General features: G+C 43.3%; 2 protein-coding genes across 2 annotated transcripts; one reads left to right on the plus strand and one right to left on the minus strand.

Annotated features, from left to right (window-relative positions):
• The first annotated feature begins 23,479 nt into the window (after positions 1 to 23,479).
• On the plus strand, positions 23,480 to 25,489 carry LOC119821710 (MLV-related proviral Env polyprotein-like). Its single transcript, XM_038340842.2, has one exon. It carries the CDS (start codon positions 23,486 to 23,488, stop codon positions 25,487 to 25,489), a length of 2,004 nt encoding a protein of 667 aa, XP_038196770.2. The 5' UTR covers positions 23,480 to 23,485.
• A 5,930-nt stretch (positions 25,490 to 31,419) lies between these two features.
• Slc16a10 (solute carrier family 16 member 10) lies at positions 31,420 to 119,893 on the minus strand. The gene is made up of 6 exons (XM_038338782.2): positions 119,364 to 119,893; positions 68,284 to 68,428; positions 64,042 to 64,495; positions 44,153 to 44,296; positions 36,395 to 36,623; positions 31,420 to 33,413 (listed from the first exon to the last, which is right to left on the minus strand). Exons 1-6 carry the CDS (start codon positions 119,701 to 119,703, stop codon positions 33,181 to 33,183), a joined length of 1,545 nt encoding a protein of 514 aa, XP_038194710.1. The 5' UTR covers positions 119,704 to 119,893; the 3' UTR covers positions 31,420 to 33,180.
• Between the last annotated feature and the right edge of the window lie 20,741 nt (positions 119,894 to 140,634).

Consider the following 140,634-nt stretch of genomic DNA (forward strand, 5'->3'; position numbering starts at 1 on the left):
TCTTGACTGCGGATCATCCTCTCTAGTCTCCGAATACTTTTCTTGACCATGACTTAATTAATTTTCAGGTTTTCCCAGTAGATCCTTGAAAATTCTCAAAAAGATAATTCTCTTTTAAAAAGTAAGGAAATTAATTTAATTGATTTTATTTGTTATATTACATGAGAAACATTGCTAAAAGGTAACTAATACTATAATTTTCAGTTATTTTGTAAGGTGTGTTACTACTAATGTGTTTCAGAAATTATATACCATTCATAAAAATACAAGTCCTAGTAGAACATCATCAATAAGAATCCTAATTATTATCTGTAAGTGTGATATGCAAGAGTCAGGCCGAGCACCCTGCCTGTAGTCCTGGCTGTCAGGAGGACAGCAGGAAGATCAAACAGAGCATGAGTTTTGGTCAACACGGGCAACACAGACCCACCTCATCAAAGCTGCAGGTCCTGAACACAGACGACTTTTCTCGCCATGTGCATCACTAGTTTAACTCTCACCAGGTCTTTGGCCACTTGACGTCCTGTCACCTACAGTTAATTGTTTGGGGGTGTTGACCAAGCCACCATCAGTTTGGCATTCAAGGGCAGAGACTCTGTCAAGTACAGGATTCTGTAGCTTTAAGATCGCTCCACTGGGCTGGGTAGGAATTCTCAGACTTCTAATGAAGAAACCAGTGGCTCATAAACATCAAGGTGATGTTTAACCCAGCAAGCAGCAAGCACAAGAAGAAATAAGCACCAAGGAAATGACTTGGCAGATTTTCATGCTAAGTAGCCAGTGGAGAAATTGTTAAGCTATGCAGTTTGAACGAGCTCCACAGAGTGATCCAAGTCTAATTACCTACATAATCTAGTTAATGAACAATTTTAGGCACCTAAAGTGGAAAAGCAAAACTGGTATTTAAGGTGATGGAAATCCATGGCCAAGCATGGCCCAGGGGCAGCTTGGATGTCCGCCTGGCGCCTGCTGAGTTTTTAAAGCCAACACCAGCAAAGCTCTGCACTCCCAGACTCAGCGTGTAGAGCTGAAATGACCCCGAACGCAACCGAGCATCAGGGGATGGCTAGGAAATGAGGCTCCTACCCAATGTTTGCTTTGTCAATTCCTTAATTTTGGTGGAGACAATAAAAGCCTTAAGTGATATGTTCCCAGAAGCTTCATGCTTTAAACCCTTGTGGATGGATTTGTTCACTTGACACCCACAGAGATTATTTCCTGGTACAAGCTTTTCCCATTCGGAAAGGCTGGAGCTATATATGGTTGTGATAATTAGAAAATTTAATTTTCATAAACTTGGTGTGATGATCCAGGCCTAGAATCTTAGCATTGGGAGGTGGAGGTAGGAGGATCAGAAATTGAATGTCATTGTTGACTACACAGTGACCGTGAGGCCAGCCGGGGCTATGTGAAGCCCTGTCTCTGAAGGAAAAGATGCTCCCCTTACGGAGTATCCACGAGAACTCTCAGCAACAGACATGCTTGTCTCACTGCACAGCGGCTTTGGTGCACGCTCCTGAACCAGCTGCACGGCTCAGTCCTGGGTGTTAGCACTGATGGACACTGGATCCTGCCCACTGCAGCGCACAGACGAGCCCTTCTGAATACTCATTTCAAGGACATATCCTAGGGACTGGAGAGATTTGGTGGCTAAGTGCTTGCTGCCCTTGCAGAGGACCTGGGTTCAGTTCCAGCACCCACACAAGAACTCCGGATCCTGGAAAGATGACTGCCTCTTCTGGACTCTGTGGGCACCTGCACACACATGATGCACACAAACACGTAAGGCATGCACACACAACATGAGTAATAAATCATCTTTTTAAAAACTGTCTCACCCCTTCTGACAGAAACTCACAGAATTCCAGGTTTTTCTCTCTACAGCAAAACTTCTGGGCCGTCAGTCTTATATCTGTATCTCTTAACTGGGAGGACTTCTTCTGTCTACTCAAATTGTGCCTGTGCTGGACACCTTAAGGAAAATCTGGTCAGGGACATTTAACCCCACAAAGCAGACACCATTAGAATGATGAGTCACTTTGTTAAGATAATGGAGCTTCTCCGTCATTCCAAAAGCCTTATCATTTTTTCTTTCTCTTAAATACCTGGTATCCCAATCCCTTCCCTTTCCTTTGAGGGAAATTGTTGGAATGTTATTTTAAGGTGTGATTTTTGTTTATGTTGCCTTTGTTTAACTCTGTGAAGCTGTGATTCTTTACCTGTCTAAAATACCTGATGGTCCTACTAAAAATCTGAATGGCCAATAGCAAGACAGGAGCAAGTATAGGTGGGGCTGCCAGGCAGAGAGTAGAAAGTGAAGGAGAAACATGGAGAAGTAACCAGAGAAGGAGGAGGGGCCAGTCATCCAGCTACACAGCAAGTCATGGAAAAAGAAGCAAAGAAAGGTATACAGAAATAGAGAAAGATAAACGCCCAGAGTTAAAAGGTACTTGGGATAATTTAAGTTGAGAAAATCTGGCAAGAAACAAGCCAAGATAAGGCTGGGCAATTATAAGAAAGAAGACTCTGTGTGACACATTTGAGAGGTGGGTGGTGCCCCCGCCCAAAGAGCCAAAAAAAAAAAAAAGCCACGAAGGAGTAAAAGACAACAAAATATTTTTGGCATGCAATTTGGACCCAAATTTCCACGTAGGGCCTGAGAAAACTGAAAAGAAAAAAAAGTATAAGAGGCACTGTGATGTAGGTGTGTCTTCTATCTATCTGATGATTTCATTGGTTAATTAATAAAGGAACTGCTTGGCTGATAGGTCAGAACATAGGTGGGTGGAGTAGACAGAACAGGATGCTGGGAGTGAGGCAGATGCCTCAGGCAGTCACCATGACTCTCCTCTCCAAGATGGATGCAGGCTAGAATCTTCCCGGTAAGACACCCCTCGTGGTGCTACACACATTACTAAATATGGGTTAGTCAAGATGTAGGCCAAGAAGAGGCTAGATATAATGGGCCAGGCAGTGTTTAAATGAATACAGTTTGTGTGTTGTTATTTCGGGGCATAAGCTAGCCAGGCGGCCGGGATTGGGGCGGCAGGAACACGGCCCGCAGCTCCTTATCACTACAGCACTGCTGTTCAGCTGCAGCACTAAATAGAAACTAGAACTGGCAAGCCAAGTAAAACCTGCTTGTGGCAACGCAGGCACTGGCTTCCACAGCTAGGAAGGTTTAATCAAGTTCTTGATCACCTACCTCCAACCTGGTTGCAAGCTCGAGGCTTGGCTTTAATCACCCAACACAAGAGTGGATGAAGGATCCAGGTGTAGCTGTTTCCTCATGTGGACAAAAAAGGCTAAAAGTTTATACAGTGAAAGAGGTTCAGATGGAAGAAAACCTCTAAACAGGTTCCAGTGTGGCTTACAGTGTATGTAGGCTTAAGAAAGAAAGAAAATGTGTATAGGCAGTCATAGAAATAAATTGGTTAAAAATAATAAAGGCTTTAAAGAGACAGTACAAGTAATGTAAAAGAAAAAAGCCACATAAAGATGGAAGACACACAAGGAGTTTGGATCCTGTATAGTATTGTGTTGATTTTGAAATGTTTGATTGCTAAAAAGCAAAGGACAGCTGAATTGAAAGAGGGACAGTTGAAATAAGCCAGCCTAGATATTTTTTTAAATTCCTTCATTTTAAAAAATTCAAAAACTGTATTTGTCAAATGGAAATCAAAAATGCTTTGGGGAAGAGGTTTTGCTTTTGTTTGCACAGGAAGCAAGAGGCTGTGGATTTGTTCCGGGTTGACATGGATCTGGTTTGTTCAGGGAGACTTCCTGAAACTTGGCAGGTGATATCTATCAGCAAAGGCTCTAACTGGTCTTCCCAGGACTTGGCTGTTATCTCAAACTTTCTTTCTCGGACCCTAAAAGTACTTCTCCCACATTCAGCAGAAAGCACTCTTAGAGATTACAACATCCACATTCCCAAGAGAAAAGGAGACTGAGTCAACAACTAGCTGAAAGGAAGTTGTAGGCAGGAGTCAGGTGGAAAAGGTTTTTTTTTGTTGTTGTTGTTTTGTTTTGTTTTTGTTTTTCAAGACAGGGTTTCTCTGTAGCTTTGGAGCCTATCCTGGAGCTAGCTGTTGTAGAGCAGGCTGGGCTTGAACTCATGGAGATCTGCCTGCCTGTCCTTCCCTAGTGCTGGGATTAAAGGTGTGTGCCACCACTGCATGGGTTTGTAAGGAGAGGCGAGGAGAACTTCTTGGGAGCCTTGAGGTGAGCTGCTTGTTACTCAGGCTCTCTGGGGAGCAGGATTCTACCTCAGCCTCTGAATCTTGAGCTTCTTAGAGAGAGAGATTTAGATAAATTCCATTTGTAGCTTTAAAAGAGTCGGTGCCTGAAGGAACAGAATTTCCTCAGGCAGCGGCTCTTGTGACTGAACCACTGCTGGTAGGTGCAGATTTGCCGCTGCTGGCTAGGATAGCTGTAGTTTAAAAGGCAGCAACAATTAAAAAAAAAAAAAGACAGCAGGCGATATCCGGGACCATAATGTATGGCTATAGCAAAGGCTAATGTGGAGCAAGAAACCAGAGCAAGGCGGGGGTTGGGAGCTAGATGCTCCCAGATCAGTTCCCAGTGAGCTGTCATCATACCCCAAAGGAGTGGAAAACTCTCCTTGACACGCTAGATGGCTCTGGTCCTTGCTGCGAACGCCATACACTCGCTGGCATGACAACACGAGCTTTTCAGCTAATGACCTAACCACTAGCAAAATTAGAAAACGGGGCTGGAAAGAGGGCTCGGCAGTGAGGCACACTGGCTGCTCTTGCAGTGGACCTGGGTTTGGTTCCCAGCACCCACGTGGTGACTCACAGGGTCTCTCACTCGAGCTCTTCCGGTCCCCATGGGCACCTAACATGAACGTGGTGCTCGTAGATACAAGTGGGCAAACACTTATGCACAAAAGAGAAATTAAATAAAAAGGAGGAACCTGGTGTGGGAATGCAGATGGTATCTGCGCGTGCGCCCCCACAAGCTGAGAATTACCTCTGCGTGTATAAGCATAAGCGCGTTTGTGTCGGTTACACAGTAAGGTCCGTTTCCACCAGAAGTCTGTACCCCTACAGGGTGCCGAAGAGGATCACTCGGTGCTTCCCACAAGACCTTGTTTAGAGCTATAAACTTCCTGATGGGTGAGCAAATCTGACTCCTGCTCACACTCTACCACCAAGGGCGCATCCTGAGTCTGTGAACAATTCTCTGCCGCCTTCAGCCTCTTGTCTGGTTTGACCTTGTAGTTTGGCCTGTTATTTCCTGCCTTTTTCATGGGATTCCTTGGCATCTCTCAAACCTCCTGATAATCAGAGGCCAGAGCAGTCAATATACAAAGTTAGCGCCGACCCTGAAATAGTAAGAAAAAGTTAGTTTCAGGTGAAGAAGCTTCTAACAGGGTTCCTGGGTGTTTGGTCTGTGCAGTCTCGGGGTGCTGGTTATATGGCATTTGCAACGAATGCTTAAAATTCGGGGAAGGTGAATCTTACAACCAATCAGATGCTCAGAGGAGTCAGAAGCCACTCTGAAAGATGGCTGAGGACATTAATATTTCACATAAATTAGTGGAACAAATTTAGAGTGAGAGCCTTCCTCCTTCCCTGTTTGGGAGGTGAGTTTGATGATGGACAAATTGTTCTGCCTGACTCCTTTCCTTTGCTTTTACTGCTGCACAAAGTGTGGCTTTATTAAAAAGATGCCTGAGGGGCTGGGGTGCAGCTCAGGTAAAGACGCAGGTCCAGGTTTCAACCCAGCAACTCCATGATGATGTGGCGGTTCCTCCCATCAGGTGCCTGCACACATTAAGGAGACTTCCCAGGGGAAGGGCGGGTCACGGGATGTATCCATGGGAACAGATAGCACGGTCTGCAACCATCCAGCATGGTGAATGCCCAGCCTGCCCTCTGAAGGCTTTCAGGCGTTCATATTCATTAGTTGTCTAAGCTCATATGGCTCCTGTCACCAGACCAACAGAGAAAATGGGGAGCTCGGGGTCACCACCACTGGAGAGCAGCAAGGAGCTAATCTGCTTCCTGAGAGGGATTCCCTGACTGCTTGGCCTACTCGGTAGTGCGGTTGTTTCATTCTGGGGAGCTGTGTTCCATTGCTGAGAACCGTCTATGGATTTGGGGTATAGGAGCTGCTGAAGGTGCCTAAACAATTTCACGTTTGTAAAGAAGGATATCAGAAGTTCCATCCCCGCCCCCACAAATGTTGTTCAATCATTAAAGGAGTGTCTCCAGTCAAGACAAGTTACAACCCCTGTGGCAGTCTGCTGTGTGTCAGAATAGAGAAAAGCCAAAAGTTAAAAATAAAATTTAAAAAAATAGAGGTTAAAATAAAGCCACGTAAAGATAAAAAAATACACAGAGAATCTTGATACTGTATGTTATTATGCTCTCTTTAAATTGTTTGAATACTGAGGAAGGAACAAAAGCTGCTAAAAGAAACTTGTTTATAAATGCTGCTAAATTAATCCAAGATAGGTATTTAAAAAATACCTTGACTTCAAAATTGAAGTCAAAAGGTATGTTACTTTGGAGAAGAGATTTTGCTTTTGTTTCCACAGGAAATGAGAGGATGTGGATTCATTCTTAGTTAAGAAAACTCAGGTTTGATCAAGGAAGACCACCTGAGAAATCTCTAGTAGAAACAGAAGGCCCAGATGATGTAGGAGTGTTTCTATCTATCTGTTGTTTCATTGGTTAATTAATAAAGAAACTGCTTGGCCTGATAGGTCAGAACATAGGTGGGTGGAGTAGACAGAACAGAATGCTGGGAAGAAGGGAAGTGAGGCAATCGCCATGCCTCTTCTCTCTGGGTCAGCCACCAGGTCAGACATGCTGAATCTTTCCCGGTAAGCCACCACCTTGTGGTGCTACACAGATTATTAGAAATGGGTTAAGCAAGATGTGAGAGTTAGCCAGTAAGAGGCTAGAGCTAATAGGCCAGGCAGTGTTTAAATGAATACAGTTTCCATGTAATTATTTCGGGTGTAAAGCTAGCCATGTGGGATCTGGGCGGGATAAAAAGCAGGCCTGCTCGCCTCATCACTATACCCAGATGTCTGAGTTCTACATCCAAAACAGATTTAAGGTGCTGCCTGAGATGATCAAGCCTCACAGGATACTCCAGTAAGGACTTGATCATAACTAAATTTTCTTTAGGTCCCCATAAGATTATCAGCGCCCCCAACCAGCCAGAAGTAGCCTGGGATACTATACCCACATTACCAAAATATGGACTATGGATATTTTCCTTTGTTTTTTTTTTTTAAAAAAAAAGGAGGGGAGAAGTGGTGTGGGAGAATTGTTTGTATTCTATCAATCATGTTTTAAATAAACGCTGACTGGCCAGACAGAAAGTATAGGCGGGTCAACCAGACAGGAAGTAGAGGTGGGGCGATGAGAACAGGAGAATTCTGGGAAGCAGGAAGCTCCCTTTCCACAGTCCAGCCCAGATCACCGAAGAAGCAAGGTGTGACCTGCCCCACTGAGAAAGGTACTGAGCCATGTGGCTAACTTAGATAAGAATAATGGGTTAATATAAGCTACAAGAGCTAATAAGTAGCCTGAGCTAATGGGCCAATCAGTTTTATAATTTATGGAACTCTCTGTGTGATTTTCTCTGGGACTAAAATGGCTGGGGGACCGGGTGGGACAGAAACCCCAACAAGCAGCCTGGCCCTCATGTTACAGAAATAAACTGAACATGATGAAACACACCCATTATCCCAGAACCTTGGAATTGAGGTCAGGAGGATTAGGAGTTCAAGGTCCCTTATCAGAATGAGTTCAGGACCAGCCTGGGATAGAGATTTTTGTCACAAAGGAAAGGGGGAGAAGGAGAGGGGAGGAGGAGGAGATAAAGAAGGAGGGAAGGAAGGAAAGGAGGGAGGGAGGAAGGAATTTTCTTTTAGCTTTTTATTAAGCCAGGAAATAGGAAACATAATTTGTTTAGACTTTTCTTTGTCATCAAGGGACCACAATGACAAAAGAAGTCAATTTTAGGATGTTTTTTCTCCCTCTGGAAGATAAAAGTAAAACTAAGGAATCAAATCTTACAAATCCTGGGAGATTTTCTAACATTGTTAATTTCAAGGAATCAATTGAGTGCTTGCCATTTTTTAAATGCATGTTTTATTCCTTAATTATGTGCGTGTATATGCGATGGAGAGGGGATGTGCAGGGCCCACAGAGGCACAAGGCATCCGATCTCAAAGCTGGAGTTACTGGTGGTTGTGAACAGCCTGGCCTGATGCAGCAAGTTATTTATTTTATAATGCATTTTATACAGTAGCTTTGGAATCTTGCCATGAAAGATACTAGCGTAGCTAGTTCATGCTTGCTGTACATACAGTTAGGTCAATTAGGTTCTTTAGATACATAGAGATTGTATTCTGTCTAGATAGGTCATCTTCAACCACTTCAAGGATCTGTGGAACATGGCATTTAAATAACTTGGGGTTCTGTTTACATGAGACATGACTGCTTCTGACAGCACCAATCTATTCCCGAGAGAATGTTGAGCACCAAAGACACTCCACTTGGAGCTTGTTTTCTTCTTGGCAAAACTGGCCTTTGGGCAAGGAACTGAAAATGCTTCAACCACTGACAAGTTACATGATATCCAGAAATGGGTAAGCAGGACTGTCAAATCTTGCAAAGACAGATAAGATGGTTTTGAAAAATTTCCTGCCTCTGAAAATGATTTGTCAATTACACTAGGCCATAGCCAAAGTTGGTTGCTTTAACATTGCAAAATGAGACTTTGGGTGATTGCTCAGGTAGCTAATTGTCTCTTTCATATATTGCTCACTTTGGAAGCCACTTGATTGTACTTCCTGCCTGATCAAGTAATATTATCTCCCTTCTCAGGCCTTCAATGGGATTGAAGATTAAATAGTCGTACTTACCATCCTCTTATGATCTAGCCAAGTCATTTCCAATACAAGACTTAGACTCCTTAGGATAGAATGTTTATTAAAACATTTAGCATATGTTCCTTGCTTAATATTGCTTATGCTGATTATGATTCTACTCTTATATTTGATATCTGTTCCTAGTGTATATTGTTTTGTATCCTGTTTGGAACTCTCTTACTTAAACAAAAGGGGGAGGTGCTGCGGGAGCACCTTCTGCTCCTTCAGCCAATAGTCTTTAAGATACCAGCCCACTTGGGCATGGTCTCTTTCGCTTTGAAAAGAAGCAGTAGCCCTGCTCTCTCTCTCTCTCTCTCTCTCTCTCTCTCTCTCTCTCTCTCTCTCTCTCTCTCTCTCTCCCTTGCTTCTGGCTCAGCTTCTGGCTACTAGACTCCGTTCCTGGTCGTGCTGTTGTCTAGGACCGTGATCTGTAAGTTTTCCCTTTAAATAGATAACCCTTTTATTAATCATAATTCCAAACTGGTGTGGGATTGTTTTGTGACTTACATCTTCAGACCATCTCCACACTTCCCAGATCAAAAGGGTCCCCAAATCTTGCTAAGCCCCTCCCTACTCTTTCCTGTGCCTCTCTATTATATTGTATCCTGGGTCCTCCAAAATCTCAAGGGTTAATTCTCGTCAGCTAGTCGTTGACTCTGTCCTGATTCAAGGTTAACTTTATTAAGAGTCATGGAGTGTCACAATACGATCAAATATCCTGAACAACATTTCAAAAGCTATTGATTCTAATGCACTACTCTGTTCCACAGGTGAGTATGCGCCTTACATAGGCATGTTTGGTCCAGGTGTGAGGACCAGTGTGAGACCAGGTTCATAGCAAGTTGCTTATACAAGAGGAAAAGCACTTCACGTCTCCAAAGGACTCACAACCACCTAGTGCATGCTGAGTAAGCACAGGCAGGGATTTCTTTCTCCCTCGCCATCAGTACAATCTAAGAAATGGGTGTGGCTCGGGGAGTCTAGGAGAGAGTGAATGACTCCTCAGAGTACTGACCCTCCCAAGTCCCCTAGATCATAATCAGGAAGCCATGGGGAGGGCGGTGGTTTGCAGCAAGTACTGATTGATGGGTAGCTCAAGTGTTTTCAAAAAGCACTGAAGCCTTTCACTTCACTTCATGAAAATCACTTATGCACTGGAGGAGTTGGTTTGAAGAGGGTTGTGGGCCGAGTAAGAGATCTTCTCAGCTCCGCCACTTAACCAGTGGTATGGTCCAGAAAAGAATAGTTTTTTTTTTCTCTTGTTATTATTTCCCCATCTGTATAATCAACTGTTTGGTGTAATTTAGTCAAGCCACTAGAAAGAGAAGATTCCTCCCTCCTGCGCCCAAAGTAGTTTTTCTGTATAATAATTAAGGGCAGTGGCTACAGACCCTGGCAACCTCTTTTCTGTCTCCCCAGTACTCAGAGGAGCCTACAAAGACAGCCGTATGGGTGGGGGCATCTTGGGCAAAATCAGTCATGCTCTTGACAGTGACCCACCATGATTAAAATTGTGTTAGTTGATGAAACCAAAGCCCCAGCGGATTAACTAAAATGCCCAAGGTCACACAGCGGATTAACTAAAATGCCCAAGGTCACACAGCGTGCAGGCAGAGAAGGTGAGAGTCCAGCTGGGATGGTCAGGTCCCCTGTAGAAGGCTCGCACATCACTCTGGGAGGGGTGCAGCCCCAGCTCTCACCAGCCCCTGGAAGGCGGCATACAGGACCGCAGTGGAGAACCAGCGCAGCACGCTCGTGGCCCGGCCACTCCTCCGGGAGGTCGCAGCGGCCGGCTTACTCTCCGCCTGGGTCTCCGCCTGGTGGAGCCGCTGGGCACCAGCCGCGGGCCCGGCACGGCGCGGCGCTCCGGGTCTTCAGGTTCAGTTCCAGCTTGGCGGCTGCGGAGAGCTCCTGCTGCGGGCGGACCCTCCGGGGCTCTGTGCTCGGCTCCTCCACACTCCACCTTCCCCCAGGGACCATCCCTACTCAGGACCTCCTGCGGAGGCTGGACTTCGGCCCTGGCCTCCGCTGGCCGCCCAGAACCTTCACTCTCCATCTTGAAAGATAGCCTGGGTTCCCGTGACAGATTCAGGCTCTGGCCAACAAAGGGGAGAGTCGGCCAGGAAGTCATGGTGGTTGCCTAGGAAACCGAACTGGGCCCGAGTTTGAGTTTCAACTGCAGCTGCAGCCTGGCAACAGCCCGTAAAAAGCGTGTACTGCTAAGCTTTAGGGAACCATGTGCAGGAGAGAAGGTCGTCCTTATATGACTTCATCCCTGCCTTCTGTCCACTCTTGAGCCGTCCCGGTCTGCTATTCAGCTTTCAGGTTACAATCACTTGCCCTGGAACAGGCTCCTGGAGCCATAGGGATCCTCGCCCCACTCTGCTGTCACCAAAGCTAGTTGTCAGGAAAGGATCCAGCCATAGAGAAAACCCACAGCTCGCCCAAGATCAGTCAGCAGTCACTGGCCCTGTCAACAGCCAAATAGCTCAAGGCACAAGTATTGGTTCAAAACTGGGGTTTTGAACGTACATCAGCTCAAATTCCCGCAAAAGACTGGAGCCTGACACCGATTGCCTTGACTGGCGAGTAAAGTCATGTCAGCTGCGAGGCTGTGCTGTTACCGGGCGTCAGCTTTGCTGTACTCAAGCCAACAATGTGGTGTGTTTATCAGCTATCTATGTTCTATCCACCCGGAAACCTCCTTGCTCTCTACATCACTGACGACTTAAACTGCGAACATTCTTTCATAAGATTGTTTGGTCAAGAACCAGATCAGAAAGGTTTTTGTTGTTGTTGTTTTTAAAAACAAAAACAAAACCCTATTCCTGTTGATTACCCAGTTGCTGACTTCTGTCAAGGGTTTATTATTAGCTGGATTCTAACTACAGAACAAGGCATTAATTTATGGTTAGTGACACTAAAAAGGGGAAATTTTCATAATCTGTGATGCCATTTAATACAATAGATATTTGCATACCAGATTATGCTGCCCACACAGACCACTGGAGAAATCAGGAAAAGAAAAATTACAACAAACTGTTAATGATCCTAAGCAGGATAAAATCATTTTTATGGAAAAGCAGAATAATTCTAGTGTATTCATAAGACCTAACTTGAGAATTATAACCCATAGTGCCAATTAGTATTGAAAGTTCTCAGTCTCTTATAGATAAACATAAAAAGTTAAAATTCTGGGCTTTAAAAATTCTTTTTCAGAGTCAGCTGTCTTCTTGAGTTCTTCCAAAGATAGGAGCTTACCCTCATACTCCAAAGCCTCCCCTGCCCCCTTTCTCTCAGGAGCTGGGAGTCTCTACCACCTTTTGTTTATGCATGTCACAGCTGTCCGTGGACCTCCCAGACCATTCCTGGACACCCAGCCCCTGCTCCAGTCAGTGGCTTTGGTCTAAGTCAGTATCCATGCCACTGTCACACAACTTCATTTCCACAGCTCCACACCAACGCTCCAAACATCATCTCCGGCAAAGGCTTGACTTCAAAATCTCAAAATCCAGCCTTCCCTTTTCCTGCCACAGTTTCCCATTCTCCTGTTTCCCTCTCCATCATTTCCACTGGACCTGCCCTTTGATGTTGGGGTCCTCCTTTGGTGACCCCATTTCTCCCCATGTCCTTTCCCAGACTGTCAGCTCTCTCTCTGTCTCACTCTGTTCCCGCCCTCACCGAAGCTAATGCAGATCTAGGGCAACTCACGAACTGCCCTAGTGGTAAGTTTACTACTTGACACAGTGGTGGTTTTACTTCAAAGTTAAACAACTCTAGCTTCCTTAACCTGCTGTTTAAAAGTGACTGAATTTGTTCTCTGACATTTCCACACATGTATAGTGCAGTGTAGCGCATTGTGTTTACTCTCCCCAGCCCCCTCTTATCTTCCTCCTGTCTTCGTCACCCTCCCCCCAGATCCCTTGACCCACATTCAGACCGTTGGGGTGTTTGTCTTGTGTGGGTTGGTGGAAGAAGGAGGTCATTCCAAAATGAAATTTTGAGGTCTGTGTGACAGCAGGAAGGTGTAGTGTGTTGCAAGGAGAGCAGGGCCCTTTGTCCCAGCCACCCAGCTAGCTTACACCCAAAATAATCACACAGAAACTGTATTCATTAAATTACTGCTTGGCTCATTATCTCTAGCCTCTTATTGGCTAACTCTCACATCTTGATTTAACCCATTTCTATTAATCTGTATCACCACCTAGCAGTGGCTTACCGGGAAAGAGTCGGCACGTTTGTCTCTGGCGGTTTCATGGTGTCTCTCCCTGACTCTGCTTCCTTCCTCCCAGAATTCAGTTCTGTCTTCTCTGCCTACCTAAGTTCTGCCCTATCAGGCCAAGCAGTTTCTTCATTGATTAACCAATGAAAGCAACACATAAACAGAAGGAGCTCCTACACCAGTAGCACATCACACCCATCTGTGCTCTATGTGCTACCATACAGTTCGTGAACAGGACAAGGGGCTGGAGATTGAAACACACAAAGACTCACAGACAGAGACACGGGTCATCCTTGAAATAAGAATGCCCCCTTTATTGTGTCCAGGGGCAGCTTATATAGAGATCCTTAACTGATAGTCACACCCCAGCCAAACCCACCAGAAACCACTCCCCTGCCATCAGGAACTCCTGAGGGTCTCATGCTCAGAGCAGCTGCAAGCATTACAAGTTGTTTACCAGAAATTCAGGATCTGGTAGGTTCACAGCTCCCTTTTTTCTCCTTGTTTTCTTTTCCTTGACAATATTTTAGGGAATTTGGGCATCGTCAATCTGTCTGGCTGCTTCCTGCTCAGCGGGGGTGCTGCATTCTTGGGAGTACTCCTTTTAATCTGTCTTTTAAATGTACTCTTTTTCTTCATCTCTGGGGCTACACTGTGTCATGTTTTCATTCTTTTTGTACTGTTTTTACTCTTTTTTATGCTCTTTACTCTTTTTACTTTTTTCCTTTTTGAATTCACCCTCCTGCCTCCTATTTCAGAGGGCGTCCCTCAGAGCGTCTCTGAGGATGAAAATACACATACCATTCTTCAGTCTGCCCTCACCATTCCCAAGGGCGACCTCTCAGCATTCCCTAGTTCCCCATCTCAGTGGGATCTTCTCTTGTCGTATCTGCATTGCTTGAAACCGAAATCGAGTGAAGGAAGTCAGGATTGAACACGCACACACCTCTCAAGCTGCTGGTATAAGAAGCCCTTTATTGAACTACACCATGGAGGTTTTATACCTAACACAGCCAGATGGACCAACAGGTGTTTATAGCTAACCCAGCCAGGTGGGCCAACAGGTGTTAATACTAACCTAGACAGGTGGGCCAACAGGTGTTTATACTAACCCAGCCAGGTGGGCCAACAGGTGAAGACCTCATCGCCTGATCCTCGGTCAAGGCCAGGGCAATGAATGCTCAGGAAGCAGGGTTGGCAAACAACTTTGACACAGCTCTCAGAAGCTCAAATCAAAAGGGCAAGAAAAGGTCACTAGTGGGGAGAGAGCAAAAGGAGGCCAGGACTCCAAATGGTCCCAACAGGAAGGTTCAGCCTCTGATGAACTGAACCCAACAGCCATACAAAGGCATTTATAGATAGTTTCACAAAACTGGCTTTTGGGTAAGTAGTTCCTCAAACCTAGGTCCTACTTATCTATATGTCTTGCTATATGTCCTCATGACTTCAGTTCTTTATTGCATATTATTTGCAATACATAATAATCTAAGAGCCTCAAGTGTGCCAAAGGCCTCTGTGACCAAAGTCATTCAAAGGCCACAATTCACCTTCAGAAAGCAATTCTACAAATTATGGGAAACATCACTGTATTCCACAAAGAATTTTTTTTTACCATTTTCCACTATGACTCTTCAAGGTCAAAGTACTTCTAGAAACAACCATTCGCCATAATGATTACCCCAGAAACAGCGGGAACTGTTCATCCTAATGTCCCATGGAGAGTCATCAAAGTCTGGCACATTAAGTTGGGGCAAGACCAAGTCCCTCCCCGCTACATTGAAACTGGGCACTTGTATGTCTTAATTATCTTTAACCGTTTATAGTAAGCTAGTAATCCTTCCAAGATTAGGATTTTACAGCTGTATCTCTGAGCCTTATAAAAACAAATAACAGTTTCTGAGTTGAAGCTCTTTAAGTATTAAAATAAAACTTGATATCATGACCACAGTCGGTAGGGAGACTGGCAACTTTACTTTCCTGGTCCTTTCATAGTGCATTACAGAATATGTTTCTTGTCTGACTCAGTTTATCAAAATAGTTAAAGCTTAACAAAGTTAGTAAAGATGAGGAGGTGAGACCATTCTTAAACCAGTCTCTGTTAGCCCGAATAGACCTTATGTAAATAGGTCTACTGTCATGCTGCGTCACAAGGTAGGAATATCCCAGTTTCTAGGGTTAAGTGTTTGATACTCACAGCTGTGGCCCTAATTTTAGCCTTTTATTTCGTATTTATCAAGATTACATATTAAAGATGGGTGGTAGTACATCCTTTAATCCCAGCACTCGGAAGGCAGAGACAGGCAGATCTCTGTGAGTTCAAGGCCAGACTGATCTACAGAGCGAGTTCCAGGACAGGCTCCAAAGTTACAGAGAAATCCTGTCTCAACACCCCCCAAAAGATTACATATTAATAAAGACATCATAATAAAATAACTTATAAATTTAAAATGTCACATAGCCTTGTAAGTTTAAATATTTTAAAAAACTGTTTCTTTAAAAAAATCTAGGTTTTTTTTATTTAAATTTTTGTGAAACTCCAAAATTTCCCTTTAAAGAAGTTTAAAATCTCTCAACTGTGTGCTCCTACAATATCTAAAGAACCTTTTTTATTTCAAGAGGGAAAATACAGGGGCACAACCACAATCTGCACATGGCAAAACCAAGTTCCAACAGTGCAAACCATTCAACGTTCAACATCTGGGATTCATTCACAATTCTTCTGAGATTTTCCAAGGAGCTTGGGTCACCTCTCTGGCCCACCTTCAGCAGCATACGCAGCCTGCCATCTTGGTCCCAGCTGCCTCCATTTCATGGTGGCTGGTGTTTCTGCTGACTGTTCCCTGGCACCAGCATCTTCACAACTGCTAGGGTTCCCCATTGTAACTGGGCTCGCTGTAGGAACTCTAGCCCCACCATACAGTGCCAAGTCTTAGCTTCCCTCCATGACCCCCTCATGTGTTTAAACCAATACCCAACAGGGTGACTCTTACAAAGTTTGGCTGCCAGAAAGGTATGTTCTTATATATGAACAGTTGGAGGTACACCTTCAATGCCTGAGAGTAAAACATAAAGCAAAATACCTCTAACCTGCAAGCTCCTTGCCCAAGGACAGGGATTTCCTGAGAGGCTGAGGGCTGTTGTTTACGGCAGACAACACACCATATGTATTTGCTCCCTTAAACAAGTTCATTTGCCCCAAATGCACCAGATGGGCTTGATTACAGGTAGGCGGGAAGTATGTGGGCAGGAAAGGCATCAGGATATATGCTTGCCCCTGATTGGACCAGGTGGGAAATACGTAGCCTGATGGGTTTGCCTTTTCAAGCCCCTGCAAAACGTGAGTCTATCATCCTGATTTTTTGTATTTAATTAAAACTTGCTTCAAATTTGGCTCAAAAATTGTGATAATGATCTTATTCTTGACAAGTGGGATTAACACCAGTCCAGGGGCTCTGCTGAGCCAACTTCTTTCTTCTCCACCCTTTAGACCGTCTTATCTGGCAGTAAACTGAGCACTGAATGCTGCTTCTTTCATACCCCATTCACTGAGGAATTTGCACAAAGAAAGTAAACAAAACAATGGCAAGACAACTATTTTTGTAAAAAGGGGGCATCATGGCCCACACCAGGCAAGCAAGCAGTACACACAGCCAAGAAGGCCTCTGTCTAAAAGACTCCCTTAAGGAGTCTGACCCTTTCTCATTGGCTGAGGCCCACCCTCACAGTCTGCTCCTGATTGGTTAATTTGGAAAGAGCTCTGAAGAAAACTGGGAAGAGATTGGCTGCTATGACTGAGTTCCAGAATGCAGCACAGACCCTTGATAAACAGGAGTCTTGCCAAGTTCAGGAGAGTAAAAGATTTGATCTCTTTTACACGAAAATCCTATAAGGGGGGGGGGGATATTTATGAAATATTGGTCCTTGACAGGCTAACCACATTTGATAGAAAAAAACTGTTCCCAGCCATAATATTTAAAACTGTCTTTCCTCTATGTCCCCAGCCATAATATTTGTGATGGTCGCAGCTGTGATGGACCAAACGCACTTTAACTGCTTTCATAAGCCAGTCCATTAGTGTCTGGTTTCCCTCACGTCACCTCTCACGAGGCAGCCTTTGTCTCAAGGAGGAATGGGTAGCTATGCTGCTGCTCTCCCGTATCCACAGTGAAAGACCCCCATTCAATAATAGCAGCAGTAACGCCATTTTGCAAGGCATAAAATTTTACCAGCACAAAGGACAGGGAAGATTAGTTAAAGTTCAGTTCAGAGAAACAAGGGCAATGAGGGGCCAAGCAGGATATCTGTGGTTGGACATCTGGGCCCTAGCCCGGGGACAGAGACAGTTGGTACCCGAGATATGGCTAAGTCAGCACTAACATCTGGTTACTTGGAACGCCCCGTAGCTGTTTCCAGACTCCCCCACAACTGTCTCCAGGTGCCCCGACTTGAACCCCCGCCCCATTCAAACTAACCAATCAACGCTGCTTCTCGCTTCTGTACCCGCGCTTTTGCTCACCGACCCTATAAAAACCCACTGCTCCAGCCTAAAGGCGCGCTAGTCCTCCGAGAGACTAAGTCGCCCCAGGTACCTGTGTATCTGAATAAAACCTCTTGCTTATTGCATCCGAAGAGTGGTCTCGCTGTTCCTTGGGAGGGTCTTCTCAGACTGGAAGACAACCCAATTCGGGGGTCTTTCATTTGGGGGCTCGTCCGGGATTTGAAGACCCCTGCCCAGGGACCACCGACTCACCACCGGGAGGTAAGCTGGCCAGCGATCGCTTTGTGTGACTGTCTGTACTATGTTTTTATGTTTGCGCCTGCGTCCGAACTAGTTAGCTAACTAGATCTGTATCTGGCGGACCCGCGGAGGAACTGACGAGTTCGTACTCCCGACCGCAGCCCTGGGAGACGTCCCGGGGGCATCTGGGGTCCAATTCGGGACCCGTCTGTTTTCTGTGAACCCTACCCGGATCGGACTGTTTGGAGCTCCTCCGCAGTCAGAAGGGTATGTGGTTCTTCTGGGAGTAGAGAGATCCGGACTCTCGCTATCTCCAACTCAGGCTCTGCTTTCGGTTTTACGCCGAAGCCGCGCTGCGCGATTTTGGTGTCTTGTCATTGGTTTTTTGTTTTTTTGTCTGGTATTGTCTGTGTCCGTGTTTGAAAATATGGGACAGTCCTTAACTACCCCTTTGAGTCTGACTTTACAGCACTGGAGGGACGTCCAGGACATTGCGAACAACCAGTCTGTGGAAGTCCGGAAGAAGCGTTGGGTTACTTTCTGTTCATCTGAATGGCCCACATTTAATGTGGGCTGGCCAAGGGATGGTACATTCGACCTTAATATTATCTCGCAGGTCAAAGCCAAAGTGATGGACCCCGGCCCTCATGGGCACCCAGACCAGGTGGCCTATATCGTGACCTGGAAGGCAATGGCTTACGATCCACCACCCTGGGCTAAGCCTTTTGTCCCTCCCAAACCCCTACTTCCTCCATCTGCTCCCACCTTACCCCCTCCAGTCTCCTCCTCTCCAGCAGGACCCCCAATCCGCTCGTCTCTATATCCAACCCTTACTGACCCTTCAAAAACCAAACCTCCCCCTCCGCAGGTTCTGCCCGCGGGGGATGACCTATTGGTAGACCTCCTCACGGAGGACCCCCCTCCCTACCGAGAACAGGCCCTCCCGCCTCAGGCGGCCGACTCGACCGATGAAAACGAGGGGCCTGCCGCGCCATCTCCCGCTGCCCCGTCCCCCATGGCAGCCCGCTTAAGGGGACGGCGAGACCAGCAGCTGGCCGCGGATTCTACTTCCTCTCAGGCATTCCCTCTCCGGACCGGAGGAAATGGCCAACTACAATACTGGCCGTTCTCCTCCTCCGACCTATATAACTGGAAAAATAACAATCCCTCTTTTTCTGAAGACCCAGTTAGGCTGACTGCTCTAATTGAGTCGGTCCTGATTACTCATCAGCCCACCTGGGATGATTGTCAACAATTACTGCAGACTTTGCTGACTTCGGAGGAGAAGCAGAGAGTCCTCCTGGAGGCTCGAAAGGCGGTTCGGGGAGCAGACGGACGTCCCACCCAGCTGCCTAATGAGATAGACGCCGCCTTTCCCCTCGAACGTCCCAATTGGGACTTCACCACACAGGAAGGTAGGAATCACCTAATCCTCTATCGCCAGTTGCTCATAGCGGGTCTCCATGGGGCGGGCCGACGCCCCACCAATTTGGCGAAAGTTAAACAGGTACTGCAGGGACCGGGAGAAACTCCCTCAGCGTTCTTAGAGCGGCTCAAAGAAGCCTATCGTAGATACACCCCGTATGACCCAGAAGATCCAGGGCAAGAAACTAGCGTAGCTATGTCTTTCATTTGGCAATCTGCTCCAGATATCAAACGCAGACTCGAGCGCCTAAAAAACTTAAGGGAGAGTTCGCTCAGGGACCTACTAAAGGAGGCAGAAAGAATCTTTAATAAACGAGAGACTCCAGAAGAGAGGGAGGATCGTCTTAGAAAGGAGGCAGAGGAAAGAGAGGACCGTCGCAGAACGGAAGCTGAGGAAAAAGAAAAAAAAAAGGGACCACAAGAGACATAAGGAAATGAGCAAACTTTTGGCCACCGTAGTTTCCAGTCAAAGACAGGGTAGACAGGAGGGAGACCGAAGGGGGCCCCAGGTAGAGAAAGATCAATGTGCATACTGCAAGGAGAAAGGACATTGGGTCAAAGACTGCCCCAAAAGACCGAAGGGGCCCCGGAAGCCACGACCCCAGACCTCCCTCCTAACCTTGGAAGACTAGGGGGGTCAGGGTCAGGAGCCCCCCCCTGAGCCCAGGATAACTCTTGACGTCGGGGGGCAGCCAGTCACCTTCCTGGTGGACACTGGGGCTCAACACTCTGTGTTGACCCAAAACCCCGGACCCCTGAGCGATAAATCCGCTTGGGTCCAGGGGGCTACCGGGGGAAGAAGATATCGATGGACAACCGACCGCAAGGTACATCTGGCCACTGGTAAGGTGACTCATTCTTTTCTCCATGTCCCGGATTGCCCATACCCATTACTGGGAAGAGACCTGCTGACTAAATTAAAGGCCCAAATATACTTTGAAAATTCGGGGGTGCGAATTGTGGGGCCACAAGGACAGCCCCTGCATGTGTTAACCCTAAATTTGGAAGATAAATATCGGCTCCATGAGCCACCTAGAGACCCCAAAACCGCACTAGAGACTTTTTGGCTGTCTAAATTTCCCCAAGCATGGGCAGAGACTGGGGGTATGGGATTGGCCACTCAACAAGCCCCCTTGATTATATCGCTAAAAGCGACTGCTACCCCTGTCTCAATCAAACAATATCCCATGTCGCTTGAAGCTAAGACGGGAATCAGACCCCACATACGGAGACTCCTGGACCAAGGGATACTAACACCCTGTCAGTCCCCCTGGAATACTCCCCTATTACCTGTCAAAAAGCCGGGAACTGGGGACTATCGGCCAGTCCAGGACCTCAGAGAAGTTAACAAACGGGTAGAAGACATACATCCCACCGTGCCTAACCCCTACAATTTGTTAAATGGGCTTTCCCCGTCTCATAATTGGTACTCAGTATTGGACTTAAAAGATGCATTCTTTTGCCTAAGACTTCACCCAGAAAGTCAGCCTATATTTGCCTTCGAATGGAAGGACCCAGAATTGGGGATTTCGGGACAACTAACTTGGACCCGGCTCCCACAAGGGTTCAAAAACAGCCCTACCCTGTTCGATGAGGCGCTGCATAGGGATCTGGCCGATTTCAGGATTCAACACCCTACCCTGATTTTGCTCCAATATGTGGATGACCTCCTACTGGCGGCTACCTCAGAACAGGAATGTAAAGAAGGCACCAAGGCCTTACTATTGACCCTAGGGAACCTGGGCTATAAAGCCTCCGCCAAAAAGGCTCAAATTTGCCAAAAGCAGGTCACTTATCTGGGGTACCAAATCAAAGAAGGGCAAAGATGGCTGACTGAGGCCAGGAAAGCGACAGTTATGAACATGCCTGTACCTGGAACCCCTCGGCAGCTGAGGGAGTTCCTGGGGACAGCAGGGTTCTGTCGCCTATGGATTCCAGGATTTGCTGAAATAGCAGCCCCTTTATACCCACTCACCAAATCAGGGACTCTGTTCAGGTGGGGCGAGGACCAACAGAAGGCATATCAGGAAATAAAGCGGGCCTTACTCACCGCTCCCGCATTGGGACTCCCAGACCTAACTAAGCCATTTGAACTGTTTGTGGACGAAAAACAGGGTTACGCAAAAGGGGTCCTAACTCAAAAACTGGGTCCTTGGAGACGTCCTGTAGCTTATCTCTCGAAGAAGCTCGACCCAGTGGCTTCAGGATGGCCGCCCTGCCTGCGAATGGTAGCGGCGATTGCAGTCCTCACCAAGGACGCGGGAAAATTAACTCTGGGCCAGCCATTGACCATCCTGGCACCACATGCGGTGGAGGCCTTGGTTAAGCAGCCTCCAGACCGTTGGCTCTCTAATGCCCGCATGACCCACTACCAAGCCATGCTCCTGGATACGGACCGGGTGCACTTCGGACCTGTGGTAACCCTAAACCCTGCAACCCTGCTCCCTTTGCCGGAGGGAGGGGCGAAACACGATTGCCTCGAGATCCTTGCGGAAATGCACGGGACCAGACCGGACCTGACGGATCAACCCCTCCAGAACGCTGACTTCACCTGGTATACAGACGGGAGCAGTTTTCTGCAGGATGGTCAGCGGAGAGCTGGGGCTGCAGTAACCACCGAGACCGAGGTAATCTGGGCAGAAACCCTTCCAACCGGGACCTCGGCCCAGCGGGCTGAACTCATAGCACTCACCCAGGCGCTCAGGCTGGCAGAAGGTAAGAAGCTTAATGTCTATACCGATAGCCGGTACGCTTTTGCCACCGCCCATATCCACGGGGAAATTTATCGGAGGCGGGGACTGCTAACATCCGAGGGCAAAGAAATTAAAAACAGGAACGAGATTTTGGCCTTACTAAAAGCCCTGTTTTTACCCCAAAGACTCAGTATAATCCACTGCCCAGGACACCAGAAAGGGGATAGCCCCGAGGCCCGAGGCAACCGAATGGCTGACAGGGCCGCACGGGAGGCTGCCATGGGCATACCGCCGGGTACCTCACAAATCCTCACGATTGCCCCAGAAGATACCAAGGCCCCTCCTTTACACTGCCCCTTCCATTATACTAGAGAGGACACGGAGATACTAAAAAGACTGGGGGCTTCTCAGGATTCGGTCAAAGGGCATTGGGTCTTCCAAGGCAAATCTGTGGTGCCCACAAAACAGACCTTCGAACTGATAGACTATTTACACAAGCTAACTCACCTTGGCCCTCGGAAAATGAAGACTCTCCTAGATAGAGAAGAAAGCTTCCATTATTTGCTAGGCAGAGACAAAATCCTACAGCAGGTAGCAGACGCCTGTAAGGCATGCGCTCAGGTCAATGCCGGAAAATCTAAATTCGGGACAGGAATCCGGATGCGAGGACACCGACCAGGTACCCATTGGGAAATTGACTTTACTGAAATAAAGCCTGGGCAATATGGATACAAATATCTGTTGGTGTTTGTGGACACCTTCTCCGGATGGGTAGAAGCCTTCCCGACTAAATATGAAACAGCCAAGATAGTGACCAAAAAGCTGCTGGAAGAGATTTTCCCCAGGTACGGCATGCCCCAGGCACTGGGAACCGATAATGGGCCCGCCTTCGTCTCCCAGGTAAGTCAGTTGGTGGCCAAGCTCTTGGGGATTAATTGGAAATTACATTGCGCTTACCGACCCCAGAGTTCAGGACAGGTAGAAAGGATGAATAGAACAATTAAGGAGACTTTGACTAAATTAACGCTTGCAACTGGCACTAGAGATTGGGTACTCCTACTACCCCTAGCCCTCTACCGTGCCCGCAACACTCCAGGACCACATGGACTTACTCCCTTTGAGATAATATATGGGGCGCCCCCGCCCCTCATTAATTTTTTTGACTCCAATATTTCAGACTTTACTAACAGTCCCTCTCTGCAAGCTCACTTACAGGCACTCCAGGCCGTACAGAGGGAAGTTTGGAAACCACTGGCTGCCGCTTACAGAGACCAGCTGGACAGACCAGTGATACCCCACAACTACCAAATTGGTGACGCAGTCTGGGTCCGCCGGCATCAGACAAAGAACTTGGAACCCCGCTGGAAGGGACCCTACACCGTACTGCTGACCACTCCCACTGCTCTCAAGGTCGACGGCATTGCGGCTTGGGTCCACGCCTCCCACGTAAAAGCAGCCCGATCGGACGAGGAAACATCAACATCATCATGGAAGGTTCAGCGTTCTCAAAACCCTCTAAAGATAAGACTCACTCGGGAGCCCCGCTAATCATCTTATGGGCCCTGCTAGGACTAGAAAAAGGGGGGATGGCCAGGAGCCCTCATACTATTTATAATATAACTTGGAAAGTCACTAACCTTATGACAGGGCAGGTTGTCAATTCCACCTCCATGTTGGGGACTACAAAGGATGCTTTCCCAACCCTATACTTTGACCTCTGTGACCTAGTGGGGGACTCATGGAATCCATCAGACCAGGAGCCATTCCCCGGGTATGGCTGCCACCACCCCGGGGGACGGCATGGGACAAGAGCCAGGGATTTCTATGTGTGCCCAGGTCAAAATTTTAGGAAGGAATGCGGGGGGCCCGCAGATGGGTACTGTGCCCAATGGGGCTGCGAAACCACAGGAGATGCCTATTGGAAGCCGTCCTCATCCTGGGACCTAATCACCCTCAAGCGAGGAACCACCCCTGGTTTTACGGGTGCAGGACCTTGGGTATGCACGTCTACCGATGGCAAACCCAAGGACTGGTGTGGCCCCTGTTATGACTCCTCGTCTAAAAAGGTTCCAGGGGCCACCCTAGGGGGCAGATGCAATCCTCTAGTTCTCGATTTTACCGCCCAAGGTAAAGCAGCAATCTGGGATGGTCCCAAGTCCTGGGGACTGCGCCTCTATCGCTCGGGATATGACCCCATCACTATGTTCTCCCTAACGAGGCAAGTGACCTCTGCCTCACCAACAGTACTTGTCGGGCCAAACCCGGTCGTGTCAGAACAGAAGCCCCCTTCTCAGCCGGCACCCCCTCCCAGACCCAGACCAGCTCCTGCCCACAATCCCTCCACCACCATGGTCCCACCCACGCACAATGACACCCCAGCAGGACCAACTCCTCCGGGTACAGGGGACAGACTCCTCAATCTAATCCAGGGGGCATATTCGACCCTTAACTACACCAGCCCGAACTTAACCGAAGAATGCTGGTTATGTCTGGTTTCCAGGCCCCCATACTATGAGGGAGTGGCTATAATTGGCAATTATACCAACCAAACTGAGGCCACGACCTATTGTGCATCCCCTTCCCAACATAAACTTACCCTGTCAGAGGTGTCGGGTCGAGGGACCTGTATAGGAACGGTCCCTCAAACTCATAAGTCACTGTGCAATGGTACCCATCCACTTCAGACTAACTCCACTGGATATCTGGTGGCACCCAACGGGACCTACTGGGCATGCAGTACGGGTCTCACTCCCTGTGTTTCCCTTACGGTCCTTAATGCAGCTTCTGATTATTGCGTGTTAATAGAGCTATGGCCCAGAGTGACCTATCATACCCCCTCATATGTTTATGAGCAATTTGAAGAGAGACCACGAATTAAACGAGAGCCAGTGTCCCTCACACTGGCCCTCATGCTGGGAGGACTAACCGTGGGGGGAATAGCTGCGGGAGTAGGAACAGGGGCCGCTGCGCTGGTTGAGACCCAACAGTTCCAGCAATTACAGGCAGTCATGCACACCGATATCAGGGCTTTGGAAGAATCAGTCAGTGCCTTAGAAAAGTCCTTGACCTCCTTATCCGAAGTGGTCCTTCAGAACAGACGGGGGTTGGATGTTCTATTCCTACAGCAGGGGGGGCTTTGCGCAGCCCTAAAAGAGAAATGTTGCTTCTATGCTGATCACACAGGTGTTGTCAGGGACAATATGGCAAAACTCAGGGAACGAATCAAGCAAAGACAGCAGTTATTTGAATCACAACAAGGTTGGTTCGAGGGTTGGTTCAATAGATCTCCATGGTTAACCACCCTAGTCTCGTCCATAATGGGACCCCTCATGATTATACTATTAATCTTGCTGTTTGGGCCTTGTATCCTCAACCGTTTGGTTCAGTTCATGAAGGACAGGATGGCAGTCATACAAGCCTTGGTCTTGACCCAACAATACCACCAACTTAAGCAATTCGACCCTGAAAATGCAGAAAACCGAGTCAGCTAAATAAAAGATTTTATTCAGTTCAAAGAAAAAGGGGGGAATGAAAGACCCCCATTCAATAATAGCAGCAGTAACGCCATTTTGCAAGGCATAAAATTTTACCAGCACAAAGGACAGGGAAGATTAGTTAAAGTTCAGTTCAGAGAAACAAGGGCAATGAGGGGCCAAGCAGGATATCTGTGGTTGGACATCTGGGCCCTAGCCCGGGGACAGAGACAGTTGGTACCCGAGATATGGCTAAGTCAGCACTAACATCTGGTTACTTGGAACGCCCCGTAGCTGTTTCCAGACTCCCCCACAACTGTCTCCAGGTGCCCCGACTTGAACCCCCGCCCCATTCAAACTAACCAATCAACGCTGCTTCTCGCTTCTGTACCCGCGCTTTTGCTCACCGACCCTATAAAAACCCACTGCTCCAGCCTAAAGGCGCGCTAGTCCTCCGAGAGACTAAGTCGCCCCAGGTACCTGTGTATCTGAATAAAACCTCTTGCTTATTGCATCCGAAGAGTGGTCTCGCTGTTCCTTGGGAGGGTCTTCTCAGACTGGAAGACAACTCAATTCGGGGGTCTTTCAACAGCACCCACTCTGATTCTTCCTGATCCCTGTGTCACAGCCTCACTCGCCAGGATGTGAGACACTCTCATTTCTTGCTTTAAAATATTTCCTAATTCAAGCAGTTCAATGGTAGAATATTCCCTGGTAATCATTGTAGGGCCCGGGTCTGCCCTTGTTCCTGGGGCTCATCTTGAGGACGGTTTCTGGTCAGATGACTAAGCATTCTGTTTGTTCCTGTGTTCCCTCTGCCCCGCCTGGTGATTTGCTGTTGGGCATTGTTGACTCTATTGTTGGTATGGTAATTTCCCACCTGCCTAGGCGGAAGTCCTTGTGCAGCAGTTAGATATGGTAATTTCCCACCTGCCTGGATGGAATTCCTTGGGCAGGAGTGGGTTATATAAGATTTTCCCCAAGGTTAAATAAACGGCATTTGTCTGATGTCCTTTCGAATGACCCAGGTCTCTTTGTGTGTTCTTTCAATCTCCAGGCCCTTGCTCGACTCGCGTACGGTACAGTGGAGCGTGAACTGTACCGAGGGGGTAACACAGAATCGGGTGTTACATATCATAGTTTTCCGGCTGCCAGACAGCAGAAAAACTACAGGGCAGACAAACACATAAATTATGACTTGTCTCCATGTAGGGAGGGGAGAAATTCTGGATATGCTAGGGACGGTGCCAACAGGACCTGCTGGTGTTTGTTAGTGGATGTGAGAGGAACATGGCTGTGCAGGTGATGCATTAGTCCATGCAACTATAAAGTCTCCATGAACCGAAAGAAACAAGCTCAGTGTGGCATAAACTGATTAAGCCCTGTTACTGAGTTATTAAGGTGGGAAACACAAGACTAGGGGAGTCAGGAAGAGAGGCTATGTTAGTACACAGTTAGAAACGGAGGCTAGGGGAGTATGGAGGAGCTCAAACCAGAGGTGTCTGACTGGGCATGAGGGCACATGCTTGTAATCCCAGTATTTGGGGAGCTGAGGCAGGAGATGGAGAGCTGGGACCCATGAGTACCACAGGGAGACCCTGTCTCAAAATAGCCAAACCTCCAAGGGAATCTGTGTGTCAAAAGTTAGGTCCTGGCACAATCCCAATCCTCAGAAGATGGATAGGATACAGGAAAGGAGTGGCCTGGAGCCAGGAGAACCAGGGAGGTTTGGAGTTCTGGAAGCCTGATTCACAGGTGAAGAATTGATCCACAGAGCCGCATGCAACTCGCTGAAATAAGTGCTGGGGCTCGGTGCAGCCAGGGGCAGAGCATTGTTTAGCATGGGCAAACCCTGGGCATAATCTCTACGCTTAGGACGTTTAGCTTTTAGACCATGTCGAGGCCTTCTCTTCCCTTCCCTGGGAAATGGCAATATCCAAACACACTAATTCCCCTGCCCCAGGAATTCCATAAATACAATCACAAGGTCTTACAGGAATTTGCTAAAACTTTTATTGCATTTACTGAGAGAATCACATTTCCCCATAGTAAAATGACTGTATTCTCCAAGTTACAAAGCACTCGTCATTAAAAAGGTTTTGGTTATCTGTATATGAAATATATAAATCACATTTTTTAAAAAAATCAATTATAAAGTATATTACTTTAAAAGAAGCAGAATTTCTCAAAACTAGGAAAATATCCATGCTGGTCAATCCAAGCATGACACTTTCACACAGTTAGCTATATTTGAGAGGAAGGGAGGGGGGGTGGCTGAGCGTGAAAGGGGAGCGAGAGGAGGAGAGAGGGCGGGAGAGGCATGCTCACATGGAGCGCTAGGTACGTTTGTAATATTTGGTTTTGCTAAGAGAGTTTGAACTTTCAAAATATATAAAATAATTAAAATTTTCAGATAAACATTAAGATAAAATAAGTAGAAATAGTAAGAAGATGCCAAGCGATATTTAAAACAGACAATCTTTTTCTCAATACTGCAAAGTTCAGTCTGTTGTAGCTATAACTTTCAAGCTGAACTAATCTGATGGGAGAAGCTGCTAGAATGCAGAGCTATTTAGCGTGATACAGTACCTTTATAACTGTCGGTTCTTTGGCTCCCCTAATTAATCGCTACATCAGAAGCTGCTGTGGGAGAAACTCTGGAATATGATCAGTAAGGCCCTCCTTGCACACATAACTCACGAAAATTAACAGCGAACCCAGCAGACCCACCTGGGAAGCGTGGTCTTTCTAGCTAAAAAGACAACTTGGCAGTGAGTTGTCTTTTTTTTTCTCATTCTTATGAAACAGTTGAGGCAAAGTCTGTGAAAGAAAGCAGGACTACACTAATCCCCGTGATCTTCAGTTGTCTGAATCCTGCTTACAGAAGCTCGTAAACTGGGGCCTCCAGGTAGTTCTTGGTGACATTTGTGGTGAGCCTGACATTGTCATAAGCATGGTGCTAGGAGCACCAGGCAGGAGCCCAACACTGTTGATCACAAGCATGGAACTGAGGTGTGTGGGCGCTGGCCCAGGTGCAGTTTTAGTCTGTCAGGGACTGGAGAGACAGTTCAGAGGTTTAGAGCACTGGCTGCTCTTCCAGAGGTCCCGAGTTCAATTCCCAGCAACCTCATGGTGGCTCACAACCATCTGTAATGAGATCTGGTGCCCTATTCTGACATGCAGACAAATATACAGACAGAACGTTGGGTAAATAATAAATAGGTAAATACTTTAAAAAGATGAACTATCATTTTTTATTTCTTTATTTATTTTTATTTTAAGTATACTGGTATTTTGCCTGTATGTATACCTGTGTGAGGTTGTCAGATCCCCTGGAACTGGAGTTACAGACAGTTGTGAGCTGCCATGTGGGTCCCAGGAAATGAAAACAAGTTCTTTTGAAGAGCAGGTAAGTGCTCTTAATTGCTGAGCCATTTCTCTAGCTCCCAAACAAGGATATTTTCAATGAGAATTTTTTTTCAGATTACAAAAATACTCAGCAAGTACCTCGGTATTCAAATTTCAAGACCAATGACTCAAAAAAATTGACTTTAAGCTAAAAAAGTTAAATAGCTTTAATGTTCAAAATATCTCCTTAATCAAATCCAATTATAAGATACATATGCTTGTTTTCTTTTCCTTTTTACTTCTTGTCATGAGTCTGCGGCTTTGGGCACACAAGGCCAGCACCTAACCACAGTGAGATAGCCCCAAACCATGAGTAGTTCTAAACACTCACTCTGTGCTAGAAACACAATGAAAGGTTTTCTTTAAAGTTATTCTCTTAGGAGGCCATGTTCGTTACAAAGGCTTAATTTGGTGGTTAATTTCGTGTAAATAAAACTTAAATCATTGAGTGTTAATAAAAAACGGATACTTCCATGTATTTGAACTCAGTAATAACTTCATATGTAAAATTCCTCAATTGTATGTATAAAATACATGTTTTGTTGGTTGAACACATTTTCCATTGTCTTACAGTTTTTAAAAAGAAAAAATATATTTGGGGGCTGGAAAGGTGGCTCAACAGCTAAGAGCACTTGATGCTCTTGAAAAGGCCTTGAGTTCTGTTCCCAGCACCCACAGGGTGGTTCACAATCTCCTGTAACTCCAGTTCTGGGAGGCCATGAGGCAGTCTCCTGGCCTCTGTAAGCACACACATACATGTAGGCAAAACACCCATACACAAAAAGTAAATCTTTTTAATAAAAAAATTTTGAAAGGAATATGAAGTTTAATAGCAACCTTGATCTAATTTTTAGTAGAGGCACCAGCTGCAGTCCTTCTGTGCATTGTGAGGGAGTAAAATATAACACAGTAACACATCCCAGGTCCTAAAGACAGTATTGCAGTGCAGACTGTATTATGAAAGTCTCCTTTACCCAGCAGGGAAAGTCTCAGGAAGGCTTATGACTTCACACACATATAAAACACTCATCAGCTCGGAAGTTGAGTGCTTATAGCAGTTAGGTGGTGGCGCACGCCTTAAATCCCAGCACGAGGGAGGCAGAGACAAACAGGTATCTTGAGCTAGAAGCCAGCCTGGTCTACACAGTGATTTCTAGGCCAGCCAGGGCTACACAGGGAGACCTGTCTCTTTTGTTTTTTTGGAGTGGGGGAGCATTCACTACTCCACCAGAGGACGGGAGTTCAGATCCCAGCTACTCACAACACCCGAACTCTAGCTCCAAGGGATAGGATGCCCCATTCTGGCCTCTGTGGCTACCTGTACAAACACATACATACATAAAATAAATCTTTAAAAGTAATTTAACAAGTTGCTTGCAGTTACTTATATGCTGAAAACATTACGTACTTAGAACAATTGCCATTCCCAGGCTCCCAGTGGCCTCCAGCTCTAACATGGCTTCTCAACATTATTTTGTGCTGTGAGTCCCTATTACGTACAAGCTGATTCATGACTACAAGGCATTCTCCCTACAGAACTCGCTGAAACTGAAAGACACCTATAGTTAGATTTATTGAGAAAGAGAAATTAGGTTGGGAACTTCTGGCTTGTACACCTATGCTACTGTCAGACTTGGTGAGAGTATTTGTAAACCTCCAGCGAGACAAATTCATGTCATGTTCCCTGTGCTATTTGGAAAAGTACCTCTCTCCCATGTGTTAACCCCATGTGCCTGAACTCAACGCTCAAGGAGACAGAAGCCAGGAGTTATAGTGCACAGCATTAAACCCAGCAGGGGAGCAAGAGGCAGATGATCTCTGTGAGTTCCAGGCCAGCCAGGGTTACATGGTAAAAACCTTCTCTAAAACAACAAAGAGAGGACAATATGGTTAAGATATTTTCCTCCGGAGCCAGGGAGTGTAATCCCAGCACTTGGGAGGAAGAGACAGGCAGATCTCTAGCCAGCCTGCTCTACAGAGGGAGTTCCAAGACAGCAAAGGCTACACAAAGAAACCTTTGTCTGGATAAACCAGTGTGTGCATGTGTGTGTGTGTGTGTGTGTGTGTGTGTATGCATGCACATACATACATACATACCTCCTGAAAGAGAACCTTTTGGAAACAAATTGCCAAAGACCCTCCAATTTAAAACAAAACAAACACACAAAAACAATGGGTGCAGTAGTAAGCTGAAGCTGGGCATGGAAGCACACACCTGTGATTCCTCCATTTAGGAAGCTGAAGCAGGAGGACCTCAAGTTCCAGTTCTTCCTGGGCCACCTATCAAGACTGTTTCCAAAAACCTAAAGGAGCTCTGTGAGTTGGAGCCAGCTCCAGGCCAGCTTAGGATCCCTAGTAAGACCTTGCCTTAAAAAGAAAACAGCTGCATGTATAGCCTTGTAAGCTCATACCTTCAAAATCAAAATCACTGCCACACATGCCAGCACAGCCCAGCGACTCCTACACAAGTCCGGAGCAACAGAAGAGCCGAAGGCCAGTCTGATCTACTTAGACTCCATGTCATGATAAATAAATAATAAATAAATCACAGCTATTCAAACCCCCTTAAGAGAAATTGTACACTTAGCATGTAGGCTGTTACTTCCACGGTGGCAGGTGAGAAAGCCTGCTATGAAGAGGAAAAGTCACTGGATCTGCAGGTTTTCGGTGGCAGCCTCACTTCCTCGGCCCTCTACCTCCCCCACCAAGCACAAGTCTGCGCTCTCTCCAAGTAGTCCCATCCCCAGCTAGATGGAGAGAGAAAATGGCAGAAGGGAGAGAGCCAGGTAGTGAGATAGTAAAGTTATTTCTCACCTTCCAGATCACTTGGAAGGATCCTGGAAGTGCTTAGGGAAAGATAAAATGTTTCACATGAACAAGCAAGCTACATTAAACCATGATTTAATATTCATCTAGGCTAATGATTTAAATACAATTTGCATTTTAATATTTAAAGGTCTAAAATATAATTTCAAAGACATAGGAATGTATTTCTGTTTTTATAAAGTAATGGGTCATGGCCTGACTTTGGTTTTAATATTAGGTCCTCAAAGCTAAATACCTTGGTTTCTACAGTCTAGACATAAATGGGGATGGTGGGAATTAATACAGAGCAAATGGCAGATAAATACCACATTGATTTTTTAGTCAAAAAAGAGGTACATACATAATACTGTGCTAACAAATCCTATCGACTGGTTACAATGGAATCTCCTCACTCTGTGCACATCAACTCTGTGCACATCAACTCTGTGCACATCAATTCTGTCTAGACAAGGAAAGCACCGGCCATCAGGCTTCTCAGTATCCCTGTCACTGGCACACAACTGTACACACAAATGCACATTTTTGCTAAAATTATTTTGAAATTTTAGGAATTATTTCTTTTCATAAGTAGATTTAACCTTTTAGAACCATAATTCCATAAGTCAATTTAAGCAATGATTTCTATCAGATATTTTTCTAATGTGTAAAACAGTCTATCCTACCTCCAGTCGGTGTCCGTTACACTAACTGATAGCATGCTCACTGAGACACTCACAATACAGTACCAAAAAATCCAGAAGTCAGAAAACCCTGTTAAAATTATCAGGAGAGCTTTTATACATTCTATTTTACTTTATTGTCTACACAAAATCAGAAATTTGGTGTGTTTCTGGCTACTGGAGTAAAACACACTACAGACCAAAGGGAACAAAGGTTAACTAACAGAAGAAACGCCTGAGGGCTGCCTATGAGAGGACCCGTCATCTCAGACATCATGGGTGTTTTTAGCTCCTGCTCCTGAGGTCCCATGACACTGGAGCATGTCAGAATCACCCACTTTCATAGCTTACGTCATTTAACAGACTTGAGGTTTAGGTTATTATCTAGGATCCAGGCTTAAATTTTGCAAAAAGTTACAAAATGCAGAAGAAACTAAAACACTGGAACTAAAAACACCAAATGAAGCAACCGACAAAATACTTCCGGTATGAACCAAACTGTACCCTTTCACATAGCTCGAAGTCCACTGTATGTATCTGGGCCGGCTACACAGCAACCATGGCTTCACGGCTGCCTGCTACTAAGACAGCTTTGAGTTCTCGAGTTCAACTTCCAGATACGTTTGCTGTAACAGTCTCTTCCCAGTTCCTGGGACTATCAAAGCTGTTTGGGGAGAGAAAATGGCTCCTGTGGAAATAAAGGCTCCATTTCCCATTTGTAATATTCCAAGGATGATTAAAAAAATAGGAAATTTGCAATTCATATAAAAGGAAAACTTCAAAAGCAAATCCAGTCAGGTGGAGGTATATCTGGCATTAAATAATAGAGTCTGATTGTTTTTTGAAGATCCTGGAGGAGCTTGACAGCAGAGAGTTCTGGTTCTCCAGCATCTTCTCCATCTTCTCCCCTCCAGGGCTTCTACTGAGCTCTCTTTGCTTCTTACTATGGATCCACGGGATTAAACAGAGCACAATGCCTCCAACAAAGGGAGGGATTCCAGCAAGATAAAAGGCCACGTTATAGGAGCCCAGCTTGTCATGAAGTAGCCCTGGAAACGGAGACAGCAGCTGTCACTAGGAGAGAACAGGTTTGGCTCCCAGTTCAGTCACATTGATGGCAGGCCCAGCTCAGATAACAGGCTTGGAATGTAAACCTTTTCCTGATATGAGGAAGGAAAATAATCTACCTAAAATTTTACTAAAGAATACAGGTCATACCAAAATATCGCTTGTGAAAAGATTTTGAAGCTAAGATTTGGTATTCCCAAAGCCCCTCAGAGACCACCAAGGATATGCAAATACTTGGTGTAATGGCCCTTGTTTCAGCTGAAGGTGGATGGAACAACCAGATCAAAGGTTCTATCTAAAACATCTACACCTCAGTTTGATCTTATTTGATTTTAACATGAAGCTAACTTAAACTCTAATACAATAAAATGAAAAGTTATAAATCCAAGAGTTGATAAAAAAAGAGACTCATAAATTGTGTGTGTGTGTGTGTGTGTGTGTGTGTGTGTGTGCGCGCGCGCGCACGCACGCTCGGAAGACAGAGAGAAGCATGCAGATCTCTGAGTTTGAAGCCAGCCTGCTCTATAGAGTGAATTCTAGGACAGTCAGGACTACACCGAGAACCCTGTCTCAGGGAAAAAAAATGTATATGGGTTTTTGTCCAAATGTTTGGCTCCAAATGCCCGCCTGGCATGCAAGGAAGACTCTGGAGTTAGAGACAGTTTCCCACCATGTGGGTTCTGAGAAAAGGTCCTTTGGAAAAGCAGTCAAGGCTCTTAACTACTGACCCATCTCTCTAGTCCAAAAAAGAGATTTTTAAATACATTTGAGAAAGATAATAAGGCTTGCCCATCCTTGGGAAGAAAGTATAAAAAATGTGCATCTGGCCAGGCCTGGCAACACATGATTTTAACCCCAGCACTTGGAAGGTAGAGGCATATGGACCTCTGAGTTTAAAATCATCCTAGACTACAGAGAGTTCTAGTGTACATAGAAAGACCCTGTCTCAAAATAAACAGAAAGCCCAAACGTGTGTGACTGGCACTTGATGAATTCTTAGGCTCTGTTTCTGGAAAAAATTATTTTACTTCTAAATTTCCTTTAAAAAAAAATCTGGGACGGGGCTGGAGAGATGGCTCAGAGGTTAAGAGCATTGCCTGCTCTTCCAAAGGTCCTGAGTTCAATTCCCAGCAACCACATGGTGGCTCACAACCATCTGTAATGGGGTTTGGAGCCCTCTTCTGGCCTGCAGGCATACACAGAGACAGAATATTGTATACATAATAAATAAATATTTAAAAAAAATCTGGGACTACAAGTTCTAAATTTTTTCAGTGTTTGAACTTTTACTGTGGAATGTCAAGTTATCTAAAATATCTAGGGACATGTGTCTAGTTTCATTTAGTGCACAGCTAAGGATGTATCCAGAGGCACACCTACATATATACAAATAAATGAACATATACAGTTATCTTGGATCTAAACATAAAATACACAGCCTCTTTAAATAGGCAATATTCCTGTCTTCAGAATCCAAACATCTCATATTTCATCCAGTGAATACTAATAAACAGTTTTTTACTGTAATCTATGATGACCCCTGAAGCACTGAGGAAATGGGAGTGGTAATTCTCCTGTCAGCTGCTTGTGCGGTATTCTTCCTACTTCAGAAATTTCCTGCTTTCCGCCCCACTCTTGGTCTCTAAACTACAAACTACTGGTCCTACTAAAGTGACACTATTCCCACTGAAATGCTTGCCCGTGCCAGTATATCTGAAACCTCCCAAGCAAAGCCAAGTGAACAGTGTACTACCTGAGAAAAGAGGAAGGACTGGAGGCTCCTACAGGGATTGCCACCATTAGAAGTTAAACTCTATTGCATCTGTTCCGTAATAACTCTTGCTTCCTTGATTCTGAACCAGCAATGTGGCTCCAGACAGAAGAATGAATTAAGCTGAATGAATTTTCACTGAGCCACTATATCAAACACAGGTGACAGTATATAATGGATATTTTACCCTAATTGTATTGAAAACTGGTACCCAAGTAAGACATCACACCATCACTTATCAGGCTTCTAAAGGTAGAATTCACCTAACATAAAGGTAGCCATTTAAATGTGAACAATAGAGTGTCCCTAACATGTATCAGAATCAATATCATGTATCAGTGTCCCTATCATGTATCAGAGTCCCTATCATGTATCAGAGTCCCTATCATGTATCAGAGTCCCTAGCATGTATCAGAGTCCCTAGCATGTACCAGTGTCACTATCTTATTAGTTTTATGGCTGAATAATACGTTTCCCTACCCATTGCATGGATGATATATTTTTGGTTTTGTTTACTTTTTGATTATTAACTGACTGGAGTCAAGTCTCATTATATAACCCCAGTTCTCCTGGGACTCACTATGTAGACCAGGCTGGTCTTGAACTTGCAGTTCTCTTCCTACAAATTGAGATTACAGGTGTGAACCACCATGCCCAGCCACATTATTTTCATATTCATGAACAACCATGTTCTTTCCACTACATGTAACTTTTCTTCAACCATTTCTCAGGGGGTATGCTTCTTAAGTAAAAGTAATATATGCTTAGAAATCTATCAGAATCTTCATTTTTGTTTCCATTTGTCTAACATAAACTAACAGAACTGAAAAACTGAGGCTAAATGCACAACTCAATAAAAAATATATTTAGTACATTCCATGTCCAAGTTCAATGTCCAGAACTCACTTCCCAACAAGTAATATTTTGTGGGAAATGTAGCTCAGAGGTAAGTGCTTGTTTAGCATATACAAGGCCATAGGCTTAATACATATGCACACACACAGGCCTGCAGAATGCTCCCCAATAAACTTTTTCAGCCTACTATCAACATATAGTCTTAATGAAAATGAGAGAGAGAAAACACACAATAATTATTAATATTTCAATATATTTCACAAATAAATGAGGTTTAGGACCCAAAGTAGAAAATGCTATGAACTAGCATAATTTCTATAGAATTGTTTTATTTACCTGCAACTGGAGGACCCACAGTCATGGGTATAGACATGAATCCAAGAAGAAATCCAATGGCTTGGGAAGCATCCTGAGGACCAACTAGTTCAAAGGCAATGGGAGCCATGATAGAAATGAAACATCCATCGAAGAGGCCCATGACGAGGCAGACAGCAATGAGGGCCCCAAAGACGCTGCACAGGGGAATCATCATGGACATCAGACCAATGAAGAAAAAGGAGAGCACCTAGGACAGAAGACTTCATGTCAACACTGCTTTGAGGAAACTGACCCTCTCCTTCCTCTTGATCCGAAAGAATCTGTTGGGAGCTATAGATCCCTGGCCTCTTGACTTTCTTGCCTCAGACCCTTTGCCTGCTGGTGTGATCTAAGCAAAACAACTTGTTTACCTATGCCTGCAGCAGCTCTGAGCACCAGACCTTGATGGCAGCTGGTGGGTCTGCAGCTGAAAGACCCGGAGAGCTGGGGCGTGGCCAGAGCCCTATATAACCTTCCCCTCAGCACAATAAACTTGGCATTCTTGTATCAAGGATGACCCATGACCTCATGTCTTTGTGTGTGTGTGTGTGTGTGTGTGTGTGTGTGTGTGTGTGTGCGCGTGCGCACGCGCGTGCCATTTTAAGTCTCCAGGCCAGGTAGTTCCTGGCTTGCGTAACAGGTCCTGTTGTGCAAGTGCTACAGGACTGTCAGTTTTTACAAGAACCAACTTTCCTGAGAGCCTCTTGTATTTTCTTACTATTTTGTCAGGGAACAAGAATGTAACCATTTTATACAGCAACCTTTCTTCCCAGCCTACACATTCTTTAGACAGAATTTGTATCTGTTTTACATCTTTGGACTAGATATTATAAGGTTTAGTAAGATTTAGAGATCTTGCACCTGGGTCAATACTGGCAGACCACATTTATTCATCAAGTTCTTGATTACTTTTTAACCCATGGAGTCATTACACTTTATAAATAAATATTATAGATCATGTCTGAGCACTTAAGCATTAAAGTTCAGAATATTTATTTTGAGCCACCAAACATCTTACGGTTAGGGTAGTTAATTCAACCAAACTCCTGATTCTGCCTGCCATTTAGTAAGTATTATGCTATACAGAGATTTATACACTGAATAAGGTGTGATTCTTCCTCTTAGGTTCTGGAGAGAAGAACATTTAAATAAAAAGTACAAATGAAATATTTTAGAGGATGCCATAGTCATAAATGTAAAATATAGTGGGTACAAACAGTGGGGAGAGAACACATAGTCAGTAACCTCTCAAGAAATAATTAAAGCTGGGTAACTGGCTGTGTGTGGTGGTTTTACTCAGAATTTCATAAATGGAGGCAGGAGAATTGACAGTTTAAGGCCAGTCTAATATATATTGAAAGCCTGTCTCAAAACTAAAACAAAGAATCAGAGAGACAGCTCAGCAAGTACAGGTTCTTGCTGCCAAAGCTGAGAACCTGAGTTCCATGCCCAGGACCCTAGGGTGAAAGGAGAGGAACAGTTCCTGAAAGTTGCCGTCAGACCCGGAAAACCCTGAATGAACAAGCGGAAAAGTTTTTGTGTGCAGTATAGTTTACCAAGCTCCAGACACTGCTCTAACCACTTCACCTGGGCTGCTCCACTGCCGAGCTTAGAACTCTGTGAGTACAAAGCTATCCCCGTTTTACATGCAGACAACGGTGCCGGGGAAGGTTAGATAACTCACGAGGCCCATAGACAGAGCCAGCCTAGAACTCGTGGTCCATCCAGGCAGCAGCTCAGAGTGGACAGAACGTTCCTGACAGGTGCCCTCCAGTGACAGTGGGGTAACACAGCAGAGATAAGAGTCTCCCATCTTCTGAATTCCCTAGGCCCCACATAGGCGTGCTTATGGATACAGCTGTTCTAGCTTGCTTCTGCTGCTGTGGTAAACGCCATGACCATAGCAGCCTAGGGGAGGAAAGGGTTCATTTGGCTTACACTCCAGGTAACACCAACGTGAGAAACAAATCGTTCTGGTCCAGCTTCACTATGAGGTGCATTTAAAGCTCATCAAAGAGTTATAGAGAGCAGGAGGCACTGGGCTTCTCACCCTGAGGTACTTATTCCCTGCTGGCCTTGAGAACACTCAGAGCTGGGAAGTTGCGGGCAGTCTGCTATGTGGCTAAGCCCCAGAAGCTTCACTAGCTAAGGCTTTGTGTCCTGAATCAATAGGATGGGGAATTTGGGCAAGAGGCTATGCTAGAAGAATGTAAGAGATTGTGGGTCTCTAAAGTGCCAGCTGACAGAAAAAGAGAACAGGGATTTCTCAAGGTCGGGGAGCTTAAGGCACTGTCTTGTACCAATCAGCACACCAGCCGCTTTTGCCTTTCTCTATGGTGTCCTTTGCTACAGAATGTTGTATTATAAAATGGCTCTATTTTTACTAAACTTCTCTTGAATTTGTTGTTATAAAATGAGAACCGTGTTGCCTATACTAAGGGAAGCCAAGTGGGAACTCAAGCATGAACCTGGAGTCAGGAACCAAAACTGAGGGCAGCTGAATGCTGCTTACTGACTGGCTCTCCTCCTCAAGCCCACCTGCCTAGGTATATATGGGAGGGCTGGGCCCTCCCATGCCAATCATTAATCAAAAATTAATCAAAAAATTACAGAGACATTTTCTCAACTGAGAGTTCTTTTCCCTAGATGACTCTAGCTTATATCCAGTTGACAAAACTAACCAACGCAACCAGGCTCTAGCCCTCAACGATTCTGAATAAGCAAAAGACATTCTTATTCTTGAGACAAAAGGGTCTAAATATGAACAAAATGTGGAAATAAAATGTGTAAAAGGGAACAAGCAGGCAAAGAGTTAAGGAGTTATTTTTAATCAAAAGTTAGCCAGGCTTCGTCGCCATGTGATGCCTTTGCTATATTAAGAAGTGCTGAGAAATGACACCAGAAGCCAGCCAACACCACACACTTCCCATCCCCCAACAGTGAGCTACATAAAATCTCTAGTCTCTCCTCAAGAAGGGGGAAGATGAGGTAAAGCGCCAGGAGAGACAAAACCTACTAACCACAGTTACAGATTTATTTTTGTTCTGTTCGTAACTGTGAGAGGAGATAAACATGACCAGTCTCAGAAACATTCGCAATCAAACAAACTCCAGGAAATCTAAACTACTAATTACATCTTGTTTTCTTGTGCTTGGCTTGGCTGAAACAGACCATGCCATATACTCCAGGCTGGTCTTGAACTCAAAATCCTACAGCTTTCATCTCCTGAGTGCTAGGGCTTATAAGTGAGAATTATCATGCCTGTTTTAAATTCGGTACCATTCACTGATAAAATCATAGACCAGATTTCCAGCCACTTCACCATAATTATACAAGAAAGGACACACATACCTAATCTCTCTCTCTTCCTATTTTGTTCAATACAAATTTCTGTTGAGAAAACCAGCTCTGGGGGTTAAACTTACCAAACTGACAGCTAGTGAGTACTTGGCACTCGATAGATAGCTTCATTCAGTATTTGGCACAAACTCAATTTTGCTTAATCACAAATGTTTTCATGGAACAATTAATGTAATATAATGAGATCCAGGCACTTTAATTTTGTTTGTCTGCTTGTTTGTTAAAGTATTTCTGTACATCTAGGGCATGTCTCAATCTTTTCCCAACCACAAGGCCTTTTTCAGTTTAAACTATAATAATAAATAATAAAGAACTTATATTCTTTCTTTCTCAGTTATTTGACCAAGATTTATTATTGTTGTTGCTCTTTTAAGATACAGTATAGCAATATATCCTCAAACTCAAAATCCCCCTGCCCCAACATTTTGAGTACAGGATGACAGACATGCACTGATATGCCTACCTTAAGACTTATTAACTTGGAACTAGAGAGACGGCTAAGAGCACTAACTGCTCTTCCAGAGGACCTGGGTTCTATTCCCTATACCCATACGGCAGCTAACAACAGACTGTGACTCCATTTGCAGGGGATCTGACACCGTCTCTGGGTTCTGCGGCACCAAGCACATATGTGGCACACAGATAAACATGCAGGGAAAACACCCACACATATAAAATGAAAAAAAATCATTTAATTAGAAAGTTTTTTTTTTAATTTTCCTTTGAGGATTGAACTCCTTAAGGTCATTCACACAGACAGCTTATTCCTTATGCATTTTAGGAAAATACTTAGTTTCTTTTACCTTATTTGTATTGAAGGAAGATTCTTAGGAAGAAGTTGCCCCCACAGAACGTTCATGGCCCACTGACTTATTAGAACTTCAACGATGTTGGAGAGTTCAGAATATTACAAGTCCAGAATCAAATTATCTTGGGCCATTGTTAGCCCATCAGTAGCCATTTTCTGCCCGCTTTATGTGTGAGCTAACATCCTTGTGGCCATTGGGAAAGTGCTCTTCAGTGTGCCAGTCCACCAACCAAACGGCTGAGTTCCATCACAGCGCCTGAGCCTGGAGCTCCTACTTCCTCACTTTGCTTTAACATACTCACCTAATGTTTCTACCAATGCAATTGAAAAGTACCTCGATTCAAGGCTCTGTCACTACTATATAAATCTCGCCAAGTGGTCACTGCGTTAGAGCACAGTATTTGGAGTAACCTAATCTATGTTCTGAAACCATGGTCACTCATACTTTGCTCCAGAATAAACTCTTAACTTTCTTTGAGGCGAGAGCTGTGTTTTGCACCCAGCATAGCTGCAATGATTGAAAACAAGGCCCTTTTCCAGTACGTTTTATCCCAGGCTGGTCAGAACATCTCTGCTGTGAGGAATAAACACTGTCCCTCATAAACTAGGATACCTGGGCCACACAGAGGGCCACTGCTTCCTCATCACTTCCAAATAAATACCAGATATACAGATCAAATACTGATCTGTCAATTTCAGAACCCAGTTTGAAAGATAATGTTCCATTACATAATCTTTTTCTTTTTTTTCCCTAAGCACAACAGTTCTGGAGCAACAACACGGGCCCTTCCTACTCAAGACATTGGACTCAAGAGAAAAGCTACGCTACTCCTGAATAAGCATAAGGAATTTTTGGAGGCAGAAACATAACTGGGCACGTAAATTCCAATGTTACCGCTAATATACTTATTTAACATAATGTTTCCAGACTTTTCCAGCCTCAAGTCCTGGGCAACTTGCACTAAATGAATGGAATGAGGCCATGGGACTTCAGGGCTGGATTCTTCTGAAGCATTCAGGACCTATAGTGCTTCACAGGCAAGGGAGAGCTTGGCTTTCTCCTCAGAACTGGGCACATTCACAGCAGTGTAATCCACATGAGACTGTGGTGCTTCTGAGCCCTTATTTAGGCTGGGGGATATTAAGCATTTGGATACTACCTTAAAGTAGTTGGTAAAGTCCTTACCTTCGTGTAAATTGTTAGTAGTCAATAAAATGAAAAGCAGAGCAAAGTAATACTAACCAGTTCAGTCTTTACAACAGAAGACGTTTACACATAAAGAGGGTATGGGCATCATTCTATTCATATATATATATATATATATATATATATATATATATATATCCCATGAATATTCCCCTAGCAATTCATATTTTGGAGAAAAGTCCACCGTAAAACATGCCAGGCTTTCTTCAATCCCTCAGGCCCTCAGCTTATACTGTGCTTCAGATGACCACTCAACAGTCCCAGGGCATGTGTCCACATATGCACATGATGTCCAGATGAGGGACTAGAAGTTAGATAAATTACATGGTAGACAGATATATGGAAGAGGGACTGTATCTTGGTAATAAAGGTGGTGAACTTCCAAAATGGTTGTTCTTCCTCAGCCTCCAGACCTGAGACAAAATTCTGACATCAAACAAAGACCTGGAGGCCCCTGTATTCCCTTCCTCCTCAGAAGGGCCTCAGCTGATGGACTGGCTCAAGAAGTTCAAGGCAGATGAGGACATGTTTATACAACAATTGTGGGCCAATCAGCCACCAACCCTAAATTAAAGAAGAAAGACCCTTCACAGACTTAAAACCCCATCCTTGGATGGAGTGTGTTTAGTGGCTCCTAACAGCCACAGGACACACAAATGTGTGTTCTTGACTCTTGACTGCCTTCATTGAAGCAGTCACCCCTTCTGACACTTAGCAGGTGCCACTGGATATCACAAACACCTCTCCATCTGGATGAACAAACTTAGATAGCAGCCATGGTGGTACACATCTGTAATCCAAGTACTAGAAAGTCTGAGGAAAGAGAACTACAGTGAGTTTGAGGATAGCTTGAGCTGCGTAGTAAACTGAAGACTTAACAAAGACCCTGCCTCAAAAATAACAAGCTACTACCACACCCAACAATCAGGACAGAACCAAAACACAAGGTAAGGCACAAAACAGCAGGTGTCCTCTGCCACACTTTCATGTCCTTCCCTGTAACACACACACACACACACACACACACACACACACACACACACAATCTATAGTGACTTTAAATTGATAACCATTCTCCAACAAAGAAAAGCCTCTAGGCTCTGAAGCCCTGGATAATTGGCCCCTCCCAGCTTTCCAGCTTCTTCCATGTCAGTCTCTTTTGTCTTTGTCTAATCACTCCTAGATTTTCCCAGCTATAACCCTGCTCTAGGAACTCAGGAACCCTGTCTATTCTGTTTGTGTCACTCTACCTGGGCTAATACCTAAGAACGCAGAAGTACTCAGACTTGTTTTAACAAAATGAAAACTGAAAGTCGTCAATACAACAAATATCCAGAAGAGGGCACCATAACATTAGAAAACAAAACAAACTGGCCAGCTAAAAGCTAGATAAATAGATCTACAATGAGGTATTATAAAGGGTGGGATGATTATCACATAATAAATAAATACTTTCATTGTTGAACTTGAGACAGGGTCTTGCTCTGAAGCCCAGGCTGGCCTCATGCTTGTGACAAGCCTACATCATAAGTATTGGATTACAGATGTGGGCTACCGTGTGTGTGTGTGTGTGTGTGTGTGTGTGTGTGTGTGTGTGTGTGTGTGTGTGATGAGGGGGATCTATGCCGCAGAACACATGTGGAAGTCAGAAGACAACTTAGAGTACCATTCTTTCCTTCTACTATTCTGGGCATCAAACTCAGCTCATCAGGCTTTTGAGGCACACAGCCTTATGCAGGAAGCTATTTTGAAAACCCTACTTTTTTTTTTTAGACAGGGTTTCTCTATGTAGCCCTGACTGTCCTGGAGTTCACTATGTAGACCAGGCTGGCATTGAACTCAGATATTTGCCTGCCTTTGCCTCCCAAGTGCTGGGATTAAAGGAGTGGACCACGGTGCCTAGGTTGGCTCTACATTTTATAAAGGAGTACATAAACATTAACGAGGGTCTCAATTTTACTCCCAACACTGGTGAGAGGATGAGAAGCACCAGTTACTGTTTCCCCTTACTTCTAGCTGTATAACAGGTTCTGGCCTGGACCCCACAGTCCCTGTTCTTAAGTGTTTCCATCTGTAAGAAGAAGCAAAGAACTATACCTTCCTTGAAGGGCTGGGCCCAGGACTGGAGAGGGTGCACGTGGAACCCAGTTCGTCATCTGGCTCATCAAAGTGTTCAGTAAACAGTGCTTGCCATTTCTTATAGCCAACTAATGGAAGTTACTTTATTTGTAATAAACTTGTTCCACGTAGCTTCCTGTTCCCAAATTTTACCTCTTTTATGAGCCTCCATCTATAGGGGACAGAGAGTGTAGAGGACCTGCAGGTAAGCCTCCATCTATAGGGGACAGAGAGTGTAGAGTACCTGTAGGTAAACCTTCTTCAGTCCAGGCACATAGTCTGCAATGCGGCCAAAGAGAAGGCGTCCAACTCCAGAAGTGATGCCAATGCACATGAAAAGCACCTCCTTGTTCTTCTCATCCTGGAATCTTTCCTTTACATGGTTCATCTGCAAGTCAAGGTAGGGAAATGGTCTGAGACATGCACCATTAAACATCAAATGTGGTTTTTATCTACATAGTTACTCCAACCTTCATTCAAGATCAAAATTAAAAGATTTTAAAGCATCTCCTGCAATAATTTTCAAGACCATATAAAGAAAATCTACCATGACTTAGCTTACATGGAAGGAAGGAGTTTTGAGTGTGGTGGCACACGTCTGTAAGCCCAGTCCTCAAACACTAGGGCAGGATTGGGAATGTAAGGCCAGCCTGGGCTACAGAGTACAGCTCAGGGCAACCTGGATCATGCATTGTACCTTGACTCAGAAAACCGAGAGCTTTGTTTAAAAATGAGTTATTCCTATACTTATTTTTTTTTCAGTAAACAGATCAGCACACACTAACAATAAGCCAATCATCAAAGAAGAACAGAGGCCTGGAGCACTACCTGTCTCCTAGAAGGGAACTAAAGGTCATCTTTGGGGTTCTATTCCTTCTGGGGGACCAGAACAAAACTGATGCCCTTGAAATAAGTTCTCCCAGAGCTTCCTGAATGGAAGTGTAAGGTTCCTGTGTGGCATGCCAACAGATATAGATATGCAAACGGTTTATAGTGGTCAAATCTCTTAGACTTCCAGATCCAAGTACTGATTCTAACCTATCAATCCCTGTGGCTGAATTATTTTTTTAGGATCTCAGTTTGTCTATAAAATGGAAAAAGTGGCAGCATCTCTCTCAAGGGTGGTTATAAGGATTAAGAAAAATGTCTACATAGAGAATTTAAGAGTTAGGGTGTACTTAAGCCCCGGTCAAGCTTGTGTAAGGTCCCAGGTTCAAGCACTGCCTTAGAGGAATGACTGGCATACAGTTAATGATCAGATATTAATGTTGGTCATCCTTTTTACAAAGGACCTTTTGATTGCTGGCTATGCTAAAGAGAAGATGGGGGTGGGAGGAATAGAGGGTCTTTGCCTCCACGTAAAGCCTAGTGGAAACAATGTCTCCAGTGACTCTGGGCCACAGACAGGCAGCAAGCATAGTTTGACTTCCCCGTAATGACGCTAGCATGCAGTGGAGTTCTAGGAGACTGCAAGCAAATTTTCCACCAAGCTCAACAGTCCAGATAACGAATATGGCAGTGGGGGTCTTTTTTAGATGGCAGATCTCTCCTTAAGATACTTCCACTTAACTTGCTTTTTCTTGCTTTCCATTTTTAAAAGCCAGTTGTCTATTTTTACACCACCTCATCTCTCTTTTCATTAAAAATCGGTAATTGGGGCTGGAGAGATGACTCAGCAGTTAAGAGCACTGCCTGTTTTTCCAGAGGACTTGGGTTTGATTTCCAGCACCAACATGGCAGTTTACAGCTGTGTCTCACTCCAGTCCCAGGTGACTGACAGCCTCTTCTGGCCTCTGTAGGCATTAATATAGTGCACAGACATACATGGAAGCAAAACACTCATACATATAACAATAAATAACTAAAATTTTTAATTAAAAATAGTGATTTTTTTTTCTAACTTCTGTTTTCACACTGCTTCAGAATAATCTTCCTAAATAGGACTTTAATCTCACAAATCCTGTCTTCAAAAGTTGCTTGTTACTGCATTTTATACTCTGTCTGGTATTTAAAGCTCTCTATAATCTGTCACTAATCTATTTTTGTATGTTTATTAACTACTGATCCTTGGCTCTGAAGTAGAAAATTCTAGTCTGCTGAGGCTGTAAAAAGTGAAGCAGATGCATGTAGAGAAAAGGCACACATTCCAGAGGACGACTGTTACTCCCCATGTTCTTGATGCTTCCTCCCAGGCCTTTCATATAAAATCTGGGGCTTGTGTAGAAATGTTGGCACCTAACATAAATTTAGAAGACTGTGTGATCCAACGCTACCCTGCCAGACAGAACAGGGCTGCACACTACATTAGGCCAGCTTTGATCTCAGTCTTAATCCCATCCAGTTCAGCAGGGAAGCTGTATTCACAAGGTGGACTGGGTATGCTACTATGTTCCTTCCCCTCCACTGTGTTGAGCAACTGAGCACTAAAATATGGCAAGTCTAAGCTGAGATATGCTGTGAGCACAAACATGCAGAGAACCAGAAGACATCAGGGAGAGGAAGGCATGCAAAGTAGCCTAATATTGAGTGTCAAAACAATACTTCAGCCATATAGCCAAGTACTAATTTCATTTCTTTTTTGCTTTTTCTTTTACTACAACAGGCAAAAAAAATTTTCTAGTTTAAAGCACAAAGTGGCTTGGATTGTATTTACTAAAGAATTCACTGGTGGTGGCAGCACACGACAGGCACTGCTGAAGGGACCAGGAACTAGCAGAGAAAGAAGCTCGTTCTGGAGGAAAAGGGCCAATGTAAGACAGATGTGCTAAGGTGGGGTGCATTAGGAAGCACCCAGTGGATCTCTGCCTTCTCCATCCTCATAGAGGAGCAAAGCCAGGGCCTCAGTATGCTAGGCACGTGCTGTGCCTAGCTACATGGACAGCTGTCATTATAGCTTTCATAGAGACACCCTTTACCTATAAGCCTGAATTCATCAGTTATTCTTCTGATGAAACTAAGAATACTAGCCTGATATACTTCTATCATTCTTTGAGGTTTTTACCTTCCCCCATCTATTTTGTAATGTTTATAAGAAATAATAAGGGAAATATTTGAGGTTTTTTTTGAAAGAGGCTAGGTAACACAAATGTGAATATGCTAGAAGTGCACAGAACACCAGATGTATACAAAATACATTCATATTTTGTACAATGAATATAGTCATTTTTAAATAAATTGGTGAAATTAAAAAGTATGCCTAATTGGAAACTTAGCTCTTTAATAATAAAGGACACTACTACATCAAATTTGTGTCACTGTCACTTAAATAAAGCAAAAACATCAACTTCTAAAACTTCCTCTATACATGCTCTACCAAAATTTCAAAATAAAAGCATTATTTTGAAAGTATTAGCTGAGGAAGTGTGCAGGATAGGTGACCCCACTCTGTGGACGCTGGGTCCCACTGAGGAAGCAGTACCAAGCAGGCTTGGCCTGGAAGCAGTACCAAGCAGGCTTGGCCTGGAAGCAGTACCAAGCAGGCTTGGCCTGAGCCTCTGATGTCGGCTGTGTGGCTTATGGAACTATGCCATCTCTCCTCTCTGGGCACCAGCATGTGCTGCTTCACACAAAGCACAGCACAGGGCCAAACTGCTGTTTCTAATACTCATGCAGGCAGAGATTAGACACCAGGACAGATACTTTCATATTTAACCAAGCTCCTCATTTATTAATCAAACAGAAAGCTTATACTGGAGCCTAGTAATTATCCAGGGGAATATTATTTTTAGTTCAGCTGTTTAAAATTAACTTTATTGGGAACAAGAGGCATAAGTTTAGCGATAGAACAGACTTAATCTGTAACACCAATAAGCATTTTTTTAAAGGGTCTCACCATGTGGCACAGATTGACACTTCAAACTTCCAGTCCTGCTGTCTTGGCCAAACTTGGCTTAAAACATTAAAAAAAAATATTGTGTGAATGTGTATAGGGGTGCACACATACCACAGCATTTGTGTGGAGGTCAGAGGACAACTTTCAAAACTAAGTTCTCTCCTACCACCATGTGGGTTCTGGGGATGGAATTCAGGTCATCAGGCTTGGTGGCAAGTGCCTTTACCTGCTGAGCCATCTCCTGGACTCCACACTGGGCTTTAGCTTTAGACTTCATCAGAATGCATAGAGATTTTTAGGGAAGAAGCATCTTTATTGAGATCTCAAGTTTAATCTGGAAACATCTTAAACATCGCCTGCTCATAAACATTGTTCCATCGTTTAAGCAACAACAGCTTTGGCTGACCACAGAGGCTGTTTTCACGGTGTGTGAAACTTACTGTTTGATATCCAAAGATAACGAGAACTCACATTCTAGATTATGAGCTCATTCTACATCCATGAGTCAACAGGACCAAGTACTTCAGTTTCCCTTTCCTCTAACCACCTTCAACTAAATGGTGGACTTATCCTAGAATCGATGACATTCTTCTACCAGACAACTGAAGGCAAAATAGATCCCATTTTCTCTGAAGAGGTCAAGGGCAGCGGTCTGTGAAAAACACTCCTCTCACTAGAGTAGCCTCTGCTCCAGCACCCTTCCCCACACCTCTCCCGCAGGGGAGTCACAGTACAAGACACACGGAGACAGGGCACCTGACACAGAAAACAAGGCAGAGTGCTTTGGCTCTCGGAGAGTCAGTCATGAATGAACTAAATGGATAGCCGTTGGACAACCCAGAGGCGCTACGGTGAAACACAGTAGTTGTGCACACCTGCAAACACAAATGTCATGGGCCAAAGGGGTCCAAACAGCTTCCTCATCTGAGCTACTTAGCCATGAAACGAGACCACCAGCAATCACTGACCTTCCTACACACACACACACACACACACACACACACACACTTTTAAGGGCTCAAGTGCCTTTTGCCTATAATCTTCCATATAATGACTATATGACATGTCACACAAAGAATACGATAAAATAGCGTATATAATTTAGACTATATTTTGCTGAAGAATAAAGATGGGCATGACTGGAGACCTTCCAAACAGAGAAAACAATCTGGACAGCAGACTTGAACAACTGACTGGCTCACCACGAAGTGGGGGTAAGGAAACACGACGAGAAAGCCCCAGTGCTGCGCTGCAGGCTGCGAGAGTAGAAGAGTTATCTTTGCAAAACACAGCAAAATGGTTTTAAAAAAAAAAAATTCTCCAGTTTTTATCATTTACAGTTGTTGCTCCTCAATGTGCTCTCCGGAATTAACAAAAATATTTTGATTACCTGTCACATTCTGTCATGTCTGTGGCAATTGTGGTTCCTGGGTCATCTATCTGCCCTTGCTCTTTGATATACACCACTGAACTGGAAAGACTAGGTAAGATTGTACATTCGCCCAATTTCTAGAATAAATTATTTGCAGAGGAGAGGACCTATATCTATAGTTTGCATGGCATTAAACTTGACTTATAATGATTCTGGAACTCAAACTGACTTTGACTCCCTATTTCCTAATAGGGATCCTATTTCTCCTCACTGGATCCACACCAAAGAGTAGCAACATATGCCTGCTGTTTCTTGTTTGCATATGGTTGAGAATAATTTCTGAAAATATATTCACCCTGCAGGACATGGAGGCTCATGCCTGCATCTCAGCACTCAGGAGGGACAGAGGCAGGAGAACTGCCACCTCTTCATGGCCAGCTGTCTACTTAGTGAATTTCAGGCCAGTCGTGGATATAGTCCTTGTATTAAAAACTCAAAGTGAGGGACTGAAGAGATAGCTCAGAGGTTAAGAGCTTTCTTGATGCTCTTGCAGAGGACATGGGTTCAGTTCCCAGCACCCACATGGAGGCTCACAACTATCAATAACTCCAGTTCCAGGGCATCTGACGCCCTCTTCTGACCACTCAGTTACAAGGTTGTATAAGTACAACAAGTTGTGCTTAGCATACATGTAAGAAAAACATTCATACCATAAAATAAGAGAATCTACCAAATAGACAAAAAAATTAAACTTAAAAACAATAACATATGTGTGTCTCTCTCCATCCAAAATGTTAGAAAGGTATCCCATAACTTTAGAAGACCATTCAGTTTATTTTCTTCTTAACTATATTTGGCAGGAAGGGGAGGCAAGGTTTAACTATTCGTTCTAAGCTATCTTTACACTGGAATTCTTCTGCCTCCCAAGTTCTATGCTTACAGCCTGCACTATTTCTTTAACAGGCAAAACCAAAGAAAGAGCCTGGCCCCTTTAAAAGACAAAACAAAACAAAGTGCACCTTTGAGAGGCAGTAGAAAGCCTGCTGGAGTTGTCAATAGTTAAACTCAGAATCAGTCACAAAGCAAAACTTCCTGCTACCCTTTGCTTCAGAGCTGGATTATCAGAATCTGGATGGGTAAACTTAGGGCTTCCTTTGGCAAACTTGTTTTCTCTATCTCTGGTTTCGCTCTTTTTAAAAGGGAAATTTAAAAGTAAATTAAAAGGAAGTTTGGCAAGAGCACTACATGCCAGCCAGCCAAGTGACGTGGCTGCAAAGGAGGCACTCGGTTGACTGCACAAATCTATGTTGCTAAAATAAAGCCTTTTATGCCAAAACACGGAACGGAAACATGATGGACAGAATAGAGCTGATAAGTCACAAAACGTCACTTTGGGCTGTCAAACCAGAGCAGCTATACTTTGAGATTAACATGCAGAGGTGCTGAGAGGGGAAGGCGTCCGTGCTTGCTGCACGTTTAAGGTCCACCGTCTCTAGGTTGCCCAGGAGGTGTTTTCAGATTCGGAGTACCTACTGCCTCCTCAGCAGCTGGCTGGGATGGAAGCTGACCTTTGGCCTACCGGACTCTAGCAGGCATCACTGCTGATTCTGTTTGTTTTCTTAAACAATTGCTCTTTCCATTTCATTAAGATGAGTTTCCATGATATTGAAAATGACACAGCACCATTAAGACCGGAAAATGGGGGGGGGGGGGCTTTTCTGGAATAAATATTACTTAATAGCCAGCCACCAATGGGTAAAAAAAAAAAGAGGGGTTTTTTTTGCTTTTAAATCTAATTTTGAAAACCTTTTCTAACTAAAAATTTTTCTAAAAGCATTTGCTATCTTCCCCTTGCTAGTCTTTAAGAAAATAATTTGTGTGTTAAATACATATATATATATATAAACACATATTTGCATATGTGTGCATGTACTGTATACATTATACAAAGTACTGTGTACACTTCTTTGACAGCATCACTTAGATAAAATCAAGATTTAGTAAAATTTCTGGTTGAATTACTAACCAAAACCAATTTGGTATTAATTAGTCTTTAATTTTGAGGATATAGCTCAATGGGGACTACTTGTTTAGCATTCTAAATCCAATGGGTCCATCTCCAGCACTGCAGGTAATGATGAATACCCTTGGATTTAAGACTTCTTGAATTTTAGAATTTTAAAGATTTTCATCTTAAAATAGAAAACAGACTAGGATTTTTGAATAATCTGAAATTGTTTACTCTGTCAATATTTATGCCATGCATTTTGAAAGTTACCAAAAACAAACAAATAGGAACTCTTGCTGAATGTAGTCCTGTGCTCAGAGGAGAGGCAGTGGGATGTAGAGCACCAGCTTACTCTGGGCTGTGCAGCAAGCCCTATCTCAGAGGAAGACACCACACAGTTTCCAGCTCTCTGTGAACACTGAAAGATGTTTCATACATCGATCCATAGAGGGTGATTGATCCCACCCAGCTCTGATTTTGATTCTGAAGTTTCTTTCTTGGTGCCCATTCTCAGCACATCAGATTCATACCCTTAGATTTCCCCGTTTCTAGCTAGTGTACAAAAACACAATAGGCTGTGAATTAAGATGCCGCTAATATGTGAAAGAAGCGGCCTTCCTCTATGGTGACTATCAAGATGACAGCAGGCCAGCCAGGCTATAAGGAGTGCTCCAAGAAGACGGAACAGCTGCAAAGACTGCAGACAGGGATCTGGTGGTGACTTAGGCTCTTGGGGCATCACGTTTCCACACTAAGAGAGGGGAGAGGAGAGGAGTATGCTCTTTCAATCTATTCTTGGATTACCTGGTGATAAAATCTCTTACTGACTTAACAAATCAATCGGTATGAGTTATGGGACCTTTAATCAATAGCAGAATCACATGAATTTGGAAAAATAGTCCAAAGTGGACAAGCACAACAAAGGCTGGTCAGATGGTTAGATTTTAGAAGTGAAGATAGGCTGCACCTTAAAATTGGAAAGGATAAAATCAGAACTCATTACCCAAGTCCCTGGGATTTAGGGCAGCAGAATCTTTACTTATTTGATGATGCTGGCAATGACATCAATAAGCAAGTTTATCATATAAATCCTCCAAATTAGTTGTATTTCTCCTTGAACAGTACAAGATTTATAAATACTGTTAGCTTATTAAAATATTACTTAGTTAAGGCTTTCTTGGCTGAGAAAAATAAAGAAATTGGAAATTAGTTCTCATTGGGTGAACTGTTTTTTTTCTTTTTTGATTGGTTTGTTTGGTTTGGCTTGGCTTGTTTTGAGTCTCACTATGTATCCAAGGCTGGCTTTGACTTTGTGATCCTCCTGCCTCAGCATCCCAGGTACTGAGACTACAGACATGTGACATTATTAACTGCTTTTGAGGAATATTTTGTTTTCCCAACTAGAATGCTACCTCTCCTCACCTTCCTGTCTCCCCCTGCACTGCTCTAGAAATTAGTGCTTATGTCTCCTACTTATGATTTGACTGCTCTAGGGATTTCTAGAGGAATAGCCTTTGTCGTTTGTGTCTGGCTGGTTTCTCTGAGCATGATGTCATCAAGCTTCATGTATGCTGTAGAATATCACTAAACATTACCTTTTAAACTTTTCTCTGATGTCAGAGGTTCACTCTTTTATTCTTTTAACCCTGATTAAGGCTTGGGAGGGTAACTGGCCTGCTTGACACCCTGGGTTTCATTCCCAGCACCTATAATCTCAGCTCAGAAGGTAGAGAGACAGGAAGGTTGGGAACTGGAGGGCATCTCCTGTTACCCAGTTCCAGACCAGGTTGAGATACAAGAGACCTTGTCTCAACAATAACATGGAAAAAAATGTAAAGGTGATTAACTCATAGGAGAAAGGGCAGTAGAGGGTCTGCCACGTGGCCTGGGTGCATCACGGGATTGCTGTGAAAACGAACATGGTGCACGGCTTACAGGGTGTCTCTGGGAGAGGAGAGTGAGACCAGGTACTGGGATTCCTAGTCAGGAGCAATTCTAATCCCAGGTTCAGGGAAGGCCTGGGCTGAAGAGGGGAGAAAGGAGACACTGAGAAACACAGCTATGCTTAGGACATCAACAGGAAGTTAACAATTTTCCTGAGGAAAACTTGCAAGGACAAAGCCAGGGTTTTCTTTTGTGAAAAGACAACCATGTGCTCACACAAACAGAAAATAATTACATAGGTTGGAGCCCTAGATTTATACTGAAGACGTTACAATGAATACCGATTCAACCATTAACGTATAGTAGCATTCAGTTATCTGGAGCTTGTGAGGTTTTTCTTAAAGACACAGTTTTACTATGTGACCTTGAACCCATGACCCCCATCTTGACTTTTTGAGTACTGGAATTACGGATGTGTGCCAACACATATGGCTATAAGGCAACATTTTTTTATTCAATTTGTTTGTTTGTTTGTTTGTTTTCAAGACAGGGTTTCTCTGTGTAACAAAGGAACAAATTACAAACTGAGTTCTGGTATACAAAGTGAGTCTCTTGGTGTCCTGTAACTTGCTTTGTAGACTAGGCTGGCCTGGAACTTACAGAGACACCTGCTTCTCCTCCCAAGTACTGGAATAAAAGCATGCACCACCACCATCTGGCAATGGCAACACTTTAAATTGCTCAGTTGTATGCTTGGGCCAAGAGGAGCACAGGCATCTTAGCCCACTTGCTGGTCTACCGTCACCCTGGGGATGCAGCTGAGGAAAGGTACAGGGGATAGTACTTCACTTGAGTAAGACTGTATGTCTCTTGTCATTCCATATACAGCACACAGGTGGGGTCACAGCACTGCTCTGAAGCAGTACTTCTTCTCTCTGTCCACCTTTATGTATGGTCATCAGGTTTGTGTGGCAAGAACCTTAATTCTCCAAGCCATCTTACCAGTACCTTTTGTAAATCTTCAAAATGCTCTAAACTTGGAACTAATCTATAGCTTACTAACTTCTTTCTCTTTAAGATAGAGATAAAATGTTTAATAGCTAGAGTGTGTGTGTGTGTGTGTGTTACATATCAAAAATAAAGAAAAAATATGAAGCATTATTAAAATGTAAAGTCATCCTAAACAGAGATAGTCATAGGACTCATATTTCAGTGGTGCAACAAGCCTATATTTAAGTTCAACCTGAAATCTACCTAAAATAAATTAGTATAAGAATGTGTTAGGCAGGGGTCTGCCGCACCTAATGGGAGATTCTGACCTAGAAATGTAGACTTGTAGACAAATCTAGTTTTCACCAGACTTACCCATACTTACATTAATACACTGGACAATCAAGGACGGAGCAAAACTGCACTACCACAGTTTCTATTTCAGTTAGGATTAGATAGTTTAAAACACTGTGGATTCCTTTTTCACCTACAAATTTTAAAACCTTTAGATGTTGGGGCCTATTTCCTAGGGATAATTTCATGCCAGAGCAATCCATGCAATATTTCTAAAAACTACTATAGAAACACCTGTAAATATTGATTTAGGGCAAACCGCAATTTGGGGCACATGACAAACTTGTCCTGCTTTACCAATAGTAACCAGTCTGTTTTAATTCTTGCATTTACTTATTTTTTTTTTAATGACAGGGTCTGACATGGCTCAACCTGGCCTTGAACACCTGATTCCTGTTTCTACCTCCCAAGTGCTGGGAAAACATGCACGCCCAACCACACTTGGTAACAGGTCAGCTTTTATCTATTTGCAAGCAATATGTTTTCTAGATTCTTCATTTACTAATCATGCCTTTCCTTCCTACCAATTTTTAATTTTCTTTTCTGTGCATTATTTTTCTAAATACTTTTCTGTTGTTTTGTTTGCTTTTGCCTGTGTAGCAGCCCTGGTTGTCCTAAAATTCACTTTGTAGACCAGGTTGGCCTTGAACTCACAAAGATTTGCCTGCTTCTGCCTCCCAAGCGCTGGGATTAAAGGTGAGTGCCACCACTGCCTGGCCTCTATGGCTAACTAGTGGCTGGTTCTGCACTCTGATCTTCAGGCAAGCTTTATTTGTTAGATCACAAACAAAATATCACCACAACCACCCCCAGCCAAAACGCTCTTTTTAAAAATCCCGAGTCTAACTTGTTTTGATAAGTGCTTTGTGAATATATAACTTCACCATTAATAAATCACGGCAGCCAAAGGAGTAAAGACTCCATTCTTTTCGAGTAGGAGAGTTCTGGCGACACGGCCTGTGTCGTTAAACTAAAAGAACGGGCAAAGTGGCACTAACCTGAAAGCCAAACTGCAGCAGATGTGGAGATCTGAAGGGAAATAAATGCAAGGTTAGAAAGGCTAGAAAAGCAAAGAAGGCACAGACACCACTGAAAAATGCAGGAACAAGGCAAGAGGCCATCCACATAATCACCAACAAAAACTGAGCAAAACTAGAGGATTTTCCGAAGAGTTCACATATACAAAGAAGAGCTAATGTAGGTAAGATTTTGAAATTTCAACATTCAGGTTTTTAATATAATACACCAGAAAAAATTAAGTTGGATAAAAGGTTTTTAATTATTATTTGGTTTTAAAGACAGACTAAGATATACTGTCCTAGGCTTCGCAAGTCCTCTGAATACAAACACAACACACAGAATGTGCTGTCACCTCACACGAGGTCTCTGAGCAACACAAGAGCAACCTCCATTAGAGACACTGCAGTCATTAACGCTTGAAATCCCCACATCCGTGTGCTCGCGGCACACAATGCACACGCTGTGTTTGTTCAAAGCATGAGTGCTTGAATCTGTTGAACCAACTTGTAATTAAAAACAGGTCACGTGAGACAAGGGCAAATGACACTGGCAGAATGGAAAACCTACTCTAAATCTGTCTTAAAACCATCCTAGTGTAGAATAGAACTTTGCAACCTGTGAGCAAAGGGAAACTTTTCTGCACCTAGAAGGCCTCGTCACTAGTGAGAGAAGCAGCTAACATCCTACCCTCACAAAGGTGCTACCTGGGCGGAGTCAGGAAGTGTAAGCCCAGTCGGGCATGGTGGCCTGCAACTTTAATCCCAGTAGTTGGAGAGACAGGGATCTCTGGGAGTCGGAGGCTAGTCTCAAGTTACACAGTGAGTTGAAGGATAGCCAGGAATTCATAGAAAAACTCAGTCTTGAAAAAACAAAAAGGAAAAAAAAGGGAGGGAAGGAGGGAGGGAGGGAGGGAGGCAGGGAGGGAGGGAGGGAGGGAAGGAGGAAGGAAGGAAGGAAGGAAGGAAGGAAGGAAGGAAGGAAGGAAGGAAGGAAGGAAGGAAGGAAGGAAGGAGAAAAGAAAAGAAGAGGTGGGGGAGAATGAGGAGAAGCTGCAACACAATGGGTCCTGGTACGCAGAGACTACTAGTTTAAAAGGATTCTGCTAGGTCAGCAAGATGGCTCAGTGTAAAAAGTGCTTGTGACTAGAGGTGGTCCCCAGAACCCACAGTGGAAAGAGAAAAGCAACTTCCAAAAGTTGTCCTCTGACCTGCACATGCATGGTGCGAGCATGCAACACACACACACACACACACACACAAGGATGAAGAATGAACAACAAAGCAAACAACTAAAACAGAAGGGTGCTACTGTGAGCCTTGTGTTCCCTGGAAAAATCTATCACACAGCAGCCTGAGCTGAGTCTATCCAGGAGAGATGAACAAGGTAACTGCTGCTAGCAGCACTGAGGCCAGGACCTCCGACTGTGCTGACCAGGGCAGGGTGGATGTACACTTCATTCCTGATAGCTCCACTTCCACGCCATGCACATTTACACCTTAGGCTACAAAAAGGTTCTATTTTTCCCCATAGGTTTAAACAAAAACAAACAAAAAAAACCCACTACACTGGCAAGTAGTTTAGCTCTCTGTGCCTCTGTTCCTTTCCCTGCTTTACATAGCAGCTGCGGCGGCAGCATACAATTATACAGCCTGGACAATTTCTGTCACTCCTATACCACTGCTGTGTGTTTCTTACAAGCATTTAATATTTCATTTAAATGCCACACACTTCAGAATACCTAGCTATACAGGCACTAGCGTGGCAACCCTGAGCACATCATCTCACCAACCCAGTTCTCTGGCCAAGTGGAAGCTCTGATGCTGTGCACACATTTCAACAGGGTGGAAACCAAATGTGAATAGAAACAGGGACTTAAAAACAGAAATGTGGAAAAAAAGTATCAATCAACGTTACATTTGTTTAAAGAGACCATTGGCTTAAAGCAAATCCTTGCATTGCTCTGAGAACAGACATTCAGAATTAATTAAATTGTGCTCTGAAGCCTAGATGCCACAGCTGTTCTGCCATGTTATGCCAAGAATGCGTTCAACTGACGTGGTTGCAGATAGCGGGATTACATAACTGTCCATGCTTCAAATTTATGCCTCCAAATTGAGCTGTTCTCCAGTGTGTTATGAGAGAATGTAAAGTTACTGTTTATAAGTGAGCTGCCAAGGAGGGCAGGATAGAGAGATACAATGGGGACAGAAGGGAGAGAGACACAGTGGAAAAGAGACAAGCGGGGGCTGAAAGCTTTTAAACTTCCGTTGGGTGTCAACGATTCACTAGGGCTCAACTACAGAGGAAGGCTTGTTTCCCTTCTGTCCTGTACTCCTGTCTGTAACTTAGGAGATAAGGTTAAACTGGCATAAACATGTTCTCAGTCTTAGCGCCCTGGTAAACCTCGCAAAAGCCAGTTACCAAGCAGAGTCTTGCAAAGGAGAGATGCTTCAAATTAAGATTTCTATCCCTATTCATCCTGCATCAAAACAATTCATTTTCAGTTTATATAAAAATATGAAAGGACCCTTACCTTATAAGCACAATTTAGGTTTGTAAAACTTGAGTAAGTTTTGATACTCTCTGAAGGATTTGAGGGATGAAATCTGTTATTATCTAGAAGCATGCTACATTTTACCAAATGAAGGGTGATATATTTAAATACAAATAAAGAAAACAAAAACCTGGTGAAATCAGCCAGTTATTCCCCAGCTAACTCTAAACTAATTCTGTAGGCCCTTGGCTTTAGGCAGCAGCCTTGGATAAATGGATGTGACTCTAAACTGTGGCCATGTACATTTTTATAATTTTTTAACAATAGTCATTTGTTAATCAAATTTACTCTATTATCTTACTGTAAATTTGTATGTGCCTACTTTTTGTTTTGTTATGGTTGACAGTTTTTGTTAAAAAAAAAAAAAAACAAAATAAAATAAACCAAAATTGAACATAAAGTTGACAGTTTTTGTTAAAAAAAAAAACAAAAATAAACCAAAATTGAACATAAAGTATTATAGTTCATAGTCTGCTTGCTTGTGATAGATATGAAAAGTAACTTGAAATTGACCTAATTTTCTTATATTCAATGACCTGCCCATCAGAAGAGAAGATCTAGGGGTCAGAAATAAGGTCACATGGGTCCTCTTATTCCTATCACTTTAGAACAAGAACTGGGTCCTCTCAGCGTCTTCTCTCCAGGTAAAGACCATGTCTCAGCACTAGGACAGTTAACCATTGTGAGAACGGGAATCTGCAGGGCAAATGAAGCAGAGTCATATAGTGTGGCTGGGAAGGGCAGCTCCAGGCTGCTTCACTGAACAAACATGGGTTTTATCACATGTTTGACTCCCAGCTCAAATCTCAATTCTGAGCATAACTCGGTGAATATCCCCAAAGAAGCACAGCTTTAAGGCGCACTTCCTCAGTTCTACGCTACCTACTGCATCCATTGTGCTTGCTGTATGTATTATGAAAACATTCAATACAATCCATTCTTCATGCCCTGAATCTCCCTCTAGGAGAGCCACGAGGAGATTAAAGATCGCTTGTTTCCCCTGCTTGCATGGCTCTGCACCACATGATCTGACTGTAGCTGAGTGGTCAGAACTGCTGGGCTCCTAAGTCTCCCAGTCATGAGATGCCCATAGCAGACCCTGGTAACATTTGGCACTATCTGAATCAAAAAGTAGCTTTAAAAGAACTTCATGTCCCATTTATGGGCTTGTTTGTCTTGAAAGTTGATTCTAGTTTGAAAGTACAACTTGTTTATTCCCAATTACGAGTGGACTTAGGAATCCACTTAATTGCCTGGTAAGCAGGCAAATGATCTACCATTAATCTTACAGCACATAAATGGGACATCTCTTCCAGGTCAAAGTTTCTATTGGAACTATCTGCCACAAAACCAATCCATTTATATATTAACATATATTAACACACTTTTCTTCAAAAAAGAAAAAAAGACTAATGTTAGTTGTCCATGATTCATTCATGCCTGTAACCCCCATATTTGGAAGGATAAACTAGGAAGATTAAGAATTTGAAACCAAGTCAGACATGGTGTCACATAAATAATTCCAGCACTCAAGAGGCAGAGACAGGCAAGTTGGAGGCCAGCCTGGTCTACAAAGTGAGTTCCAGGACAGCCAGTGCTCTGTAGAAAGACTTGCCTCAAACAAACAAACTACCTTAAACCAGCCTGTGCTACATAGTAAGATCTTGTCTCAAAACATTTTGTAATGTAGCTAATAATGATATATTACAGGTTTTCTACATATAAGTCAATCATCTTGATAGAATTTTTGTGACTTTAACTTTAACCTAAAAACAACTCAGCCGAATGACCAGTGTTTTAGACTCAAAGAAAACTGGTCCTGAATTGCTGGGCTTCAAAGGGAGGAGTAGTGAGAGATGATGACAGCGCCTGTAATTGTCATCTCCATACTCAGGAGGGACTAGTTCAGACCAGTAAGAAGAGCTACAGAACCACTGCCATCAGTCCGGCACGGCCCAGGCTCTGTGAGAGTCTCAGCGGGCCTGATGACACGGCTCCTTTGGAGACAGAAATGTCTTGAGTTATCTTGTAGTTCCAGCACAGACATATAAAGTGAGGGTCAGAGCACAGGCGTCACCTCTCCTCTCCCATGAAATGACAATACTGGTAGTTACTTTGTTATTCTGAGGTTTTTGGAGTTTGAGCTCATTTGGTAAATACTGAATGAATATCATTATGACATGGATGTAAAGGAGTTTAAATACCCAAATGGTATGGCTTTAAATACTATGTGTATCCCCTTAGATTTATACATAAAATAACTCATCAGCCAAACAATATTTGAGCACCTGCTGTGTGCTAGACACCATGCTATTTGCTTTGAGATCTATCATCAAACAAAACAGAGAAAGACCCTAACTTCACAGAATCTAGCAAAATATATAGATTACAATAATAAAAATAAAATAGTTTAGAAACTATTAAATGCCATTTTAAAAAAGAAAAGAGTAAGTATGAGGAAGTTTGGGGATTCTGGGTAGGGGAGAAATATTCATCTGTGGCCAGATTAAAAATAGCACTAAGGCTGCTTTACTGCCCTGTACACATGTAAGTGGGAGGGTGAAAGATGCAGGAACTCAGTGAGCCTGGCAGGCAGCTCAGGAGAGACCCCAGTGGCAGGCAAAGCCAGATCATGGAGAACCTTGCAAGCCACTTTAAGGTCATTAGATTTTTTTTTATTCCTTTTAGGATTACATATGATGTATATTTTTAATCAAAAAAGGAAAACTAAGTGAGTAAATTGTAGGTATACTAAAACTATCCCTTGGAGGTAAAAAGCTAAAAGGAATTTTTATCAAAAATCCCTCATTTAAAACACTGCATCGGAATTAACTTCTTATAAATTCCCTCTAGTTAACATAGAAAGCAGGAAGTACAACATATTAACCAGTGACTTTGTAATATACAGTGGACCAGAATGTTAATCCTGCGAGTACTGCCCTCATGGGCATTGAAAACACTTGTTAATTCTCTTATAATAAACATCCAAGATCCAATCTCAAGCCACTATTAGCATTCTGTTATGAAAAGCACAGCCACGCTAATGTCAACACACAAATATAATCCAGTACCTATAAAAAGTAGAATTAGTGGCAGCTTATTGCCTTATGCAAACTTAATTAACTTGGCAACAATGACAGAGGAACTAAAACATTTTTAGGACCTATGTAACAGACAGCTTAAAACAATAAAAGTGTAAGAACCATCTGTGCATCAAGTGGGCCAAAACACTGATGAAGTAAGTGGAATTTCAGGGCCACAGGATGGCTCAGTAGTGAAGGTGCTTGCAGTTTGAGTGCAATCTCAGGAAGCCACAGATAAAGAACTAATTCTTCCAAGTTGTCCTTTGACCTCTACACAAAGGTGGCCTGGACAAGAACGTTGATACTGATGACGGTGAAGAGTGGCCAGATTCCAGATACACTGTGAAAGGCAAGTCACCAGGGCTCCCTGACTCTATCAGGGCTGTGATGTACAAGAAGGAGGGGCTCAAAAACAATGGGGTTTGAGGCCCGACTCTCTGCAAGGATAAAGCCACGGTCTCCTGAGACAAGCGCAGTAAGGGACAGAGCAAGTTCGGGGTGGCTACTCATATTATGTCTGGAACAGCCAATAGTCATGCAAATGGAGATATGTAAGTGAGTGAGTGGACATAAAGCTCTGGTGAAAATTCAGCAAAGGGTCTGGGCTAGAGATACCAGAGTCGTGTGTATTGTCTGAACTCAGGAGACTAGATGAAACTTTTAGTGGACATGGATAAAAAGGACCAAAAAATAAGGCTTGGGACATGGGGTAGGGCAGGGAGGAGCCCAGCAAGGAAACTTTGAAATGACAAGGTAGGAAGTGATGGGGAATATTAGAAGGATGAGAAGCTAACCAAGAAACAGCTCTCAACCAAAGAGGGCAGGACATGAAAACTGGTTCCTTAGACATTAACACATCCTTAATCTGATCCATGAGACTTGTGTCCATATATTGAGATTATATGTGGATAGGCTTAAAAGAAAGGTTACTGATTCTTCCCTTTTCAAAAAGTCAACTGCAAGCAATCATGGTGGCACAGACCTGTATCCCTGTACTTGAGAGGTGGAAGCAATGGGACCAGAAGTTTAAGGTCAACCTGAGCTACATTTAAAGTTTGAGGCCACCCTAAACTACATGAAATCCCCTATACACACACCAAATAAAAAAAAATTAAATTTCCAAAGTTGCTCTGAGAATAAACATATACATTCTTTTTCAAATCATGAACAGAGCCATGAGAACATGCATTATGCTTCTGAAGTTTAAAGAAAACCAAACTGAAAAGTTCAACACCCAAGTTGATCAAAACCCCAGTTTTAAAAAAACACTTCATGCTCAGGGCCCAGCGTCAACACTTTCTCTACTTCTCTAAGCAGAAAATGTCTTTCTCCTGTGAATCTGTGAACCAGGAGTTACCATGGTTTATTTTACTTACTTCACAGCTTTATGGTGAGAGCCAGATGAAGTAATATGCAAAATTAGTTAACTGATACATTGCAAACCTTATCACCAGAAATAGCATTAGAAAAGTTGAACTGTCCATTTCTCTGCGTATTTTCACCTTTTAGTACCAAAAAGGATTAGAAAAGAAAATAAGAAAAGCTGGGCTTAGTGACACACCCCTATAACTTGGGAGGCAAAGAAGGAAGATTCATAAAGGCTAGCCTGAACTACACGTCTCAAAATGGAAAGGAGGGGGATACACAATAATTGTGTCCTTGACTGATAAGGAGTAGGTTGGTAAAACTGATTCTTTCTCAACAGACCCACAGTCCAACAAAAACTAATTCAGTGGTTTTAGAGACAGCTGTAAGAACGAAAAGGACGATCAGATCAGGTTTTATCTACTATGAACGCCGCATGGCTCAGGTGACTATCCCTAGTCCTTCCCCACCCCTGCTTACCTCCAGCCCAGCTGCAAGAGCACAGTATGGAGAATTCAGAATTCAAAATTATTCTTTTATCCAGACGTGCTCCCCAGCGCTCATCACGGTTCCTCAGCTTGCTTACTTTCTGAATGTGCACTGGAAACTACAAGGGACTCCTGGTGTCGTTGTTAGCTGACCCTCTAGACCCAGTAACTTCATGAGCCACTGTTACGTTTACCAACACTTTTAACTAAAGAAAAATTGTAGATATCCCTACATAGACTAGAAGCTTTAAAAAAAAAATCCAAGTCTTCACATGTAGTTAGTATATACACAAAAGAAAAACCAGAGTAATTGTCATTTTTGTATTTATTTTCCACCACAGCAGTAAAGAAGAAGAGGAGGAAGGAACAGAGAGCTCCTCTGAGAACATTTTCCTAAGTGCGAATCCCTCGACGCCACTTACTCTCATTTCAGTACGAATAGGCTGAATTTTGACATTAAAGGAAGCAACATAAACGGCTTGAGCACTTGAAATCCTAATTTCCCATAAAACTTTAAGGCTCTGCTCTCATTTAAAACTTCCCTATCGTTTCTCAAATTCTTCTCTAAAGAGAATACCTGTTTTCCCAGAAGTATAGATAGAATGTTTCTTTGTGTCAATCACTGGCATTTTGTTAAGCATTTAATTTCTGTATCCATCTATCGAAAATTATTAATATTAACAAGGTCATTACACTAGCTTTATCCCTGGGTAAGATCAGCACACTACTTCTAGATCTTTCTTGGACTCTTCTTTTGGTGAGGGGTCACACTGGCCGCAGTGGAGGTCAGAGGACAACCTTCATGAGTGGGTTCCCTCCTCCCACCAAGTCGGTTCCAGGCCTCAGACTCAGGCTGCAGGCGTGACAGCAAAAGTGCCTTTCACCACTGAGCCATCTTACCCATATCAAATACCTTACCTTGATATGACTCCTTCCAAGGTATAGTCCTTTCAAAATTGCTTTTGTTGGGGACTCCAAAATACTGAAGCACACCATCAGAGTCTCTGTTTAGCAGTCTGATGGGGAAACTGTTCTTGTTTGAATGACCTTAATTCCCAGAGTCTGGGGTCCCAACCAGGACAATGCCTGAGGCCGACTTCAGCCTGACCTCTCTCGCTCCTCTAGATCTCCCTGTGTGACCAGAGACATTTATCTACAAACAGAGCCAAAGATGCATACTCACCAAGTGGACATAAGGCACAAAGTATCCAAAGAGTGCAAGTGGAATTCCGGCGGCCCACACCGCATAAGCTGTCACCTTGAAGATGGCGAAATTGAAAAATTTCTTTGGAGGACTAAACTTTCTCCGGGAAAAGAAGGAGAGCCTGCTGCCCTCACTCTCTTTCTCTTTGGTGCTGGGAACAAGAGGTCGGTAAGTAAAGCCAGCCAGGAAGAGCACAAACATGAAGATGCAGAGGACTCTCAGAGTGTAGAAGAGGCCCACGCTGTTGGTCAGGTTCCCTAAAAGCAAAGGGAGCAAAATTGTGAAGACACTGCTGCCGGCCGTGACGATGCCGTTAACTAGTCCGAGGCGCTTCTTGAAGTAGTGTCCCAAGATAACCAATGAAGGCTGGTATGCAAAGGAGCAGCCGCAGGCAAATATGATTCCATAGGTAAGGTACAGAGGCTCGATGGAGCTGCATAAAGAGGAGACAGACAGAAAGCGGCTTTAGTCTTTTGCATGGTGCTTAGTAGGATAACACCTCATATAGGGGCTGGAGAGACATCTCAGCAGTCAAGAGCATCTGCTGTGCTTGCCTGACTCGGCTCCCAGAACCCACATGGCAGCTCACAACCACTGTGACTCCAATCCCAGAGGATCGGATGGCTTCTTCTGGCCTCTGTGGGTACTGGGTATGCACACGGTATGTGTATTTAAACATTCATACACATGAAATAAAATTAATCCTTAAAAGGAACTCCCTTAGTAAAACCAGATCTTGCCAACACGTTTTCTAAAATAAAAACCAAAAACGGGAAAGGCTTAATAAACCAGGAATATAGCCGGGCGGTGGTGGCGCACGCCTTTAATCCCAGCACTCGGGAGGCAGAGGCAGGTGGATCTCTGAGTTCCAGGCCAGGCTGGTCTACAAGAGCTAGTTCCAGGACAGGCTCTAGAAACTACAGGGAAACCCTGTCTCGAAAAACAAAAAAAAATAAAATAAAAAACCAGGAATATAGCAATAAGTTATTTTAACATAATCTAAACGTGTGGAAAAATGACCATTAAGGTCATAGTGACTGCTCGCCTTTGCCTGCCAAGGATTTCTGGTGAACCATTCATAGCGCTGAGTAAGAACTATGTTCTCCACAGCTCAAAAACAAAGACAGCTGCTAGGAAGGGACAATAAAATCTTGTTCAATAGTACTTTCAAATTACAATTTAACTATGTACACACATTTTTATGGCCTTTTCCCAGGTGCTTACTAAGCAATACTGCCAAAGAAAAAGCCGTCTGGTGCTGTCTCATCAGTGCCGATGAAGAGTATTTGCATGAGATCACAGTTGTGCTCCTGCCACCCCAGCCCCCAACCCCTGCTGTCCTAGAGCCATCAGCCAACCTTTGCCCTGGATTGTGTGGTTCCCAGCATTGTGCAAGATAAGAAGAAATCATATTCAGATTGCATTAAGACTGAATTAAGTGTGCTCAGCACTGATTCCAGTCTGCAAGCTTTTTAAGTAACTTACCACTTATGTCTCGACAGAATAAAAAGAATACAAGGAGTTTTAATGTAATCAAATAACTGTACATCTCTTAGGAAGGTGAGGATTAGGTGCTTGGAGACAACTGTGGTAAGGACGGAAAGGAAACAAGTTAAAAGTTGTCTTCTTTTTCTTTCTTTCTTACTTTTTTTTTCAAAGTCCAATTCAAAAGGCTATTTATCAGTAGATAAAGCTGGTTAATAATTAAATTTTGGACAATAATGCCCTCCTATCAGCATACTGAGGGAATCACAAGGAACTCGAATCTGACAAAATTAAAGCATGCTGGCATTGCTTTTTCAAGACAGGGTGTTTTGGAACTCTCTCTGTAGATCAGGCTGGCCTTGAACACAGAGATCCACTTGCCTCTGCCTCCTGAGGGCTGGGATTTAAAGTATGCACCACCACATCCTGCTCAAATCTCCACTCTTGATTTAATAGACACATTAAACAGAAACTTGGTAGAAAAGTATTAAAAAGTGTTTGTTTTGTTCAAGTTATTCACAGTCTGCATAAAGCAATCCTTCTATCCCTGTCCCTAGTAAGAATTACACAGAACAAATAATGCTTCATTTCAAAAATATTTTTTATTAATATTATGTTTAATGTGTATGGTGCTTTGCCTGTACATCTGTGCACCATGTGTGTGCCTGGTGCTCACGGAGGCCAGAAGAGTGCCTCGGTTCCTTTGGGACTGGAGCTATAGACAACAGTGAGCCACCGTGTGGGTGCTGGAAATGAACCCAGGTCCTTTGTAAGAGCCAACTCTCCAGTCCGCGCTTCATTCTTTTTGGTTGGAGGGAGGGATGTTGTCTGTTTTGGTTTTTAGGTCTCTCACTATATGGGACAAATTAACCCTGAGTTCACGATGCTTCAGTCTGTACCAAATTTTCCACATAAGCCATTTTCCAAATGATTGCAAGTTCTTAAATTCTCAAAATTTCAAAGAAAAAATATAAAACTCATATCCATTTCTCTGCCTCCCTCAAAATATTTATTGAAAATAGTATTGATAACATCATTATCACAAACATCAAGTGCCCCAGCTACTCCACAGTAAAGCAGATAGCCATGAACATAAATCAGCATTCTTCTGAGCATAAGTTGAAATCTCATGTACTTGGTGAGAGTGGTTTACATCTTTCCAGGTCGCTGTCACTGTCCTCACTGAACTTCTGTCCCTTACGTCTGCCCTCACGACAAACAGCTGGGTTCGGTGGCTGGCATCTAACTGCAGTGTAAGCCAGGAAGGTTAGGAATCTAGCCATGCGCGGGGACTCTGAGTCACCCAGGGCGCTAGAGAATCAGACCTGCCACCTCACGCTGGTGACTTATGCAGCTTCCTCCAGGATATGCTGTGTTGTTCTGACAGCTTTTGACCAGCAAGTTAACCAAACTGAGTCATGTGACGATATTACACATAAGGTCAATGTGGCCTCAAGAATTGCTTCTCCAGGGCTCTGAGATGCAGAGAAGGAAAAAGGAGGAACAAACTGGGCTACAATATAATTTTCTTTTCACTAGTCAAAAAGGTTGTAAAAACAAATGCTTGGTGTTTGTGTGTGTGATTTCCACTAAAATGTATAACAGGTTCTGTGGGCTTTCGCTTGCTCTCCACACCCTCAGCAAGGGGCAGAGCCGCCAGTTCAGGTAACCAGTACCTGGAGAATTCCAAACTTCTTTTCTTTTTAAATAAAGAGTTTAGAAGCAATCAGAAAGGCTCTTTAAAATTGAACATCTGTTTTATACTAAGAAATATAATTTTAAACAACTTGAATAAAATTTTAAGTGGACAAGTATAAAAGCTAATTGCCTACTTTATATTGAGAAAGATAAGTGTGTGTGTGTGTGTGTGTGTGTGTGTGTGTGTATAATAGGAAGAGAAGAGAGAAAAGCTAAGGATTCTGCTGACTAAATATGAAAAAACTTAAAATAAACAGGGTCAATTTTGCAAGCTAAATCCCTTCTTAACTCCACCCACGACTAAGTCATGCTTTTCAGACAAGGAAACATGAGGGCAGGCAGGGAAGCGAAAGAGGCAGGAAATGACAAGCAACTAGCTGGAGGGTGGTTAACTGCCTCCGGCTACCAGCACTGCGAGCACACAAGCATCCCTCTAACCACACAGCTGCTTCACACTGTAATGTTCCCTTTGACCTTAGGAGGCCTGCATCTTTTCTTCTAATAGATGTAGTATATGACCTTACATTTTAAAATATATTTAGCCACTTCTTCTTGTTAAGGTATTTAAATACCTTAATATGCTCTTTTTATTTTTATTATTTTTAAAACAGACTGGAAATCTCCACCTGGATTGGCATTGATTTAGATCTTATTCTCATCAATAAAACAATTTTCCAACAAAGCCTATTACTTAAAAATATCACTTACTGAATCCTTGAGATCTAAGAGGGTAGCGACTTTAAACTGAAGCCATAGCTTTAGATAACTAATAGATATAACTTGATTCCTTTAGGAGTTTTATGTAAATAGATTAAAACAAAAGGAAAAACATTTTTCTGGGCTCCAGGGAACACATGCATCCTAACATCTAAAATTGACTGCCAAGAGCAGGTATGTTTCACCGTTCTGCCTTGGGTGTGCCGCCGAGTGACATTCTGATCTCTAGAATGCCGTGTTTTAAGAGGACTTTCTTTTTGCAAAGGCCTGGGAGACATTTAGCAGCTCTTCAAGAGCAGCATGAAGAAGCCACATCCTTACCTTACGAAAGAACTGGACATGAGGCCGATGAATCCCACGGCAGCACCCACGACGGCTGTTTTCCGGCAGCCGAACATGTCTGTGAAGACACTGACTATGGGGCAGCAGAAGAAGATCATGCCCATGGACAGCGAGCCTACCCACGCTGGAAAAGAGGGAGAACATTACCTCGCAAACCGCACTCACACCATTCCATTTAGAAAGGGGGTGATCCGCATTGAGGAGCGGCGCTGATGCACACTGACAGCCAGAGGAAGTCTGGACACCAGCTTAAGCACTTGGCCAGTGGTGACTCATACTCAATTGTATTCAGTTGAATTCTTGAAAAGATTTTTAGCCATGATTCTAATTCTCTTCCTCTATCAGAAAGAAGACTATCTTAAAACACTGTGTGTGTGCTGATACCAAACTCGGGCCCTGCGAGAGCGCGAGAGCTCTCAACCACGGAGCATCTCTCCAGCCTGTTGTACTGTACTATTCTGGCAGCTCCAGCATCAGCACTGTGCTGAAGGGAACATCTCCAGAGAATACAAAGAGCGACAGGGATCCAAACTAAACAGGACACCACAGGACAGTCTGCCAGACTGTCAGTGAACCTGCTCCCTCCATCCCAAAGTCTAAACCAAGAAAAACATCTGCTAAGGATGAACCTAGAACAAACATGAGCAGAGGCTCTGGAGGAGGAAAAGCTAACTGGAAAGAAGGCATTGGTGTCATCTGAAGGAAAGAGACAGAACGCTCAGTCTGCAGATAGCATGGGAGAGGGATCTGTGGGAAATCTGGGGACACCTTTTCAAAGTTATTTTTACTAAGGAGTTTATGAATGTTAATTTTTAGAATTCCACTAATTGGATTATCCGTACATACACTCTCTCTGAGTCATTCTTTTTTTAAATTTGGAAAGTTCCATAACCCTTAAATACAATTAATATTGACTTAATGTCGTAAGCCACATATAACGCTGATTCAGCATTCCATATATATGCTTTAAAGTTTTAGTTTTGTGCATATTGTAGTATTTTTGTGGTACATATTTGAATTTTACATAGCTTTTCTGGAGCAAAAAGCTGTTTTTTACCTAGGTTTTATGCTGTTTTCATGAGACATGGGTAATCGCGGCCGCTTGCTAATTATTTGTGGTTTAAAATAAAAGGATTTTGCTAGGCATGGTGGCTCACTTGTAATTCTAACACTTGGGTGGCTGGAGCAGAGGACTGCTGTGAGTTCCACCCCAGTATGAGCTACATAGATGCCGTCTTTAAAAAAAAAGTCACTCATCAGTAATAATTTAATCCTATTTTTAAAAAAATCTTAGTAATCTATGTTTAAGAAATGACTTTCTGGGCTAGGTATGGTGGTAATTACCTTTAATTCCAGCACTCAGAAGGCTGAAGCAGGAGGATCTCTGAGTTTGAGATTACCCTGATCTACATACATAGTTACCCAGTGAGATAATGTCTCAATAAATAAATAAATAAATGAAACAAACGGTACAACTAGAAAAACGATACACTACTAAAACCCAGCAGGGTAGAATACTGCCATCCATTCTTGACAGAGGAACCTCTACAATCAAGATACTAACATCAAATAGTAAACCACACCAAGAAATCTAAGAGCATATGTTACATGTAATGTTCACAAGTCAAAGTACACTCTGCCCGCTCCCCCAAAAACAACTAAATAAAAAAACAACATAACCACAAACAAAACCCCTGCAAAAGTCTTTGACTACTGTGGATTTTGGTAAAAACCATACATAGTTTTACCTTTTCTAAAAATATACTATCTTTTACAAGAAAAAATTTTGAAAATTAGAAATCACACCTTCCTGATTCTGCAAGAATACATACAAAAACCCAAAAATTTAAAAGTAAGTATTAAATAGTCATAATAGTCATAATTCTGCTAAAGTAATGAATGCTCTTATATCTATGCCAAACATGATAACTTACAGGCTTGCACATTTATTAAATTGCACCAACAGCAAGATAAAATCATATGCACTTTCTTGATCATTCTCTCAACATTCATCTGTGGAGGGAACAGTTTCCTCTGCCATCGAGGGGCACTTTAGCAGATCCGAGTGGCCTTTTTTGTCTGTGCTAAATAACAGAAAGCCTGTAGTCACTCCAGCTAACACTCCAGTCTTTATTTAGTAACTGAATGTTTTCTAGACCCAGGGATGGACAGGAAAGACTTGGGATCAGCTGCTTCCCAGCTCTCCCCATCCCTTGCTATTAGTTCTCTCCAAGGTGGGTATGGGAGAGAAGGCTGGGGGAAGGAAAGCAAGGACATTATGCTTTCAATGGTACTACCAAAGGATAGTGGATGCTAACTGGAATAGATGTGGGTTCTTCGGAACGCTACTCTGAGCTCCTCTTAGCTATATCACTACTGACAGCTTTTGGCTGTCATTCACAAGCCTACAGGAACCTTGCCGTCCCTCTAGGCAATCTATTTGGGCTGGAATCAGAAGAGCTAAGGAGCTACCTCTCACCTACTCAGCCTCCTCTGATCTGTAGGAAGCACTCACAAATCCTTTCAAATCCCACACCAGCCACCTCCTGTATAGCTCTCCCCGTGTGTGCAGGCATTTTGTGCATATGCAATGTTGCCATGAGATACCGTTGGGCTGGAGCTACAGACAGCTGTGAGCTGCCTTGTGGGTGCTGGGAATCAAACTTGCATCCTCTGGAAGAGCAGTCCGTGCTCTTAACCATGAAGGCCTCTCTCCAGCCCCTCCTAGTTTCCAGGGGCTGTCTCAGTCCTCTGTGCCCCACCCCCATGGATGGAAGTACTCTTCACTCTAGAGACTCTCTGCTAGACATCAAGTGTAAGGGCATGTCCCTTGTGCTTCTTCCACGCATGGGAGAAGAAGGCATAACATAGAGTTCTGAGGGAGCCTCACAAAATGTTCTTTTTAACAGGAATCCTTCCCAGGATTCTGAGTTTTCAGTACTATTTTAAAGCTTCGCCCCAACCCCTGAGCACCTATCACATGGAATCGTCACTCCTGAAACTTTAGTTTAATTTTAGTCTATTAAAATGAAAAGATTTTATTTTTTCCTTCTGTTACTACGTGCAGCTTTGCTGGGTATGGCATTCGGAACTGGCAGTTGTTTTCTTTCGGAATCGGATATACATTATTCCAAGCCCTTCTAGCTTTAAGGTTCTGTTGGATAACCCGGCTTACTCTGATGGGCCTGCCTGTTGTAACTTGGCGTTTCTCTCTCGCCACTTTCAGTCTTTCTTCTGTATAATTGATATTCTAGCTATAACATGGTCTATCTGCTTGGTGCACTAACTGCCTTGTGTAATTGATATTCTAGCTATAACATGGTCTATCTGCTTGGTGCACTAACTGCCTCCTGTATCTGTTTTCCCATCTCCAGGAAATTTTCTTGAGTCCTTTTGAAAATGTTCTCTCTCCCTTTGGTGTGAGATTTTTCTTCTCTGTGCTTCTATAACCCATAAATTTGGTCCTTTTGGTGTTGTATATATCTTGGAATTTCTACTGGTTCCATCTTATCATTTTATTTTTGTCATTGTTGGATTGTTACAGTTCCCCCACCTTGTTTCCAGGCTCAGATAGTCTGTCCTCTTCTTGATACATTAAGGAACCGATGTTGGTATTGTGTCCTTTATTCCCATTTCTTTGGATTCACCTAATGTCAGGTTTTGCTCTGGGACACCACGCTGTATTTAACAGACATGCCTGCTTAGGCCCCTGACTCGTGACAGTGTGCAGCACTGAGTATTATAGGACGCCCCTGGGTGTGGCTGCTGTGGAGCTGTGAGTGCTCCAAAGGAACAGCACGGTCATAAACTGGCACATTATCAAATCGTATCAAGGCCACATAGCCAACGTGACTTATCCCCTTGCCCACCTCGCTCAGTGGTGTCTCCAGGATCCTCACTGTGAAGTTGCCTTCCTTCCCTTTCTGCACTCTTGGAAGGAAGCCATTAAGTACAGCTCACCCTGCAGGAATGAGAATTAAGCTTCACCTTGGAAGCAACTGTCTGCCTACATAAGCTGTTTGGAATTCCTCTGCATGAGAGATCAATGTGTTCGCCCGCATTCACTTCTACAGACATAACAGGGCTCGCAAACAGTTATTATATGATTTTGATCATATTCAAATCTTATTGACTACTGGACACTCTGTGGGGGTTTTTTCATTTGGCTCTGTCACTCTTTGACATAAGCCCCCACTTACAAAACTTGGGGGGTTTGTTTGTTTCTTAAAGGCAGGGTTCTATGTAGCCTAGGTTGGCCTCAAACTCATAATTCTTCTGCCTCAGTTTCTCAAGCAGCTGGAATATACCAAGTAGCACTATACCAAGCTTCTGTGTGTCTCTCTGAAACCATCAGGATATACATTAAGTCACCCTGAACTGATATTGGTGACTCTAATTCCATCATCGCAGGACTTGTCTAGGCTTCAGCCTGTCTTGGTTGAAACCTTTCATTCCAACAGTGAAAATTCAGAAATATACTTTTCATCTCAAAAGTTAGGAAAGTATTTCTAGGTGTGGTGGCATATGCATGTAATCCAGAAATCAGGAGGCTGAGGCAGAGGCTTGTAAATTCAAGGACCAGACTGGGTCTCAACAAATTTGATGCCAGTCAAAAGGGGGGGGGGGAATAAAGTTAAAGTAAAAGATGAAGGAGGGATAGAAGGCAGGAGGATGGGAAGGAATTATAAAAGTAAAATGTGACTAGGTGTAGAGATAATAACTATACTGTTTTGTCCATAATACCAAGACTCTGTAAGAAGTGAACTTCAAAGTAATACTGGTCAAATCAATTCCCAGAACTCACATGGTAGGTGGCTCACAATTATCTGTACCTTCAGTTCCAGGGACCCATATGCCCTCTTCTGACCTTCCTGGGAACCCAGCACTCATGTGATATACCTAAATACATGTATATTTGACACTTTCATATAAAATAAAATGTGTAAATCTGATTTAAAAACTGAAAAAATACAAAACAATTTTTTAAGTTGTTCATGTATTTTTTGTATGATTCCCTTACTGTAGGCCAGACAGGAAACCTATGCACCCAGGTCCTAGGATCCTGGGCCCTCACAGAACTGCTGAGATGCTCTTGGTGCTGCTGCTTCTGCTGGCACTGACAGGCATTAGAGCAGCTGCTGAGTTCCTTCCCTTGAGAAATGGAAGCAAAGTATAGCCTGCAGCCATTTCAAACTGTTAGTCCTTCAGAACGCCTCTGCCCACTTCCTAGTACGTTCTTGTCATTGCTTTACAATAACCACACGGCTATGGTCGTCTATTTAATAAGGGTTACTTCCACCTGGGCTGAACATCACACTCCAGATCTTATTTTTCACTGTGTTAAGTTGTGTTTTCTGATGCTGAATACCACATCAAACCCCTTTAGAATGAGGCAACATAGAATAATACACAAACGGTCTTACTACTACAGATACTTAGTTTTTGAAGTAGTAACTGTTGGCCTTCTAATAAGTAGGAAATATGAAATTTTTACTGAGTCCTTATAAAGCATTGAAAATATTCTTCAAAACATAAAATAACTAATTGTTCTTCACCTAAACATCAATCATTTCTTCAGAACACTCTAATTCAGAACACTCTAAGACTTTAAATTCTCAACTGTCGAGGAAAAACCACTCTCCTGCACTTCCTTGTCCTGTGGTGGCTGCAGGAACCCACTGCCCTGAGATGGCATCTGGATTAAGACTGAAAGCCATAGTAGTGACACTAAACACACACTCAGGGCACACAGCTCTGCCTTTGTAAGGAAAACGAAAACCAGCATTAGGTGAGCTCCTGCCACGTGGCAGACACCTCGTGGGCACTACGCTCAGTCTTCAGCAACTGCAGGTCAAGCAGCATCTGCTTGGTGAAGAAGCGATTTACCCAAGTGTGCTCAACGATGTAAACGGAAGCCCTGCCCTGAGCATCACCCCTAGAAACACCCGTGCTGCCTTTGTAAGTTCTGGCCAGCACACCCACGCTGACAACTGTAAAGCAGAACTAACAAACACACACGTAATCCTTTTAATACAGTGCTTTAATCTTTGAAAGCATCACAACGGGATTGATGGCCAAGAGTGGGAAAGTGGTTAACGAAAAATTTTCAACTGAGTTTTTACACAAGGTATTGAAAAACGTCCTCCCAAACAGTGAAGAGACGGCCCGTTGTCCTTCACCCAAATGGTACCTGTTTTGTCAAGCTTTTAGAAGCTAAGACATATTTTTAAATTCTCAAACAGCAAGAAAAACGGCTTCTGAACAAATGAGATGGCTCAGTGGGTCAAAGAAAGCTGCTGCAAGTCTGACTCCCTGAGTTCAACCCCCACTTCTGCTGTGGTGGAAGGAGAGAACCAACGCTTGCAGGTTGTCCTCTGACCTCCACACACACACCATGGCTCATCCAGGTCTCATGTGCGCGCACACACTCTAATGAATAAATAACAATGTAAGAGAGGTTACTTTCCTTAAATGTGGGAGACTGACTTAGTAGCTCTTTCAACTAGCTAATTAGGACCCAGCAAAGCTGCTTATGGCATCTTTCTGTAAAGGAACATCAGAGCCAGCTTACTCCAAGAACGTTCTACTAAACTGCCTCAGAGTTCACCTTCTCCAGCACTTACCATCAGTGCCCAGTGTACACAGACACGCGCGCGCGCGCACACACACACACACACAGTGGCGGGGAGGGGAGGATTCTGAAGACTTGTTTCTCCAAATCTAAGTTTCTTAATGGTACACTACACCTTGAATGTATCTCTCTGTTATTCTTCACAGCCTTATGTACACACAAAAAGTAACTAACTCTTTACTCTTAGAAAGGGAAGTTAGTACTGGATACCTAATGCCTCACCTCTTTATCTTTCTCAAAGAGGACTGAATCTAAACTATTTCCTTTGCCCACAGTACAATGCTCCTCTTCCCTAAAATAACTTGCTCTACAAAGACACACACACACACACACACACACACACACATTCTTTTCTCTCTTTTTGGTTTTTCGAGACAGGGTTTCTCTGTAGCTTTAGAGCCTGTCCTGGAACTAGCTCTTGTAGACCAGGATGGCCTCGAACTCACAAAGATCCACCTGCCCCTGCCTCCCGAGTGCAGGGATTAAAGGCATGCGCCACCACCGCCCGGCTCTACACACACACATTCTTGCACATAAAACTGAAAACACTTACAGCAAGGTATCAACCATTAGAAATTTAAATACAATGAAGCAGTCTTGATTCCACCTAAGTTTTCCTTGAACTTTTCAATATAGACTGTTCTGCTTTGTGAATTATAAAATAAAATCATATGTAATGATGAAAATTTCTAGATTGTGTCGAATAAAAAATGTTGGATGTAATGGAGCTAAAGAAAAGAGCTAAAAAATAACAAAAATTCCACTTGCCAGATTTTTAGCCACTCGGGAAGTACAGAGGGACCGTAGCATGTGTGCCAGTGCTCGGCCAGGTCTCAGATGATGGGGAGGATATCATGAATGCCAACCTTTACCCACAAAGAGGGGCCATTCTATTGAGGGACAAAAACTAAGAATAAAAATGATATCATGATTGGAAAAATTAGACCCCCAAGCCCATGATAAACAGAAGGCTAAAACTGATTAAATACATAAATAAACTTCAAAAGTGAAAACCAATCATTCATCTAGAATTCAGTAAACTCAATGGGTAGTTGTAACTAGGAAGGGAATACACAGAGTGCTGAGCCCAGACTCGGGGGTCTTAAGTAACTGATCTCTTGCAGCTCTATTCAAGAAAAGCAAACAGGAAGAGGGCAGTGAGCAGTGTGGTAGCTGTGCTATGGGACTTCTTAGGGAGGGGCGCAGCCAGATGTGGAAGGACAGGAGAAGTCAGGCGCTCCCTGCTCTGGGTACCACCCAAACTATCTTGAAGGATAAACAGGCTTTCTCTGGCAAAGACTGGAGGGAAGAAGAGGCAGGAGCATGCTGTTAAAGGGAACAGCACATGTAAATGAACGCCTGCAAATGGTTCCCTAATGCTGTGGTCAGAATCACAGCAAAGTCATGCTTGGTTAGCCTGGGAATGACACAATCAAATGGTATTTTAGAAACTCACTCTGGCTTCGGAGAAAAGACTATTCATATGGAAAACTGGGAAGAAATCCGAAGACTAAATCAAGTGATAAGTGACAATGACCCAAATTTAGAAGCAGTAAGGTACCAAGAGGGTGGGCATGGTGGGTGTAAGAGATCAAAAGGTTTGACATTCACTAGACAGAAAGAGATACAGACTGTGACAATAAGTGTTCTGGAAAGTGACAATGGGCAATGAGGGGTGGAGTCTAAGAACAAAGAAAAACAGATCCAGGGATGGAGTAAGTGAAAGATGGTAATTCGTTCGCAAATAAAAGCAACTTACTCAGTATCCTGAATATAAAGCAGACATCTCTTTCTAAAACTGTAGCTCAGAGCAGGATTCCTAGGTGCTGGGAGCAGGCTCGGTGAGTAAGGGCCCTTGCTGCACAAGCATGAGGACTTGACTCAAATCCCCACCATACATAGAAAGCCAGAAATGCTACGCACACCTGTAACCCCAGTAGAACAGGCAAAATGGAGGGCACAAAGTGGGGCAGGGGGCAACAGGGCAGAGACACGAGGATCAACTGTCTGGGGCTGGCTGCCAGCCTAGCCACAGGTTCAGTGAAGACTGTCTCAGAGGAATCCAGCAGAGCATTATAGACAAAAGGCGGACACTGGATAGCCTCCTCTGTCTAGTTCCCATGAGCCCAGAGACACACACAGACAGACAGACACACAGACAGATAGACAGACATATGGACACAGAGAGAACATAAACACATACATAAATAAAATAATTTTAATGCTAAAGAGATTTTTAGTTGGTAAAGAACCAGTGTCAGATAACCAGACCAATGTGAAAAAGACGGGTGGGGTGGCACATGCTTTTATAATCTCAGGACTGAAGAAGTGGACACAAATGATTCCCTGGTGCCTGTGCACCATGTGCATGCAAATGCCTACAGTAGCCAGAAGACGGTGTTAGATTCTGTGGAACTGGAGTTACAGATGGTTGCAAACCACCAAGTGGGTGTCAGGACCTGAACCCAAGTCCTCTGCAAAAGCAATAAATGCTCTTAACCACAATGCTATCTCTTCAGCCCTTTAAAGATTTTTTTTTTTAAAATCATGGAGAATTTTATAAATTTCTGTATTTTGAGTGTTTGTTATTGCTTGGCTAAGTTTGGTTTTTTGTTTTTTGTTTTGTTTTTTTAAGGTGGGTGTTCTGGTTTTAATTAATTCCTTATTTATTTGATGTATATAGGTGTTTTGTCTTTGTGTATGTCTGTATAACATGATCATGCCTGGTACCCACAGAGACTAGAAAAGGGCATCAGAACTAAAGTTACAGACAGCTGTGAGCTGCCCCCTGAGTGCTGGGAATTGAACCTGTGTCCTTGGAGAAAGCAACCACTGAGCCATCTCTCTAGCCCCTTGTTTTGTTTTGAGACAAGGTCTCCCTGTGTAACCTGGCCTGAAAGTCACTCTGTAGACAAGAGTGGCCTTAAACTTGTGCTGATCCTACTCTTCTGCCTTGCAAATGCTAGAATTACAAATGTCGTCACCATGTTCAGAGAATTTCTCTATTTTGAACAAATTTGAGCAGAAATCAGCAAGAAAAAAAAATCTCAAAGCGTTGCTGGATTTGGCCACTACTTGCTGGAAGTAAAGGAGTAGAGAAATGTAACACAGATAATTTTCCTGAAAAGGATACCTCCCATTTATAGTTTTGGATGTTACACATTTTAAAGGCAGCACACTAAGTTGTTGTGGGAAGCATGAATATGAGCCCACAGAACAACTCTTCTGATGTTGCATAAGTAGAGATTGGTAAAACGAAACCTCCCTCATCATTGGCCTCTGACCCAGTCAGGGACTTCGCATCTGAGCCAATGCAGGAACTGTCCACACAGTCTCAGGGACTACACTGGGGCAAAGGACCTGCTGACTGGTGCCTTTGGTAGAAGAAGCTGAGTCAGGTTAGCCAACTCTGGGCTTCTGTCTTTCACAGTGGCCTATCCTCAGGGGTTCCAAATTCTGTTCTTACCCATACCATAAGCTTACCAGGCAAGGCCTGGAGGAAAGGTTTGCAGCTGACCCGCTCACCACGGTCATACCAGTCTTCTCCACAGGATGAAGTGGGAGATAATAACATACAGATGATGGTGGTGATGACAATTGGCATTAATTTAAAACTCTATACCAGACAGAGTCTAGATGCTGCCTATTAAGTATTTTAGCCTGTTTTATGCTCCAATAACAGAATAACATGAAATGATCTACATACTAGAGAGACCGTGTCTCAAAACCACAAAGAATCTACTAGATGAACTTTGGGGGAATAAACAGCACTAAGCCATAGCACTAAGCCGTTCCACCTGTCCAGTTGAGAAAACTTAGCAGCTAAGATTTTAAAACATACATACAAATGCTGAGTGTTAAGGCTTGAATTTGAGTAGAGCGCCCCACTCAGTGAACACTAACCTGCCTTTTAACTGATTCAACCAAACACAGACACAGCCCGTCTTGGAGACTGAGAAAAGAGCGGAAGGGAATGAAATCTCCAGCTTCCATTGAAGGCTATGCATAGAAGCCTAAGTCTGAAAATTCAAAATGTAGACATATCGGCATATCATTTAAAAATACAAAGATAAGAAATAAGGAGATAACCATGAGAAATAAATGAGTTACAAGCCATTGTCTTTGTAATAGGAGTGCCAAAGGGGGGAGAACATGGCAGGCGAATGCCATTCTTGCATTATAAGCAATCAGGAAATCTAATCTTTTATACTAAAGGTATATACAATCAATAATCATAAAAATTAACTTTAGCAGGCAGGAGAGATGGCTCAGAGGTTAAGAACAGTTAGTGCTCTATCAAAGGACTAGATTTACAATCCAGCACCCACACTGGGTGGTTCTCAAGGAATCTAACCCTACCTTCTGGATTCCATGAGTATAAGCACATGCACTCATACACACACACACACACACACACACACACACACACACACACACACACACACACACCACACGTACACGCACACGTACACACATGCACTGACACTAAATAAAAATTTTGTAAAGAAACCCGACACCGAGGGGAGGGAGGGGGGAGGAGGAGGGAAGGAGATGTAAATTTTTAAATATAAAAAAAATAAACCATGAGAGAAAAAAAATAAAGAAACCCGACACCAATGTTAGTGAAACCAATCAAGGTGTATGATCAAATCTTTAAAACCACATGAACATAGCACTAAAACTACCTAGCAAACAGCACACAGAGAACTCTACTGCTAAGAGCCATAAAAATCTGTCTCAAGATTGGAAGCTATGATCAAAATTCCTAGGAACAGATTGACTTTGTATATCAAGTCTACAAGACACAGGCAGATTCCCTAAAGCAAGTCAGGGCAGTTTCCTCGGGCTGGGGCAGACGTGGGAGGCAACAAAGGTTTCATGCTCATAACTGGTCTGTCTTAGCCACAATCACAACTTAATTACTAACTGGCCAGATCCTTGAAAGTCAAAAGACATCACTCTTGTAGTAATGAGGCTGTTTGCAAGGCTAAACTAGTAACAAAGGGAACTGCAGGAAAAGAGACTGCTTTGTGGAAGTTCAGAAACCCATAAAGCTTTATCTTGCTGTTTCTTCATAACAGCATGTGTTGCTTAAAATTTCAAAAGGAATATTACACCTTACAGGGCTCAGAGCAAATAATAATGAGCTTGTTTGAAACAGCTATACTGCTCTCCCCTCCAGGAGGGTGGTGAGAGCTGGTTATTTTCAAAGGGGTTTACATGAGTACAAGTAATTGAAGTAGGTCTAGGACAAATTCCAAGGTAAACTTTTCTGTTAATCTCAAACCACTGTCCTGTATCCCAGCACGGAGCTCGGTAACTTTTATTAGGTGCTGGTTGTGTCCCAAGTACTGTTTCAGAACTGTTTATGCACTTGTGGCTCTTGTCAAAGACAGTTCAGGCCCATAACGTCTGAACTGTTTCTCCAGCCACACAGTGTTTTCTTGATAAAGATGCTCATAATCATTTTTGAAAACATATATATATATATATATATGTTTTTATATATTCCTGTACATACATAGGTTTTATACCTTCCTATGCATATACAGTAAAGTGACAAAAAGCATGTCAATACCATAGCTTGGGAGCCCAATGGATATCATTAGCAGCTTCTAAACTTGGTATGAAGTGAGAAAGTAGAATCAATCTGCTCACTCCTTTGCATTTATTTATTTATTTATTTTATTATTTATTTATTCTTTGGTTTTCTGAGAAGTCTTCCTGCCTCAACTCCCATGGGCTGAGGTTGCTATGGGCAGGCATGCCTGTGACCAAGTCCAGCAGAGATGCTCACTTTGCTCACTTGTGGCCTTTCAGAGATTTGAGGCAAGACCTGTAAAGCTCCTGGATTCCTTCCCCCCCCCACCCAGGCAACCCGAAAGGGAGGGGAGAAGGATGAATCTAATTTCAATGTTATCATAGCTTAAAGAGAACCAGCAAAAAAGATATTCCCCCAAAATACCCCAAAAGGTCAGGCAAACAGCCACCAGCTTTGCATATACGGATGTCATTAAGTCTTTGCAGCAATCCTGCAAAAGAAGGAATAGTAAATATATTTCACTAGCAAGACAGGAGAGGATCACAAAGATTAAATAATTCCCCAAAGGGCCACAGAGCTAGTTAGGAGCAGAGCAGGCACAGCCAGTCCTCTGCAGATTCGCTCACCAAATGGATCAAATGAATTGATTTACTGTGGCAGAGGAATGATCTAGGAATTTTAAAAGATTGTTTTTTTCTAAGCAAACCATCCTGATGAACAAAACAACTGAGTTAGAGGCTCAAGACCAGAAATTACAGTCTTACTTCTAAGATCCTCCCTGCACAAACACTCCTGTCACCCTCACAAAGGCAACCAATCATTCATTCATTCATTCCAATTCTTGATAACAATTTTCTGAATTCTACACATATTTAACAATGTATTACTTTATTAGAAAAAAATCTGGCTTGTATTATGTTTTACCATAAGGCAGGTGGTGCTTTGCAAATACCAACTCCTTTCATCCTTGGAATAACTTTTATCAGTGTCCTTCTTTGCCTAGGGACACCAAGGCGTTGAGAGATTTCACCACTGATAAATAACCCTGCCAGGATGCCAAGACAGTCATAATCTAGGACATGTTCTCAATGCTATTAGTCACTTACATTCCTGACTATCTAGTCAGGAACTGGGGTGGTTGTGCAGGCATGAGGACCTGCATTCAAATCCCTCGAATCCATGCAAATTCCCGGCTAGGGCCACATGCATATCTGTAAACCCAGCCTTGAGGTAGGAGGAACGGGGACAGGAGAACCACTGGGACTCCAGGCTCCATGAGAGACCCTGTCTCAGGGAAACAAGGTGGAGAGCAACAGAGCAGGGCACTGACATCCCCTCTGGCCACTATGTACAAGTGTAGGTGTGCACGCTCACACATATTCATGGTAGGAAAAAGCTGGTCAGTTATCATAGCAGATCTGTCTAGAGAAAAAATGGCAGGTGAATGCAGTTAAATGGAACCCAGGTCTAAGGGAGAGAGTGGTCTGTAGGCACTGGTAAGTAGCAACAGCAAAAGTGAGGGGCCTTTCTATAGGGTAAATACCCAGGTCAGATTAATACCTCAATTTGCATGCACCCCAAACATCCAGTACTAAGAATATGATAGTGATCAATCAACTGGAGCTCCCCAAAACAGACAGGTCAACCCTACGCCCCACCCAAGCATTTTTATATGCAAACACAAAGGAAATGAAAATGACAGGAGAGACTCACCAAATATGACTCAGCTGTCTCCCAGAGGCCACATCCACAATTACTACATTTGTTTGGAGTGCTACAATTGCTTTGAAGTCTGCAGATGTGTAGAACATTGCCTGGCATGCATGAGGCTATGGATTTATCCCTAACACCACACACACACACACACACATAAAACAACAAAACCCCTTCTACTGGTGTTGTACAGAATTAACAAGATTTCCACTTTCTTCCTGTTTTTCACTGAAGTTATCTTGTCACATCCAAAGGTCCAAGAGAAAAATTGGAATTAGAACCAGGAAAAATGACTCATCAGATAAAGGCACCAGCCACCAAGTCTGACCACCTGAGTTCGAGCCAAGAGAGAAGAAGCAGAATGCCATACAGTCCTGAATATGGGATTTCATCCTGCGGGTTATATATTATGGAAGCATTTGAATACTTTATGGCCAGTGTACAATAGATCTGTTTGAAACTTTAAGACCACCTTTAGTTAAACTAAATTTACATACCGAGTAACAGCTTTAGCACAAAAATAGTATTTTTCAAGTATTTTGCTCTTACCCCTGAATAAATTATTAAACATAAAGCCATTGAAAAGACCAAACTGCTGATAATTCTGATAAGCTGTGCTGTGTGGCACTGCCTATTGTTAAAGTTTAACCACAATTAAAACACACTATGGGGGGACCACACTTCCTCTTCTCTCAGAGCCCCACCAGCTTGCTAGGTGCATAGGAACCTTCAATCACTGTATTTTTCCATTTCCCTCTGGCTTTCTTGGAAGCCTGACAGACTGTCTGGAAAGATGAACTTTCCAACAACGTCCAAATGCACAGCTGCTCCTTCCAAGGCCAGATCCGAAACTGATGTGGGCTGCCTGGTAAGCATCACCCAATCAATTATTAATGCCTTGTAACCTTTGCATAGCCCAATCCTTTCCTCTTCACTGGAGACTGCTTCACTCCAAAGTCTGTGATCTTCAACAATACTAAAGGAAAAGGAGCCACTGTCTCACAACCATTCTCAAATTACATGCACACAGACAAAAGAAAACTGGAAGTTGGTATTAAAAATATCAGAGTAAAAGTTTTCTTGATTTATAGATTTACTACTATTAATACAAACAAAACAAAACTGAAGAGGTAAACACAGTTTGTCATCTTAAAGGCCCTACTACAATAGACAAGACACTTATTTTAAAGAAAGAAAGGTAAAGCTCCCTGCTCGATAAGCAAGCTTCTTCAATGCATTTCAATTCTATGGCCTACAGACAACTCTTCAGAACATACAGTACATGTATGTTATGAAGTACATGTAGCATACAGTATGCTGCTACAGAATTTACTTCTACAGGTCTTCTATTTATTGATTTAAAAATTTTTAGGGGCTAGAGTTATGGGTCTGTTAAGAGCACTGAATATTCCTGCAAGAGATTCAATTCCCAGCAACTCTGGCAGTTTATAACCATCCATAACTCCAGTCTCAGGGGATCAAGTATCCTCTTCTAGTCTCTGTGGGTACCCAGCACATACGCCATACACCTAGTATACATGCAGGCAAAACACTCATACATAAAATAAAAATGAGTAATTTTTTAAATTTTACTTACTGTTATTGTGTATGTGCGAGTGTGGGAACAAGCTTGGCATGGCAGGCATGCGGAAGTCAGAGGACAAATTTCCAGTCAGTTCTGCACTTCTAGGGACCCAACTCATTTCACCAAGCTTTCTTTCTCCTGCTAAACCATCTCACCAACCATCATCATCATCATCATCATCATCATCATCATCATCACTGTAAGACAATCTCACGTCCTCACGTAACCCAGACCGTCTACAAACTCACTCTGTAGCCCAGGAAGACCCTGAGCTCCTGATCTTCCCTCACCCACCTCCCCAGTTCTCGGATTGAAGGCTGGAGCGCATCAGCATCCCTGGCTGATATTTCCTAAATAGGTCAGTAGCTACTCCATCAGACATGCTGCCTTCTCCACAAGGAAGGGCACCATTCCTCCTTATCACAACATTAAGTAACCAATAAAAACTAGCGAACATATGATTGTGAAAAAACAATTAAGAACATAGCCTCTAACAGATGGTTAAACATGGTTTGAAGGCTGCTATCACTGACCAACTGTCAGGCCTACAGGAGATTAATTAACCTCTCTGCAACTCGTTTTCTTTACTGTTAAATGGGAATGGATAAGAGAATAATGGGGTACAAGAGAGCTTGGAACTAGTTCTTAGTAAGCACTCAATAAATTCTTGTTACTTTAATGATCATATATATTATTGCAAGACGAATTGATCAATTCTAATGTCTAAACTTACAGGGTGATTCTGAGGAGCTAGAGCCCTTGCAGAGAGAACTCACACACATCACTGTCCCTTCCACCCTCGGGGGAAATGAGAAGGTCTCAGACAGAGGCAACAGCAGCAGGGCAGCCCTGATATGTTCACCAGGTGGTCAGGGAGAGATGTGCATGGTCCAGCCTCACTGGCCCTGAGCAGCTAGAAGCCATGGTGTCCACCGCGACCCATCTTCACGGACTAAGTAAGGGACCTTGCTTTTTCCTTTCACTCCCTACTACCTAATCCCTAGTTTGTAACCAAGGCTCATCAGATATTATCTGTTTACCTCCCTACCCGAGGCCACTTTATGCAGTGAGAACAAACAGATTCGTTCACAGATAGTAAGCACCGTAAGTTTTTTCATACATGACTGTTGAGAACACGAGATAAGCATCACCAATTATCAGAGTAGAGCACTCGCAGATAAGCAGGAATGCTGTGTCCTGTGCTAATTGCTCATCTGCCACACACAGAAGGTTCTACATGACATCAAGAAAGACATGCCTTCTACGCATGTGTTTCCATCACTGCTCCTCGCCTAGTGTCTGTCCAACTCGAGCTCATTACTGCCTTGTTCAAAACGATCATGAAGAAGAAAGCCAGCTTTCTACTATAGCCTACAAGCCCCACACCATCTGGTCTCCACACCTCTCCACAACAGACAGCAGTGACAGTGGTCCTGGCCATCAGCCTTCACCGCTCCCTCAAATCTTCATGTAGTTATATAGTCACTCAGGTCTCAGACCAAATGTCACTCACTTCTTGTAAAATGACGTCTTGATTGACAGCATCCTTCTCCAGTCTATGAAATTCTTAGCAACTCAATTACCATTCCTGCCACTAAAATGCAATTCCATCAGAGCACAGCTTCTTGAACTGCAGTTCACAATCTCTCAGGGAGACACAACTAAATGTGGAGGCGGGGGGGAGGGGCAACAGGGTTTGAGTGTGAAATGATCAAAAGTCAATCCGAAATCAAACGCTTAACAAATCCTAGGTGTTTGGGGCAGTGCTTTCCATGTTACTTGCAACTTTGTTTTTGAACACACATGTGCACTATGTATAGTGCATGCCATAATATCACACAACACCAATGAGTACAGTCTCAAACGCCTCAGCTCAGATGCAAGACCACTGTGTGCTTCTGATGCCTAGCACATAGGAGTTCTGAATTTCTGTTGAATCAAACAAAATGAGTGATGATCTTAAGATGTTAATACTGCCAAATTCTTATTGGATGCCCATTACATGCTCCCACTATTTTTATGTATATGAGTGTTTGCCTTGCATGTGTGTCTGCGCACAACATACATGTTCTGTGCTTGTGGAAGTCAGATGAGAGTGTCAGGTCCCCTGGAACTAGAATCATAAATGGCTGTGGGCCACCACATGGGTGCTGGGAACCAAACCCTGGTTTTAAGGAAGAGTACCCAGTGCTCTTAACTGTTGAGCCATTTCACAAGACCCTGTTTCCACCATTTTAAATACACTTTATCCTTCACTGTTGTTTAAAGTGCCCAACAATCCCAGGATTAGAGTGACAGCTCAGTTGGTACAATGCCACCCTTCAAACATGAGAGCTGGGCATGGTGGCAGAGCTGGGCATGGTGGCAGAGCTGGGTGTGGTGGCAGAGCTGGGCATGGTGGCAGAGCTGGGCGTGGTGGCAGGTGCTTATAATCTCAGCAGTGGGGAAGCAGAAACAAGCAGGTCCAGGAAGTCCACTGATCAACCAGACTAGACTAATAAGCAAGACCTAGTTCCAATGACAGACTCTTCTTTTAAAAACGGGTAGGGTGGGGCTACATAAGGCTCAGCAGTAAAGAGCACTTTGTTGCTCTTGCAGAGGACCTGAGTTTGGTTCCCAGAACCACATGGTGGCTTTCCACCATCCATAATTCCAGTTCTAGTAAATCTGTTGCATTCTTCTGGCCTCTATGTGCATCAGACACACACATGATACATCTACATTAAAAAATAAACAAGTTATAAGCCAGCAAGAAGCTACAACAAGTGGCTTGCACCAAGCCAGAATTCCATTCACAGGACCAAGATGGTGAAAATAATTGACTCTTATGCTTCTGTTTCACATATGTGCCATGGCATATGAATGCATGTGTGCACAAAGAACTTAAATAAAACTGCTACAAGGGTACTCTGCTAGTAACTGGTGGAGCTGGGCAGGGGAGAGTGACATGCACCTGTAACCCCCAGCACTCAGGAGGTGGAGCCAGGAGAATCAAGGAGCCAAGGTGAGCCTTAACTACACAACAAATTTGCCTGGGTTACATGAGACCCTGTGTCTCAAAAAACCAAAACCAAGAAAACCAAACAAACAAAAAAACTTGGTAGAGCTAGTCTTATAGTCTGATTCATATAATTCCTGTAAATATAACATGTATTGTAACCACATGTTACACTACCTCCTAGCTTGGTTTCGTCATGTGATACAAAACAACTATGTCATCTCACTCAACAGGTTTATGAGAAGCAAATATGTAAAAACAAATTGGAAAGTGCTATGTAGATGTAGTACAACATCCTAAAATAGCCACAGACTGCCTAACATGAATCTAACTAGGTCAAGAAGAAACGTGGTAAGCAACAAAATTATCTCATGCTTCATCTCTGGCACAGTTATAAGCAATACCATTAATCTGACACTCCTAGACACACTTCAGCCTAAGCTAATGTATTCTACCCACTTACCCTTCAGCTGCAGCTGTGTAAGGCCAAAGTATACGGAACAATTAACCAATGGATCAGCATCCATTAAAAAGACACACCAGGCATGGTGGCAGATGCCTTTATTACCAGCACTAGAAAGACAGAGGCAAGCAGATCTCTGTGAATTTGGGGCCAGCTTAGTCTACGTAGTGAATTCAGAACAGCCAGGACAACATAGTAAGACCTTGTAAGGAGAAGGAAAGGGAAGAAGAAGAAGGAGAAGGAGAAGGAGGAGGAGAAGGAGAAGGAGAAGGAGAAGGAGAAGGAGAAGGAGAAGAAGAAGAAGAAGAAGAAGAAGAAGAAGAAGAAGAAGAAGAAGAAGAAGAAGAAGAAGAAGAAGAAGAAGAAGAAGAAGAAGAAGAAGAAGAAGAAGAAGAAGAAGAAGAAGAAGAAGAAGAAGAAGAAGAAGAAGAAGAAGAAGATAACTAGGAGGAGGCCAGGACCATGAGCACCACCCCCAGCACACACACAAAGCTAAACATGTCTGTTTCCTGCCACACACACACACACACACACACACATACACACACATGGTATATGTCTGTTCCCATCACTCAAGGCTGAGTGAGAGCTTTGAGGCTCATCTGGACTACACAGCAAGATCTCCCTTCCCACTTCCCCCCTACACACACACACACACACACACACACACACACGACCAGGAATACAGAGAAACTGCTTACTGTTGGTAAAGTCAACCTCACCTTTACAAGCATATGTCAGCCTGCTTGCTCCTCACTCACCGCTCGTATAATCCTCAAAATCCTAAATCCTTAATTCTAAGACTTCAATTATTAGTGAAACAGATAAGGTGCAAATCTAAAGTAATGCACTGGTGCTTGTACTACTAACATTTATGACAAACACCTCAAACACATACGCATACAGTACAAAATCCATCTGTGTCTGAGTAGAGTCATCAGGACTGCATGCGTCTCAGTGTAATGCTATCTTCTCCAAGAGTGTAAGGCAGGCACGACAGATCAGCATCATACAGTAGAAGGCAGGACCATGTGGAACCAAAGACCTAGGTTTGTCTCCTAACTGTTCTAGAGATCTGTTTCATCTAGTCAATCTCATCCTTCGTTTCTTCATGTATACAGAAAATGATGGCTTAATATCATAAAAGAAAAACTAGCAGGATAAAGTACAAAGACTTCATTTTCGAAAAAACAACTGAATCAGTTCTAACAAATATTTTGTATAAATGATAATTGACATTCAAGAATATGGAAAGTTGTAAAAGACACATATTTAGCATTATAAATGTCAAGGAAATTACATCCCCTTATTCTTATGTCTAGAAAAACCTAGAGTTGAAAGGATCTTAAAGACACTGTAATAAGACACTCACAGAAAACAGCATGGAGTGAATGAATCCAGCTGAATGAGTTTTTCCCTGAAGTTAACCTTAGTTCATAAAATAACAAGTTTACAAAGAGCAAATGATAACCTCTCCACACCAATACACATTTATGAAAACCTGCTACGACCTCTAAAGAGGTTTATCCCCAAATATTCCCTTTACTGATAGAGAGAAACTAAGGAGTTGTCTACAACGTAATAACATTGCTCATAAAGTTGACTATGGTTAAGGAGAAAAGAAGAAAGAGCTTCAGGTTAAAATACGTTACATAACAGATTTTATATATTAAAATGTCACTGGAACCAAAAACTAGACTTGCAGTTAAATTAATTTTACTGATAAAATTTAAGATAGTTTAATAAAAACCTTTCCTGATTATTTTCTCAACTTTAGTTTATACTCCCAGCCCAACTGTACTGAGGTTAGTTAAGCCATGTTTAAAGATGTGCCACTCAGCCACAAGCACCTGATGCAAAGTCTTCCTAATTAACAGACACTGTACGATGAACTGTCAATGGATGAAGGAATAATTAATAATTGATAAGCCAAATTTATAGATATTTGCTTTTACTGTAGAAATCCTGTAAAGAACATGTTCTATTTTTATGGTTTTAAGAGATTTATTTTTATATCATACTAAAGACTATCCAAGAAGGTACACTACTGCCCAAGATAAGGAGGCAAGAAGAACAAGGACTTGTGGCCAGCCTGGGCTACACAGCAAGCCTAGATCATAAAAAGTAAATTACTCAGTGTAGAGTACTTAGCATGCAGGAAGCACTGGTTTGATCCCCAGCACCAAAAAGATTACACTGCTGAGGCAGTGTAGTTTCAACCCAAATTGGTTTACACAGAGAGGTCCAGGCCAGACAGGGCTACACAGCAAGACTCTGTCTTAACAAAGCAAAATAAAATAAGTTTTTTAAGATGACACCAAAAGTTCTTGTTCCCTGTCATTCCTACTCAAAAGCCATCACAAGGACTTCGCACAGCAGAAGTGTTCTCCAGTGTTCAGTAAGGGCTGAAGACACAGGGCCTATCACATCGCCCAAACCTGAGTTACTTCCAGCCAACTACAAGCTCACTATTCATCAGGAAGCCCTCCTCTAATATCACAATCTCCCTGGACTGCCAGCTACTTTCTCAGGCCTTCAGAAGGTTGGTGTGTCTACAATGGGCACTCGGCAACCCCAGGAGTACAGCACCTGCCCCCAGGTCCCCACTCGTGCCTGTGATACTGGCTTCCCTGCTCCTTCTAGGACTATCCCTCCCATCTGGAGCTTCCTGGAATGACTAAGGGAGAAATTAAAGTGAGAGTTGTCTGGTGTGGGGAAGTCCTTCTGTACATGTGTTGTGTTTACTGGCTAATGAATAAAGCTGCTTTCAGTCAATGGCTTAACAGAGTAAAGCCAGGTGGAAAATCCAGAGATGTAGAGAGAGTGTAGGTGGAGTCAGGGAATCATCATGGAGCCACTACAGGAGATACACACCAAAACCTTGCTGATAAACCACAAGACTCGTGGTAAAATATAAAATGGTAAAAATGGGTTAATTTAAGATGTAAGAGCTGGCCAATAAGAAGCTAGAGATAATAGGCCAAGCAGTGATTTAATTAATACAGTTTCTGTGTGATTATTTTGGGAGTCTGGGCGGCCAGGAAACAAACAAGCAGCCTCTGACTACAGTTGTCCTAATGTATCATCACACAAACCCTCCTCTTTTTCTAAATATCAGCACTTCCCTTGGGAGGGCATTTAGGTTAGAAAGGACTAAGCAGAGCTCCCAGAAGTCAGTGTGAAGGAAAACACCCAAAGAAGCACCTTCACTGAGGCTCACCTCAGACGTCTACTGTCTCTTCAGCAGCATACTCAGAACTCCTACTGCATGTCACTGGAGTGGACACAAAATCAGACAGCTGTAGCTAAAAGGCTCAGTAACAGGGCAATCAGCAAGCCAAAACTCTCGGCCAAAGGGTTTCTCACAGTCAGTCCTATAACTAAATTACACCCTGAAGAAGGCAGCTGATACCAGAGCAAGCCTCTGCCCCTTTAAGGGAACGAGTGTAGAGCTACCCTTTCGTGTGCTGACACATACTTTAGCATGGATGTGAATTACACAAGTAAATAAATAATTGATCAGGAAAGCAATGAGAGGTTGATAGGGAAAGGATTCTTTTACACTATACTAGACTTCTTCCAGGCTTGGAGACAGCCTTGATGTTAGGATTACCATGCACGTTGAACATGAAAGAATTATTCTTGACAGATAAGGCAGAATGGACAAGGGGAAAATACAAAAACTCCAAAAGCAAGTTCCTATTGAACGAGGCAGCCATCAGCCTGATGGGATGATGACAGACAGGCAGAATGGGATAATATCAGAAAAGCTCATTAGAATAAAAGCATACACAGGAAGTAATGAGATCCAGATCACACTTGGCTCCAAGATCAAGATGATGTTTTTAAAATGAAAGTTAATAATGCAAGACAAGGATAAAGACATTATACTGAACAGATAAGGCAGCATTTACTGTCCAGATGGGACAAATGGAGAGTAAATACCAACAACAGGACCCAGGGATTGTGCTGCACACCTCTCATGGAGATGGGAGAAAACTGGCAGCTAGGGGTAAGCTGCATCCATGTGGAACTGCCTGAAACAGAAGCCGTAGCTCTCTCTGAGGGAGCAGGGAGCCTGAGCTGGACGTGGTGAGAACAGGAGCCCTCTCCTGAACCGGGTGCCAGTGTGCATAAAAGGGCAGCATCAAGAGGATCTCACATCTTGGCAGCTTTAAAAGTCAGGATTGCTTCCTTGCCAGCCCACTGTGAAGAAAGGACTTCTCAGGGGCAGACCAAATTGTTTCTAAAGCTTGTCTTGTCTGGAGGAACCCATGACCCAGCCCCAGCCACAATCGGAATTCCTTTCAGAATAAGAGTCTCCAGTGTCTCCATCTTAGTTCACTTATTCACTTCTCTGTGTGTGTGTGTGTGTGTGTGTCTGTCTGTCTGTCTGTCTGTCTGTCTGTCTGTCTGAAGGAGGGATCATGTCGGGGCACAGGCGAGAAAATCAGAGGACAACTTGCAAGAATCATTCTCTCCACCATGGGGTTCAGGAATTGAACTCAGCGTCATCAGGTTTGACAGAAGCCACCTTCACCTGCTGAGCCACCTCACTAGCCACCATCTTTGTTCTTTGCAGTACTGGAGATTAGACCCATGGTAAGTGCTTTACCACTGACCTATATCCCTGGCTCTGGGTTCCATCTTTAAAATCTCAAGGCTTATCAGTCTTTGACTATGCAGCTGTCTTAGTTAGGGTTTCTTCTGCAGCAATGAGACCCCATGACTACAGAGCAAGTTGGAAAGGAAAGGGCTTATTTGGCTTATACTTCCATATCACTGTTCATCATCGAAGGAACTCAGGATAGAAACTAAAGCAGGCCAGGAACCTGGGGCAGGAGCTGATGCAGAGGCCATGGAGGAGTGCTGCTTACTGGCTTGCTCCTCATGGCTTGCTCAGCCTGCTTTCTTATAGAATCCAGGACCACCAGCCTAAGGGTGGCAGTGTTCACAATGGGCTGGCCCTCCCACATGAATTACTAATTAAGAAAATGCATTACAGTCTTATCTGCAGCCTGATCTCATGGAGGTTTTTTCTTCACTGTGGCTCCCTCCTCTCAGATGACTTTAGCTTGTGTCCAGTTGACATAAAACTGTCCAGTACAGCAACTGAGGTGAGTTCCAAGGAATGCTAAGAAACAGGCATGAAGGGCTCAAGACATGTGAGGGCAGAACACAAAGACTGTGGCGAGAAGGAGGAGCAGAGGGGCTATTACACAGGGGGGCTTTGATGGCTAGTTTTAATTGTCAGCTTGACACAAACTAGAATCACAATTTTAAAGAAAACCTGTCTAGAGCAAATTAGCCTGTGGATACTCCTGGAAGTTTGCTTAACTGTGCTAATCGAGTGGAGGACTCATCTGAACGTGGGTGGCACCACTGCATGGAACAGCTCCAGGACCAATGGAGCCGAGGAGTCAACGGAGCTGAGTTGGACCACGGGTGTCACGTGACCAGCTCCCTGGAGCTCTGGCTGTGTCTTCCCTGCTAGGCTGAACTGTAAGACACTCCCTTCCCTGCAGGGCTTTTGTCAGGGCATTTTGTCACAGCACCAGAAAAGAAACTAGATGTAAGACTCAAATAAACAATAGAGTTGCTTTTTTTTTTCCAATGGGAGGTGGGGCGGCTGGTATAGTGGCATGCACCTTTAATCCCAAACTGATCTCTGTAAATTCCAGAACAGCCAGAACTACACAGTGAGATCCTGTCTCAAAAAACAAAAAAAAACAAAAAACAAAAAAAAAAAACAAAAACAAGTTCACAGACTCCCAAAATCAGAAAAAAGAAGAGCATCCTTGTCACCCCAGATCCCAAAGGAAGGTAGAAGATATCAACAGAACACTAACTTCTTCCTCCTCCTTCCTGTGACTTATCACCCCATGGGGAAGGGTACAACAGAAGTAGAAGCCAGGAAACAGCAGCCAGATGGGACCTGGGTATCACAGAATAGGAAACCAACGTCAAAAGTCCTTCCTAAGGTGGAGGAGCAAATAGTGTGTGAACTGAGATCCAAATCCACCAGTCCAGGCACCGCTGTCCCCCTGGGTTTTATTACACACCAGGATCAAATAAATATAAAGTTAATAATTGTCAGGCATGATGGTGCACGACTTTAACCCACCTCTTGTGAAGCAGAGACAAGTGGATCTCTGAGATGGAGGCCATCCTGGTCTGCATAGTGAGTGCCAAATCAGACCCCATCGCAAACAAACAAGAAAGGAGTCAATATGTTGGGGCAAGCGAGATACTTCAGTCGATAAAGGCGCCTGCCACTAAGTTTGACAACCAGATTTCAATCCCCAAGACCTACATGGTAGAAGGAAAGAGTCCATTCCTGAAACCTGTACTCTACACACCACTGTCACTGCACCCTACACTGCCCCAGACACACACACAATGAACAAACAAATAAGGATTAAGAATGGCAAGGAGTCATGCCAGAGGAGCCCACAAAGACAGTTGACCTGAGCTCATGGGAGCACATGGACTCTGGACCAACAGTTAGGGAGCCTACACGGGACTGACCTAGGTCCTCTGTATGTGTGTGACAGTTGTGTAGCTTGGTTTCCTTGTAAGGCTCCTAACAGTGAAATCAGGACCTGTCCCTGGCACTTAGCTGACTTTTTGGAACCTGTTCCCCATGCTGGATTACCTTGCCCAGCCTTTATACAGAGGGAGGAGCCAGGTCCTACCTCAACATGATGTGCCATGTTCAAGGCCATGGGGAGGCCTGCCCCTTTCTGAATGGAGACAAAAGAGGAGTGGATGAATGAGGATGGAGTGGGAGGAGAGAAATGAGGTGGAAACTGTGGTCGGTATGTAAAATAAAGAAAAAATGTTTTTAAAAAAGGATTAAAAAAAGAATTGCAAGGAGCTAGAGAAATGGTTCAATGGTTAAAGAGCACTGGCTACTCTTCAAGGACACAGGTTCAATTCCCAGCACTCACACAGTGCTTCACACCTGTAATGCCAGTTCTATGTGGATGTATTACCCTTTCTGGCCTCCTAAGGCACCAGGCTCATACATGGTACACAAACATACATGCAGGCAAAACACCCATACATATAAAAAAGTAAAATGACCTTAATAAATAAATAAATAAAAAGCTTTTCCAAGATGTTGACATTAAACAAGTACTGCTTATGGGAAAAGGTCACTCAACTAAGGATTTAAGTAAGCAAGGAAGTAGAAAAGACTCTAACCCTAACCCTAACCCTAACCCTAGGGGTCCCAGTACTCCCCCAGGAGCCTGCTGTGTCTTGCTAGACCTGAAACTGCAACTGTTGGAAAAAGCATATGAAAAACACCTCAAGGTACAAGCGTAGGGAAGGACTTTGTGAAAAGAGCACAAAAAACAGCATCCAAACTGACAAAAAAAAGACTTGCATCAAATCAAGAGCTTCTGCAAAGCAGAAGAAACAATCACATGAAGAAACAGCCCACAGGATGAGAGAAAACCTTTGCTACCTATACATGTGACAAAAGACTAACATCTAGACTATATTAAGAACTCAAAAACTAAATACTGGAACTCAAACTACCCAAACAGTAAATGAACTTATGACTGAACAGCCAGTTCTCAACAGATAAAATAGAAATGGCCAGGACTCGTGTGAAAAAATTTCTAACATTCTTAGCTACTGGGGAAACACGAATTTAAACTACACTGGAATTCCATCTCGGCCCTGACAGATGGCACTCCTCAAGGAAACAAATAGCCAATAAAAAGAAAGAAAACAGTAAATGCCAGTGAGGATGGGGGTGGAAAGGCTTACACAGAGCTGGTGGGTGTGCGCTGGTCTAGCAACTGTGAAAATCAATACGACTCCTCAAAAAACTAAAACTATACAGAGGTGCCATATGACCCAACTGGAGTACTTCTGGGTATATACCCAAAGGACTCTCCACCAACACACCATAGAGATCCTTATTTATGATAGATAAGTTATGGAATCCACCTACATGTCCAGCGATAGACAAATGGATTGAATAAAGAAAATATGTAATATCGACACAATAGAGTTTAGCCATAAAGAAGAACAAAATTACGTTTGTTGTTTGAAGAAATGATGCAACTAGAGATTAAGATACTAAACAAAATAAAGCAGACTCATAAAGGCAAATCTAACATTTTTTTCTCATATGTAAATACTAAATTTTATATACATAAAGCCTTTCACACATATTTTATATAAGCATATATTTTATGCGTACTTGTGTGTGCATATGTGCATGTGAACATGTGTATGTGTGAGCATATGTTTGTGTGTATCTGCATATTTTCATGCACATGTGTATGTGTGCCTGTGCGTGCATGCGTAAATGTGTGAGGGGGGCAGGGGGACCACCGTACATGCATGTATATGATATAAAAGCAGAAAAGCCTGAGGAAGCTAGCAGCCCGAGGCAGCGTAAGGATGAGGCAGCATGTCCTGGCAGGAGTACAAGGGAACCCAAAATCAAAACAAGAAGTTTTGAGAAATGTTATTTCATGTCCTCAAAGGGTCCAATTTCTATAAAAATGACAGAACTAGTTAAGATTCCACCATCTCAGGGTCAGACTTTGGCTCTGTTGAGGATGATAATGGCACTGCCGCAAACAAATAGCTTCAAAGCAAATACCCAAATATTGGCTAACGTAGACCCAGTTCAGAAGCTTGGTTTATTTGGTAATGCAGAAGAATAAGCCAATCACATTGGCTTTGATCCTCCCACTTTTTTTACCAATCCTCTTCAATATCCTAACTTCCCAGCAATTGTGTGAGGCCAACTCCCTTCTAAAGGACATTAAATAGTCAGTGTGCATATTGCTAAATAAAGCAATACTGGCCTAAGAATGCTTTCATTTTAACTTCAAAGGGTCACCACTGGTTTTCCAGCCCCTCCACTCTACCCACTGCCATCTCCAACAGGAGAAATCCTAGTTCATCTTTAAAAGAGCTGGCTCCCCAAAGAAAGTAAATATAATACTTTTTAAAAGTAGTGAGAAGGGAAATCCTTCTTCTCAATATACTATTTAAGATTTTTCCCATAGTCCCTTTTTATGCACATTTTTGGAATTTTATCATCTGTTCTTTCACCATCTGGTGTTGCCATGGCGCTATATAACAACTATTATCACTTCCAGTTACAACACAGTACATACAGATCTTCATTGATTTAACCAGCTCTGCTTTTGAAGGCATTTAAAGAGTTTTACTTTTTAGTAATGGATCTGTGAACATCTTTAGGCAGTTAGTCTTTTCTTTCTTACATTTCATTAGGAGGCAAGAGTCTGGACCTAATGATGTGCCTACATTTCATATTTTAAAAACAGATCTTGCCAAGCATTTTAGTAACAGTAAGTACTATTACTTAACAGTAAGTACCATTAAGCAAGCTGTAGAGGTTCATGACTACACTCAGCACTTGGGAGCCTGAGGCAAGAAAACTGATATGCCTTTAAGGCTAGCTTAGGCTACATAAGTTCCAAGCTAGCCTGGGATACAGAGTAAGATCTATCTTTAAAACAATATGTTTTATTATTATTAAAACAATAACAAAGAAGCTAGAGAGGTGACTCTGCTGTTGAGAAAACTTGCTGCTCACCCTAAGGACCTGGGTTCAGTGCTCAGTACCCACATGGCAGCTGCACCAATAACTCCAGCTCCAGTGAATCCCACAGCCTCTTCTGGTCTCCACAAGCACTGTATTCATTTTGCGCACCCATATACCAAAATAAAATAACAATAATAAGTAGACCAAATCTATTAGATACATACATGTGAAAGCAAGGATATTATGAGAATATACAAAATATTCCCTTTTCATGGGTGTAGAAGGTGAGGGTCCTTTAAGTACTGATAAACAAACATCTCTTTTTCAGGTCCTTAATTCCTCACTGCTAGGGGAATATATCAAACATTCCCCTGCACCCCTCAGCCAGTGATAGGAAGACAGTACTGAGACCTCTGCATGTTTTCACAAAGAAAGATTTGTGCTGGGCATGATGGCATGTCAATAGTCTCAGCGCAGTGGAAACTGAAGCAGGAGATGCAACTTGAGGTCAGCCTGGTCTACATAAAGAGCCAGGTTGGGGGAGGAAGCTGTAGGACTTGTTCACTTAACTCTCTTAAAGATGTCTCTTGGGTAAGGAGTGGAACTCGGTGGTGGAATACTGACACAGGACTTACAGAGTATGCTCAAGACTCTGGGTTTGAAAATAAATAAATAAATGCTTCCTTGTAGGTTTCTAGGTTTTCTTCACCTTGTATAATAAATTTCAGCAAGGTAGTCCATAACCTAAGCCTCTCTAGATAGCACCTGTCTGAGAGAGAGAACAAAGAAATATCCAGAAAAATTGGCTTCAAGAAAAAAAAGGAACATTTTTTACTGTTTTATTAACAGCAAGAAATGTCTTTAAAACCAACTCTCCCCCTGTTAGTCTTACTAAGACAATGTACGGTACCCCCTCTCACTTATAAACAAGGATGTAAGAGCAGTCCACCTACCTCTCCACAGAACAGGGGGAGCCCACCGGGTGTAGGTTTGTTACAAGGATTACACGCATATGCCACCACATCTCACCTTATATGCGCCTTATTAAATATGCTTTTTATTATACAGTGTACAGAAAACTATAAGCATTCACCAGCTGACCACCTGGCTGACTGTCCAATCTTTACTTGCTCATATTTACTCTAAATTCCTTACAAAGTAGTTAAAGTCCTCTGTACAGCCCTGCCCACTCTTCCCTCTCCTCTCTTCATCAAGCTAATCACATTTTGAATTGGACAAATACCATTTTATGCATGATTCTATGCTTTTATCCCAATGTACCAATAATAGACTTACCTCCATTCTAAGATGAATACTTTTGATATTACAGCATCATTAAAATGTGGGTCCATCTTACAATAGACAGCAAGTGTTATGTCAGTTTGTCAGTCTTCCCCCTTTATCAGTGTACATAAAACAGCATCTTAGTATCAGGAACCTTTACAGTCTTTGAAATATGGCAGAACTGTCTTACAAAGTTTTTTTTAAACTGTGTTAATTTTTAATTATAATATTTAAGACTCTCCTATATCTCAGTCTGCCCTCAAATTTGTCATGTAGCTGAGGATGACTTTGAACTTCTGATCCTCCTGTCACTACCTCCCAAGTACTAGGATTACAAGCATGTGCCACCACACCTAGTTTTGTGTAGTACAAGCGATCAAATCCATAGCTTTGCACACGCTAGGCAAAACCTTGACCAATTGAGAGCTACATCCTCTCAGTCCTTTTTTTTACATACTCTAAGGAAATACACAATATCTTATGAGGCACTCTCAGCTTCATATCTTCACTTAGAATGATTATGTGAGGAGAGCTGCCGCAAGACAGTGTCTTCTGGGCATGATCGGGCCTTTGCACAGCAGCTGGAACTGCCTATTCAAAACCTGCACATAATCAAGCCAACTAACTCTCCAGCATGGGTGCAGGAAGGGCCCCTGAGGACCCAGCTCTACCTGTGGAGGACTGGCCATTGATGGCTGCTAGAAAAGCGAGACTTTTTCTTTGGCGTATGACCCCTCTTAGGCTGACCAAGTTCTAGTGCATGGCCCACACTCATGGACATACAAGCAGCACTAATTAGGCTCAGTGACTTATTTTTAAAAGAGAGAGATATGAAAATGGGAAAGAGATGAGAGAGATCCAGAGAAGTTGGGGTGTGAGGCACGGGGTTGAACATCATCAAAATTATTTTACACATGAATAAAAATCTCAAAATATAAATTAAAATTAGTACATTTTAAACACACACACAAGGTGGATGACTCCTGAGAAAGGACAACAAGGTTGTTCTCTGTCTGGGCTCCATATGCATACACATGTATACACACACACAAAGACCAAAACAGCATCGATGTGCCTATCACATGCCAAGCACTGTGTTAGACAGTAAAAATATCGTAAACATTGTACATAAGAGTTTCCACATTTGCAGACCTCCCACAGCTACAGAAAAGACAGTGACAAAAATCACATCTCCACAGCTAATAGCCATATGCCCAATGCCAAAAGCATCTATATTTTGCATAGTGCCTGCTAAACTAGGCTTAATACTTACTATTCCCAATGCCTCAGTTTCAAATCTATGAGTATTCTGTTCAGCAATGGGACCTACTGTATTTGTAGCTCAGGAGTGATAGAAAGGCAGAAGGGAGATAATACAATTCCACTTTCCATTAAAACTAAGGGCAATGGTGATGGGTGCACACACAGTGAATGTACTTACTATCACTCAAAATTACTGAACTGGCAGGTTTTATAACATACACTTATTAAGATAAAAAAAAATGTAAGGTTTTACATGTTTTGTTACCCAAACCTTAAAACACGCAAATGTTTCCAAGTCTCCAATGAGAGTGCAGAGGCAGAGGGAAGCCGTTTGCAGAGATGAAAACAGGCATGAAATTGCTCTCCTTTAGCCTTACGGCAACTGTACAGTTCACACTGTCTGATGAACTCGCAGGGCACAGATTATGAGAAGGCACAATCTAGAAACTGGTTTTACTGCAAATGCGTGGATCTAATTGTGTTTGGATTCCCAACCCTTTTTCCTATCACCAACCAGATGCCAAGCCTTTGCCATTCTCTTAAACTCTGCTATTCAACGCAGAGTTGAATAATTTAAAGACCTCTACTTCTCAGCATCCTGGTCCTCAGTAAACCTGCATACATTTGCTCAAGTTCTTTCTCCCTCCCCAGGTCCCTCTTGCGAATATCCAGGTGTATTTCAGACTCCATAATCTCAGACCTTAGTCCACTGGTCTCACCAACCATATTCTACTAATTACCTTCTCTACAGGTTCCTTCACTTTGTGCCTGTGAATTATTTTTGTTTATTTTTGTTGTCATTATTTTTAGACAGAACTTGCTATGTAGCCTTGAACTTTCAATCCTCCTGCCTCAACTACCAAAGTAGCTGGGATTATAGACCTGCACTACCAATTCCAGATCTTGGGTCTTTATAGAAAATATGAAATCTGTGCCAGGTGTGGTGGCACAAATCTCTAATCCCAGCACTCAGGAGACAAGCACGGGTGGATTTCTGTGAGTTCAAGCCAATCTGGCCTACACAGCCAGGGCTCTGTGGAGAGACCCAGTCTCAACATAAAAAACAAAAATATGAACTCTGGGGTTAGTGAGAAAGCTCAGTGGGTAAATGCTACCAAGCCTGGCAACCTGAATCCAGTCACTGGATTCACCTAATAGAAAGAACTGACTCCTTCAAATTGTTCTCTGTCTCCCACATGCATCATGACATATGCATGAGCTCATACAGTCATGTGTGTACACTTGAGAATGAATACAAAATAAATAAACAAACAAACAAATAAATAAATAAATAAATAAATGTGACTTTAAATTTTATCTTTGACTCTTTACATGTTTATGTGAAACTGAAGATTCCAATAAAGAGCCATGGAGAGGATTTCAAGGGAAAAAGGCTAGAACACAGAAGACATGGACGAGCAGAGGAATAATGAAACAGAAAGAGTTAATGGGATTGGGAATAGGAGGGCAGGGTAGAGCAATGATCATGGGGAAGGATAAGCACTAAGACTTTTGAAGATGCCATATGGAAACCTACTGCTGCAGATGCTTCCTAAAATATATAAATAGTCATATGAAAAAAATGATTAAAAGGAGTTACCCTATAACAGGAGAAACAATGCCTCTCTCCCAGACATAGGCTGTCAAATAAAAGACCTGTGGTTATGTATGGGTTTACCTCATTTTGTTTTTGGTCAGTGGGCCCCATAGACCACCCCAAACTACAAGTTATTACCACCTATGGAGGTTTGAGAAAGAACGGATCCCATGGGTTCATATGCTTGATTGCTTGGTACCCAGTTAGTTGGTGGAACTGTTTGGGAAGGATTTGGAGGTGTGATCTTGTTGAAGAAGTTGTTTTACTGGGGGATGGACTTTCAGGTTTTAAAATACTCGTGTCATTTCCAGTGTGTCTCTCTTTTCCTGCTTGCAGATCAAGATGTGAGCTCTCAGCTTGTTCCTGCCACCCCGCCTTCACTCTAGCACCATGAACTCTTACACGATGAAAGTCTAAGCCCAGTTTCCATGGTCACGGTGATTTACCACAGCAGTACAAAAGTACACCACCACTCTTCTTACTTTCCAGAATGTGGTGTTAAGACCCTATTGCTGAAGACACCACACACTGAGTCAGAACATGGAGAAATCCAGGTGGTTCAGACCGGAAAGTGACATCCTTCCTGACTATTTTCATACTGCCAGGAGAGAAAAGTTCACAGCCTTACTCAGCTGTGAACATGTGAAGCTGGGAGGGAATTGTGGTAGGAGAGAAAGAAGAAGGAATTTGAGGAGAGAAAATGAGGAAGGATTTGATCAAAACATTGTGTGCATGTACTACATTCCTAAACAGGAAAAACATTTTAATTGAAGATTTGAAGTCTTAGCCATAGTTAACTCTTGAGTAGCAGCACCGCTATTCACCCAATCCTATAAAAACTCTGAAAGCCTTCCCAGAGTTCTCCTATGCCCATTTTTTCACTTCCTTATTCAGTCACAATTTCTTTCTGGCTTGCCAGAGATTGAACTCAGCCAGGGCCCCGCACATGCTAGGCAAGCATTGTACTACCACACTACATCCCCAGTGCCCACGATTCTGTTCAACAGATTTTCAAAATACAGTATTATCCTCTTATGAAACTTAAAATATTGATAAATACAGAATAAAACAAAAACATATCCACTCAAAGACTTGAAGACCGATGTTTGCATCATCACTATTCATGAGAGGCAAGAACTAGAAACAATCAAAATGTTCATGTGTAGGCAACATATACAGGCATACAGTGTAACAGTACTCAGTAATAAATAAATATGACCTGCTAATACCTGCAAAACTCTGAAGACTCACTCTCAGAGCATCATGTCGAGTGAAAAATCAAACACAAAGAAAACAGACTGGATGACACATTTATCTATGCCTAGAAATTCCGAAAAGATAAACACTATAGTGACAGAAACATAGTGGTTTCTACAGCTAGAATACAAGCAAAGAAGACTGTAAAGGGGGACAGGGAACATTCGGGGAAAACAGAGATGTTCTTTGATTATGATACGAAATTACACGTGTCAGAACTCAAACTGGACACTTAAAATTTAATTTAACACAAATTATCCCGCAATAAAGTTGACCTTCTAAAATGAGTCCTGGTTAAATAAGATTTTACCTACATTTCTTTTCTAAATCCTAATTTACATTTTTGTTGTAAGAAGAATTAGTTCCATAAGTAGTGTTAGATTTCTCATGAAATAATTTCCTAATACCAGGATATAATAACTAAATCCTGGGAAATTTTTTTAAGATTTCTTTTTAATTATGTGCATGTGCATATGAGTTTGTGTGTGAGTGTGTGCTTGTGTGAATGCAGGCAGGTGCCCCTGCAGTCCAGAAAAGGGTGTTTGATCCCTGGGGATAGTTGTAGGCAGCTGTGAGCCACCTGAAGGAGGTGCTGAGAAACAGTCTCTGGCCCTCTGCATGAGCAGTAACTACATGCTCCATCTGCTGCACCATCTCTCTAGCCCCCTAAATTCTGTCTTATTTCCTGAATCCTTATCAAAGCATGCATAGGCAGACAAATTATTATCAGAATGCTATTGTGATTGTGATTATGTGAGTATATCTGTAATTCTACTTTCATGGAAATGTTATATATTCTCAAATAAGAATCCACAGAGATAGCTCAACCGTAACAGCATTTGCCATTGCAGAGGACCTGGGTTCAATTCCCCAGCACCCATATGATGGCTAATTGTAACTCCAGTTCCTGGGGGTCTGGTGCCTTCTGACCTTCAAGGGCACCAAGCACATATGTGGCACACTAACACACATACAGGCAAACACTCATACAAAAATAAAATGAGTACATTTGTTTGTTTAAGTAGCTTTAAAAAGAAGAGTTTTTAGGAACCCCCTGTATGGAGACCTCAAACCCTAAAGGATGGTGGTTTTCCTTTGAGGTGCTGTGCCCGGGGTAAGACTGGGACAAGGACTTTAACTCCTTTATGACTGGATGGTATTCTTTCTTTAATCACACTCTGACCTATCATAAATAAACACAGTGTTTAAACAACAGTGACTCCTAAAAATAATATACAAAGAAGCAGAATTACTGCCATAAAACTTTTAATCTACAGCCAAATCAATTTCATATTATCTTTCTTCCTTCCTTCCTTGCTTCCTTCCTTTGAGATAGTGTCTCACTATAACCCAGGCTGGCCTGAAACTCAGATCTGCAGGGTGGCAGAGGTTTATAATCCCAGCATTTGGGAAGCTGAGGCAGGATGATTACCAAGAATTAGAGCCCAACCTGGATTACATACTAAGTTCCAGGTCAGTATCAGCTACAGAGTGAGATGCTACTTCTTTAAAAAAAAAAGAATAATTTTTTAAAAAGATAACGTTTACAGCCTGTCCCTTGAGAGCAGCTTTGTTAATCCTAAACTAGAGGCAACCTGAATTCTGGTTAAGCCCACAAGCTCGCATTATTAATGCACTTCTAACACTCCACAGTTTCCAGAGTAAAGGAGTGAGCTTGCCATGAGGCAGGAAGGCAAGGCTAAGGGAAGTTGTTTCTGGTCGCTCACTGTTAGGTTTGGAAAAGCTGATCAATTCTGACAGCTCCTCCAGCTCACTAACTTGCTTTCCAAAAAAAAAAGAGGAATATTTCCAGGTCAGTGGAGTAAGTATCCCAAGATTAGTGGTCAGTGATTAATTTATCCTCTTAAGTGACCATAAATAATGGGGATTACATTGCTTTGACATTTTTCCACTATCCATTCTCAGTTGCCACCAGACACGCAAAACCATCATGATGGATTAAGATGAAAAGGACATTCTAATTTGATTAAAGATTACTTCCTACCAAACTTTTTTTCCAAAATTAATCTGCATCTTAAATAGCTCAGTATTTGTTTCCCAGTCAAAGATGTTAAAAGAAAAAAATTACCACAAAACAAATTATGACAGTGTTCACATAACAACTAACACTAAAAGCTTAATGTTGCTCATCTTAGCCGCTGACCTTTGCTGTCTCTCTTCAGAGGAAAATGCTTTACATTACTCTTCCTTTTCCCCACTTCCCAAAAGCACTAGACTTTATATTTACCAGCAAGAAAAGCACATCTTAGCTCCTCCCAGCAAGCATAGAGGCAGAGGAACATAAATCCTGCCATATGCCAATATTTGCCTTCATACAGACTTAGTAACTGATGAAAATGATATTGAAAGATAAAAACGATTACTGAAGGGAAAGAGGGCATCATCACTTGGAAAATAAAGACGGGGGTAAATGGTGAGAAGGCTTTGTGGGTGATGGCCAAACCTAATGACCTGAGTTCGCTCCCTGGAAGCCCCACAGTGGACGGGGAGAACCAGTTCCCACAGGTTGTCCTCTGACTTCCACATGCACAAGGCAGCGTGTGCACACCAACACATATACACAAAAAGAATACATTTAATTGTTAAAAAAGGCAAATGCTCTGATTGCACAACTTCCAATTCCCTTCCATCCACCCCCTGCTTTGACTGGTTCTTCCTCCCAGGTCACTGTACTTCCAGCACCTTCAATTCAGCTACAGCCGCAAGAGAGCAACGCAGTACCCGAGTCCAAGAGATTACAACACAACTCGAGCCAACACACTTCGCCCAGTGCCAGGTGCCCAGCCAGTGTGTTCAGTAACAGAAGTGGTGGGCATATCTTCCAGGAGCTCCAAGAGCTCTTACTCTAGATCTGTTTGCCTCCCTGCTCACTATTTGACAGGAAAAGAAATCAAAATCGACTTGAATGTAACCAGGCAGCTGGTTATTATCTCTGTTAGGACTGCTCCATTCTCAGCCAATGGTGCCACAAAATTACACCTTCTTCCAGGTCAAGTTTCAGTGTCCGCATGTGCAGAGGCAAATTGTGTTTGATTTTTTTTTTGGTTTGTTTGCTTATTTGTTTGGGCGTTTTGTGTTTGGTTGGGTTTTGGTTTGGGGCTTTGGTTTTGTTTTTTTAAGACAAGAGCCCTCCCAGGTCTGCATAAAACAGAATTCTTGATTCCTGTTGTGCAGTGCCCCCTGGAAGACATGTGCTCACCCCTAAGCTCTGCTGCTGGCCTCAGCTTTACTTTCCAGCTCAAAAGTTGCATTTCCAGCCATCTCAGGTTTCCACTGTCGTTTTGAGACACTGCAAATTTATGATCCTCTTACTTACAATCCTCCTGCCTCCGCCTCAGGGTTTTAGGATTTAGAGGTGTAAGCGACCATGCCCAGCCTCTTTTGCAGTCACCTGTGACATCACGTCCTCACATCCCTCTGCCTTCAGTAGTATTACACATGGCAAAACGTTCAAGCCAGGGCCAGAAATGGTGGCACAGAAAAGGGAAGCAGAGGTGGGCAGATCTCTGTGAGTTCAAGTCTAGCCTGGTCTGCAAGGCAAGTTCTAGGACAGCCAAGGTTGTTACAGATAAACCCTATCTCAAAACCCTAAAAGAAAAAATTCAAGCCAGCTTTTCCCTGGCAACAGCTCCTCCTCATTCCCCGACAATCCCTGGTCCTACAAATGTTTCCTCTAGTCCTGCTGACATAATCTAGGGATCGTAGTACATAATAAAATTGTGGGATCCTGTTCAAAAATTATTCAGTTTACACATAACATTTGCATTTCTCTAAAAAAAATGTTTTTGAAACAGGGTCTCACTATATAGCTTAAACTATGTAGATTAAGCTGGCTTTGAACTCACAGACATCAAACTGCTTCTATTTCCCAAGTACTGGACTATAGATGTATACCACCATGCCTGGCTAATTTTTTTAAAGGCACATACATATGGAACTAGAGAGATGGTTCAGTGGCTAACAGCAAGTACTACTACTGGAGAAGACTTGAGTGCAATCCCCAGCACCCACATTGGATGGCTCACAATTTCCCATAACTCCAGCTCCAAGAGGATCACATTCCGTTGACCTTTGACATGGCCTTCACTCACATGCACACACACACACACAGACACACACACACACAGAGAGAGAGATACACACGCACACATACACATAGCTAAAAATTAAATCTAAAAAAAAAAATCACATACTGATTTTTTTTTTATAGCACTATAGCTTTTCAACAGACTATGGCCACTATTTACTTTGGAGACCACCAAACAATGTTCTAAACTCCCAGCTGGTTTGGTTTTAGGTTTGAGCGGGTTTGGAGCAGGTACAAAATGTTTTTTGTTTGTGGTACCAGAAATTGAATGCCAGGACCTCACTCATGTTGGCAAGTGTTCGAGCAGTGAGCCCAGTCCCCAGCACGATTTATTTCCTACATGCACACAATGTATTCAAATTTAAACTGTGTGTTTGTGTGTGTGCATGCGTGTGTGTAAGTACAGGCATGTGTGTGCCAGAGCACACACGTCGAGGTAGAGGTTCGTTCTCTCCTACCTTGTTGCAACATGGTCTCTCTTGTTTCTGCCATGCTGCCCCCTCCAGACTAGCTGGCCCACAGCTTCTGGGCAATTCTCCTGTCTCCATTTACCTTTGCCATAAGAAGCTCTAGGATCGCACGAGGAGCGGCTGCACCCAGCTTTTTATGCAGGTTCTGGGGATGGAACTCGAGTCATCAGTCTTGCACTGCAAGCACTTCTAGCTGGTGTGAGAGAGAGAGAGTGTGTGTGTGTGTGAGAGAGAGAGAGAGAGAGCGCACGCACCATGATATGGGCTTGCAGTAATTGGTTCTCTCCTTCTACCACATGAGGTTACCAGGATCAAATGCAGGTTGTCAGTTTTAGTGGCGGCTTTACTGTCTGGGCCATCTCACTGGCCTTCTGTCACCTTTTCAAAGCACTCCAGAGGCTCTAGAGAAGCCCAATAGCTCTCTGTGCCTGCCTATCAATACACAGACTTCTGAGATCAGCATTCAGACCTTCGAAGAACAATGTAATATACATCAACAGTTTCTTTGTTCGTGTATTTGTTCTTCTTTTTTAATCTAAATTCTGAGATTGGGAATTTAGCTCAAAGCACTTGTCTAACAAACACGGGCACTGGGCTTGGATCCCAGAACTAAAGTGGGGAATAACACACAAAAGAAAGAAAGATAAAGAAAGAAAAGAAAGGAAGGAAGGAAGGAAGGAAGGAAGGAAGGAAGGAAGAAAGGAAGGAAGGGGAAGGGAGGGAGGGAGGGAGGGAGGGAGGGAGGGAGGGACGGAGGGAGGGACGGAGGGAGGGAGGGAGGGAGAAAAAAAGCCCACAAGGGAATTAAATCTATAATTTATCATCTACAATTTTGAAATTCTAAACTCAAAGTTTCTAAAACTGGCTGGTGCTGGAAAGATAACTCTCAGTTATTGAGAGTTTACTGTTCTTGCAAAGGACCTGGGTTCAGTTTCCATTACCCAAGCTACAGAGAATTTGGGGCCATTTGGGCTACTTGAAATTCTGTTTTTTAAAAAAGCTCAAGAACCAGCACAAAATTCAAGCCCAAATGGATCAAAGACCTCAACATAAAGCCAACCACACTGAACCTTATAGAAGAGAAAGTGGGAAGTACACTTGAACGCATTGGCACAGGGAACCACTTCCTAAATATAACCCCAGCAGCACAAACACTGAGAGAAACAATTAATAAATGGGACCTCCTGAAACTGAAAAGCTTCTGTAAAGCAAAGGACATGGTCAACAAGACAAAACAACAGCCTACAGAATGGGAAAAGATATTCACCAACCCCATATCAGACAGAGGTCTGATCTCCAAAATATACAAAGAACTCAAGAAATTGGACACCAAAAGATCACATAATCCAATAAAAAAAATGGAGTACAGACCTAAACAGAGAACTTTCAACAGAGGAATCTAAAATGGCTGAAAGACACTTAAGGAAATGTTCAACATCCTTAGTCATCAGAGAAATGCAAATCAAAACAACTCTGAGATTCCATCTTACACCTGTAAGAATGGCCAAGATCAAAAACACTGATGACAACTTATGCTGGGGAGGTTGTGGGGAAAAGGGAACATTTCTGCATTGTTGGTGAGAATGCAAGCTGGTACAGCTCCTTTGGATGTCAGTGTGGCAATTTCTCAGAAAATTAGAAAACAACCTTCCTCAAGACCCAGTAATACCACTTTTGGGTATATATCCAAAGGATGCTCAATCGTGCCACAAGAACATGTGCTCAAATATGTTCATAGCAGCTTTGTTTGTCATAGCCAGAGCCTGGAAACAACCTAAATGCCCCTCGACTGAAGAAAGGATAAGGAAAATGTGATACATTTACACAATGGAGTACTACACAGCAGAAAAAATAATGGCAGCTTGAATTTTGCAGACAAATGGATGGAGCTAGAAAACATTATTTTGAGTGAGGTAACCCAGACACAGAAAGACAACTATCACATGTACTCACTCATAGGTGGTTTTTAAACATAAAGCAAAGAAAACCAGCCTACAAACCACAATCCCAGAGAATTTAGACAACAATGAGGACACTAAGAGAGACTTACATAGATCTAATCTACATGGGAAGTAGAAAGAAAAAGACAAGATCTCCTGAGTAAATTGGGAGCATTGGGACCTTGGGGGAGGATTGAAGGGGAAGGGGAGAGGCAGGGAGAGGAGCAGAGAAAAATGTAGAGCTCAATAAATACCAATAAAAAAATGAAAAAAAGAACAAGAGCCAGGCATAGTGGTCCACTCCTTTAATCCCGGCACTTGGAAGACAGAGGAGATGGATTTCTGTGAGTTTTCAGGATAGTTTGGTCTACAGAGCAATTTCTAAGACAGCAAAGACTAAATAGAAGACCCTGTCTCTAAAAAACATAATATATATATATGTATGTATGTATGTATGTATGTATATATAATAAAATTAGTTCCTTTACCAGTTTCAATCTATTGCACAATGAACGATTCTCCAGAAGGAGACAAAACAGAATTCTTAAATGTTTTATTAAAGTTCCATGGATTTATCATTTACATAGTCCTGCAGAACAGCTTCCCGTTAGAGCAAGTTCACCGTCATAAACAGCCAAAGGGCTGGGCGGACAACAGGAACTCTTTATACCATTTGTACAGAAATAATTAACTCTGTGAACCATCCTTCTTCATACAATCTCTGACAGATGTGAAGCCTTCCAGTTGCTGTCATTAGAAATAATGACATGAAGTTTAAATAAAAGGCAAAAGTAAATAAAATATAGCAGATGAAAAGTTTTTTACTGTTAAAACCATTGCCTGGGGCTGAGAGCAGATAGTTCAGTGGTGAAGATGGGAGCCGGAAGCACAATCTACCCCATGAGCTCAATCCACAGCAGGAAGAAGAATCCTGACTCAACTAGGCATTGATTCTTATCTATTCAGAAAACTCAGTATTCAAGAGTGAGTTTTCTTTCCATCATTCTTTCTTTATTCTTTGTTGTTGTTTGGGTTTCTTTGTGTAGACCAGGCTGGCCTACAACTCACAGAGATCCACCTCCCAAATGCTGGGATTAAGGTATGTTCCACCACTGCCTGCCCTGTGATTTTCTAATTTTGTTTTCTTATTCCTTTTGTTTTTTTTAGTCAAAGTCTCACCACATAACCCTGGCTGCCCTGAGACTATACAGACCAGGTTGGCCTCGAATCTGTGGCACTTCTGCCTCAGTCCCTGGAGTGCTTGGATTATAGGCTCAACCCAACCATTTCTGCCATAGTTTCCTGTTTTTAATTCTTTCAACCGTTATTTTTAAGTGTATGGGTGTTTCGCCTGTATGTCTGTGCACCATGTGCATGCAGAGCCTGCAGAGACCAGAAGAGGGCGGGGATCTCCTGGGACTGGAGTAGTGATGGTTGTGAAAGAATGCAGCTCTGGTCCTCTGCTAGAGAAACAGTGTTCTTAGCCTCTGGGCCCTCACTCCAGCCCATGGTTTTCCATTTTTATAAGATAGAACAGAACTGAAGCTCCCATCTGACCGGTGTGTGTAATGGAGATAAATTTCAGCTTTCTGAACTGTTGAATAACATTGCTAAAGCCATTTTCCTGGGAGTGGGAGGAAGGGAAGAGCTAACTGGAATGTGATCACCTTAGAACATTTCCCTGAACTTTTCAGAATGGGAAAGAGGCAGGGTCTTGTGATGGAGCCCTGAATTTGCTATGTAGACCAGGCTAACCTGAACTTTCTATATAGACAGGCTAGTCTCAAATTCAAACTAACCTGCTTCTGTCTCCTGCGTGCTGGGATTAATGGTGTAAACCACCAGGCTTGATTCATTTCCATGACGTTTTACATTAATTTAGCTAATTATCTTTTGCTTAGCTTTAACTATCTAAGGCATACCTTGACAGTTTTTACTAATTTACTGTTGTTGCTGCTGCAGGGCTGGAGGTGAATCCAGGGTGCCAGGACCTCCCACATGCTGGGCAAATGCTATAGGATATCACTGAACTACATTCCCAGTCCTGTCAATTAATGCTGAACTCCACTTTATGATTCTCAAGTCAAGAGACTATAATAAGAATATATCAAAATTCCAGAGAGGCACAAAAGTATATGTAATATTAAGTCTTGGTAATTACAGAAAAATGAACAGAGAATCCTAATTGCTTCCATAATACAACTAAAAATGAACCCCGACAAAGCTTTGCCTGGTGAATAATGCAGAGGCACGGCTTCGACTTCTGAGTCCTAAAAATGCTCACTCGTGAGAAAAGCAAACTCCCTTTGAAGGTGAACAGAGACATTTTCAAGAGCATGAGATGTTTGTGTTTGCTAAAAGGAATAAGGAGGTTGAATAGAAACACGGCTTTGGTCTATACACATTATTTCAAATCTGCAGCTCACAAATATGCCTGTGATTTAAAAAAAAAAAACAGTGCAATGGGAAAGACTTTTGACTTGGGAATAAGGCAGTCACTGCCTCAGTTCCTTAGTTCTGGTTCTCCATCAAGGGAGAATGCCTTCTGCTTCTGCTGTTAATAAAGATACTGCGTGGCCATGGACATTCAGTGCAGTCTGGGGCATCTTTCTCCACCGTTGCAGGCTCTGACAGGCTGTTTCTTCTGTGTGGTAGGTCTGCACAATTCTTAGGTGTACTGGAGTTGCCCATTCTGATTCTCTGCCAAAAAAAACACCCAGAGTTCCTGCGTGGGTGGTACCAGGCTAGGCAGGTGCCTGGAGCTTTGGCAAGCTGACTTTTCCAGTTATGTTTGGGGTTTAGTTTGTTTTTGTTGAGATTTGTTTAATTTGAATATGAGGTCAGGGTTTTTTGTTAGATTTGTTTGTTTGTTTGTTTGTTTTATTTTGGGTTTTTTTTAAGCTATCATGACTCAAAGTGGAATTCTCTTCTAAAAATGACTTCACAGAGCTTCTGATATTTAAGCAGAAAACACTATTGAGGATTTTGATAAAAAAAGACAAGTAAATATGTAAAAGAAAGTACTGAAAAGGGAAAAGGGCAGAGTGTTTTACTTTCAGGAATAAAAAAACTAAGTACAAAAAACTGCCCTAGTTAAAAAAGATACTCTAAAGTCCAACTTAGCAGATGTGAGCAGTGGTGTCAGGCTGCCCAACCCAAACCTCTGCCAGCTGCAGTTTCTTATCTGCAGATTGACATGGGACACGTCTATTCCAAGAAAATAAGCCAGATATGGTAACATGTGTACAGTTCAGATATGAAAGAAACTGAAGTAGAAGGATCATTTGGTCAGGAGTTTAACACCAGCCTGGGCAACAGCTCAAGATCTTGTTACAAAATAAATGAAAATTTACAATAAGGTAACACAGGAAAGCCTTAGCTGTATGGTAAAGGACTATACACATTATTACTTAAATAACGTGCCATCTTTAAAATCTCTAAGCATGGTGGTACATGCCTGTAATCTATCAATCCAGAGTCAGAAGCAGAAAAACAAGGCCTTGTTTCAAAAAGAAATTTAAAAATTAATTTAATTCCTTTTACAGATTGCTAGTTAACTTAGAATAAGTCGAAAGTGGCTTCCTGAAATCTGTCTTCTACTTCAAGCTTAATTCACAATTCACTTGAATTTCGTCTCAAATCTCTAAAATGCAGCAGCCCAAGTCATCCCAAGTGCTTAAAAATGTAACCACAATTGCATAAAGTTCCAGGGTTGTGCATAAAGAATGAAAGAACCAATCATTTTCACTGACATCCTCCAAAGCCTATCAACCACAGTAAGGAGAGGAGCCGTACACATGTGGGACAGAAACAAGGGACGAATCTGAATATGCACAAGACTTCCAGCTCGGCTGGAAGATGAAGAACAAGAAAAGAGGGGTGAGTCAGGCATCGAGGCAGAGGCAGGTGGGTCTCTGTGCAAATGAGACAAGCCAGCTCTACACAGTAAGTTCTAAGCCAGACAGGGCCACATAGGGAGATCCTTCTTCAAAAATAACAAGAAAGAAAGGGAGGCAGGCAGGCAGGCTGGCAAGGGTAGAGAGTCAGGTGAGGGCCATAACTTGCAGACCTCAGAAATCAGGAGTCTGGTATTTTCCTGCAAGAAAAGTGTGCCGCTGATGGCATTTAAGCAGGAAAACTTATACAATCCACAATGTGATTCTGGTAAGAGGCCCAAAGTGATAAAGGCATAGGGATGAAGGAGAAGGGGAATGATTTAGAAAGTAGGAAGGATGTGAATACAAATGGAAGGGGCAAATGGATCCTGGGTGTGTCAGGTAGATTTTTGTGTCACCATGACCAAACCCCTGAGAAAAAGAACATAAAGGAGGATTTAGTTTGGCTCCTGGTTATAGAAATGTTAACCCATGGTGGAGAGTCTGGAGGAGCAGAGCAGTTCACACTACAGAGGCGAAGAAACAGAGAAAAGGGGATAGAGGAAGGATGAGGGCAAGCAATCACCCTCAAGGGTATATCCCTAGTGACCCAACACCTCCTACCACCTCCCAATTATGCCATAATATTGTCTATCAGGGATTAATCATCAATTATGCCAGGGTCTTCATAATCTTAGGAACACCATCTCACCATGTATGTCTGACTTAAGGAACCAAAGTACTCTATGCTATGAGAATTCAGAAAAGACATGTCTGTCTGCAAGGGTTCTGATATTTCTGGTGATATGGGAAGGTTTCCTAGGCTGGCTAAAAGGCAAATTCACACCGAGTAGGTGGTGCATGCCTTTACTCCCAGCACTCGGGAGGCAGAGGCAGGCAGATCTCTGTGAGTTTGAGGCCAGCCTGGTCTACAAGAGCTAGTTCTAGGACAGGCTCCAAAGCTACAGCAAAATCCTGTCTCAAAAAAAAAAAGGCAAATTCACTTTCGTTGAGTATGTACCTTTGTACCCAAATGGGACTGTCCAGAAATTGCAAATATTCTTCTTAACTTTAGAAATAATGGCCCCCAAGAAAGTAACTGGAGCCATGGGGTTTGTGAAACACCCAGGTAGGCAGGAAAAGCAAAGCGCACGGCTATAGGCTTAGCCTCAAGGAAAGGCAGCATGGGCTCAACAAGGTGGGTTTCCTCTCCGGCACTGGAGGGAGAACACAGAAGCCCAGAGCACAGTCATTCCCAAGGATGTCTCAAAACCTCCCCAAATAGCCGGATATGCTTTCAGTTTTGGTTGACTCGGCAGTGTAAATGGAAGGAAGGGAAATGGAATAACCATGATCATACCATACATATTTTTTCCCTTAAGGTAGGGTCTCGGGTCTCACTACATTGGCCTGGCTGACCTTAAACTGGCCTTCTGCCTCTACCTCCCAAGGACCAGGATTACAGGTGTACACGCCAAGGCGCAGTCCCATACTCATCTCTTCTGTTTCCAATTCCATGAATCACATTTGTGCTCTGCTGACTTATGAGCTAGTAGTTCAGATGAGCTATTCCACAAGTAAAGCTCCTTCGCTTGCTCTTCTACCTCCGATGAAAGAAGGAACCACGTCCCGCTACTACAGTAAAAGATGCATAGGAGCAGGAACTCGGTGCTTTTCTACTGTAATCAGCTCATCAAAGTGGCTATTACTTACTTCGCTGAGACAGCAGGCTAAAGGCAAGTCACAGCAGCGGGGATTAACTCTGACTTCCTCAAAGGCTTTGGCAGTCTAAATCCCCGGCAATTTAGTTATAACACAAAACCACATTGTGGTTCTGAGGCCTAAGAAACTAGCCCAAGGTGAGCTCAAAGGCAGTTCCTCCCAGGTCCACTCTGACTGTCTCTCCTCACTTTCCCCTAAGGCTAACTATTGCAGCTTGAATTCCCCCCCCAATTCTCACATCCCCAAGTGGGTAATAACAATTAAAGCCCTTTTCCTCAAAGCCAGCCACAAAAGCTAAAAAATAATCCTTTAACAACCCCCCACTACATACTACACAGGTTCTATGTAAGAGCTCTCTATAGAGAAACTCTTGGACCTCTCATGTTTGGTCCCTAACACTAAAGACTGGAGAACCATCTGGCCAGCCAAGCCTTGTAGGTTTCCCTGTCAGTCTGCAACCCTTAGAATGACCAGACCCTTCTTGTTCATTGGTATTTGTACACAGTTGACCAAGCTTCATCAAGCCTAAGAATTAAAACGGGACAGTTAACTTTGGAAGGCAATCTGAAGGTTTCTACATCACGTGAAACTATAACCAAATAAATGTGCTTTTCTCTGGTTAATCGGTGAACTGCCAGTTCAATTCAACGAAGTCAGAAAGGGAAAGTACAGACTCTACAGGAGATATCAATGTAAGGGTAGATGTGAAAACTTGGGGTTTGGCACTAACCAGCTTGAAGTTTCAGAGGCTGATGAGGGTGACGAGGTGACACAACATGCTTTCACGTCTGAATGCTCCCCAGTTCCTACTCAGTGGGGTAACTGTCCAGAGAATATACCTTTACCATAAGGGAAGGTGGTATAACACTAAAGGTTGTGGACATAGCCTCTCTTTCCACATCTTTTTGACAGCTCTTTTTAAATAACTTAATGTTGACTTGTATTTTAAAAACCTGAAAGGGAAGTGCGTGGTGTTTCCCAATCTTAAACACAGACCTCCACTTTCAAGAAAGACCATTAAAGAGCATGTTTGAGAGGCTGGGAAAATGGCTTCTGAGTAAAAGCACTTCCTGCTCAGGCCTGATAACCTGAGCTCAGATCACGGGAACCCACGTCAAAGTGGATGATGAGAACCAACACCCAAAGTTGTCCTCCAGCCTCCACAAACACACCTTGGCATGAATGCACACTCACACACACACACGTGTATACACACACACACACACACACACATCCTCCAACCTCAACAGACAAACCATAGCATGAATGCACACTCACAAACACATATGTGTACACACACACATCCTCCAACCTCCACAGACACACCATGGCATGAACACACACACAAACATGTACATGCACACACACATTCACAAAAATTCTTTTAAAAAAATAACATATTGGGGGACTTATTAAAAGCCAAGCCTTTGGTTCAAACAGCAATTTCTTCTAAAGGTTAACATTAATCCTAACCTAAAAACAAATTCTAAAAACATACTTGTTTTTAATAGATAGTTTTAAAAAGCAACCAGACACACCATTAAAAAATTTTATTTCCCCAGGAAGAAAGCAACAGATAAGATTAATGCCCTGCTTGATCCCAAAGAGTGTCCATGGCACTCATGAGAAGACAGAGCGCTAGGCTTAGCAGTTCCATGGTTTTCCAGGGTCCAGCAGCTAAAACAACAGTGCACATTCTAACGGAAAACAATGCTCCAGTTAATTGTGGTACCCACTTTCTTTTCCAGAGTGTCTGATCCCACCCATGGAATAGTGATGGGTAAAACCGTGGTGGAAAAGACAACGCGGGCTCTGTTAGTGCTATCAGCATCACTTCAGATTGTCATCAGTACCTGGGCACCACTGCAGGAGCTGACCTGCTGTATGCTGTATTGATTTTACCGCCCAATTTGAAGTTCAGCTAGCATCCCCAACCAGTGCCTCAGTTTCAGAGATTCTAATCACCCGAGAGAAAGGCTATCAGTTGTCCTTCCCAGTTCCCACTGTGTCCTTTCATATGTATGGAGTTTCAGACTTCCAGACAGGGTGGAGGATCTTTACAGTGCACCTGCCTCAGGTGAGAATTCTGATGCTTTCCCTGGTGTGCTCATTTGTATCTCAACAGATCCTAACCTCTGAGAATAGCGGCCATTGTTTCTTCTTGTGTCACTGGCTCAAAACAGCAAGTTTCACAACAGTACAAAAAAAAAAGGGGGGGGGGGCGTGGATGGGAGCGTGCTGCTACACACCTTTAATCCAAACAACAGGAGGGGGACGCAGGTGTACCGCTGAGAATTCAAGGCCAGTCTGGTCAACACAGTGATATTAGGCAAGCCAAGACTACATAATGAGATCTAGTCTCAAAAAAGAGAGAGTGGAGGACAGGCCTGTTTGTGTGAAGTTTGGCTAGATCATACATTATTTAAGAATTAAGAGCCAGGCATGGGGACACACACCTTTAATCCCAGTACTCAGCTGGCAGAGGCAAGGGGTGAATTGAGTTTAGGACCAGCCTAGTCTACATAGCAAACTCCAGGACAGCCAGGGCTACACACACACACACACACACACACACACACACACACACACACACTAAATAAATAAATAAATAATAAAAAATAAACAAAAAACAACACATATACTCCCTGAAAAAAAAGAATTCAAAAAGGAGGGACATTCTGACGGCAGAGGTAGAGGCCACCCAGAGTTACACAGTGAGATCGTTTCTCAAAAGACAAAAACAAAACAAGATACTCTTAAGGATAAGGGCCCCAAGGCAATCTCCTCAAGGCACTGCCAGGAAGAGCTTCCCTGCTATGTATGGTTCAGTCTAACCAGGATTTTGCATGAATGCCATTTTTAAAAGTAGGTTTTACTATGAAACTCTCTACAATTCAAAAATCATTTGGCAAGACATAAACAATGGCCATTGCTTACTAATTAAAAAAAAAAAAACAAGAATCTTTTTTTTTTAAGAAGGGTCTCTTGTAGACCATGGAGGCCTCAAACTTGTTTCATATGACCTGGGGCTCCTGCTCCTCCTGCCTGTCCTTCAGAGTTCTGGGGCTGCAGGCAGGCATATGCCACCAGGCCTGACTTTATGCAAATATGCTATGCAGGCACTACTCCACCAGCTGAGATAAATGCCTAGTCGTTCAGACGTTTAACCCAGAAGCACTGTGTGAACATGAAAATACTAAATTTTCAGAATGTTATCTAGCCAGTGCAGTATGATCAGCAGTTAAAACGTAGGTCCTGGAGTCAGACAAATCTGAGGCTAAAATCTTGCTCCCAGGTAAAATCCTTGTGAGCCCAAATTTCCATGTCTGAAAAGGAAGCCCAACTCATGGAGTTGTCAAATGATAAAAGAAATAAGATACATGAAGTCCTTAAACACAGATATATCAAAACTATGAAAAATAATTTTTGTTTGCTATTGCATCTTCATATCTATCCTGTTGTAGTGTACAACGGTTGCCTATCTCCCTTCAGTTAAACTAAGAACATTTTTAACATACTGTAACTAACTCTTTGACCTGCCCAACACAGTAACTTCCACAGCCCCTTAAGGAAGAGAAATTCCCCATTAAATATGATACATCATTATTCACATGGAAAGAGTGTACAATAATAGTGCATCAGCTCTTAAAAGTATTTTTGTAAGTTTGGAAAGCAATCTAAATGTCTATTAAGGGGAGAATGCATAAAGTACAATATATTCATGGAATGAAAATCACATTAAATTTAGAGAAGCGGACAACCCTTGAGTAGCGTGCCCAGAACCCTGGGTCCCACCTAGCACTGAAGAAAGAAAAAGTGATTTTAAAATCTTCAACACCATCTTTCCTTACAACTTGTAATTACCATCCTGTTTATTTTCTGTATGTGCACGCCAAAAATCTAAGCAATATGCACTCTGAAAGTGGAAACTAAAGGTTAAAAGAAAGACTATTGTGTGAGGCTGTGGTGGTACATCTCTGTAATCCCATCTCTTGGGAAGCAGAGGCAAGTGGATTTCTGTGAGTTTGAGGACAGTCAATGTATTAAGTTCTAGGCCAGCCAGGACTACATAGTGAGATACTGTTGTTGTTATTGTCCAGTGTGGTTCAGAATGTTCTTGTAATCCCACCTGAGGCAAGAGGATCTCGAGTTCAAGGCTAGACTGGGCAGAGAAACACAGAAATTATTGATCTTATGAAGTGTCCCAAAAGACAGTGGTAGCCTGATTTAGCAATGAGAATCGCTCAGTCTTGAAGTCGGGTGATGGGGTCTATCTTTATTCTGCTCCACACCAAGACACTTCATTTCACCGAGCTGACAGCACCTGCCGTGCAGCATGAGATAAAATAGTGAAAAAAAATCTTATGCATCAGATACTAGACTAGGGTATTGCGTAATCAGTCAAGAAGTCGGGCAAAAGCACTTGCCGAGAATGCCGAGTCTGCACCTTTTGCATTTTATTTCCCCAAGGTAAAAAAATAAAAAATAAAAAAAAAAAACAGGAGACGCAACCCCTTCTCTCACGTGGCTCTCTCCTATGCTTTCTATATTTAGAACTCAGACTGAGACTTTTGATGAGCTGCCTTTTGGGGCTCCTTGTGACCTTGGGATCCACTTTTCCATCTTGCCAATCTCCCGCTCCTGGCCGCGCCGCACCCACCCGAACACACACACACACACACACACACACACACACATCCTTCTGCAGCACAACAAGCGGATAATTTAGCCACCGTGGTCACAGAAACAGACTGTAAAAACGGCAGTGCAATGTTGTTGGTGCGTTTGCTTTCCAACACTTAGAGGAAAGTACTGTGGATTCTTGGCGCCCAGTCTGCCGAAAAAAGCCTAGGGCTGGTACAACTCTGCAACTTGCTTCCAAACGCACGGTCCTTGCGGATTCCATACAAAGACCGGCACACGGAAGCCCCAAGCAGCAAGCTGCTGGCTGCAAGTGCGACGGGTCAGACTCACCGCTCTCTCCCTCCCAGCACCAGAGGACGCACCAAGCTCCCGCGGAATGTGTTGCCACCCCCCGCCGTGCCCCCTCCGCCCGCCGCAAAGCCCCACCTGTCTTGAAGGCCATGTTGTCACTGTCCTTGCCCCCGAAGGTGTCCTGCATGGACACGAAGAGCACCCCATAGGCGTTCTGGATGCCGAACACCGACCCGTTGCACCACATGGCCGCCAGCATCACCAGCCAGCCCCAGCCTCCCTCGGGAGGGACGGGGGGCTCGTCGCCCGTTGACCTCGTCAGCTCCACTTCCACCTTCTCTGATGACACGTCGGGGCCGTCCGAGGGTCCCTGGCCGGGCAGTGGAGCGTCCTCCGAGGGCGCGGGCCTCGGTGGCTGTGCCTCGCTCGTCCCTTGTGTGGCGGCGGCCACGGGCTCCTCCTGGGACGGTACCATGGCCGGAGGCGGCCCCGTCGGGCGAGCGCCGGGAGAGCTCGAGGGCACAAGGTCCGGGGTAGCTCGCGGAGGCTGCGAGAGCCGGGCGGGCGGACGAGGGAGGCCGAGGTGAGGGCGCAGGAGCCGCAGGCGGGCGAGCGGGAGCGAGAGGGTCAGGTACACGGCGGCCGGAGGACTTGACACACCGCGGCCCCACACACCTGACAGAGTGCACCGCCGGGGCCGCTTCTTAAAAGCGCCCCTCCCGCGTCGTCTAGGGGCGTGGCCAGTGGAGGGACATACCCCCTGAGCCCACAGATGATTGGACCTCGGAGAGCAGGGGCTCCGCCCCGTAGCCCCGCCAAGTTCGGTGACTGCGCGCACGCGCGCGCTCTGAGCGCGCTTGTGGCGGCCAAATTAGCTACCCTGTGTCTATCACCTCCTCTGGGTATTAACCTTACAAGTTCTGGGCAGCCTCTCCGAGGGATCAGCCGCCCTGGACCTTTAGAGTCTCTAGAACAGAGTCACAATTGACACTCATTAGACTGTTTGTTGTCCTTTCTGTGCTAATTATAATACAGAAGATTCCTTATACTGCACACCTACTTAAAAGGCAATTCGAGAATCAGAGGCCTTGTTTAATTAAGTTCCGCTCTCTTCCCTGAAAACGCAGTTTGTTTTGAATACTTGGCACACTGAAGATGCTCACTTTGGAAGACAGACTGTGAGTACAAATTTCTCAGCTAACAAACATTTTTGACAGGCAGCTAGAAAGCAATACTTTTCAACTACACAAGCTGTCTCTCTCACACACACACACACACACAAAAAAGAAGAAGTAGAGCTGGCACTTAACTCCTCTGACCCCCTGAAACACAGCATGCCAATACAACTTCTGAATTGCTCTGATATTTATATTCCTCACTCCAAACAAAATCAAAATATGCTAGTTACTTAGGTGCCTACCTGTGTGGTGAGACATCCTGTGACAATCACATGTGTGCTTCTCTCAGTCCTAAACTAGTAAGTAAGCACAGTCCAGAAATACAAAGTGGGGTGCAGGGGGTGGGGCGGGGTGGGGTGGGGAGAAGGCAAGTGGAGGGGGGGGACAGGAGGACAGAAGGGAGAGGGAACTGGGATTGGTATATAAAATAAGATTGTTTTAAAAATAAAATATATATACAGATATAAAAATTCAGGGCATCACACATCGAATAAGGTCATTAACTATTTTCAAAACACTAAAGAATGTCTACAGAAAATGAGTTTGAGCTGAGCTCTGGATTAGCCACATAATTTCAGTGGACAAGGCGTTGGTCAGGAATCTGGGACTATAGCCCACATGTGAAGTGCTTTAGAAACTGAGTTAAAAGGTGCACTGGCTCTGATCTGGACTATCCCTTTGAAACCCATCTCCGGTGTCTCAGTCACTGTTCTGTTGCTCTGAGGAGACACCATGACCAAGGCAACTCTTACAAAAGCATTTAACTGGGGGCTTGTATACAATTTCAGAGGCTTAGTTCACTATCATCCTGACAGGGAGCATAGGGTGTGGCTCTGGAACAGTAGCTGAGAGCTGTAGCCTGATCAGCAGGTCCTGAAAGAGAGACAGCGCCTGGCCTGGGCTTTTGAAACCTCAAAGCTCACCCAGTGGCACACTTCCTCCAACAAGGCCACACCTCCTAATCCTTCTAATCTGCGCAAACAGCATCCTCCCTAGACCAAGGATTCAATGAGCCTGCGAGTGCCTTTCTTATTCAAATCATCACATGTGGTAAGGGTTTGATCCTCATGCTAAGAATTGATGATATTGTTGGGAAGTGGTGGGAATGTTAAAAGGAGGAGCCTTGTGCCCAGTTATTCAGTCAGCTTGTCACAAACCAGGGTCATCTGGGAAAGGGAATTTCAATAGAGAAAATGCTTCTATCCCATTATCCTGTGGGCAAATCTGTGGAGCATTTTCTTTACAATTGGTGTAGGAGGACCCTGGCCTTTGTGGATAGGGGCACCCAGAAACAGGAGATCCAGGATGATGTAAGAAAGCAGGCCGAGCCAGCCCTCAAAAGCAAGCCAGGGAGCAGCGCCCCTCCAAGGCCTCTGCTTCAGTTCCTGCCTTCAGGTTCCTGCCTTGAGTTCCTGTTCTGACTTCCCACCATGAGGAAGGAAAGCTGGAAAATGAAATTAACTCTTTCCTCCCCCAGTTGCTTTTGGTCAGGGTGTCTATCATCTATCTGAGAGAAAGCAGGCTAGAACAGGACTAGTGGGAGCTCGTAGGTAATTGGAGACTTGCCCTCTGAGACGATGTGAGGGTCTGGTCTCTTCCCTCCTTTAGTTCATTCAGGGCCCTAAGGAGAGTAGAGTTCCTATGCCACACGCACTCACCATAATGCACTGCCTTGCCACAGACGTAAAAGTCCTGTGACCATCCAGCCATGGATAGACGTTTATTAAACTGTGAGCCAAGTAAACCTTTCTCCTTTTAAACTTGATTATCTTGGGTATTTGCTATTATAATAGAAAGCTGACTAGCGTACATAGTAAAGTAAGAGCCAGGTGTGGTATTGCATACTCTGAACCCCAGCACTTGGGGGTGGAAGCAGGAAGATCAGTACTTAAAGGTCATCTATAACTACTTTGCAAGTTTGAGACTACCCTGGGCTACATAAGACCCCATATCAAAGAAAAGGTAAACTGAGGAATAGGCACACCAGTTCACACCGAGAGTATGCAGGAGGTCACAGCAGGATTTTTGAAAATAAGGAAATTGAGAGCAAAATGTACCTCTGGTAGGTGTAGTGACACACACCTATGATCCCAGCACTTGAGGAACTCAGGCAGGAAGATCACAAGTTCAAGACCAACCTGGATTAATAGCCAAACCTTACCTCAAAATAAGTAAACTAGATAGATAGATAGATAGATAGATAGATAGATAGATAGATAGATAGATCAATGGAAGATTGATTAAACAGACTAAAAGTTATGTTTATACAGGTAGACAGTTGATTATATCAATGAAGTCCTAGAGGTAGGACTTTGAGACTGGCCAAGCTGCAGCCACAGTTTGGAAGCTAAGACTACTCCATCAAGCTTATCCTCAGATAGCTCTGTCCTTTTAATGCAATGTGGGACCCAGATACAGGGAATGGTGCTGCCCCACTGTTCTGGAGAGGAGGGGAATCTTCCCACCACAGTTAATCTAATTAGGATGATCCCTCACAGGCATGCTCAGAAGCTAACCAAATCAAGATATATATGTGGATCATAACCTAAAGGCAAATAAATATCCATGTTTTCTGGTACAGGTATGTGCTACCACATCTGGCTTTGTTTTGTTGTTGTTGTTTTATTTGTTTTTGTGAGACAAAGTCTCACATTGTAACCCAGGCTGTCCTAGAACTAACTCTGTAGCCTCAAACTTGTGAAAGTCCTTTGCCTTGTCCTCCCAAGTGCTGGGATTAGAGGCATGAGCCACAAGACCTGGTTTATAGTGGGATTTTTCATCTGTACTTTATATTAAATTTATTATTTACTGACAAAAATGTCCTTAAGTGACCATTCATAAATTCAAGCATTTCCTCTTTAAAAGTATCACTTTTAGCTACATATTAATTCGTTTTCACTCTCCTAATTTTTCTCCAGTTAGCCTAATCCACCAAAGATGTTATTTAAATATGTGAATTAAATTGAATATACAGAGGACTGGAGAGATAGTTCAGTGGTTAAAAGCACTTGTTGCTCTTCCAGAGGACCTGAATTTAGTTCCCAACTTCCAACCATCCATTCCAGGGAATCCAACACCTTCTGATGCATGTACATGTTCTGGTGGACGTTCCACCTCAGTCCCTGACATCCATATACACAAAGAGTCTGGAATGTTCTGGTGGATGCTCCACCTCAAACCCCGTGCTCCATCTCTTTCCAAACCCTGCCTCATCTCAGAAAGCCCATCAAATGATGATCCCTTCCCCAGAAATGCTCAAGACCACTCCCACAGGGTATTTAAACTGCCCCCTAGAAAACAAACATGTGGGTTTTGGGTCTCTCTTCCCTGTCTCCTCTGGAGGGTGGGGAGGTAGAAAATCACCCAGAAACGTTTTACCCATTAAATCTGGACTTTTTCTAATTCAGTTTGATTTGGTCTGATTTGGATTGCTGTGTTGGCGGAGAGGCTGACGGGGTACAGAAACTTTTCAGTACAAATAGATAGGTGAAAGACTCATATACAGATAATAATGTCTGAAACACAGACTTAAAAATAATTAAATCAATAAATAGACTATCAAAGGACTCAAGTGCTGACGATGTGGTCACGAGATTCCAATTGGGCTACATGTAAGTGCAGTTTCCAGCTATGTTACACAACGCAGGATGCTTTGATGCCATTTTAATGACCATTCTAGATCAAACACTCAAATGTAACTTTGAGATACTTCAATGGCTATGGAGAAATTTCTAAAACATCCTCTTTCCGTGATGCACTCCTATAAGTCATCAAATCAAAATAACACTATAACGGTGATTATTTGGTAGGCATGCTCCTGAACGTCTGGGAAGTCATATAATGAGACACGCACAAACACACTACCTAGAAGCCTTATAGTGGACAACTTGATTAAAAGCACATGCGTGAAGGCCGTGCATGGTGACTCACACCTTTGATCCCAGGACTTCAGAAACAGAGACAGACAGATCTCTGTAAGTTCAAAAGCCAGTCTGGTCTACAAAGTGGGTTCCAGAACAGCCAGCCAGAGATATGTAGAGAAACCCTGTCTTAAAATAAATTGGTTGATTAATTAATGAATTAATGCATGCCTGGGGCCGGGGCTGGGGCTGGGGTTACAGCTGAGTTGGAGCGTACCCAGTATATGTGAGGCCCTGTGTTTAGCCTCTAAACCACAAAGACAAAAAAAATCTTGAAAAAATAAAAAAAAAGCAAGTACAAAACAAAACAAGTGCCCAGAGGGGCTGGGTATGCGGAGTATTTGCATTGCTTGTGCAAAGCCTTGGGTTCAAGCAAAACAAAATTTTTAAAAAATGCATGGAGTTCTTGAACATTGGTTTGCACAAAGGATAAATGTGTTATTTTGTACAAAAACTCCTTATTTCAGAAACAAGACTGAATTAGCTCTGGTTTCTTTTCCTAAGTCCCCTCAACCTGCCCATCTTCTAGTACCCCACCTCAGTTTTCCAAAGTCCAAACTAATCCGCCGAGACCCCTCCTTCACATGCCTCTTCACAGCGTCCCTAAATACACTGCTGTCGATCCTGGCTTGAGAGACCCTCTGGAAGCTGGTTCCGGCTGCGTCCTTTCCTCATGGACCATCATACCCTCCTAACTAGCCCTGCTGCCTACAAACTGTGGCTCCCCGAGTCCATCCTCCATGCTGTACCTCCTCGAACCCTGTTCTCCAGTCTGAAGTCTTGCTCCTCACTTCAGGCCCTGTGTAAAAACCTCCAAGCCTTCCTGAAGACCCTGTTTCTAAAACGATCCCATACTATGGTTTAGAGGTATCTCCCAAAGTTTATACCTTATAAACATCGACCCTAGTTCAAGAGTACAGAGAGGTGGGACCTTCAGGAAGTGATTAGATCCTGATGGCTCAGCCTTAACCAGAGGGCTCCTGCCTATTGTGGGGGAGGATTCCTGATAAGAGGATGACTCATGCCCTTCCCCTTCCCAATACTCAGGTGATACAAGGATGAACACGCACTATCTTGCCCTTCTGTCCTCTGCCATGGGATGAAAGGGCGAGCAAGAAGATTTACACTAGGTGCTGGCTCCTCAGTCTTGGTCTTCCTGACTTCCAGCTCTATAAATAAACTTCTATTCTTTACAGCTACATATACTTATATAACAGTATAAAATAATGAAGTTGCTTCCTTTCCTCTTTTTCTGAATGATGAAACTTTTTCCAGTGTGAGGGCTGAACCTAGGGCCTCACATATTCTAGCCCAAGTCCTAAGCTTTATCTCCAGCTTTTTTTTTTTTTAAGATCTCTTTTCTATTTTGAAGTAGGGTCTTGATAAGAGTCTTTCTTAGTCAGCGTTCTATAGCTGTGAAGAGACACCATGATCACCACAACTCTTATAAAGGAAAGCATTTCACTGGGGCTGGCTTTCAGTTTCAGAGGCTCAGTCCATTATCATTATGGCCAGGAGCACAGAGGCATGCAGATAGACATGGTGCTGGAGAAGCAGCTGAGAGCATTCTACATCTGGATCTGCAGGGAGCAGAGAGACACTGGGCCTGGCTTGAGCTTTGGAAACCCCAACATCCCCTCCACCCCCCATGAGACACTTTCTCCAACAAGGCCACACCTCCTAATTCCTTGCAGGTGGTGCCACTTCCTGGTGACCAAGTATTCAAATCTATGAGCCAAATGGAGGCCATTCTTGTTTCAAACCACAGTAAATTTCCCAAACCGACTTTGGACTTTCAGTTCTTTTGACTCGGACTCCCAAGTAGTTGAGCAGTTTGATGGTGGCCTGCACCATCAAACGTGACTTAAATAATGCGATTCTCATCTCTGAAGTTCAACTTTAAAATGGAATTTACCACTCTGTAGACTTCATAGACCCTTTCTTCTAGGCCTCCATACTTTGTTTATAGAAACCTTCTGTTAGTAGAGTGTTTTTCAGTCCTCTTAACAAGAACAAGAACTTTCAGGTAGGGCAGATCATATCTCGAAAACATTAAAAGTGTAAATCCTCAACAACTACCTGATCAAATATACTGGAATTCAACTTGAATAACTTTTTTATAATAAACTATTTATATATTTATAACTTTTTAATAAAATATTTATAACTTTTTAATAAAATATTTAAAACTTTTTATAATAAAAAGGTGTAAGTTTAGGCACAATATGTTAAAGGAATTGGGGTGGCGGATTCTCATGACTGCTTCTTGCTTATTTGTGGGCCTTGTCTTCGGGGGGAGCCTGAGAAAGCTGAGTGCTGGTCACATCCTGGCAAGGCTAGTCTATTTGTTCCTGTCCGGTGTTTGTGGTATGGAAATGTCTGGTGTCTCTTATACCTGTTTAAGGTATTGGCAGAACAGAGGACAAAGTTAAGTTTAGGGAAAAAATTTTAGGACCAGGGAATGGGAGGGGGGTGTATCTGACCTGTTTAAGGTGGATCCTTTGTCTCTCTGGAGCTCACAAGAATTCTTTGGGTTTGTAAAAACAGAAGTTTTAGACATATACATTGTATAAACAGTAGCACATTTATGTCAGAATGACTGTGATAGATGTTTTCATACAATGAAAAGTATTTTTAAGACTATGGAAGGCGGCGTGAGAGAGAAATTTGATAACTTGTATTTGTCCTCACGCCTTTATAACTTGCAGGTCTTGTATTTGTATTTTGTTGAAATTTGTTTGGTGAGGTTGTCCTTTTAAACTGACAAAACCTCTCAGCTGTCAAACTGCATCAGAGATTTTTGAGAAAGATAAAATTTTACTTGAGTTATTGATTAAAAAACGACAGAGAACTTACTCGGTTGGCATCTAGAGCTACTCCTCAGGGTCATCCATGGTCACTGACGGGTGTATTTGCCTTTTGCTGTTTAGCACAGGGCCTGCCAGCTCCAGAAGATTCTGTGGGCTAAGAAATCTGTAGGAAGACAAGCCTATCTTGACCTAAGCAGCTAGGCTGTCGATTCCAATGATTCTTTACACTGTCTGGTGATCTTCAGTTTAGATAAAAGGCAGTTTTTCTCAGTGGTCAGAGCTTAGCAGTTGAAGTGAATTGCAGATGGATGTTGTTCTGTGTCCATTTGTCTTCTGTCTTCTTTGCAGGAAGAAGACAGGTCGACTGCTAGGAGCCAACCTGTCTCATTTTGTTTTTAAAAGTTTTTAATAATTAAATATGTAAATGCCATATTCCCTAGATCTCTGAGCAGTTGAGGGCTGTTTATCAGGTGTAACTACAGTATAGAATCTGCCTGGAAAACTGGGTCTGAGCTTTACTGGACTGGCTCTTAACAGGTAAAATTTACACTCGTAAAAAGACAGAAAGAAAAACTGCTTGCAATAGATGGTTAACGGCAGAACTGACAATAGTAGAGAACAGCTTAATATATTTTAAAGCAGGGTTGGATTAAACATAAAGTATTGTTGTAAAAGTATTGTTAAAAGTACATACCAATTTAAAACATGAAACTTATTGCTTTGTAGTCTGAAATGAGATGAACATTTAACAGCAAACATAGGTGCCTTTAAGTTGCATGTATGAACACACACACAGAGTGAACACGAATTGGGTGAAGTGGATGCTGGGCGGGGGCCCTACCAAGGCATGCCACTGCACAAAACACACATGCAACAGAGTCAGCACTGGGGAACCAGAGTTTACAGAGGATACCTCAGTAAAGATGGCAGAACTTGGTCACCTGACCTGGCTCTCAGTTAAGATGGCGGTGAGGTCACCTGACCTCAGTTAAGATGGTGGTAAGGTCACCTGACCTCAATCAAAATGGCAGTGGTCACATGTTGTATGGAAGAGCCATGATTTTTGAGCTGCAGGGATTTTAAGCTTAATAATAAGAGAGACCTAGAGGTATGATCCATCCTGTTGCTGAGACACCATGCCACAAGTCATGGTGGGGAGCAAAAGCTGGAATTGAAAACAGCCACCTCATGGATCCGACCAATCTTGTTGGCATCAGTAGCAGTGGCAGGGACAGTTTGAGGAATCTCCTTCCATTTGCCTGCGCGCTGACAGTGGTTGGAAAGCTCCTATAAAAGTGGAGCTGGCAGGGCACCAGCAGAGTGAGGGTAGGAGCTGAAGAAGTAGGGCATTAAGGCCTGGGGTTTGGGGGCCTCTAAAAGGCATCCATCCCAGGGGGAGGCTGGGTTGATGGACATGGATGGTTTGCTACCCATAGGTGAAACCATAAAAACCTATGAAAAACGCCAACACCACAAGGCCTACAGGGAGACATCTCCCCTCTATAGGCAGGGTGTAAATCAGCAACAAACATCACAGGACTTGTAGCAAAGCGTCCTCTGCCTACAGACAGGGTGCTAAAGACTAACTGACTCCAGTCAGAGCAACTCAAAAGCCAGAGAGGCCAGAGTCCGCTCCAAAGGGCCTTTCACGGTGGGGAAAAAAAAGAAAAGAAAAGAAAAATCCGAGGGAGCCTGGTCTACAGAGTGAGTTCCAGGACAGCCAGAGCTACACAGAAAACTCAGTTTCAAAAAACAAAACAAAAAAGAAAAAATAACTTTTGTAGCATGTTCACTAACAGCAGTAATCCTTAATTCACTTAACTCATTTCCTAATTTCTTATGTTATTAAATATTCTTCAAGAAGACCATGTTAGGGTTGGGATGAGTTCAGTGTCAGAGAGCTTGCCTAGCATGTTAAAGGCCCTGGATTTAATTCTCAGCACATTAAAATTTGTTTCTGTCCTACTCAGAAGCATTCTGCTATAGAGATGGATTATAATTTAATCATGTTCCTATTTGGGGGACATAAAAATACTCTGGATCTTCATTATTATGAATACTATTACAACCTTCCAAATCTTTTCATTTCTGATAATAGGAAAATGTTCCAGATGTGAGACTGCTAATGAATAATAATGTATGGATATTTTGTGTGAATTTTTACTTCTTTGCTTGAGTCTTTTTATCACACATTTGAATATTTTAGGTGATGATGCTCTAATGTCACACTGTAGGCCTACAAATGAGCTATTAAAAAAATCTGTCTCTGCAAGCACGTGGGGTGGGGAGGCTGATGTTTCTGTAAGCACTGGTGTCTGCATGCCACGGTACCTGTGTGGAGCTGACTGTTTGGAGTTACTTCTCACCGTCCATTCTATTCTGAAGCAGCGTCTCTCTTGTTTCTGCCACTTCGCTATGTGTTCCAGGCAGGCAGGCCTCTGAGTCTCCAGGTAATCCTGAGTGCTGGGATCGTAGACCTGTGCAATAGCTCTGGCTTTTTGAGTAGGTTCCAGGGATCGAAACTCGGGTCATTGTGCTTGGCAGAAAGTGCCTTTACCCACTGAATTGCTCAGGTGGTAAAAGTACCCCACTCCCTAAATTATCTTCTTGATGGTCATTCTCTACATTCTCCATCATAAAAAAAATCATTGTCTTTTGATTTTTTGATACATCACCTTGCTAAGTTCACCAGGCTATGGGATCTTCTTGCTTCTGCCTCCTAAATGCTAAGGTTACAGGCACATGCCAACCTAATTGGCCTTGAGAAATTGATGTGCTTGCTTGTATGTTTGCTTGTTTGCTTGCTTGTTTATTACAGGCTTTCAGTAGCCAGGCTGACCTTGAACTCTCCACATAACATCAAAAATGAACTTGTACTTCTGATCCCCCTGTTTCCACCTCTGGAGGACTAGCATTATAGGTGTGAGGGAGCGTGCCCAGTTTATTTGGTGCTGGAAACCAACCAAACCTGGAGTTGTGTGCACACCAGGCACACTCTCTAGCAAGCAAGCTACACTGCCCTCCCAGGAGTCTTTTCATTGACTGCTAAATGGACCAGACCTTATGCTTCAGCTGGCAGTCTCCTGATAGTGACCAAACAGTCCTGGAGACCCCAGCAGCCTGCACCAGGGCCTGCATGGATCACACGAACACACAAGGGACCGTCTGGTCCTTACACAGCTGTGAGAAGCGCAGGATGATCTCCAAGGCTCCAGCATCTACCTCCATCACAGTGAACTCAGAAATGCCCCTACAGAGGGTTTGGCAGGCTCACTGGCTGCTCTCTGAGGCTGCTTGTGGTTATACCACGACTGAACAACATCCAACAGTTTCTTGCTGGGACGAGCTTGGTAAGGGGGTGGGCCTTTGGATTTACCTCAGCTCCGCCCAGGGCTACAGTCCAGGCTTGGCATTCTACAAGAGTAGCTGATGTCAGAGAAGAAGCTGAAGTGCTACCCAGAAATTGGAGCAAAACTCCAGCAGAAGTTAAGATTTTCAATGCTATCTAAGGCTACTGTTTACACAAGTCCCATCATATCTTGTTAGGGTTATCGCCAGGTGTTTTGGTCTCGTGTCGTTTTCATTCTCTGTGCTGTTGTCTGTTCTGAAAAACGAGATTTTTTTTCCTACTGGAACTTCTAACTGGTTATTGCTACTAAGCAACAAACAAGAAGGTTTTATGTGGTTACATGATCCCACCATGATTACATATTATGTTTTTGATACATCAGAAAAAAATTAAAATACAGAGCTTTGATTATAATTAAGTGATTTTTAAAAACTAGTCTGGTATTGCCAGTAAAGTCTATTTTACAGAATTAAGATAATTAACACAAGGCTTTAAAGGCTCTTTTTAGAAATCAACTTTCTCATTTAGATTAGACCCATAATATCCTATAACTTAATAGATAAATTTTTAACTGTGAGCCACATTTACCCATTTTACATTTCTTTTTTGTTTGGTTGGGGGTGGCATCGTGTGTGTGTGTGTGTGTGTGTGTGTGTGTGTGTGCATGTGTGTGTGTGCGTGTGTGCATGTGTCTGTGTGTATGTGTACATGTGTGTGTCTGTGTGTGCGTGTGCCTGAAGTTAATGTCAAATGTCTCTCCAGTTGCTCTCCACTTTAGTTACTGAGTCACGATCTCTCCCTAAACCCAGAAACTGCCAGTTCCAGTGGGTCTTGCTAATTGACTTGCCCTGGGGATCGCTGTCTCTGCCTGAGGTTTTATGTGACTGCCATGCCTCCTGCATTTATTTGCATTCTAGGGATCCAAACTCCAATATTCGCATGTGCTTTATCCACAGGTTCATCCACCCCCCCCAACTCTCCATTTCTAGCTGAAATAAGACCATTTCCTTTGTTCTAATCCAGCACTTCCGCCAGTGACTTACATCTGTAAACACTTTGATTTTTATCTAACATGTCTGTAAGAACAAAAAGCTGTAAATGAGGTCCTCTGCAACTGACTGTTCCCCCAGGCTGCCAGAGCCTTGTGCTGTGGCAAACAGGACAGAGACCGCCCCAGGCTGAACACTGCACAGGCTGCACTCCCTTCACCTCCACTCTGGGGAGCATGACGCGGACCAGGAGTCTGGTCTTCAGCTCTTTGTGTTCCACAATCTAATGATTTCCCCGAACCAGGGCCATTTGGCCTCAAGGGAGTAATTCAGTCGAAGCAAATTCACATGAAACTAATTGAGAACTTGCATTTCAGCCTTTGAGTATAATTTCATGTACTGTCAAGCCAACTTGAATATTCTGGTTGCTTATGCAGGGCCTTCCTTTCCCAGAGGGAAGCGTCTGCATGTAGGGGAGCCTTTTAAACAAAAGCAAAAAACAAACAAGCCAACAAAAACCCTTAAAAATATCAGAGAAAATTGTCTCCACCCTGTGATACCACGGTGCTCTCCAACCCAAACCTGTTCCATCTATAGAAGACTCGAGTTCTGAAGACAAAAGTGTCACAAATGAGCTCTGAGGCAAGCCTAGTCAGATGCAGATCTGTAAACCCAGCACGTGAGGCCGAAATGGGAGGACTCTAGGTTCCAGGCCCACCTGAGCTATAAAGCCCACCTTGTCTCAGAAGAAGAAAGACAAAAGGAAGGAATAAAACAAATGAGGGTGTGTGGAAGAAAGGAGAAGGGAAAGACTGGGAAATTAGATACAAAACCTTAGACTCACCAAGATAAGATAGATAAATATTTTTACTAATTTTTCCAAATGCAAACGAATTAGATATTGTTACTGTAATTCTTATTTAATAACTGTTTTGTTGTATATAGTTTTACTATATTAAGGTTAAAATCTTCCTTTCTAATTAGACAAAAAGGGAAAATGCTGTGGAATAATCCTCTTGTACACTGTAAAGATTTGCCACTTGAATTGGTTTAATAAAATGTTGACTGTCCAGTAGCCAAGCAGGAAGTATAGGTGGGGTGACCAAGCTAAGGATGATGGGAAGGAGAAGGGTGCAGTCAGGAGTCATCAGCAAATGCAGAGGGATCAGGAGATGACCATGCCATGCTAATAAAAGTACTGCCATGTGACAGAGTGTAAATAAGGAATATGGGTTAACTTAAAATGTAAGAGCAACTTAGTAATAACCCTGAACTATTGGCTGAACATTTATAATTATAAGCCTCTGTGTGTTTATTTGGGAGCTGCTGATGGGACAGAAACTTCTGCTTGCAAGTTCCCATTTTTGCATTTGTGTGACCATGACCAAGTCACTTGCTTTCAAGTGCTGAAGGCCCATTACAGTTCTTCAGGATCTGCTCTTCTCTGTCTAGTTTTAGAGTTTGAGTCTATCAAGCCAAGCTATCACGCTCTCTTCCACCAAGACTCATCCACAGCCACCCTCCTTTCTTAGAACAGTTTCACTTTAAAAAGGGGTCTCATTATGTTAGCCAGTAGGTCTTGAACTCACTCTGTAGTCTAGGCAGACGTTGAAATTGGAATCCTTCTGTACCTCCCAAGTGGTTGGGATGACAGGAATATAGCATGAGGCCTAGCCAACTCCACATCTTTACTCCTTCTCCTTGGCCTAGATGAGAGTTAAAGTATGCATTTTTCAAATGTCAGCATCCCAGTACTACTGGCACTATCTTATATACAGAATAATGTTGAAGCCATCATTACCTGGCCCTGCCATTTAAAGGAGCAAGGAAATCAAACATGGATGCAGTGGAATATTATATTAAAATGTGTTACATTTGTTTATGTAATGGAATTTTTTAATGATTCAAAGATGCGTTGCATTCTTTTATGTTGCATTTATTTAACTCTGTGAAACTATGTTACTATACCTGTCCAAAGCACCTGATTGGTCTGATAAAGAGCTGAATAGCCAATAGTTAGGCAGGAAGGGGTTAGGCAGGGATGCCAGGCAGACAGGATAAATAGAAGGAAAAGGAAGAGAGGATCTAGGAAAAAGAGGTAAGGAAGACTCCAGAAGCCAGCCACCCAGCTACACAACAAAACATCAAGAAAGAAAAAGAAGAAGAGGAGAGGAAGGAGGAAAAAGAGGAAGAGGAGGAGGAGGAGGAGGAGGAGGAGGAGGAGGAGGAGGAGGAGGAGGAGGAAAAAGAAGTCAGGAGTAGTGGTGGCATGAGTTTGTAAACCCAGCACTTAGGAAACAGTCTGAGACCACTGAGACCAGCCTAGGCTACATCTTTAGATGTTACCTTAATTCTTAAGATACCTCTACCACCAACAAAGGAAGGAAGGAAAGAAGGGAGGAAGGAAGAAAGGAAGGAAGGGAGGGAGGGAAGGAGGGAGGGAGGGAGGGAGGGAGGGAGGGAGGGAGGGAGGGAGGGAGGGAGGGAGGGGAAGGGAGGGAAGAGAAGGGAAGGAGGGAGGGAGGGAGGGAGGGAGGGAGGGAGGGAGGGAGGGAGGGAGGGAGAAGAAAAAACATTTTCCCTTATATGCCAAGCATACTTGGGTGGCAAATGATTGTGGTTTGGCTGAGTGAAGGAGCCTCGGGAGAAGGCTCAGCTCTTAAGAGCACTTGCTGTCATCTAGAGCACCAAGGTTTGTTTCTCAGTGCTCACACAGTGGCTCCCAACTGCCTGTAACTCCAGTTCAAGGGAATCCAACATCCTCTTTGCGCACTAAGCACATACACAGTGCACATGCATACAGGCAAAATACTCGTACACACAAAATAAAAATTAATCTTTTTTTAGACAGTATACAGAGGTCTTAGTGTCCACAGATAAGCATTAGGGGGACCAAGAATGGTAAACACACAGGGTTGCTCCTTCAAAGGAAGGACTGCATAACCTGTCATCTGCCTAGAAGGCTGGGAGCAGACATGGTTAATACATTATTTTCATGTGATCTTGTTTATTAAAGTCAGGGCCACAATGGACACAGACCCTCACATTTGCTTAGGTCTGAATCTTAGACCCTAAGGTTATTCCCTTAAAACAAATATCACAAAGAAATGAGTTTTTATTTTTTTATTTTTTATTTTTTTAACAAAACAGAAACCTGTTGCAGCAGATTCCGAATGCCCTCACCCTCTGAAGGCATCTCACACGAAGTTTATTTCACCTGAGCCCTTCAGAGCGCGGGAGCTATAGGCACGCAGCATGCCAGCACAGTGGTTGGGAGCTTGTAGACGGTGAGCAACACAGAGGAAGTAACTGCTACTTTATCATAGCGACCAACTTCACAGGATGTGGTTTCCTGGCCATCTGCACCACAGGCGAGAACCGTGAGTGCGGGGAGTAAAAGCATGTGCCTCCCATCCGACTCCGGGAGCTGTCACTCAGCCCACAGGCCTCTGAATCCATCAACTTCAGCTCCACTTCTCTGCAGATACTATTTCTTCCAGGACAGAAAAATGAGAGCAGAAAATGTTGAAGAATGTTATTTTAAAATATGTTACATTTGCTTATGCTGCTGAGCATTTGTTTCAATGATGCAAAGATGTGTTGCGTTCTTTTATGCTGCATGTGTTTAACTCTGTGAAGCTGTGTTACTTGGCCTGTCTATAACACCTGATGGTCTGATAAAGAGCTGACCGGTCAATAGCAAGGCAGGAGAAAAGGATAGTTGACTAGAAACAAGCAAGCTAAGGCCAGACATTTATGAGTGTGTGTATATTTATGTGGGAACTGGGTGGCTGCGCCCCCCATCCACAAAAAAGTCAAGAGTAAAACAAACAACTACAAGAAAATTTGATCCCAATTTCTACTTTTTCTGTTATGAACAGTATAATTCCTCTTCCTTCTCTCCCATCCTCCCTCTTTGCATGCGTGCGCACGCGCAGAAACACACATTAGGAATTGGACCTAGGGTCTTAAACATGCTGAGCTAGCATTCTCTCCCTTAGCTGTGGTCTAGTTTAATGTCTCTCACTTCTGTAGGGATGTGCCTGTGGCTGACTGTTGTCACCCTTTTGTTTATTTATACCTTCCAATTTTCCCATAAGGATCTTTTATTTACTAATGTTATATAAGATATATAGAAATACAACAATGCAAAATAGATCCATCACCTCCATATAATTATTTCGTCCTCAAAGAAATCTCTCTGTGGGAAAACTGCTATTAATTTCTATATATCTTTCCACCTGACAGGGTTTTGGGGGGTTTGGGAAGTTTTTATTTGTTTTTTTTTTTGTTTTTAGTTTTTGTTGGTTGGTTGGTTGGTTGGTTGGTTGGTTGGTTGGTTGGTTGGTTTTTCGAGACAGGGTTTATCGGTAGCTTTGGGGCCTCTCCTGGAACTAGCTCTGTAGACCAGGCTGGTCTCAAACTCAGAGATCTTCCTGCCTCTGCCTCCCGAGTGCTGGGATTAAAGGCGTGCGCCGCCACTACCTGGCACCACCTGACAGTTTTGACTAATAATTACAGTCATAAAACCGTGCTGGCATTTCATGGAGACCGAACCCAAGGCCTTATATTTACTAAATAGCTCTACTGCTGAGCTAAATCCCCAACTACTTAGTAGGCTTTTTCTTCTACCTATTACTGTGTGTGCACGCCTTGGCTGGACTGTGGAGGTCAGGAGACAACTTTGGGGAGTAAGTTCTCGCTTTCTACCACATGAGTTGCAGGGATCAAACTCAAGTCACCAGGGCTTGGCCACAAGCACCTTTGCTCACTGAGCCACCTTACTGGTCCCAGGGGTAAAATTTGCAAGGCTGAATTTGACTTCTTCCTGACTCACTCTGGGAAACTGGCACCAACTGTTGAGTTTCTTTGCATTGTGGTTTCTGGCCATATTTCAGTCGAAGATTTCTTCTCTGACCTGACTCAAATTGGAAATGATTGGGGATTTGATAGTCAAACAGCCTTTGAAAATTATTATTTATATATTCACTGCCCTCGTCATCTGTGAGGACGGAACCAAGAAAATGCCTTCCTAAGATCGGGCAGGAGACAGGTAAGCATGTAGGCATTTTCTTAATTTGTGATTGATGGGATCCCCGGTCCGTGATAGGTGGGAATACCCTTGGCTAGCAATCCTGGGCACTATAAAATGAGCAGAGCAAGGCATGAGAATCAAGCCAGTAAGCAGCACCCCTCCACGGCCTCTGTATCAGCTCCTGCCTCCAGGTTCCTGCCCTAACTGCCTTTGAGGATGAACTGTGATATGGAAGTGTAACCCAAACCCTTCCCTCCCCAAGTTGTTTTTGGTCATGGTGTTTCCCCCCAGCAATAGAAACCCTAAGACATTCACTAACAGCCACTTCTTGATTTTGAAAATGTGACAGAATTAGCCTGGCACGTTTTCTAAAGGACTCTCCAAACAACCTTCAAAACTTGACAGCCTGATTCATTTCCAAATTGGACACGAGATCGTCATTGTAGCTGCCTGAAGGTCAGCAGGGTAAGAGTGGCTCACGTCAGCACAAGCGTAAGGTTATAATTTAACCAGTGAATCCCATTCGAGGTGACCACATCCCTACACAGAAAACAAAGTGTTTGTTCAATAAGCTTTATCTGGCTTCTTCTTTGAGATACAGGGGGATTTGCAATTGAGTAATAACGAATTGCTTCAACTCCAGCTTTTTTCTTCAACTTGAGAATGGATCCCACACCACGGGCAACAACAGCACCACCGTTGGCTGCCCTTTAGCCAGATGGTTGGGGTAGATCATCCAAGCTCACGTGCTTAGGGAAAAAAAAAAGCAAGATTTTAGAACATGAAGTTCTCTAGATGAATCAAGGATGCCCAGTTGGTGTTTTGCAGTCTCACCAATCCCCCCTCCCCCGCCCTGCTGTTTCCAGTCTCCAGGTCTCGCCGCTCCTTATCCCCTCCCCTTCCTCATGCGTTCATTTTGCTCCATGCTGACCTGCATTAAGTGTGGGCAAACAACACCTTGTGGCCTTGTGCCATTTACAAGTCCCTTTCACCAGCGCTGACTCGCTTGGCTGTGTACGACAGCTGTCCGATGCCAACAACTCATCCTCACGCTGTCTCCCTGCTCAGTGCACACTGGGCAAGTGGATTAATAGGTGCCTCGAAGAATGAATGAGTGAATTTAGAATGACTCCTATCTGTGTTGTTTCGAGTTTTCACTGACTGTCAAATTTTTGTTGTTGTTGTTGTTTGTTTTTCGAAACAAGGTTTCTCTGTAGCTTTGGAGCCTGTCCTGGAACTAGCTCTTGTAGACCAGGCTGGCCTCGAACTCACAGAGATCCGCCTGCCTCTGCCTCCCGAGTGCTGGGATTAAAGGCTTCTGCCACCACCACCCGGCTGATTGTCAAATTTCTTATCTGTGTTTCTCTGTAACTTTTTTGCCTGAAAAAGCTTTTGCTACTCACTCCTTTCTCCCGCATAAAGCAACACTGATGGCGGCCAGAAGCAACACTCTGTCCTCCCCCCAGGAGTCCCCAGTGACCTCCGCTCTTCGGCTGAGACCCTGTGAGGAGACACCATGTCTCAGACCTTCTCTGCACCTATTTAAAACCAAACAAGTCCTTACGAGGAGTGTGGCGAGTGGACCACGATGTAGAGTTTATCATTCCTAGCACTACTGTTAGACCAAAATTTTAAATGTGATTAAAATGCTATTGAAGTAAGTTTTCCTTTTAGATTCGAAACCAGGAAGGCAAGAAGCCTAGAAAACAGCTGGGGGAACCACAAGCTTTCTGATGTTCTTTTGGGGCTTAGGGGAGCCTGGCAGGCAGAGTCAGGAAATGAACCATGACTGCTAAAAGTCCTTCAGGGCTTTCTACTAGCCCCCACAGAGAGATCGGCTTCTGCAGATGTGCGGTGCTGAGCCTGAGCCCAGCTTTCAGGCTTACTGAGCTTGCGCCGTGCTGATGGAATAAACACCCAACCCCCATATTTATTTTCAAACTTTATTCCTAATAAAATTATGAATCCCTCCTAGGTCAACCCAATCTTAACCCTTCCAGGAGTCACTTTGAAAGACCACTGTAGACAAACAAGAGGCCCCTAAAACAAAAGCCTCCTTTCCGGCCTGTGCTCACTCGCCAAGTCTACTCATTTTTAATAAAAACTGTTCAGGCTTTACCTAAATTGTCACATTAAACCTTCACAGAAATATGTCTCTCTGTGTGTCTGTGTGTCTGTATATGTGTGCCAGTATGTGTGTCTGCGTCTGTGTGTGTATCTGTGCGTGTCTGTGTATGTGTCTGTGTGTGTATATGTGTGTGTGTATGCGATGCTGAGACTTGAACACAGAACCTTACTGGGCTACTGCTGTAGCACTGAGCTACAATCCCAGCCATGAAAATGTTCTTGGTGAAAGTCACCAAATTATTTTCCCTTTTTTTATTTTACATGTATGAGTGTTTTGCTTGCATATATGTGTGTGTACCATGTGTGTGCTTAGTGTCCAAGAAGGCCAGAAGAGGGTATCGGATCCCCTGGAGCTGGAGTTATAGAGGTTATGAGCTGCCATGTGGGTGCTGGGACCCAAGCCTTGGTCCTCTGTGAGAACAGCCAGTGCTCTTGGCTGCTGACTCATCTCTCTCCAGTCCCCTTTACTCATCTTTGACATCAGACTTCATTGATCTTCCAAGCGTATTGCACACACAGCATTGCACCTCTCAGACAGTATTGCGGCCGGGCTCACCGTGGGGAGCGGTGTGGGGAGGACCTGTACCAATGGCCTCTGTATTTGGCAGACAGCTGCCTCCAAATAGCTGTAGATGGGAATGCCTTTGATCAGCACATGCTTCCAGGCACGAGAGACATGCAAACATCCACAGCCTAACCCTGTCCTCAGTCAAGCTAGACGGACTCTAGCAAGTACTTAAGTCTGTCACTCTGCTTTAAACACCCTGTTCCCCTTAGACACTTTCCCCAACACACACACACACACACACATAGACCACACACGCATGCACATGCACACACATGCACCACACACGCACACACACACCACACACACGCACACACACATATACCACACACACACACATGCACCACACGCACATACACGTGCACACATACATACATACCACATCACACACACATGCACACACACCCACACACCACACACACACACATACACACACCACACACGCCACACACACATACACACACACCACACACACATACACACCACACAAACACATATACACACACATGCACACACACCACACACATATACACACATGCACACACATACACACACACCACACACATGCACACACACATACACACACCACACACACGCACATTCACACACACATTAACACACACATGCACACACACACACACACAGTTTTGTGATAGTTAGTTGGTGGCTCACATAAGCGAGGGAGAATAGGACGAGTGTGCCGAGAACTAAGAGCCACACTGACCTTGCTGGGGAAAGAAGCCTGGGTAGGGTAATGTTCACAGTATGGACACTGGTGCAGACCTAGAAAGGCATGCTGCTACTCACTAGTCATGTGGTCATTGCAAGAGTGCTCATCTCTCTGTGAAGCGGGAGGAGAGGTCTGTCTGACTGCGTTGTCAGGACTACGCAAAGTAGGCAGAGCGTGCAACTGTGACTCAGTGCTGATCAGGTCTTTAGAACCTGGCAAGTTGTAAGTGTCTGTGGTGGTGTGAATAAGAAATGCCACTCAGGTATTCAAGTGTCCTGCTCCTGTACTAAGGCCATCCACCCAAAGGGGTCAGACTCTGGCCTCCAGGCAAGTCTGAGGATTCCTGCAAGGGAGTGCGGGCTCCTTCAGATTGTGCTGCAAGGAATAGCTCTTGCTCTGGCACTGAGGAGATCCAACTAGATTCAGTCACAGCAAAGCTTGGTCTAATACACCAAGCACCTCCCGGCTCCATTTGAAGGAAGAGATGGGCAGGCGTCAATGCAAGAACTCCTCCAACAACATGAAAGGCAACATGATATCACCAGAATCCAGACATCCCGAAACAACAAGAATTGAACACCCTACTCCAGAAGATATAGAAGAATCCGGCCTTAAACAGTACTTTATGAAAATAATAGAGGACCTTAAACAGGAGATAAAAAACTGCCATAAAGAAATAGAGATGAGACACTTCCTGCTCTTC

This window comes from Arvicola amphibius, chromosome 8 (genome assembly GCF_903992535.2).
Source record: "Arvicola amphibius chromosome 8, mArvAmp1.2, whole genome shotgun sequence".
Classification (NCBI taxonomy): domain Eukaryota; kingdom Metazoa; phylum Chordata; class Mammalia; order Rodentia; family Cricetidae; genus Arvicola; species Arvicola amphibius.

Coding starts and splice junctions, on each gene's coding strand:
- LOC119821710 (XM_038340842.2), top strand. CDS start 23,486: ATGGAAGGTTCAGCGTTCTCAAAACCCTCTAAAGATAAGACTCACTCG.
- Slc16a10 (XM_038338782.2), bottom strand. CDS start 119,703: ATGGTACCGTCCCAGGAGGAGCCCGTGGCCGCCGCCACACAAGGGACG. Junction 44,297..64,041: donor TTGTGCCTTATGTCCACTTG/GTGAGTATGCAT, acceptor CTTGACTTGCAG/ATGAACCATGTAAAGGAAAG. Junction 33,414..36,394: donor TGTGGGTCCTCCAGTTGCAG/GTAAATAAAACA, acceptor CTCCGTTTCCAG/GGCTACTTCATGACAAGCTG.